The sequence below is a fragment of the Schistocerca nitens genome, chromosome 6 (assembly GCF_023898315.1).
Source record: "Schistocerca nitens isolate TAMUIC-IGC-003100 chromosome 6, iqSchNite1.1, whole genome shotgun sequence".
In the NCBI taxonomy this organism is placed as follows: domain Eukaryota; kingdom Metazoa; phylum Arthropoda; class Insecta; order Orthoptera; family Acrididae; genus Schistocerca; species Schistocerca nitens.
The window spans coordinates 83,460,934-83,605,112 of NC_064619.1; the positions used below are offsets into that span (position 1 = coordinate 83,460,934).

At 43.7% G+C, this 144,179-nt stretch overlaps 1 non-coding gene across 1 annotated transcript; it reads left to right on the forward strand.

Annotated features, from left to right (window-relative positions):
• Positions 1 to 119,823: 119,823 nt before the first annotated feature.
• On the forward strand, positions 119,824 to 119,898 carry Trnas-cga (transfer RNA serine (anticodon CGA)). The gene has a single exon. It is a non-coding gene; the product is annotated as a tRNA-Ser (tRNA).
• Positions 119,899 to 144,179: the final 24,281 nt, after the last annotated feature.

A 144,179-nucleotide genomic window follows, 5' to 3' on the forward strand; every position in this document is an offset into this window, starting at 1 on the left:
GGCAAAGTAAAAAGTTCTTGCTTTTTTTCTAAATTTCTTTGATGACGTTATGCTGAGGTCACTGAAAGTCATTGTTCACGTAACGAAGTTCAGTACTAACATACAGTTTAATTGCATATTTTCAAATCATTATTCGATTGCCTTTTTCAAAATTTATGGCCAAACATAACGTAAGAGTGACTTCTTAGTTTTATTTATCATTAGATACTCACTAAAATTAGTGTAAAAAAAAACGTGGCAACCTTTAGTTGCCACGTCAGTGTTTAATAATAAATGTTTATCTTTCCCGCCATCTTGTACAGGATTTTGGATGTAAATTGCCCTAGTGGGCTGGCGACAGTTAATTACTTCCTTTTCGTTCATTAATGTAACTTTTGGATTCATGATTAGTGGTACCCCTTTCTTTCCAATGTTGTTCATGAGTGAATGCACAAAATAACTTTAATTTTCCAAATTATAGTCCTGTTCGGTTTAATTACTTTTATTTTTAGTAGACTTTCCATCAGAAGGGTCGGTTGTACACTTTCCTCCTACTTATCGGTATCACTTCTTCGGGAAAGATAGTCTTATTCAATTATAAAAAACCCATCAGGCATATATGCGATCCACGTCCATATATCGCAAGCAGGATAGGCCGATTAGTAACAGATAGGTTACAAACTCCCGCCGATTTAATGACCCTGTCACTAACGGCCCCTCTCACTTCGTTCCGTCGGCGCATCTGACTGCCACGGAGGATGACGAGTTCGATGCCGCTCGAGGACTGAGTGTTGTGTTTTCTTCATCATCATCGACCCGTACGTCGCCCTGTGTGGCAACTGGAAAGACTTGCACCTCAGCGGCCGAACTTCCCCAGGCGGGGACTCCCGGCAATCAGTGCCATACGATTATTTCATATCAATTCGTTCTCTTTTCCAAAAAAGTCCTATAATTTTAGGAAAAAGATGACAATCACTCGGAGCCGAGCCCGGGACATAAGGCGGATACACAAAACCATCTCATTTAAACTGCCTAAGCAAGTCCGTCAACGCATCAGGATACGTGAGAGCGTGGTCGTGAAGAAGCACAATGCCGGATGACCAAAATCCACGTCGTTTGTTTTGAACGGCACGTCGTAGTAGCCGCAGCATTCAAAGTCTATCCGCTGCGTATGAAGCTGATCATGAAGGCCGCACTTTTAATTTGTGCTACTTCTCGTATCGCGCAAAGTTATTGTAGCAATTCCGGTTACATTAAGCACCGCATAGAGGAATCGGTATAGACGCCGATCTGTCGAATCAGTAGCGACCCGCGGGAAGTTCATCGCGGGGGATAGACGACCGAACATTAAGCCGCTTATCGGGGCTTCCAGTTTATGGCGCGCAACGCTGATAATCCGCTTTACTGGCAGTTTCGGAAGGAACTGTTCGTTGCCGGGCGCCCACATAGCAGCGAACACTTTACACGCTGCCACGTACCTGCAGCTATTTACGCACCTTGTAGACATGCAGTGTCACAGAGGAGGCCGCGCTACGTGGCCGCCCGCACACTACAGGCGATCCTGCGTTCATGTCGGAGGGAGCCGCACGACGGAAATCGAAATGCACCTCAGTGAGTGTTGGAAGTCGACTCACGACTTGTGTGCTGTGATAACTAAACGTAGAGTGAACTGGAATCGCAACGCAGTGCTTTGACAATATACGGAGGCAGATTTATGGCATGGTATCAGATAAAAACTGGTAGAAGCCGAACTCGGGGAAGATCAGTTTGGATTCCGTAGAAATATTGGAACACGTGAGGCAATACCAACCCTGCCACTTATCTTAGCAAATAGATTAAGGAAAGGCAGACCTACGTTTCTAGCATTTGTAGACTTAGAGAAAGCTTTTGACAATGTTGACTGGAATACTCTCTTTCAAATTCTGAAGGTGACAGGGGTGAAATACAGGGAGCGAAAGGCTATTTACAATTTGTACAGAAACCAGATAGCAGTTTTAAGAGTCGAGGGGCATGAAAGGGAAGCAGTGATTGGGAAGGGAGTAAGACTGGGTTGTAGCTTCTCCCCGATGTTATTCAATCTGTATATTGAGAAAGCAGTGAAGGAAACAAAAGAAAAACTCGGAGTAGGAATTAAAATCCATGGAGAAGAAATAAAAACTTTGAGGTTTGCCGATGACATTGTAATTCTGTCAGAGACAGCAAAGGACTTGGAAGAGCAGTTGAACGGAATGGACAGTGTGTTGAAAGGAGGATATAAGATGAACATCAACAAAAGCAAAACGAGGATAATGGAATGTAGTCGAATTAAGTCGGGCGATGCTGAGGGAATTAGATTAGGAAATGAGACACTTAGGGTAGTAAAGGAGTTTTGCTATTTGGGGAGCAAAATAAGTGATGATGGTTGAAGTAGAGAGGAAATAAAATGTAGACTGGAAATGGCAAGGAAAGCGTTTCTGAACAAGAGAATTTGTTAACATCGAGTATAGATTTAAGTGTCAGGAATCCGTTTCTAAAAGTATTTGTATGGAGTGTAGCCATGTATGGAAGTGAAACATGGATGATAAATAGTTTGGACAGGAAGAGAATAGAAGCTTTCGAAATGTGATGCTACAGAAGAATGCTGAAGATTAGATGGGTAGATCACATAACTAATGAGGAGGTAGTGAATAGAATTGGGGAGAAGAGGTGTTTGTGGCACAACTTAGCTAGAAGAAGGAATCGGTTGGTAGGACATGTTCTGAGGCATCAAGGGATCACAAATTTGGTACTGGAGGGCTGCGTGGAGGGTAAAAATCCTAGAGAGAGACCAAGAGATGAGTACACTAAGCAGATTCAGAAGGATGTAGGTTGCAGTAGGTACTGGGAGATGAAGAACCTTGCACAGGATAGAGTAGCATGGAGAGCTGCATCAAACCAGTCTCAGGACTGAAGACCACAACAACATCAGATATACGAGGTGAGCTGAAAAAATAATTGGAGTTCTTTTGGAAAGAATCTTCTTCATTCTCCTTCTTAGGCCATGTCCAGGTGACAACTGAATGTAGCAAGCAAACACAGAATGATGTGCGACTTACACAGCTATTTTTTACACAGAGAATACAAAAGATACAAAAATGATGACATCTGTGGTGTTCACATAGGAAAGTCTTACAGTTTTTGTCACACAGTAATAGCTACATTTACTAAGAAACCAAACAAAGTTTTTATGTGGAGATACATGTAACAACTGATGAAAATAAAGTTGAATTTAGAATTTCGATCTATTATTTTTAACTAAAATTTAACTTAAGAGAGGGAAAGGGAGACTGAGTTCATTCATTGAATACTAAGATGGCACTGTATGTCAAACGTTTGTTGATTTTCAATATTTCCAGTCGGGTCAACTTGCTACTTTTCCTTACAGTGTGTAATACTTCACATTCTATACCATGTGAGTGTTTTCTGTCAAAAGATGATCGATAAAGGTTGAATCTACCTGTCTTAATTTCCAGCTTCTCTTATGTTCCGATAGCGTAATTGTCACAGCTCTGGCAGACCGACCAATATATATTTTCTACAGTGTTTGTATGTGATTTTATACCTGCTGAAATACGGGAAATCAACAAGCATACAGAACGCCAGCTTAGTATTAAATGATTAACTCAATTTCCTTTTTTCTCTCTGTTAAATTAAGTTTTACTTAGAATGTTGTATTCAAATAGTAAATTCAACTGTATTTTTCATCAGTTGATACACTACTGGCCATTGAAATTGCTACACCACGAAGATGACGTGCTACACACGCGAAATTTAACCGGCAGGAAGAAGATGCTGTGGTATGCAAATGATTAGCTTTCCAGAGCATTCACACAAGGTTGGCGCCGGTGGCGACACCTATAACCTGCTGACATGAGGAAAGTTTCCAACCGATCATACACAAACAGCAGTTGACCGGCGTTGCCTGGTGAAACGTTGTTGTGGTGCTTCGTGTAAGAAGGACAAATGTGTATCATCACGTTTCCAACTTTGATAAAGGTCGGATTGTAGCCTATCGCGATTGCGGTTTATCGTATCGCATTGCTGCTCGCGTTGGTCGAGATCCAATGAGTGTTATCAGAATATGGAATCGGTGGGTTCAGGAGGGTAATACAGAACGCCGTGCTGGATCCCAGTGGCCTCGTATAACTAGCAGTCGAGATGACTGGCATCTTTTCCGCATGGCTGTAACGGATCGTGCAGCCACGTCTCGATCCCCGAGTCAACAGATGGGGACGTTTGCAAGACAACAACCATATGCACGAACACTTCGACGATTTTTGCAGCAGCATGGACTATCAGCACGGAGACGATGGCGGTTACCCTTGACGCTGCATCACAGACAAGAGCGCCTGCGATGGTGTACTCAACGACGAACCTGGGTGCACGAATGGCAAAACGTCATTTTTTCGGATGAATCCAGGTTCTGTTTACAGCATCATGATGGTCGCATCCGTGCCTGGCGACATCGCGGTGAACGCACATTGGAAGCGTGTATTCGTCATTGCCGTACTGGCGTACCACTTGGCGTGATGGTATGGGGTGCCATTGGTTACACGTCTCGGTTACCTTTTGTTCGCATTGACGGCAATTTTGAACAGTGGAAGTTACATTTCAGATGTGTTATGACCCGTGGCTCTACCCTCTATTCGATCCCTGCGAAACCTTACATTTCAGCAGGATAATGCACGACCGCATGTTGTAGGTCCTGTACGGGCCTTTCTGGATATAGAAAATGTTCGACTGCTGCCCAGGCCAGCACATTCTCCAGATCTCTCACCAATTGAAAACGTCTGGTCAATGGTGGCCGAGCAACTGGCTCGTCACAAGATGCCAGTCACTACTCGAACTGTGGTATCGTGTTGAAGCTGCATCGGCAACTGCACGTGTACACGTCAACCAACCTCTGCTTGGCTCAATGCCCAGGCGTATCAAGGCCGTTATTACGACCAGAGGTGGTTGTTCTGGGTACTGATTTCTCAGGATCTATGCACCCAAATTGCGTGAAAATGTAATCACATGTCAGTTCTAGTATAATATATTTGTCCAATGAATACCCTTTTATCATCTGCATTTCTTCTTGGTGTAGCAGTTTTAATGTCCAGTAGTGCAAATGTACCTCCAGATAAAAAAACTTTGCTCCATTTTTTGGGTTCTGTACCTCAGTCGGTGAAAAGCGAACCCTTAGAGGACCATTTCGTTATCCCTGTTTCTGCCTGACTCTTAAAAATCTCTTTCGTCAGGGACTGGTTGACGTATCGTCTTGAAACTTGTCATTTATTAACGTCCGCGGTCCCTTGGTGTTGTAAAAAATGATGCTTACAAGTGAATGCAATAAAAAGATACGGCAGTTGTATCTCATATTTTCATAGGTGCAAATTCACTCGCCAAAACCTGTAGGGTACTTCCCGATGATCTAGAACCATGAAATTTGGCTAGAAGCAAAGTTTCGCATCAGAAGTAAAGGAAAAATCTAAGAAATTGTAAATTTGGAATTATAACAGACGGAAAAAATTATTTCTGGTAATTTGTTGTCTGACTGTCTGTATCTTTTTCTTCAGGGACGGCCTAACGTATCAAGTTGAAATTTATGTCGCATACTAAGGTTTATTGTCCCTTGGTTGTGTAATAAATACAGGGTTCTAAATCAACGCAATCAAAAGATACGACCGTTTACGCCACACATTTTTATCATTATGAACTCACTCATCAAAACCTGTACGGGACTTACTCCTGCCCCTCCCATGAACTATGGACCTGGCCGTTGGTGCGTAGGCGTGCGTGCCTCATAGGTATAACCACAATGGAGGGGTATCTTCTGAGAGGTCAGACAGACTTGTGGTTCCTGAAGAGGGCAGCAGCCTTTTCTGTGGTTGCAGCACCAACAGTCTGGATGACCGACCAATCTGGCCCTGTAATGTCAACCAAAACGCCCTTGCGTATGCTGGTACTGTGAACGGCTGAAAGTGGGCAGAAGCTACAGCCATTATTTTTTTCCGATGGTATGCATTCTATTATATGGTTAAATGATGATGGCATCCTCTTCCAAAATATTTCGGAAATAAAATAGCGCCGGCCAGTGTGGCCGAGCGGTTCTAGGCGCTTGAGTTTGGAACCGCGCGACCGCTACGGTCGCAGGTTCGAATCCTGCCTCGGGCATGGATGTGTGTGCTGTCCTTAGGTTAGTTAGGTTTAAGTAGTTCGAAGTTCTAGGGGACTGGTGACCTCAGATGTTAAGTCCCATAGTGCTCAGAGCCATTTGAGCCATTTTTGATAAAATAGCCTCCATTGAGGTCTTCGGGCTGGTCTACTCAAGAGGACGTCGTTTTCAGGAGAAACCAAACTGGCGTTCCACGGATCGGTCAGTGTAATGTCAGATCCTTGTATCGGGCAAGTAAGTTAGAAAATTTAAAAAGGAAAATGCGTAGGTTAAAGCTAGATCCAGTGGGAATTAGTGAAGTTCGATGGCGGGAGGAACAGGACTTCTGGTCAGGTGAAGACAGGATTATAAATACAAAATTAAACAGGGGTAATGCAGGAGTGCGTTCAATAATGAATAAAAAATAGGTACGTGCATAAGCTCCTATGAGCAGCATAGTGAACGCATTATTGTAGTCAAGACAGATAAAACTCGTCTGCTGCCACAGCTCATTAACGACATATGTCCAAGCATATACCCTCATTGTACGTCCCACATTGATTTCTGCCACTATTTCACGCATTGTTGCTTCTCTGTCAGCACTGGTAATTCTACGCAAACGCTGCTTCTCTGTCGTTCAAGTGAAGGCCGTCGGCCGCTGCGTTGTCTGTGGTAAAAGATAATGCCTAAAATTTGGTATTGTTGGCACAATCTTGATACTGTGTAAGTCGGAATATTGAATTCTCTAATGATCTCCGAAACGGAATGTCAAACGTGTCTATCTCCAGCTGCAATTTCGTGTTCAAAGTGTGTTAATTCCCGTCTTGCTCCCATAATATGTCGGTAACCTTTACACATGAATCACGTGAGTACAAACGAGAGCTCTGTCAATGCACTGCCTTTTCTCGTCTTGTGTACGCGACAATACCGCCATGTGAACACGAGGACTGTCCAGAAAGTAAGTTCCGATTGCAACAGTTAGCTACACCTTCCAGCTACTTCTCTACGTAGCCGCCTTTCTGAATTAGACATTTGTCGTAGCTTTGTTCTAACTTTTCCAATAGGAGGCCTCTGGAGCAGTTACACCTGAAATTTTCTTAAGAAATTTCATCGTACTCGAACGCATAGCTCGGTTGGATATAATCGTCTCAGGCTTTTTCTTTTTGATGCTCCGGGTTCCCATATTGTCCCTATGTCTGACTCTTCAGGGTCCTCCAGACATGATGATCTAAAAAAATAGCCGCGGGGGTAGCCGTGCAGCCTAAGGCGCGTTGCCACGGTTTGCGCGGCTCTCCCCGTCGGAGGTTCGAGTCCTCCCTTGGGTATGGGTGGGTGTGTTGTCCTTAGCGTAAGTTAGTATTAGTTAGGTTAAGTAGTGTGTAAACCTAGGGACCGATGACCCCCGCAGTTTGCTCCCATAGAACTTACCCCAAATTTCCAAAATTTGTAAAAAATATTTTGTGTTTAAGTACGTTGATAAGTACAGTAGGGTACGTAAAGTACTCAGTGTCATAGTACAGAGCCCGGCGGAGTAATGTCGAAGCCTACATTTACATCTACATGGATACAGTGCAAATCACATTCAAGTTCCTGGCAGAAGGTTCATGGAACCACCTTCACAATTCTCTATTATTCCAATCTCGTACAGCGTGAAGAAAGAATAAACACCTATATCTTTCCGTACGAGCTCTTATTTCCCTTATTTTATCGTGGTGATCGTTCCTCCCTATGTAGGTCGGTGTCAACAAAATATTTTCGCATTCAGAGGAGAAAGTTGGTGATTGGAATTTCGTGAGAAGATTCCGTCGCGACGAAAAACGCCTTTCTTTTAATGAAGTCCAGCCCAAATCCTGTATCATTTCTGTGACACTCTCTTCCATATTTCGCAATAATACAAAACGTGCTGCCTTTCATTGAACATTTTCGATGTACTACAACAGCCCTATCTCGTAAGGATCCCACACCGAGCAGCAGTATTCTAAAAGAGGACGGACAAGCGTAGTTTAGGCAGTTTCCTTAGTAGATCTGTTACATTTTCTAAGTGTCCTGCCAAAAAAACGCAGTCTATGGTTAGCCATCCCCACAACATTTTCTGTGTGTTCCTTCCAATTTAAGTTGTTCGTAATTGTGATACCTAGGTATCAGGTTGAATTTACGTCTTTTAGATTAGACTGGTTTTTGTGCCGGGCAGCCTGTGGATGGTTTTTAAGGCGGTTTTCCATCTACCTCGGCGAATGCGGGCTGGTTCCCCTTACTCCGCCTCAGTTACACTGTGTCGGCGATTGCCGCGCAGACACCGTTTCCACGTACGCGTATACTATAATTACACGCGGTGTGACGAAGCCGTTTGTAAGTCCCCGGTTTAATACATACATACATGATAACAGCCAAATAAATGCGCCAAGAAATGTATTTGTATACCGGGGTTCCTTTAGGATGTATGGCTGAAATTAGTGCAACCACACCTTCAGAGATAAGAGACTTCTTCACTTGCACCAATTCAATAACTTGAAAAAAGGGTGAAGCGTCATCTGGTAGGATTGGTTTCAGAGAGCTGGCATTACTGGCCAAGACAATGTTGCTGCCTGTATTCTCTCTTCCACAGAGCTTTATTGCATTTTCTTGTTATTCGATCGAACTGTCACTTCGGAAAAACTGTGCAAACGACGCGGGCTGTGAGTATGGTATAAAGAAAAGTAGGTGTAATTTCCGTTTAACATGCAACTTTATTTAATAATTCGATCAGCTTCCTTTATTAAGTATATAATTTAATAATTTATTTTACAAATTTTTTAATTCTCTATGAATGACTTTCCAACAAAAGAGTCTCATTCGAGTCCCATGCGTTATACCGTCTTGTACGCATGCGCTGAACTTGCGACACGTGTGAATCTTCGAACCTGCGACCGCAGCGGTCGCGCGGTTCCAGACTGAAGCGCCTAGAAGCGCTCGGCCACATTGGCCGGCATGTTTCACTATTAAACACAGTACAGTTTCGTTGTAGCTGCTGGGTTTATTGCTTTCAGCACAATCAAACAATAAACGTACTGCAGCTCAAGTCTCAAAGAACGTGACCACCAAACAATAAACGTACTGCAGCTCTACTCTCAAAGAACGTGACTGGAAACGTGACTGGCTTCTCACTGATGACAGCTTTACTTTGCCCCTTGGTCAAGATTTTCCCCTTTGGTACGACATTTCACTCCTGTAATTCACAAACTTCTATCAGTGTGTAGCAAGTGCTTGCTATCTATTGCTTCTTCAGTGATAGCACGTGACAAGCTGTGGCCGTGAATCATGAAGACATAGCAACTAGTGAACCAGGTTCTGCGTGTTTCGCGGGTCCAGAGGAGACACGGCTAGAAAAGGCGCGCTAGCCTGACGTTACATTTGGGAGGATACTGTATCTGTTTCAGAATTTAGAGTTCTACAGTAACTGCTATAACGCAAAGTTGAAATAGCTGACGCTGGCAGTTAATATAACACAACTTTTCCTGACAGTGGAAAACGTGTTACACCTAGGTATTGTTAAGACGTGCAGAACTTTCACTTTGCGAATGACAATGACTTTGAGAGACGAATGGAGTCTGCGTCTTATATTACGTTGAGAAACGTTGATTTGCGCGTCGTTTTCCGTATTTTTATTCATTTAAAACTACCTTTCTGAGTGCCTGACATAGCATTAAATCGAGAGGTTATGCGAATTTGTTACGTTACTACACTACTGGCCATTAAAATTGCTACAACATGAAGATGACGTGCTACAGGCGCAAAATTTAACCGACAGGAAGAAGATGCTGTGATGTGCAAATGATTAGCTTTTCAGAGCATTCACACAAGGTTGGCGCCGCTGGCGACACCTACAACGTGCTAAAATGAGGAAAGTTTCCAACCGATTTCTGATACACAAACAGCAGTTGACCTGCGTTGCCTGGTGAAACGTTGTTGTGATACCTCGTGTGTTGTTGTTGTTGTTGTGGTCTTCAGTCCTGAGACTGGTTTGATGCAGCTCTCCATGCTACTCTATCCTGTGCAGGCTTCTTCATCTCCCAGTACCTACTGCAACCTACATCCTTCTGAATCTGCTTAGTGTATTGATCTCTTGGTCTCCCTCTACGATTTTTACCCTCCACGCTGCCCTCCAATGCTAAATTTGTGATCCCTTGATGCCTCAAAACATGTCCTACCAACCGATCCCTTCTTCTAGTCAAGTTATGCCACAAACTTCTCTTCTCCCCAATCCTATTCAATACCTCCTCATTAGTTACGTGATCTACCCACCTTATCTTCAGCATTCTTCTGTAGCACCACATTTCGAAAGCTTCTATTCTCTTCTTGTCCAAACTGGTTATCATCCATGTTTCACTTCCATACATGGCTACACTCCATACAAATACTTTCAGAAACGACATCCTGACACTTAAATCTATAATCGATGTTAACAAATTTCTCTCTTCAGAAACGATTTCATTGCCATTGCCAGTCTACAATTTATATCCTCTCTACTTTGACTATCATCAGTTATTATACTCCCTAAATAGCAAAACTCCTTTACTACTTTAAGTGTCTCATTTCCTAATCTAATCCCCTCAGCATCACCCGATTTAATTTGACTACATTCCATTATCCTCGTTTTGCTTTTGTTGATGTTCATCTTATATCCTCCTTTCAAGACACTGTCCATTCCGTTCAACTGCTCTTCCAAGTCCTTTGCTGTCTCTGACAGAATTACAATGTCATCGGCGAACCTCAAAGTTTTTACTTCTTCTCCATGAATTTTAATACCTACTCCGAATTTTTCTTTTGTTTCCTTTACTGCTTGCTCAATATACAGATTGAATAACATCGGGGAGAGGCTACAACCCTGTCTCACTCCTTTCCCAACCACTGCTTCCCTTTCATGCCCCTCGACTCTTATAACTGCCATCTGGTTTCTGTACAAATTGTAAATAGCCTTTCGCTCCCTGTATTTTACCTCTGCCACCTTCAGAATTTGAAAGAGAGTATTCCAGTTAACGTTGTCAAAAGCTTTCTCTAAGTCTACAAATGCTAGAAATGTAGGTTTGCCTTTTCTTAATCTTTCTTCTAAGATAAGTCGTAAGGTTAGTATTGCCTCTCGTGTTCCAACATTTCTACGGAATCCAAACTGATCTTCCCCGAGGTCCGCTTCTACCAGTTTTTCCATTCGTCTGTAAAGAATTCGCGTTAGTATTTTGCAGTTGTGACTTATTAAACTGATAGTTCGGTAATTTTCACATCTGTCAACACCTGCTTTCTTTGGTATTGGAATTATTATATTCTTCTTGAAGTCTGTGGGTATTTCGCCTGTCTCATACATCTTGCTCACCAGATGGTAGAGTTTTGTCATGACTGGCTCTCCCAAGGCCATCAGTAGTTCTAATGGAATGTTGTCTACTCCCGGGGCCTTGTTTCGACTCAGGTGTTTCAGTGCTCTGTCAAACTCTTCACGCAGTATCTTATCTCCCATTGCATCTTCATCTACATCCTCTTCCATTTCCACAATATTGTCCTCAAGTACATCGCCCTTGTATAAACCCTCTATATACTCCTTCCACCTTTCTGCCTTCCCTTCTTTGCTTAGAACTGGGTTGCCATCTGAGCTCTTGATATTCATACAAGTGGTTTTCTTCTCTCCAAAGGTCTCTTTAATTTTCCTGTAGGCAGTATCTATCTTACCCCTAGTGAGACAAGCCTCTACATCCTTACATTTGTCCTCTAGCCATCCCTGCTTACCCATTTTGCACTTTCTGTCGATCTCATTTTTGAGACGTTTGTATTCCCTTTTGCCTGCTTCATTTACTGCATTTTTATATTTTCTCCTTTCATCAATTAGATTCAATATTTCTTCTGTTACACAAGGATTTCTATTAGCCCTCGTCTTTTTACCTACTTGATCGTCTGCTGCCTTCACTACTTCATCCCTCAAAGCTACCCATTCTTCTTCTACTGTATTTCTTTCCCCCATTCCTGTCAATTGTTCCCTTATGCTCTCCCTGAAACTCTCTACAACCTCTGGTTCTTTCAGTTTATCCAGGTCCAATCTCCTTAAATTCCCACCTTTTTGGAGTTTCTTCAGTTTCAATCTGCAGTTCATAACCAATAGATTGTGGTCAGAATCCACATCTGCCCCTGGTAATGTCTTACAATTTAAAACCTGGTTCCTAAATCTCTGTCTTACCATTATATAATCTATCTGATACCTATTAGTATATCCAGGATTCTTCCAGGTATACAACCTTCTTTTATGATTCTTGAACCAAGTGTTAGCTATGATTAAGTTATGCTCTGTGCAAAATTCTACAAGGCGGCTTCCTCTCTCATTTCTTCCCCCCAATCCATATTCACCTACTATGTTTCCTTCTCTCCCTTTTCCTACTGACGAATTCCAGTCACCCATGACTATTAAATTTTCGTCTCCCTTCACTACCTGAATAATTTCTTTTATCTCGTCCTACATTTCATCAATTTCTTCATCATCTGCAGAGCTAGTTGTCATATAAACTTGTACTACTGTTGTAGGCATGGGCTTTGTGTCTATCTAGGCCACAATAATGCGTTCACTATGCTGTTTGTAGTAGCTAACCCGCACTCCTAGTTTTTTATTCATTATTAAACCTACTCCTGCATTACCCCTATTTGATTTTGTATTTATAACCCTGTAATCACCTGACCAAAAGTCTTGTTCCTCCTGCCACCGAACTTCACTAATTCCCACTATATCTAACTTTAACCTATCCATTTCCCTTTTTAAATTTTCTCGTGTAAGGAGGAGAAATAGGTACCATCATGTTTCCGACTTTGATAAAGGTCGGATTGTAACCTAACGCGATTGCGGTTTATAGTATCGCGACATTGCTGCTCGCGTTGGTCGAGATCCAATGACTGTTAGCAGAATATGGAATTTGTGGGTTCAGGAGGGTAATAGGGAACGCCGTACTGGATCCCAACGGCCTCGTATCACTAGCAGTCGAGATGACAGGCATCTTACCCGCATGGCTGTAACGGATCGTGCAGCCACGTTTCGATCCCTGAGTCAACAGATGGGGACGTTTGCAAGACAACAACCATCTACACAAAAAGTTCGACGAGGTTTGCAGCAGCATGGACTATCAGCTCGGAGACCATGGCTGCGGTTACCCTTGACGCTGCATCACAGACAGGAGCGCCTGCGATGGTGTACTCAACAACGAGACGAACCTGGGTGCACGAATAGCAAAACGTCATTTTTTCGGATGAATCCAGTTTCTGTTTACAGCATCATGATGCTCGCATCCGTGTTTGGCGACATCGCGGTGAACGCACATTGGATGTGTGTATTCGTCACCGCCATACTAGCGTATCACCCGGCGGGATGGTATGGGGTGCCATCAGTTACACGTCTCGGTCACCTCTTGTTCGCATTGACGGCATTATGCATATTGGACGTTACATTTCAGATGTGTTACGACCCGTGGTTCAAAAAAATGGCTCTGAGCACTATGGGCCTTAACTTCTGAGGTCATCAGTGCCCTAGAACTTAGAACTACTTAAATCTAACTAACCTAAGAACATCACACACATCCATGCCCGAGGCAGGATTGTAACCTGCAACAATAGCTGTCGCGCGGTTCCAGACTGTAGCGCCTAGAACCGCTCGGTCACTTCGGCCGGCTTACGACCCGTGGCTCTACCCTTCATTCGATCCCTGCGAAACTCTGTATTTCAGCAGGATAATGCACGACCGAACGTCGCATGTCCTGTATAGGCCTTTCTGGACACCGAAAATGCTCGGCTGCTGCCCTGGCCAGCACATTCTCCATATCTCTCACCAATTGGAAACGTCTGGTCAATGGTGGCCGAGCAACTGGCTCGTCACAAGATGCCAGTCACTACTCGAACTGTGGTATCGTGTTGAAGCTGCGTGGGCAGCTGTACCTGTACACGCCATCCAAGCTCTGTTTGACTCAATGCCTAGGCGTATCAAGGCCGTTATTACGGCCAGAGGTGGTTGTTCTGGGTACTGATTTCTCAGGATCTATGCACCCAAATTGCCTGAAAATGTAATCACATGTCAGTTCTAGTATAATATATTTGTCCAATGAATACCCATATATCATATGCATTTCTTCTTGGCGTAGCAATTTTAATGGCCAGTAGTGTAGTATGAGCAGTCAATTGATTGTGCTCACATTTTCTCCTTCTTACTTTCTTTATCCTTTAATTGAGTAACCTTATTTCTACTTGTTGTGATAATAGCAGTTCGGGTGTTAGTTGCAATGAGTTGGCTCGTAGCAGTGCAGACACTGTCAGGGCTGAGCGCGAAGGCATATTTCCCATGGGACGGCCAACAGCGGGAAGCCCTCGGCTTCCAGGTATATACAGGGTGAGTCACCTAACGTTACCGCTGGATATATTTCGTAAACCACATCAAATACTGACGAACCGATTCCACAGACCGAACGTGAGGAGAGGGGCTAGTGCAATTGTTTAATACAAACCATACAAAAATGCACGGAAGTATGTTTTTTAACACAAACCTACGTTTTTTTAAACGGAACCACGTTAGTTTTGTTAACACATCTGAACATATAAACAAATACGTAATCAGTGCCGTTTGTTGCATTGTAACCTAAAGTTGCCGCTTGAAACCTCCGACGTTCAGGTGCGTGTTGTAACAAAAACGGGCCACGGTCGGCGAGCAGCATCTGCAGGGACATGTTTACGATGACGACCTTTTTTACGAGTGTGGCTGAAGTGCACTGTTGTGGTTTGGTCTAGCTGTCGCAGTGTCCGCATGTAGCGCTTGCTGCTATTGTTATTCTGCATTCGTCTCCGCACGCAGACCAACTGTAGTACATCGTGTTACCAGACGTCTGTGATAGTGTAGTGGTGTAGGAACTGTGACCATGGTGTATTCGAACTCTGAAAAGGCGGAGATGATACTCATCTATGGCGAGTGTCGACGAAATGCAGCTGAAGCCTGCAGGGTGTATGCAGAACGGTAACCGGACAGAGAGCATCCAACGTGCCGCACATTGCAAAACATCTACCGCCAACTGTATGCAACAGGTATGGTCGTAGCACTCAAACGGGTCCGTAACAGGCTCGTCACAGGAGAAGCGGGTGCAGTTGGTGTGTTAGCTGCTGTTGCCATGAACCCACACATGAGTACACGGGACATTGCGAGAGCCGGTGGACTGAGTCAAAGTAGTGTCATTCGCATACTGCATCGTCACCGCTTTCACCCGTTTCATGTGTCGCTACATCGGCAATTACATGGTGATGACTTTAATCAATTCTGTGGGCATGGATGTATGTGGTGTCCTTAGGTTAGTTAGGTTTAAATAGTTCTAAGTTCTAGGGGACTGATGACCTCAGATGTGCTCAGAGCCATTTGAACCATTTTGCAATTCTGTCGATGGGCATTAACAGAGAATGCGTTCCAGTTCTACCTGTTTACCGATTAAGCGGGTTTCACAAACCACGGGGCAGTGAATCTACGAACATGCATTACAGGTCCGTGGACAATCCTCGCTGGCTCAGACAGGTAGAGAGACAGCGACCGTGGACTCTAAATTTATGGTGTGGAATCATTGGCGACCACCTCATTGGTCCTCACTTCAATGCAGGGGCCCAAACAGCTGCAACATACATCGCGTTTCTACAGAATGATCTGCCAACGTTGCTCGAAAATGTCCCACTGGAAAAGCGTCGACGTATGTGGTATCAGCATGATGGTGCACCTGCACATTCCGCAATTAACACTAGGCTGACCCTTGACAGGATGTTCGACGGCCGTTTCATAGGACGTGGAGGACGCATAAATTGGCCAGCCCGTTCTCCTGATCTTACACTTCTGGACTTCCTTCTGTGGGGTACGTTAAAGGAGAATGTCTACCGTGATGTGCCTACAACCCCAGAAGATATGAAACAACGTATTGTTGCAGCCTGCGGCGACATTACACCAGATGTACTGCGGCGTGTACGACATTCATTACGCCAGAGATTGCAATTGTGTGCAGCAAATGATGGCCACCACATTGAACATCTATTGGCCTGACATGTCGGGACACACTCTATTCCACTCCGTAATTGAAAACGGAAACCACGTGTGTACGTGTACCTCACCCCTCATGGTAACGTACATGTGCGTCAGTGAAAAAGACCAATAAAAAGGTGTTAGCATGTGGACATAATGTGGTGTTCCAGTCTCTTCTGTACCTAAGGTCCATCACAGTTCCCTTTGGATCCCTACGTAATTCGGTGCTCTCCGATATACACGATCGAACAGCGGAGGAGTGGTACTCAAGCGTCAACTTCAGGTTGCAATATCTCCGGATGTAATTAACATTTTACAATGCAACAAAAGGCACTGATTACATATTTGTTTATATGTTCATATGTGCTAACAAAACTAACGGGGTTCCGTTTAAAAAAACGTAGGTTTGTGTTAAAAAACATACTTCCGTGTTTTTTTTATGGTTTGTATTAACCAATTACATTAGCCCCTCTCCTCACGTTCGGTCTGTGAAATCGATTCGTCAGTATTTTATGTGGTTTACGAAATATATCCAGCGGTAATGTTAGGTGACTCACCCTGTATATGCCTTTACAGCGGCCGGTGAGCCACAAGGTCGGCACCATCCACTGGAAGAAAAAAAAAATGGTTCAAATGGCTCTGAGCACTATGGGACTTAACACCTGAAGTCATCAGTCCCCTAGACTAGGAACTACTTAAACCTAACTAACCTAAGGACATCACACACATCCATGCCCGAGGCAGGATCCGAACCTGCGACCGTAGCGGTAGCGCAGTTCCTGACTGAAGCGCCTAGAACCCCTCGGCCACACCGGCCGGCATCCGCTGGGACAGACACTGCGGTTTTGCGGAGGGCTACAGCCCATGGGCAGCCAAAAGTAGCAGCTAGTATTTGTCCCTGAAGTTCAGAATAGGCTTCAGGCTCGGTAAAAAGTTGGAACAAGCTTTCTCGTCGCCGTTTCAGTGCATTGCAGGGTGAAAGAGCGTTCATCACCACACGCTGGAGAGGCGCCTGTCTTCGAAGTCAAAACGTTTGGAATTTCGGCACAGGACGATGGAATTAGTCCCCCAACAACTACTGTTCAGTTTTTCTCTATTTAGAGAAACTCCAAGCTCAGTGTGAGAATGCAGTGACTTAGGCAATGTGTAGAAAGAAATGTTGATTGGCGTAAATGCCATGACGTCATAGGGACGGTAGGAGACGCTTCCCTAGCGAGCGTAAAATGTAACAACATGTGGGACTGGACAGAAGTTTCTTTCGTTTTCTAATACAGACCCTCTGCACTTTCATCTGTCCCGTGGCTGGGAGGGGCATGGAAGAAATGATGATAGAAAGAGGGGAAATGTGAAGCTTCGTAATTTCCTATGCAAGAGTCTGGCGTCATTCTTCTTCTGCCATTTCTCGCATTTTCTGAGTCAGGCGGACTGCTTTGCGAGATTAACAGGCATAACTATGTTCGGCTGCCCTGACGATGGACAAGAGGTGTTCTGCTCGGTAATTAGCAAGGGCAGACCGGCCATCTGCCTTAGCACGCAGTCAACTAGACAGTTCTTCGATTAACCTTCACTTGTGACAGACCGAGCTCTGTCCATAAATGCAAGATTTGACAGATGCTGGTTATGATCACTGAGAGTGGAAAGGATCTAGAAAAATTGTCGTTTGCTGACACATGTTAGGGGAGCTTTGTCTCTGAGTGCAGGTTTATTCAGGAGCTTCACTTAGGACCACATGCATTAGAAGTTTTTCTTCACTTTCCGTTGAGCTTAAAGATAGGTTTTGCTTTTTCTGTGGACGCATACCGTCGTCCTCTTTATCTTAAACTGGTGTAAGATTTATTTGGAAAAGTTTTTCAGCTTGGGGTAGGTCTATTCATGATTCAACCACTACAAGGCGAGTGTTTAAGCACTGACCTCGATATGCGAAGCGCAAAGTACAGTAGCGCGCCATGGTAAAGTGCCGCTCAGTCCGGTGGCAAGACTCAGAAGTAATTTCTATCGATTCAATGGTTTTTCTTTCCTCCTAAATGCACACTCGGTTTCTTTAACATCTACAGTTCATTGTTATTTGGGAAGGATAATTTGTCTTTTAAATGATATGTCGTAAATCTGTTGGTTTCTGTTTCCTCTTTCTCAGCATCCAAACATACGTCAATTAATTCAGTTAAATTTATTCTTGTTTTTCTAATGTAACTTATAGTACATGTTTAATGGGATCAGCACTAGTACACTTTCTGATAAAAAGTAACCGTACATCCCAAAAACATACGTTTTTCATATTAGGTGCATTTTGCTGCCACCTACTGTCAGGTACTCCATATCAGCGACCTAATTAGTTATTAGAAATCATTACAGAGCAGAATGGGAAGCTCTGTGGAACTCACGGACTTCGAAGGTGGTCAGGTGATTGGTTGTCACTTGTATCATACGTCTGTACGCGAGATTTCCACACTCCTAAGCAACCCTAGGTCCACTTTTTCCGATGTGACAGTGAAGTGGAAACGTGAAGGGATACGTGAAGCACAAAAGCGTACAGGCCGACCTTGTCTGTTGGCTGACAGAGACCGCCGACAGTTGAAGAGGGTCGACGTGTGTAATAGGGAGACATCTATCCAGACCATCACACTAGAATTCCAAACTGCATCAAGATCCACTGCAAGTACTATGACAGTTAGACGGGAGGTGGATTTCGTGGTCGAGGGGCTGCTCATAAGCCACACATCATGGCGGTAAATGCCAAACGACGTCTCGACGTTTGATGTAAGGAGGACTATTGAACAGTGGAAAAATTTTGTGTGGAGTGAAAAATCTCGGTACACAATGTGGCGATCCATGGCAGGGTCTGGGTATGGCGAATGCCCGGTGAACGTCATATGCCAGCGTGTGTGGTGCCAACAGTAAAATTCGGAGGCGGTGGTGTTATGGCGTTGTTTTGTGTGGCACTATCACAGCACAGGCCTACGTTGATGTTTTAAGCACCATCTTGCTTCCCACTGTTGAAGAGCAATTCGGATTGGCGATTACATCTTTCAACACGATTGAGCACTTGTTCATAATGCACGGCCTGTGGAGGAGTGGTTACAGGACAATAACATTCCTGTAATGGACTGGCCTGCCTAAAGTCCTGACCTGAGTCCTACAAAACACCTCTGGGATGTTTTGGAACGCCGACTTCCTGCCAGCCCTCACCGACCGACATCGATACCTCTCCTCACTGCACCACTCCGTAAAGAATGGGCTGCCATTCTCCAAGAAACCTTCCAGCACCTGACTGAACGTATGCCTGCGAGAGTGGAAGCTGTGATCAAGGCTAAGGGTGGGCCAACACCATATTGAATTTCAGCGTTACCGATGGAGGGCGCCACGAGCTTGTAAATCATTTTCAGGCAGGTGTCCGGATACTTTTCATGACATAGCGTAGTAATCATGTTCAATGTCGTTTCTATTTGGTGAAAATAAATGGTATGGTTCAAATGGTTCAAATGGCTCTGAGCACTATGGGACTCAACTGCTGAGGTCATTAGTCCCCTAGAACTTAGAACTAGTTAAACCTAACTAACCTAAGGACATCACAAACATCCATGCCCGAGGCAGGATTCGAACCTGCGACCGTAGCGGTCTTGCGGTTCCAGACTGCAGCGCCTTTAACCGCACGGCCACTTCGGCCGGCAATAAATGGTATTCTTCGAACGTAACATCTTGTTTCAAGTAGTAGCTCCATTCGCCTCTGACATTTGTATGTTATGAGTGCAGATTCAAAGAACTGCCACGTTCAGTTCACCTAAGTCAGATGTGTTATAAAGAAGGAGTAAATTTATATTCATGAAAGTCAGATTCATTGTTAAGGAGTACCAAACTCAACTCGTTGAAGGCAGATGCTTTATTACAAATAGTTTGGAGCAGGAGTATCTTGTGCTGAATGCCACACTTTAATTGACTGTCACAAGGTCAAATTAATTCTTTACTTGTGGTTTTAAGATACTTCCTCGAGATTATCAGACATTCACCTTGTGGGCAGTAGTGTGGTATTTCACACATGCACACAACGCACGATTCAGAGGACAGCTAAAAAAATCGCTCCAATCAGTATTTCACAATGTTGCCAGGGAAATGTTGAGGGTCAGATGAAAATCGGATGGTGCCAAGTCGGGACTATATGGAGGATGATCGATGACAGGCAACGCAAGGTGTCGGATTGTTGCAGCTGTTACAGCGCTCGTGCGTTGTTTTTTCATTGTAATGCAAAAGGAGAGGGTGCGCCACGTGTGAACGAACTCTTCGGATTCGTGAAACTCGACTACAGCACGCCGTTTCTCATGCGTCTACACAGTTACGTCACACACCGGTGTGTTACACGCCACAATCCGGAGCCCTCTAGCAGCAGAGACTGCAACTTGCGTCAGCAATACAGGAAAGCCGACAGTAATGAGCGAGACATGTAATACCTTAACCGTCATTGAAAACGGAATAAAATATTCTGAGCTTTTCAGCACGCCCTCGTAGCATTAATGTCAATCTTGACGTGACTTTCACGTAAAACATGCTTGCCAATTATGCGGTTCACAGGTAACCCTCCCGCAATTTGGAGTGTGCAACTTACGGCTCCACGTCCAAAATTTACCATTTTCTGCGCCTGCATTTTGACACTCTGGGATCTGGCGCCAACAGCGTAGTAAATTATGCATTTTTGGACAAACATGGTGAGTATCTTACGTGTTTCATTTATTCTATTAACAAGATTATTGTCCTGATTGTTTGACTGGATGTTGGACGGAGCGGATTGCCTCACACCGTTACCGCCATTGTCTTTCGAATCCTCACGTATTACAGCTATTGATTCTAATACAGACAGAAAGTGTTCTAAATTTGTATTCGGTACAAGTACCAACTTCCGCCTAATATTTATCGGCTGCTTAGCTTTAAATATTCTCAGCAGATCCCTGCTCGAACGTGTTCGTCCCAATATAAGCAACGTTGCGAAGATGAAGCAACTCTAGTGAAAGTCATTGTCACCATGATAGTGAATCTGAGCATGCCAAGACTAGCTACACATCGAGCTATTAATGCACATGGGTGTCAAAGCGCTTCAGACATACTCGTCGAGTAAACAACAGACTGCATGAGTACCGTGGTATAAGCATTTGTTATGCGTCTACATTGATCAGCCGGAACATTACGACCACCTACCTATGACCACTTGCCTAATAGCCGGTAAGTCCACATTTGGAATAGAGAACATTTGCGACACGACTTGGCATGGAAGCACTGACGCCGTGGTAGGTCGACGGAGGGATTTGGTATCACACACAAGTTACCTAATACCCCTCATTAACGGGGAGGGGGGCGATGAGCTCTGACGCGACGTTCAATCACATCCCGGATGTGTTCAGTCGGGTTCAGTTCTGGCGAGTTCGCGGAAGGGGGGCAGCAAATCAGTTGGAACTCCCCATTGTTTTCGTCGAACCAATCCATCACGTTCCTGGCCTTGTGACATGGTGCTACTGCCGTCACCATACATCATCGTCATGAAGGGGTGCCCGTGGTCTGTGACCAGTCAACGGCACTCTTTGGCCTTCATGGCATCTTGAAAGAGTTCCACTGGACCCACGGATGCCCAGGTGCATGTTCCTCAGAGCGTAATGGAGACGCCGCCAGCTTGTCTGTGTCCCGCAGTACAGGTGCCGAGCAGCTGTTCCCGCGGAAGAAGTCAGATCACGCCCTCCCACCGCCATGATGAAGAATGTATCGGGGTTCATGGGACCCTCCAACGCTCTGCCACTGCACCAACGTCCAATGCTGATGGTCACTTGCCCATTTCAGTCGTAGTTGCCGAAGTTGTGGTGTTAACATTGGCACACGCATGGGTTGTCGGCTGCGGAGGCCCACCGTTGGGAGTGTTTGGTGCACTGTGTGATCAGACACACTTGTACTCTGCCCAGTAATAAGTCTGATGTTACTTCTGCCACAGTTCACCACCTGTCTTTTTTTACCAGTCTGCCCAGCCCACGACGTCTGTAATGATGCTTTTGTATGTCCATCCTTTCAGCAGGAGGTCTCCGGAACGACGGCCGTTTACTATCGTGACAAATAAATAAAAACACCTATAGCCGTCCGTATTTTGTCGCTACCAGTTTCAACCCTTCAGTCCGTCATCTTCAGGCTGTTTTTGATGCGATACAGGTTGGTATGATCCCCACGCATAACACATCAGTTGCCAGCTTTACTGGATTCGCAGATAATGTGTCAGCACTCCAACCATCAACTGACAACTTTGCAGTTGATGGTTGGAGTGCCACGGACTGGTGGTGTTTTCATTTATTTGTCACGTCTGTTATGATGGGTGGACGGCCAACCCCACAGCGTCTGGCAGTGATTTCGGTTTCGTCACCTCTTGAAGACACTCACCGCAGCACTCCTCGAACATCCGACAAGTCGTACAGTTTCTGGGCCACCACAATCTGCCCTCGGTCAAACTCAGACGGATCGTACGCCTATCCCATGCTACACATGGACAGCACGCTCACTGATACTGCATGCACCGTACGTGTGTCTGACTAGTAGTCATCCCTAGCTAGGTGACGCTGCTGTCGCTTGGACGGGTTGTAACCTCCCCACAAAAATAAAAATAAATAATACGAATATGATTCTAATTTAGTGTAAACTCAAAACAAAATTCTTTCTCGTTTGTAACCTCCCTACAAAAATTCTTTTCACATTAACCTCCACACAAAATTCTTTCTGATTTAATCTAAGCTCAAAATTCATTCACATTTAACGTAACCTCAAAACAGAAAAATTCCTAAACCTCTCAACAGTAAAAATTATAATTCTGTCGCTCACATTCAGTGTAACGTCCCAATAAAAAATGAATTCAGTAACCTGGTAACAAAACAATGTAACTAACCTCTCAATTAAATTGTCGCTCACTTATGACTTTTCAATAATTCACTGTGAATTTAACCTGGTAAATTTTGGACGACAGCAGTGCTGCGTCATGGCCCTGAAAGATCATTCTGAATAAAAAGGAAAAATTCTTACCTCAATGAAGGTGCCGGATATATGTGCTCTTACAATAAATTTTTCCGGCACAGCTTCTTGCAATGCTGGCCGACCTATCTGTCATTTATGAAAGGAAGCTACTGATTTTTCTATTGCAATCATCGGGATGACCATGGATGGGAGAAATTAGTAAATTCTTTAAATTCAAATGAATGGTTGTTAAAAGTTACTTTTTATGAGGAAGATTATTATTACGAGAGTTTTAAAACATTTACATGCGACTCGAGATAACATTAATACATATGCGCGAGGCTGCTTTTTACTTTATACAATAATACTCAGGCTCCGGCATCGCTGCACCGCGACCGGGCCAGCCAACACGATACACCATACCAGACCAGAGCAGACTCCAGACTAACAACAACTTACTGCTACAGCTACACAGTTCCTACTGCAGTCAACACTGCTCTCTGGTCAGAGACCTTGCATATCGCAGGCAGCGCATGAGCAATACATCAAAATTACATCTGCTCGGACCTCTTACAGGGTTTATATCGATAGTAGATCGGTGGGGCCGGCCGGAGTGCCCGAGCGGTTCTAGGCGCTTCAGTCTGGAACCACGCGACCGCTAAGGTCGCAGGTTCGAATCCTGCCTCGGGCATGGATGTGTGTGACGTCCTTAGGTTAGTTAGGTTTATGTAGTTCGAAGTTCTAGGGGACTGATGACTTCAGAAGTTAAGGGGCTCCGGAAAGGCTCAAAATCATGAAAGGTTCAATTTTTACTTTTTTGCGTTTTCTGAATCTGCAGACTATTACCTTTTAATAGATATATAATTTATTCAATTCCGAAGACTACAACTATTTTTAAATTTTTTTTTTAAATGTGTTCTACATGGGCGTGACCCACTGTGGCGCTGTTAAACTGCTGTCAAATGATGTTATTATTAATGTCCGTGTTCATCAGGTACATTTTAGTGATGTGAGATAAAGTATGTGTTGTGGCTAACCTGTGATGGTTCAATACATATCGCTGGTGTGATTGTCGATTGTTTCATGTTTATTTACTCTGTCGTTATCTCGAAAATATTCGTAATTAATTCTGTTTCTTGAGTCTCTGTTTTGTTGAAGTGTAATAATGAGTAAAAGTAAAGTTATTAGAAATCCTCTTAAGGCTTTTAAGAAAATGAGAAATGTTGGAAAGCCAAAGGTATGCGTTATTACTGTAAACAATAAAGACGATGAAAATCCCCAACATAGCTTGTGTCCCAAAGAAGAAGACAGTTGGTGTAAATATAACAAAGGATTGCTAAATGGTGAAGTGTACACTCATAAGCATAGTCTGCCTCATGCAATAATGGAGGTGATAAAACCTATTTTCAGAGACTTAGCAGCACCTGAACTGTTGAAAAAGTGTATTCACGGAAAAACTCAAAACCCCAATGAAAGTGTAAATAGTGTTATATGGTCGAGAATCCCCAAGACTGTATTTGTTGGAATAGAAACACTTCACTTTGGTGTGTATGATACTGTTGCGACTTTCAATGATGGCAACATTATAAGGTGCAAGGTATTTAGAAATATGGGAATGAAGATAGGTTCTAACATGGTACGAGCGATGCTTGCTTTAGACAAGGAACGCCTTCGGGCTGCAGACAGGGCTGTAAAGAGTCTAGAAATACAAGCAAGAGTAAACAGGAGGAGGAACAAGAGGAAGCTGGAGGAGGAGTTTGCAGAGGATGAAGATAATCCATCCTATGGACCTGGAATGCACCAAAAAGTTAATCCCATCTTTGTCGATCGATTCCCAAAACTTTTATTTTCTCATACTAATTACATGTTTTCTAAGGATCTTCCAAACATATTTGTTTCAAACTTTCAGTAAATGTTACACAGTACCTTCTGCATAATTTAACACAGCCTTTTTCCAAAAAACTGTATATTTTTGAATATATAAATAAAAAATTGCAAAAAATTGTTGTGAATTTTCATTACAATTGAAAAAAAATCATCTTTAATAACTGAACTAAAATTTTGTAAAATCCCTGTGTTAAGTTGTAGCCCATATTCCAATAAATAATCTGTAAAAAGTTCAACTTCCTACCTCAAATACTTTGTGAGGAAAGATGTAATTTATAAGCGTTATTTTAACATTGCAAGTATAGGGCGTTCCGGAGCCCCTTAAGTCCCATAGTGCTCAGATCCATTTGAACCAGTAGGTCGGTGGTCATAATGCTCTGACTGTTCAGCGTATATACACTGACGGAAAAAAATCGTAACACAAATAAATACTTAATGTGGACTAATGAATTTTCGGGAACGCATTTGCCTAGATAAAATACTTAAGTGGTTTAAATTGCAAGATCACAGGTTAATGTAAGCACGAGATAATCTGTTCCAAATGCGAAATTCTGGTAAATTAATAACCGGTGTAATCACCAGACTGTTGAACGTAAGAATGGAAACGTGCATGCATTGTGTCGTACAGGTGCTGCATGTGAGTTCGTGGGATGGAGTTCGATGCCTGTTGCTCTCGGTCGGTCAATACAGGGACGACGTTTGGAAGAATTTCGCTAACAGCTGCTGCAATTGTTAATTATTGAAACACAATCGGTTTCACGTCTACAGCCACGTCATCAGGTGCAATGTACATGGTAAAGAGCAAAGTGTACTGTCACTACATTTTGAGGGTATTAAAAGAGAGCCGTGCTGTGGCTCACGTTGGTGCTGTTTGTAGGTTTCCGCCCTCTGTTGGAGGCCAGACCGTATCCTTTAGTTGTCATGGTTGCAGTTGTTTATCTTCTTCTCGTCTTGACTGGCGCCACTCGTTTCGCAAGCGTTCCCTGTCCGCTAGTTTCAGCAGCGGCGGTTATCGATATGTAGTAACTGTTGCCCTATCTGTGGGGCGACGTCGTGTCGTGTGAGTGTGTCAGTTCGATTGAGGACTCAGGAGGAGCCAGCTCTGGCGGCGCGCATTGACTGCCGGATGGAAGGGCTGTGGTCAGGAGGGTGCACGACCTTGTCGTAAACCAGAACCAGATCCTGCAGGCTTTAAGATCAGTTCATTTCATTTCAAGTAGAGAAACCTCCAGCACTGTGACATCTCGCGATTCTCTAATTGCTTGGATTCGTGTTGTTGCTCGTAGTGTCGCCGAGGCGAAGAGCAGCGCGTGGAGTGCTTGGGGAAAGCGGATCTGATTAGCTTTCCTCGACTTCTTACTACTATTTACTGCGATCAGCTTGTTACAATTTGTTAAGTTCAACCAGCGATATTTTTCCTGCCTGGTGGCCGCTAACGCCCCAGTTACCTGCCGTGGGGGTTAGTGTACGTAACGGCCGTGTACGTTTCCTCGCCTTGCCGCTGCTGTCCGGTAAGGCGTGTGGTCTTGACAGCTTTCTTGATTGTAGGCCGTTTGTGATTCTTCTCCTATGGTGGTAGTGATTCCTTTCATGTTCCGGACGCTCTAAGCACAGTATTCTGGGGGCAAAGTGCAGTCCGCCAGTTTCGAATTTGACGTGTTGTTCCTTCTCAGAGATCGATTTCTGGAGCACCGTCTCTGACTGGTCCTTGTGTTCTATTATTGTATTATTAATTACCATACCTTTTGGTCAGGTGAATACAGGGTTATAAATACAAAATCAAATAGGGGTAATAAAGGAGTAGGTTTAATAATGAACAAAAAAAAATAGGAGTGCGGGTAAGCTACTACAAACAGCATAGTGAACGCAATATTGTGGCTAAGATAGACACGAAGCCCGTACTGTACTACTACAGTAGTACAAGTTTATATGCCAACTAGCTCTGCAGAGGATGAAGAAATTGATGAAATGTATGATGAGATAAAAGCAATTATTCAGACAGTGAAGGGAGACGGAAATTTAATAGTCATGGGTGAATGGAATTCGAGAGTAGGAAAAGGGAGAGAAGGAAACATAGTAGGTGAATATGGATTGGGGATAGGAAATGAAAGAGGAAGCCGTCAGGTATAATTTTGCACAGAGCATAACTTAATCATACCTAACACTTGGTTCAAGAATCATAAAAGAAGGTTGTATACATGGAAGAATCCCGGAGATACTAGAAGGTATCAGACAGATTATATAATGGTAAGACAGAGATTAAGGAACCAGGTTTTAAATTCTAAGACATTTACAGGGCCAAATGTGGAGTCTGACCACAATCTATTGGTTATGGACTGTAGATTAAAACTGAAGAAACCGCAAAAAGGTGGGAATTTAAGGAGATGGGACCTGGATAAACTGACTAAACCAGAGGTTTCACAGAGTTTCAGGGAGAGCATAAGGGAACAATTGACAGGAATGGGGGAAAGAAATACAGTAGAAGGCGAATGGGAAGCTCTGAGGGATGAAGTAGTGAAGGCAGCAGAGGATCAAGTAGGTAAAAAGAAGAGGACTAGTAGTAATCCTCGGGTAACAGAAGAAATATTGAATTTAATTGATAAAAGGAGAAAATATAAAAATGCAGTAAATGAAGCAGGCAAAAATGAATACAAACGTCTCAAAAATGAGATCGATAGGAAGTGCAAAATGGCTAAGCAGGGATGGCTATAGGACAAATGTAAGGATGTAGAGAGTTATCTCACAAGGGGTAACATAGATACTGCCTACAGGAAAATTAAAGAGACCTTTGGAGAAAAGAGAACCATTTGTATGAATATCAAGAGCTCAGATGGAAAACCAGTTCTAAGAAAAGCAGGGAAAGCAGAAAGGTGGAAGACGTATATAGAGGGTCTATACAAGGGCGATGTACTTGAGGACAATCTAAACATTCTGCATGGTGTCTGTTTGTTCTATATCGTGTCTTCCTACCACTTTCGCGCAACGACGCTCTCTGCATGTTTTTTAGGGAATTGACTAGTTTGAACCTGGGACCTGTTGCTGGTAAGGAGACGTCAGACCACACATGACATGTAGAATTCAGTAGAGTTCAGTGAGACTAGCGATGATATAACCAAATACTTAATGATTTCAGCGTCAGCTCCACTGCACTCCCTGTAAAGGAATCTTAATACTAACTAAATTTAGTGGAAGGGGTTCAAGGCTTTCCTATTTTTAGTTAGCTGGTAAAATAACGTCGAAAAAGCAGTTAAGTTTACTATTGGAAATTTTATTCTACTCACAAAACATTGTTTATAAATTGCACTATTGATAAAAGGAAATGTTTTAATACAGGATGGCAAAAACCGACTGCATTCAACAAAAATGTGAACGAATATTCCCTGAATGGGTTTCCAAGTTCTACAATGGATCGAAGGATGACGTATGCCATATCACGTCTATAATCTAGGTTTAAATTAAGTTTCACAAGAGAGAAAACTATCAAAATGGTCTACAGTGACCCTCAATTATCTTTAATTACTTATCTAACTTGTCGTAAATTACAGTGGCTGATGTGGATTCTCAATAACTATATAACAGAAAAATCATCGCGTTTCAGATTTTTACTTCAAGTGGCAAATGTGAACACCATGAGCTGTAATTGACGATCGATACTAGTATTACGCAAAAAGGGGGTGTAACAGATGAGACTTCTGGAGTTTTGAGTGAAGCTTTATGCGCTGTTATGCAGCATCACGTGTGTTCGTCAGGGGGCGGCGGGCAGCACAGCTCCGCTCACCTCGCCGTCTCGGAAGTAACTCATTCCTAACTTCTCCTTACTACAATTTACCGAAGTTGGTATAAAAAGAACTATCTGGCAGTGTTTTCATCTGACCAATCAGGATCTCAGTGTTAACCTTAAGCTCTGCCTACAAAAATTATGTCTGTCCAATGAGGAACGTTATACTTTTCGTGATGGGGCAATGTTTTTAAAGTTTGCAACGTAACAGAGACGCGAAAAAGTCTCACGCTAAAACTTGCAGGTGGTGTGGTCCTAGCAGTTAGCTGGCGACGTGGGTGTCCGTCCCTTATTGTAGGGCCTTCTCGCTTAACACGGTTCTGCTCTCGGCTTCTGTTCTCGTTTCTCCCCTCGGAACTGCGTCTGTCTCACGGTGGGAAGGTATGACATGCATTTAGGCATTCTTATGTTAGTCTGTGGTATTCCATTTGCTCACTCGTTACTCGTATTACTTTGGTTAATTTAATGTCACGATTTATTCGGAGCTATGTGACATACTACTGGATTTGCTTATCATGTCAGGGTTTTCATGGAGGGTGTTGGATTTGCCTGACACCTTACAACAATATTATGGAAATGGAAGAGGATGTAGATAAAGATGAAATGGGGGATACGATACAGAGCACTTAAGTGGAAACAAGGCCCCGGGAGTAGACAACATTCCATTAGAACTACTGACAGCCTTGGGAGAGCCAGTCCTGACAAAACTCTACCATCTGGTGAGCAAGATATATGAGACAGGCGAAATACCCTCAGACTTCAAGAAGAATATAATAATTCAGGTGCTGACAGATGTGAACATTAAAGAACTATCAGTTTAATAAGTCACAACTGCAAAATACTAACGCAAATTCTTTACAGACGAATGGAAAAACTGGTAAAAGCCGACCTCGGTATTCCGTAGAAATGTTGGAACACGTGAAGCAATACTGACCCTACAACGTAACTTAGAAAATAGATTAAGGAAAGGAAAACGTACGTTTCTAGCATTTGTAGACTTAGAGAAAGCTTTTGACAATATTGACTGGAATACTCTTTTTCACATTCTAAAGGTGGCAGGGGTAAATTACAGGGAGCGAAAGGCTATTTACAATTTGTACAGAAACCAGATGGCAGTTATAAGAGTTGAGGGGCATGAAAGGGAAGCAGTGGTTGGGAAGCGAGTGAGACAGGGTTGTAGCCTCTCCCCGATGTTATTCAATCTGTCTATTGAGCAAGCAGTAAAGCAAACAAAAGAAAAATTGGGAGTAGGTATTAAAATCCATGGAAAAGAAATAAAAATTTTGAGGTTCGCCGATGACATTGTAATTCTGTCAAAGACAGCAAAGGACTTGGAAGAGCAGATGAACGGAATGGACAGTGTTTTGAAAGGAGGATATAAGATGAATATCTACAAAAGCAAAACGAGGATAATGGAATGTAGTCGAATTAAGTCAGGTGATGCTGAGCGAATTAGATTAGAAAATCAGACACTTAAAGTAGTAAAGGAGTTTTGCTATTTGGGGAGAAAAATAACTGATGGTGTTCCAAGTAGAGAAGATATAAAATGTAAACTGGCAATGGCAAGGAAAGCGTTTCTGAAGAAGAGAAATTTGTTAACATCGAGTATAGATTTAAGTGTCAGGAGGTCGTTTCTGAAAGTATTTGTATGGAGTGTAGCCATGTATGGAAGTGAAACATGGACGATAAATAGTTTAGACAAGAAGAGAATAGAAGCTTTCGAAATTTGGTGCTACATAAGAATGCTGAAGATTAGATGGGTAGATCACATAACGAATGAGGAGGTATTAAATAGAATTGGGGAGGAGTTTGTGGCACAACTTGACTAGAAGAAGGGACCGGTTGGTAGGACATGTTCTGAGGCATCAAGTGATCACAAATTTAGCATTGGAGGGCAGCGTGGAGGGTAAAAATCGTAGAGGAAGACCAAGAGATGAATACACTAAGCAGGTTCAGAAAGATGTAGGTTGCAGTAAGTACTGGGAGATGAAGAAGCTTGCACAGGATAGAGTAGCATTGAGAGCTGTATCAAACCAGTCTCAGGACTGAAGACCACAACAACAACAAGTTGTAATTGCAGCGAGTTCTTAAACATTCTTAATTTATGGCCATTCTTGGCGTGAAAGGCCTTCAACCGTGATCACAGTGAATTGTTTTCTTTTAAAGATTATCTGTATCTGTATTTTATGGTGATTTGCTAAGTTGTAACGCAGTGAAAACACTATTATTTACACAGTTGTTTATTCCTTAGTTGATAACGTGTGGTATTTTTTATTTATTTTTGAGTCTGAAATAACTGTTTTAAAAATAAATGTGTGCAACTGTAAAGGGCAACCAGTAGTAACTGCTTACGGCCCGTCCACAATAGTAACCGAACCTGTCTTCCCTTGGCTATCAGGTTCCAAAAAGTAATGAAGGAATGTCTGTAATATACTCACAGCGTTAAAACCTCATAGGCGTACCTATCGCTCCTAGTCAAAATTTCTTAGTCAGTAAATACTATGGCGAGAGAATCGTAAGGAAGACATGCTCCATTCATTTAGGACAAATTACTGATAGGCGAAATCCGGAGTTGGGCAAAGTAAAAGCGACCCGCTCGAACGACTAAGAGAGACTAATTGGCTGGCGAGAAGGAAGCTATCCGTGTGGTCAGTGTGGCGCCATACACTGATGGCTAGGAGCGCAGGTTCGCTTCTCTCAACACCGGGAAAGCTTTTAACAATGTTGACTGGAATACCCCCTTTCAAATTCTGAAGGTGGCAGAGGTAAAACACAGGGAGCGAAATGCTATTTACAATTTGTCAGAAACCTGATGGCGGTTACAAGAGTCGAGGGACTTGAAAGGGAAGCAGTGGTTGGGAAGGGAGTGAGACAGGGTTGTAGCCTATCCGCGATGTTATTCAATCTGTATATTGAGCAAGCAGTAAAGGAAACAAAAGAAAAATTTGGAGTAGGAATTGAAATCCATGGAGAAGAAATAAAAACTTTGAGGTTCGCCGATGACATTGTATTTCTCTCAGAGACAGCAAAGGACCTGGAAGAGCAGCTGAACGGAATGAACAGTGTCTTGAAAGGAGGATATAAGATGAACATCAACAAAAGCAAAACGAGAATAACTGAAAGTAGTCGAATTAAATCGGGCGATGCTGATGGTATCAGATTAGGAAATGAGATGCTTACAGTAGTAAAGGAGTTTTGGTATTTGGGGAACAAAATAACTGATGATGGTCGAAGTAGAGAGGATATAAAATGTAGACTGGCAACAGCAAGGAGAACTTTCTGAAGAAGAGAAATTTGTTAACATCGAGTATAGATTTAAGCGTCAGGAAGTCGTTTCTGAAAGTATTAGTATGAAGTGTGGCCATGTATGGATGTGAAACATGGACGATAAATACTGAACAGAATTAGGGAGAAGAGAAATTTGTGGCACACCTCGACTAGAAGAAGGGATCGGTTGGTAGGACATGTTCTGAGACATCAAGGGATCACCAATTTAGTATTAGAGCGCGGTGTGCAGGGTAAAAATCGTATAGGGAGACCAAGAGATGAATATAATAAGTAGATTCAGAACGCTGTAGGTTGCAGTAGGTAATGGGAGATGAAGAAGCTTGCACAGGATAGAGTAGCATGGAGAGCTGCGTCAAGCCAGTCTCAGGACTGAAGACCACAAAAACACCATATGTATGTAGCATGTTGTTGTTGTTGTGGTCTTCAGTCCTGAGACTGGCTTGACGCAGCTCTCAATGCTACTCTATCCTGTGCAAGCTTCTTCATCTCCCAGTACTTACTGCAACCTACATCTTTCTGAATCTGCTTAGTGTATTCATCTCTTGGTCTTCCTCTACGATTTTTACCCTCCACGCTGCCCTCCAATGCTAAATTTGTGATCCCTTGATGCCTCAGAGCTTGTCCTACCAACCGGTCCCTTCTTCTTGCCAAGTTGTGCCACAAACTCCTCTTCTCCCCATTTCTATTCAATACCTCCTCATTAGTTATGTCATCAACCCATCTAATCTTCAGCATTCTTCTGTAGCACCACATGTCGAAAGCTCCTATTCTCTTCTTGTCCAAACTATTTATCGTCCATGTTTCACTTCCATACATGGCTACACTCCATACAAATACTTCCAGAAACGTCTTCCTGACACTTAAATCTATACTCGATGTTAACGAATTCCCCTTCTTCAGAAAAGCTTTCTTTGCTGTTGCCAGTCTACATTTTATATCCTCTCTACTTCGACCATCATCGGTTATTTTGCTCCCCAAATAACAAACTCCTTTACTACTCTAAGTGTCTCATTTCCTAATCTAATTCCCTCAGCATCACCCGACTTAATTCGACTACATTCCATTATCCTCGTTTTGCTTTTGTTGATGTCCATCTTATATTCTCCTTTCAAAACACTGTCCATCCCGTTCAACTGCTCTTCCAATTCCTTTGCTGTCTCTGACAGAATTACAATGTCATCGGCGAACCTCAAAGTTTTTATTTCTTCTCCATGGAATTTAATACCTACTCCCAATTTTTCTTTTGTTTCCTTTACTGCTTGCTCATCGGAGTGAGGCTACAACCCTGCCTCATTCCCTTCACAACCACTGCTTTCCTTTCATGTCCCTCGACTCTTATGATTGCCATCCGGATTCTGTGCAAATTGTAAATAGCCTTTCGCTCCCTGTATTTTACCCCTGCCACGTTCAGAATTTGAAAGAGAGTATTCCTATCAACATTGTCAAAAGCTTTCTCTAAGTCTACAAATGCTAGAAACGTAGGTTTGCCTTTCCTTAATCTTTCTTCTAAGAGAAGTCGTAGGGTCTGTATTGCCTCACGTGTTCCAACATTTCTACGGAATCCAAACTGATCTTCCCCGAGGTCGGCTTCTATCAGTTTTTCCATTCGCCTGTTAAGAATTCGCGTTAATATTTTGCAGCTGTGACTTATTAAACTGATAGTTCGGTAATTTTCACATCTGTCAACACCTGTTTTTTTTTTGGGATTGTAGTTATTATATTCTTCTTGAAGTCTGAGGGTATTTCGCCTGTCTCATACATCTTGCTCACCACATGGTAGAGCTTCGTCAGGACTGGCTCCGCCAAGGCTGTCAGTATTTCTAATGGAATGTTGTCTGCTCCCGGGGCCTTGTTTTGACTCAGGTCTTTCAGTGCTCTGTCAAACTCTTCACGCAGTATCATATCTCCCATTTCATCTTCAACTACATCCTCTTCCATTTTCATAATATTGTCCTGAAGTACATCGCCCTTGTGTAGACCCTCTATATACTCTTCCCACCTTTCTGCTTTCCCTTCTTTGCTTAGAACTGGGTTTCCATCTGAGCTCTTGATATTCATACAAGTGGTTCTCTTTTCTCCAAAGGTCTCTTTAACTTTCCTGTATGCAGTATCGATCTTACCACTAGTGAGATATGCCTCTACATCCTTACATCTGTCCTCTAGCCATCCCTGCTTACCCATTTTGCACTTCCCGTCGATCTCATTTTTGAGACGTTTGTATTCCTTCTTGCCTGCTTCATTTACTGCATTTTTATATTTTCTCCTTTCATCAACTAAATTCAATATTTTTTCTGTTACCCATGGATTTCTACTAGCCCTCGTCTTTTTACCTTCTTGATCCTCTGCTGCCTTCACTACTTCATCCCTCAAAGCTACCCATTCTTCTTCTACTGTATTTCTTTCCCCCATTCTTGTCAATTGTTCCCTTATGCTTTCCCTGAAACTCTGTACAACGTCTGGTTTAGTCAGTTTATCCAGGTCTCATCTCCTTAAATTCCTACTTTTTTGCTGTTTCTTCAGTTTTAATCTACCTTTCATAACCAATACATTGTGGTCAGAGTGCACATCTGCCCCTGGAAATGTCTTAGAATTTAAAACCTGGTTCCTAAATCTCTGTCTTACCATTTTATAATCTATCTGATAGCTTCTACTATCTCCAGGCTTCTTCCATGTTTATAACCTTCTTTTATGATTCTTGAACCAAGCTATGCTCTATTCACCTACTATGTTTCTTTCTCTCCCTCTTCCTGCTATCGAATTCCAGTCACCCATTGCCGTGGCGCGCACAGCCACGCAAATACAACGGGCGGCTACCGCTGCAGAATAAGCCGCACCTGCAACGTACACTCCTGGAAATTGAAATAAGAACACCGTGAATTCATTGTCCCAGGAAGGGGAAACTTTATTGACACATGCCTGGGGTCAGATACATCACATGATCACACTGACAGAACCACAGGCACATAGACACAGGCAACAGAGCATGCACAATGTCGGCACTACTACAGTGTATATCCACCTTTCGCAGCAATGCAGGCTGCTATTCTCCCATGGAGACGATCGTAGAGATGCTGGATGTAGTCCTGTGGAACGGCTTGCCATGCCATTTCCACCTGGCGCCTCAGTTGGACTAGCGTTCGTGCTGGACGTGCAGACCGCGTGAGACGACGCTTCATCCAGTCCCAAACATGCTCAATGGGGGACAGATCCGGAGATCTTGCTGGCCAGGGTAGTTGACTTACACCTTCTAGAGCACGTTGGGTGGCACGGGATACATGCGGACGTGCATTGTCCTGTTGGAACAGCAAGTTCCCTTGCCGGTCTAGGAATGGTAGAACGATGGGTTCGATGACGGTTTGGATGTACCGTGCACTATTCAGTGTCCCCTCGACGATCACCAGTGGTGTACGGCCAGTGTAGGAGATCGCTCCCCACACCATGATGCCGGGTGTTGGCCCTGTGTGCCTCGGTCGTATGCAGTCCTGATTGTGGCGCTCACCTGCACGGCGCCAAACACGCATACGACCATCATTCGCACCAGGGCAGAAGCGACTCTCATCGCTGAAGACGACACGTCTCCATTCGTCCCTCCATTCACGCCTGTCGCGACACCACTGGAGGCGGGCTGCACGATGTTGGGGCAGGGGCGGGAGACGGCCTAACGGTGTGCGGGACCGTAGCCCAGCTTCATGGAGACGGTTGCGAATGGTCCTCGCCGATACCCCAGGAGCAACAGTGTCCCTAATTTGCTGGGAAGTGGCGGTGCGGTCCCCTACGGCACTGCGTAGGATCCTACGGTCTTGGCGTGCATCCGTGCGTCGCTGCGGTCCGGTCCCAGGTCGACGGGCACGTGCACCTTCCGCCGACCACTGGCGACAACATCGATGTACTGTGGAGACCTCACGCCCCACGTGTTGAGCAATTCGGTGGTACGTCCACCCGGCCTCCCGCATGCCCACTATACGCCCTCGCTCAAAGTCCGTCAACTGCACATACGGTTCACGTCCACGCTGTCGCGGCATGCTACCAGTGTTAAAGACTGCGATGGAGCTCCGTATGCCACGGCAAACTGGCTGACACTGACGGCGGCGGTGCACAAATGCTGCGCAGCTAGCGCCATTCGACGGCCAACACCGCGGTTCCTGGTGTGTCCGCTGTGCCGTGCGTGTGATCATTGCTTGTACAGCCCTCTCGCAGTGTCCGGAGCAAGTATGGTGGGTCTGACACACCGGTGTCAATGTGTTCTTTTTTCCATTTCCAGGAGTGTAGTTCCGGTGCATTCCGCCAACCGGCACTAGAGGCGTTTCCCGCCAAACATGAAAGCAGTTGCGGAATAGACACCCGCGCGACACTTTCTTACGACGCGGATGGTAATACGATGACATCACCATCCGCCAATCGGGTATCGCCAACGGCCGCCAATCCTCACGACAGAATCCGCGGAGGAAGCCTAGAGCCGCCGGGTTAAATAGCCGGCAGGAAAGGAAACAGGGCGCCGGAGATCAACGCCTCGTGTTGCTGTGTGTGCCTTCGTTTTGTGCTTAAGTGGTTCAGTGTTATTTGTTCTGTCCACCTACGTTCACGTGTGACAATTTTCGTCTCTGTATGTGTCCAAGTGTCTGAACAAATTTTATCTTGGACTCTACGCCCGTGAACGGCACCATGTATTTTAAAAAGTGTTTGTCTCCGTTTATATGTCCACCATCTTTTTTTCTCTAATTTTCTTCATTTGTATCCTTTGTGTTTCTATGAGGTCACAGAGCGGCGTCGTATGCTGCTGCAGGCCTGCCTGTAAACAGGTTTAAAAACAACAATAATGGAAAAAAAGGAAACAGTCGTCTTTCGACCCGCTGCGGACGGCCGCAAGGAGGAAACATTGTCGCAGCCGGATCGACCAGGTTACCGCCTTCAATACGCCAGTCTTCGACCCGGAAGCGGCGCCCGTCTAACTCCTCGGCATCCGTTGGAGAGCATCGAGGGAGCACTACCAAGGAACGTAAAATCAGTTCGGTTATAAAAGTCAATTCTATTGAGGTTGTATATTCGTGTATTGATACTAAATTTTTGGGTAGGAGAAAAGCCATTTTATTTTCCAAGGAAGGTTATCTGTTGTAAAATTAAGTGGTGTCCTGGCTACACCTAATAAAGCAAATTTTATTATCACGTGGGTGTTGATCAGTGAATATAACACCCATTCCAGTCACCCATGACTATTAAATTTTCGTCTCCCTTCATAATCTGAACAATTTCTTTTATCTCATCGCACATTTCATCAATTTCTTCGTCATCTGCAGAGGTAGTAGGCATATAAACTTATACTACTGTAGTAGGTGTGCGCTTCGTGTCTATCTTGCCCACAATAATGCGTTCACTATGCTGTTTGTAGTAGCTTATCCGCACTCCTACCTTTTTATTCATTATTAAACCTACTCCTGCGTTACCCCTCTTTGATTTTGCATTTATAACCCTGTATTCACCTGACCAAAAGTCTTGTTCCTCCTGCCACCGAACTTCACTAATTCCCACTATATGTAGCATACATAATATATAGGCCATATATATATTAAAAGTTATTTATCGTGTATCACTCTGATCACTAATTAGAGTAACGTTTAACAACTGAAGTAACTTGGTCTAGACATCTGGTAAGAGTTTTAAATAGCGACTTGTCGTTATGTAGTAATATGGATAAAGAAGAGGCATTATGACAGAATTGTAGGTAGCTACAATAAATTGAGGTCAGGTACAGATTCAGTGGCCAAAAACCGCTAAGATTCAGTTATTATCTAACAAATAGCAATTTAAAAAATATTTTTACGTGACCTGTTTAATGAACGTAATGAGTGAAACATATTGAGAACATAAAATAAAAGTATACATGGCAATGAATGCGTTGAAGATGGTGTTCCTTAGTAAATTTAGACGTGGACACGTTTCTCTTTCCTCTTCATAGCAAACTTACGGACATTTGATGCACACCTTATGGACCCTTTTTTCCAGTAACAGCTATGGAACGGTATTCTTGACAGAGTAAGTTCAGCTCGTGCCTCGGTAACGTATCTCGCTGCTGCGCTGTAGGCAGGGCAGTCTGCGGTCGTGACTGAACACGCGGCGGAGGGGTTAGCCGGGATTCTCCGTCCGCAGAGAAGCGACCGCCTAAAGCGCAGTCGGCTGGTCGCGAGAGATACGGCAGGCACTGGAGGACTCCATTCCAGCTGCTGTCTCCTGCAGCCGCCCGGTAATGCAAACGCGTTTTCTTTGTTTCTCTCAGCACGAAAATCTTAATTACCAGCCTTCATAACCGCGGCCGCAAAGGGTCGTTTATGTTGTGGCGTTGCAGTGCAAAGTAGCTGACACTAATACTGGTGGTGGAGAAAATTTTCATCGCCAGTATTTTCTCGGAATGGGAAGAGAATGGGTGGTATAAATTTCACAACAGCAATACTCTGAGGTAAAATCCTATGTTAAATTCAAGACCTATCCATAGTGTCTCATCCAGTGAGTTCAAGTATCAGTGTCGCTGGGAACGAGCAAAGTGGCACAGTGGCGACAAAATGGACTGGCATTCGGGAGGGCGTTGGTTCAAACCGTCGGCTAGCAGTTTTCATTTAAGTTTTCCGTGCTTATGAGAAAAACCAGAATAGCTGCATTGAAAACGACAGGATCAGTTCCTTGTCAGTCCTAATTCAGTCTGGGAATTATCTCCAGCACTAAAGAGCTTCTCTTCTAGTGGACGCTAAACCCTAGCCTTATTTCATTTCTCGCTTTTGATTAGGAAACAAACGGAAAAATTTAGTGCAGCACTTATTCGGTGTTGTCGAGACACATACCCGTTACGGAGTGTGTGTTTCTCTCTCCTTCCGCTACTTAAAGTCGTTCCTGATGTAGCCATTATATATACATATGTATGTATAGGGTGGTCCATTGATCGTGACCGGGCCAAATATCTCACGAAATAAGCGTCACACGAAAAAACTACAAAGAACTAAACTTGTCTAGCTTGAAGGGTCAAACCAGATGGCGCTATGGTTGGCCCGCTAGATGGCGCTGCTTTTTTTAAATAGGAACCCCAATTTTTATTATATATCCGTGTAGTACGTATAGAAATATGAATTTTTTAGTTGGACCACTTTTTTCGCTTTATGATAGATGGCGCTGTTATAGTCACAAACATATGGCTCACAATTTTAGACGAACAGTTGCTAACAGGTAGGTTTTTTAATTAAAATACGGAACGTAGGTACGTTTGAACATTTTATTTCGGTTGTTCCAATGTGATACATGTACCTTTGCGAACTTATCATTTCGGAGAACGTATGCTGTTACAGCGTGATTACCTGTAAATACCACATTAATGCAATAAATCCTCAAAATGATGTCCGTCAACCTCACTGTATTGGCGATACGTGTAACGACATTCCTCTCAACTGCGAGTAGTTCGCCTTCCGTAATGTTCGCACATGCATTGACAATGCTTTGTGGATCACGAAAGCAAATATCCTTCAACTTTCCCCACAGAAAGAAATTCGGGGACGTCAGATGCGGTGAAGGTGCGGGCCATGGTAAGGTGCTTCGATGACCAATCCACCTGTCATTAATCATGCTATTCAATACCGCTTCAACTGCACGCGAGCTATGTGCCGGACATCCATCATTTTGGAAGTACATCGCCATTCTGTCATGCAGTGAAACATGTTGTAGTAACATCGGTAGAACATTACGTAGGAAATCAGCATACATTGCACCATTTAGATTGGCATTGAAAAAATGGGGGCCAATTATCAATCCTCCCATAATGCCGCACCATACATTAACCCGCCAAAGTCGCTGATGTTCCACTTCTCGCAGCCATCGTGGATTTTCCGTTCCCCAATAGTGCATATTATACCGGTTTATGTTACCGCTGTTGGTGAATGACGCTTCGTCGCTAAACAGAACTTGTGCAGAAAATCTGTCATCGTCCCATAATTTCTCTTGTGCCCAGTGGCGGAACTGTACACGACGTTCAAAGTCATCGCCATGCAATACCTGGTGCATAGAAATATGGTACGGGTGCAATCGATGTTGATGTAGCATTCTTAACACCGACGTTTTTGAGATTCCAGGTTCTCGCGTAATTTGTCTGCTATTGATGTGCGGATTAGCCGCGACAGCAGCTGAAACAACTACTTGGGCATCATCATTTGTCGCAGGTCGTGGTTGACGTTTCACATGTGGCTAAACATTTCCTGTTTCCTTCAATAACGTAACTAGCGTGCGAACGGTCCGAACACTTGGATGATGTCGTCCAGGATACCGAGCAGCATACATAGCACACGCCCGTTGGGCATTTTGATCACAATAGCCATACATCAACACGATATCGACCTTCTCCGCAATTGGTAAACGGTCCATTTTAACACGGGTAATTTATCACGAAGCAAATACCGTCCGCACTGGCGGAATGCTACGTGATACAACGTACTTATACGTTTGTGACTATTACAGCGCCATCTATCACAAAGTGAGACTGGAATAGAAGGGAGAACCGATAGAGATACTCAAGGTACCCTCCGCCACACACCGTAGGTGGCTTGCGGAGTATGGATGTAGATGTAGATGTACATTGTCCGTACAATCGACCGTTTATGACACCACACATTCTACTGACTCATTTTGCAGGAACGTTAATATTTCATCTGCTACTTCTTTCTCACTCTGGAAAATTCCTTCGGTTCCTTTGTGACGAAATGTTTGCTTTGTTCAAGGTTGCCATTTCTCTGCTTTTTATCAACATGGTAGCACTCATGTGAGTTACTCGTCGACTAAGTACCTCAACTAGGATACCTCCAATCCCGCTCTCTCTTTCTATTACCAACCAATATTGTTCTTGCATGGTAGACAATACGTGGGGCGTCGAATGCCGTAAGCATCATTGGTCTTTTGCGACCTTGCATTCAGGGGGTACATTGTGGTCATCAATCCCCTAGAACTTAGAACTACTTAAACCTAACTAACCTCAGGACATCACACACACCCCATGCCCGAGGCAGGATTCGAACCTGCGACCGTAGCGGTCGCTCGGCTACAGACTGTAGCGCCTAGAACCACACGGCCACACCGGCCAGCTGTTATTTACAGTGGACATGCATTGACCACAGAAAAGATCAGATTTTTAACTAATCTTCAGGAAGTAATAACGCTCAGGTGAAAGAGGTTTTCTAGTCTTTGACGAAACTATAAAGAAGTCCATCCATTTTCGAGCCAGCAACACCACAGCTAACCTGTAGACTTCAGTACTGCCGTCTGCTAAAGTTAATCAACGCACAGAATCACTGGCTGTGATCTTCAACAAAGCAATACGCTTCACCTGTGAAATTACCTATAATGCGGTAATACTCGTGTGCTGTCGTAATAAACAACATTGGTAGCACTCAGGCAGCGCTAATTTGCCGTTATTGAAACCGCAGGGCTGACTTACGGAGCGAAGAGGCGCGTAAACACGTAACGCGCCGTGAAAAGCACAATAGCGCTTTGTGTAGCCTCGTTGGCCGCCACAGTATGCATAAAGCAGAACACGCTACCCCATTGGCTACGCTACGCGGAAGGAAACACGGCCACACTGCTACTGCAACATACTAAAGGGCAATATTATGAAAATCCTTTCCTCCGCTCTTGGCCAACGTTTAATCAGTAAATTCACTGTACGTGCCAATATTTTGGCTTTCGCGTCAAGGTATGAAACAAGTCGCTGTACATCGGAAAGCAATTCGACGCCCCCCTCCCCCCCCCCCCCTACAGCAACTTAACCTCGCATTGCGTGCGGCACTAATATTCATGTGTGCCTACGGGGCCCACAGAGGAGATGCTCACTTGTTGTTGTCGTCTTCAGTCTGAAGACTGATTTGATACAGCTCTCCATGCTACTCTATCCTGTGCGAGCCTCTTCATTTCCGAATAACTACTGGAATTTTTCTGAATCTGCTCACAGTATTCATCTCTTTGTCTCCCTATACTATTTTTACCCCCCCACACTGCCCTCCAGCCGGCCGGGGTGGCCGAGCGGTTCTAGGCGCTACAGTCTGGAACCACACAACCGCTACGGTCGCAGGTTCGAATCCTGCCTATGGCATGGATGTCTGTGATGTCTTAGGTTAGTTAGGTTTAAGTAGTTGTAAGTTCTAGGGGACTGATGACCACAGCAGTTAAGTCCCATAGTTCTCAGAGCCATTTGAACTTCCCTCCAACACTAGACTGACGATGTTTTGATGTCCCGGAATGTATCCTGTCAGCCGATCCCTTCTTTTGGTCAAGTTTTGCCACAAATTTCTTGTCTCCCCAATTCCATTCAGTACTCCCTGGTTGTTTACGTGATTGACCCATTTAATCTTCAGTATTCTTCTGTAGCACCACATTTCGAAAATTTTTATTGTCTTTTTATCTAAACTGTTTTCCATGTTTCACTTCACTACCCGATAGACAAATACTTTCAGGAAAGAGTTCCTAACACTTAAAACTATATCTGACGTTAATAAAATTTCTCTTCTTCAGAAATGCTTTTCTTACCATTGTCAGTCTACAATTTATATCTTCTCTACTTCGGCCATCGTCAGCTATTTTACTGCCCAAATAGCAAAACTCATCTCCTTTTCTAACCTGACTCCCTTGGCATCACCTGAGTTAATTCGAATACATTCCATTATCCTTCTTTTGCTTTTGTCGATGTTCATTTTATATCCTCGTTTCAAGACACTGTCCATTCCTTTCAACTACTTTCCAACTCCTTTGATGCCTCTGACAGAATTACAATGTGAACGCTAATGGCACTGCGCCGCTTGAAATCCATGGCCAATCGACGGAAGTGTATGGTGAGTCGAGCATGGAGGTCAAAAGTGTTCGTAAGTGGTGTAGAGAGTTGGCAGCTGGTCGGACGGAAATTCACGACGTACAAAGGAGCGGGAGACCGTCAGTTTCTGAGGAGATAGCGTTGAAGGTCGAGCAAAGCACGCGTGAAGGTCCGCGGATCACCGAGGATGATCTCTGCACGTTGGTTCCTGAGGTTTCCCGAAGCACCGCTCACAGAATTTTAACGGAATAGTGAACTACCGGAAGGTGTGCGCAAGATGAGTGCCACGCATGCTGACTGAGGACCACATGCGTCAACGAGTTGATGCTTCCAGCGCATTTCTTCACTGCTTTGCAGCCGAACAGGACAACTTTCTGGACTCAGTTATCACGGCTGACGAAACTTGGGCACACCACTTTACGCTTGAGACCAACCAACAATCACGCCAGTTCATAACTTTCTGAACAGCATGGCGGCGAGCTGTTATGACATGGGCATACAAAAACTGCCATAGCGTCTACAAAAATGCATCGAGAGAAATGGTGATTATCTCGAAAAATAGCTAAATGTTCAAGCTGTAAACTGATGTAAACCATTGTAGAAATAAACAGGTCTACGTACTTATAAAAAAAATAGGATACCTTACTTTTGGGATTACCGTCGTAATAATAACAAAAGATACACGATATTCAACCGTTATCATACGGCTCAGAAGAATATCAGTATATGTTATCGCCCAGAGCAAATCACATTAGTGACCACGAACACAAAATATCCACCATGGCAAAAAGCAATAGTTAAAGTTTAAACCCAGTCTCTGGTGAGATCCGAAACGACAATGTTTAACAAGAGGTTCTCACCTAAATAATTTCCCTCTGTGACTGTCACGGAACAGCGATGTCAAGGCCGTCGGTGTCGTGTGTGTCTTTTAATGGACAAACTTCCCTCCGACGTTGCTTCATAATTTAAGAGCCAGGCCTGGACTGCGGGAAACGCACCGTAAACAAGGCCCCGAGCAGCGAGATCTACCGCTCGGCCACATGAGGGAGCGATACGGCCAAGTCGCTGGCTTTCGATGGCCCACACCGTTAAACGGGTGTTTTGGCAGGCCTGCGGCAAGTGTTGGGAACACAGCACGGCAGCCGCCTTGCGGAGACGGCACGGTACGTCGCCGTGGCTTTGCGTCAGCTCGCCATCGCACAGGCCGGTCGCCGTACAGCAGAACTGCCGTGCCCGCCCGTAGCGCGAAATGCGTGAGACACTGGCGCGGCGACTCAGTGTGGAATTATTCTGATACCACAACGAGTTGAGCTCTATCAACTTCAGCTGTCACCACGGGGACTGTCCCATCAATATGCAGAAAAGAAAAATCAGATCAGGAAAGAGAATCCACTCCAATACCGAATTCAAGAACACGATTACATCCGTAACTTGCTGCGTCAGTAAAAAACAAATACAGGGTGGGCCATTCATAGTGACTGGGCCATATATCTCACGGAATAAGCATCAAACGAAGAAACTACAAAGAACGAAACTCGTCTAGTTTGAAGGGGGAAACCAGATTGCGCTATGGTTGGCCCGCTAGATGGCGCTGCCGTAGGTCAAACGGATATCAACTGCGTTTTTTAAAAATAGGAACCCCCATGTTTATTACATATTCGTGTAGTACGTAAAGAAATATGAATGTTTTAGTTGGACCACTTTGTTCGTGGAAAGAAGGATTGTCTGTATGCCTCTGTGTGGGCACTAATCCCTCTGATTTTATCCTCATGGTCTCTTCGCGAGATATACGTAGGAGGGAGCAATATACTGCTTGACTCCTCGGTGAAGGTATGTTCTCGAAATTTCAACAAAAGCCCGTACCGAGCTACTGAGCGTCTCTCCTGCAGAGTCTTCCACTGGAGTTTATCTATCATCTCCGTAACGCTTTCGCGATTGCTATATGATCCTGTAACGAAGCGCGCTGCTCTCCGTTGGATCTTCTCTATCTTTTCTATCAACCCTATCTGGTACGGATCCCACACTGCTGAGCAGTATTCAAGCAGTGGGCGAACAAGTGTACTGTAACCTACTTCCTTTGTTTTCGGATTGCATTTCCTTAGGTTTCTTCCAATGAATCTCAGTCTGGCATCTGCTTTACCGACGACCAACTTTATACGATCATTCCATTTAAAATCACTCCTAATGTGTACTCCCAGATAATTTATGGAATTAACTGCTTCCAGTTGCTGGCCTGCTATTTTGTAGCTAAATGGTAAAGGTTCTTTCTTTCTATGTATTCGCATCACATTACACTTTTCTACATTGAGATTCAATTGCCATTCCCTGCACCATGCGTCAATGGTGACGATGTGTGCTTAACAAGCAAAAGTGATACTGAAACAAGTGTCGAGCCATGTAGTTCACCATCTTTGTCGGACAGGGAGCCACAAATCCCATCTCCAGTAAAACGAAGTAAAGGACAATCGTTGTCCAAGGGAGTGGATACTAAACATAACTACATACATGGATGATCATCTACAGTATAGTAAAAAACTGTTATCAACATATATCGAATAAGTCCTCAGCGATATGACCGAGTAGCGCATAAGAAAAACTACACATATTCAAGGCAGGACAAGCCACACTTGTTGCAGAAACTGGTGTCTGTGCGTTTCAAGGACGTTCGATACAATTTACAGGATGTGAATGTCAATGCCTTACAATGTTATGCACACCAAATTGCGAGCGACATACAATACAGTAATTTCAAGGGAAGCAGTGGATAGTCGCACAACTATAAAAAGTGCTACAGAGCTGGAAGACGTAAGATAACGAAATTTCAAACAAAGTGTCAACTTGAAATGCACAGAAAACTCTGGAATCGGGCCGAAAATTTGTAGATGAGATGAACAAACTTATCCTAACGTCCAGTAAGTAATTTGTTTTCATCTCCTGTCAGTCGGGATTTGAAGTGGAAATCCATATGAAAGAGAACCTGGAAATTAGAGGTGTCAAGAGAGCTGTATCAAGATCAACTAACAGCAATGCCTTAACACATTCTTACACAATTATGCCGACTGTTAATCTGGGCCGGCCGCGGTGGCCGTGCGGTTCTGGCGCTGCAGTCCGGAACCGCGGGACTGCTACGGTCGCAGGTTCGAATCCTGCCTCGGGCATGGGTGTGTGTGATGTCCTTATGTTAGTTAGGTTTAAGTAGTTCTAAGTTCTAGGGGACTTATGACCTAAGATGTTGAGTCCCATAGTGCTCAGAGCCATTTTTTTTTTTTTTTGTTAATCTGGATGGTAAATAAGCTGGAAAGTTGCAAGAAGTAGTAGGTCCTCTGTCCCCCGCGATTCTTTCTCTTGTGCGTGTTCTTGCAAGAGCAGTACCGTATATTTACGTCACAGCAAGCAAGAGTGGGGTCAAATGATTCAAATGGCTCTGAGCACTATGGGACTTACTGCTGAGGTCATCAGTTCCCTAGAACTTAGAACTACTTAAACCTAACTAACCTAAGGACATCACACACACCCCATGCCCGAGGCAGGATTCGAACCTGCGACCGTAGCGGTCGCGCGGCTCCAGGCTGTAGCGCCTAGAACCGCTCGGCCACTCCGGCTAGCAGCAAGAGTGGGAAAATGGGCGTAAAGAGAACTACAAGTATGCTGTGAGCTCTGCTTTAAGCCAATAGCTGGTCAAAACAACTTGTCTTTGTTTGATTCCTGGTCTGTGCATAAAAATCATTCTCTTTTAGAGTAAACTATCCCTTCTGAAAAGCGTGTGACATTTCAGTTCATACCACCTGGACCCACTGGACAAATTCAGCTTCTGTATGTCTGTTTCTTCCGTGTCTATAAAACAAATTATTGTACTACTTGCAACTACGCCTCACAGGCTAGCCAGTTCCTAGATAAGAATGTTTCGCATTCGGTTCCATGCCATCACATTCCATCAGTTCTCATCACCCCGATACACCATTATGATTCTATATGCACTCTTTAAGAATGAATATCCAACTGAATGTCTTGCACGGTTTGTAATACCCCGAGGAGTTCACCATCGACCTTGATGGTGCGAGCCTTTGTGACCACTGTGGCGCGCCATTTTTCGTTCGATATGCATGGTGCAAGATAACGATTTGTGCTGAACATTTTATGAATGGCGACGACGTGCATTTTGTGAAGGGTAATACATACATTCCGTAGAAGGTTGGTTGATTTCTAAAGCTCCTGGACACTCGTGGTGCACACGGTGAGTCATCAGTATATATATATATATATATATATATATATATATATATATATATATATATATATATATATATATATATATATATATAGGGTGGTCCATTGATCGTGACCGGACCAAATATCTCACGAAATAAGCGTCAAACGCAAAAACCACAAGGAACGAAACTTGTCTAGCTTGAAGGGGGAAACCAGATAGCGCTATGGTTGGCTCGCGCGATGGCGTTGCCATAGGTCAAACGGATATCAACTGCGTTTTTTAAACTAGGAACCCCCATTTTTTATTACATATTCGTGTAGTACGTCAAGAAATACTAATGTTTTAGTTGGACCACTTTTTTCGCTTTGTGATAGATGGCGCTGTAATAGTCACAAACATATGGCTCAAAATTTTAGACGAAGTAGGCTGCATGGGGCCTTAATTAAATAAAATGCAAATATTTTTAAATTTTTAGTAGCTGTCTGTCCGGTTACGCAGTCTCGTAAACGGTTGGCCCTGACTGGTATAGTACGCAATCTGACTGCATAGAATAACAACAAAGAACGAAAGAAAACTTCCGTTAACACAATTAATTAATTAAGTCCCCAGCAACTATAAAACCTACGAAACAACAAAACACAAGTGTAGCTGTTCTGTGTGTGGAAGTGTGATTCAACGTACACATCTGGCACGGTTCTTCCTCAATAAGACCAGATATTTTAAACACCATTTATACTGAAGTAATTAAAAAAAACAGAAATACTATAATTGCACATAGAAACCAGAAATACAGTCTAATACAAGAACACGAGCCAGATGTTTTGTTGACTGAACCTGTGACCAAGAGGCATTATTGTATAATGAAAAAAAAGAATTTTTTTTACCTTCATATATATTGACGAAAAGCACACTCTGATCATTACAGCATCCCCAATCCAACAATATCTGGTGTCTAGCCCATCAAAACAATATGACAACATCTGAACAAGCACTCTCCATGGGAACTTCTCAACAACGACTCACCACTGCTACATCTCAACAAGCACACTCCACGACGACTTCTCGACAAGAACTGCCAGTGGAGGTGGCTGAATAATACTCTCTGGCGAAATCTCTGGCGCTGTGGCTCAGTGTAGCCCCCTTTCAAGGTACGTTTGAACATTTTATTTCGGTTGTTCCAATGTGATGCATGTATCTTGGTGAACTTATAATTTCTGAGATCGCATGCTTCTACAGCGTGATTACCTGTAAATACCACATTAATGCAATAAATGTTCAAAATGATGTCAGTCAACCTCAATGCATTTGGCAATACGTGTAACGATATTTCTCTCAACAGTGAGTAGATCGCCTTCCGTAATGTTCGCAGATGCATTGACAATGCGCTGACGGATGTTGTCAAGCGTTGTCGGTGGATCACGATGTCAAATATCCTTCAACATTCCCCACAGAAAGAAATCAGGGGACGTCAGATCCGGTAAACGTGCGGGCCATGGTATGGTGCTTCGCCGACCGATCCACCTGTCATGAAATATGATATTCAGTACCGCTTCAACCGCACGCGAGCTATGTGCCGGACATCCATCATGTTGGAAGTACATCGCCATTCTGTCATGCATCTTGTAGTAACATCGGTAGAACATTACTTAGGAAATCAGCATACATTCCACCATTTAGACTGCCATCGATAAAATAGGGGCCAATTATCCTTCCTCCCATAATGCCGCACCATACATTAACCCGCCAAGGTCGCTGATGTTCCACTTGTCGTAGCCATCGTGGATTTTCCGTTGCCCAGTAGTGCATATTACGCCGGTTTGCGTTACCGCTGTTGGTGAATGACGCTTTGTCGCTAAATAGAACGCGTGCAAAAAATCTGTCATCGTCCCGTAATTTCTCTTGTGCCCAGTGGCAGAACCGTACACGACGTTCAAAGTTGTCGCCATGCAATTCCTGGGGCATAGAAATATGGTACTGGTGCAATCGATGTTGATGTAGCATTCTCAACGCCGATATTTTTGAGATTCCCGATTCTCGCTCGATTTGTGTGCTACTGATGTGCGGATTAGCCTCGACAGCAGCTAAAACACCTACTTGGGCATCATCATTTGTTGCAGGTCGTGGTTGATTTTGTGTTAGCAGAAGAGCCAACACCGTGTTACGAGTCGAGGCCGAAATGAACGCGTTTTAGCTCACGCAGGCTGGCGTGTGGAGGGAAGAACTATACTGACGTGAGGTCTGCAACATGACAAGGAATGAGAATTCAGAAAGCGGACGTAATTATTTTGATACTTAACTTTAATCCATCAATGAGGAACGTCGCTCTTGACGGTACATGATTCACAATATTACCTGTTCAGAATACATTCTTGAAGATAGTAATTATAGTAACTGAATATGGCACCTTGCTAGGTCGAAGCAAATGACGTAGCTGAAGGCTATGCTAAACTGTCGTCTCTGCAAATGAGAAAGTATGTAGACAGTGAAACATCGCTATCAGAGTCGACTGTACAACTGGGGCGAGTGCTAGGGAGTCTCTCTAGACTAGACCTGCCGTGTGGCGGTGCTCGGTCTGCAATCACTGACAGTGGCGATACGCGGGTCCGACGTATATTAACGGACCGCGGCCGATTTAAAGGCTACCACCTAGCAAGTGTGGTGTCTGGCAGTGACACCACAGTTGACGTTTCACATGTGGCTGAACACTTCCTGTTTCCTTAAATAACGTAACCATCCGGCGAACGTTCCGGACACTTTGATGATGTCGTCCAGGATACCGAGCAGCATACGTAGTACACGCCCGTTGGGCATTTTGATCACAATAGCCATACATCAACACGATATCGACCTTTTCCGCAATTGGTAAACGGTCCATTTTAACACAGGTAATGTATCACGAAGCAAATACCGTCCGCACTGCCGGAATGTTACGTGATACCGCGTGCTTATACGTTTGTGACTACTACAGCACCATGTATCACAAAGGGAAAAAAGCAGGTTTTAAATTGTAAGACATTTCCAGGGGCAGATGTGGACTCTGACCACAATCTATTGGTTATGACCTGTAGATTAAAACTGAAGAAACTGCAAAAAATGTGGGAATTTAAGGAGATGGGACTTGGATAAACTGAAAGAACCAGAGGTTGTACAGAGTTTCAGGGAGAGCATAAGGGAACAATTGACAGGAATGGGGGAAAGAAATACAGTAGAAGAAGAATGGGCAGCTTTGAGGGATGAAGTAGTGAAGGCAGCAGAGGATCAAGTAGGTAAAAAGACGAGGGCTAGTAGAAATCCTTGGGTAACTGAAGAAATATTGAATTTAATTGATGAAAGGAGAAAATATAAAAATGCAGTAAATGAAGCAGGCAAAAAGGAATACAAACGTCTCAAAAATGAGATCGACAGGAAGTGCAAAATGGCTAAGCAGGGATGGCTAGAGGACAAATGTAAGGATGTAGAAGCTTATCTCACTAGGGGTAAGATAGATACTGCCTACAGGAAAATTAAAGAGACCTTTGGAGATAAGAGAACCACTTGTATGAACATCAAGAGCTCAGATGGAAACCCAGTTCTAAGCAAAGAAGGGAAAGCAGAATGGTGGAAGGAGTATATAGAGGGTCTATACAAGGGCGATGTACTTGAGGACAATATTATGGAAATGGAAGAGGATGTAGATGAAGATGAAATGGGAGATACGATACTGCGTGAAGAGTTTGACAGAGCACTGAAAGACCTGAGTCGAAACAAGGCTCCAGGAGTAGACAACATTCCATTGGAACTACTGACGGCCTTGGGAGAGCCAGTCCTGACAAAACTCTACCATCTGGTGAACATGAAACAGGCGAAATACCCACAGACTTGAAGAAGAATATAATAATTCCAATCCCAAAGAAAGCAGGTATTGACAGATGTGAGAATTACCGAACAATCAGTTTAATAAATCACAGCTGCAAAATACTAACACGAATTCTTTACAGACGAATGGAAAAACTAGTAGAAGCCGACCTCGGGGACGATCAGTTTGGATTCCGTAGAAATACTGGAACACGTGAGGCAATACTGACCTTACGACTTATCTTAGAAGAAAGATTAAGGAAAGGCAAACCTACGTTTCTAGCATTTGTAGACTTAGAGAAAGCTTTTGACAATGTTGACTGGAATACTCTCTTTCACATTCTAAAGGTGGCAGGGGTAAATTACAGGGAGCGAAAGGCTATTTACAATTTGTACAGAAACCAGATGGCAGTTATAAGAGTCGAGGGGCATGAAAGGGAAGCAGTGGTTGGGAAGGGAGTAAGACAGGGTTGTAGCCTCTCCCCGATGTTATTCAATCTGTATATTGAGCAAGCAGTAAAGGAAACAAAAGAAAAATTTGGAGTAGGTATTAAAATCCATGGAGAAGAAATAAAAACTTTGAGGTTCGCCTATGACATTGTAATTCTGTCAGAGACAGCAAAGGACTTGGAAGAGCAGTTGAACGGAATGGATGGTGTCTTGAAGGGAGGATATAAGATGAACATCAACAAAAGCAAAACGAGGATAATGGAATGTAGTCGAATTAAGTCGGGTGATGTTGAGGGTATTAGATTAGGAAATGAGACTCTTAAAGTAGTAAAGGAGTTTTGCTATTTGGGGAGCAAAATAACTGATGATGGTCGAAGTAGAGAGGATATAAAATGTAGACTGGCAATGGCAAGGAAAGCGTTTCTGAAGGAGAGAAATTTGTTAACATCGAGTATAGATTTAAGTGTCAGGAAGTCATTTCTGAAAGTATTTGTATGGAGTGTAGCCATGTATGGAAGTGAAACATGGACGGTAAATAGTTTGGACAAGAAGAGAATAGAAGCTTTCGAAATGTGGTGCTACAGAAGAATGCTGAAGATTAGATGGTTAGATCACATAACTAATGAGGAGGTACTGAATAGGATTGGGGAGAAGAGGAGTTTGTGGCACAACTTGACCAGAAGAAGGGATCGGTTGGTAGGACATGTTCTGAGGCATCAAGGGATCACCAATTTAGTATTGGAGGGCAGCGTGGAGGGTAAAAATCGTAGAGGGAGACCAAGAGATGAATACACTAAGCAGATTCAGAAGGATGTAGGTTTCAGTAGGTACTGGGAGATAAAGAAGCTTGCACGGGATAGAGTAGGATGGAGAGCTGCATCAAACCAGTCTCAGGACTGAAGACCACAACAACAACAACTACATACATACTCCGCAATCCACCATACGGTGCGTGGTGGAGGGTACCTCGTACCACAAATAGCATCTTCTCTCCCTGTTCCACTCCCAAACAGAACGAGGGAAAAATTACTGCCTATATGCCTCTGTACGATGCCTAATCTCTCTTATCTTATCTTTGTGGTCTTATCGCGAAATGTAAGTTGGCGGCAGTAAAATTGTACTGCAGTCAGCCTCAAATGCTGGTTCTCTAAATTTCCTCAGTAGCGATTCACGAAAAGAGCGCCTCCTTTCCTCCAGAGACTCCCACCAGAGTTCCTGAAGCATTTCCGTAACACTCGCGTGATGATCAAACCTACCAGTAACAAATCTAGCAGCCCGCCTCTGAATTGCTTCTATGTCCTCCCTCAATCCGACCTGATAGGGATCCCAAACGCTCGAGCAGTACTCAAGAATAGGGCGTATTAGTGTTTCATAAGCGGTCTCCTCTACAGATGACCCACATCTTCCCAAAATTCTACCAGTGAACCGAAGACGACTATCCGCCTTCCCCACAACTGCCATTACATGCTTGTCCCACTTCATATCGCTCTGCAATGTTACGCCCAAATATTTAATCGACGTGACTGTGTCAAGCGCTACACTACTAATGGAGTATTCAAACATTACGGCATTGTTTTTTTGTCATCAGTCTACTGACTGGTTTGATGCGGCCCGCCACGAATTCCTTTCCTGTGCTAACCTCTTCATCTCAGAGTCGCACTTGCAACCTACGTCCTCAATTATTTGCTTGACGTATTCCAATCTCTGTCTTCCTCTACAGTTTTTGCCCTCTACAGCTCCCTCTAGTACCATCGAAGTCATTCCCTCATGTCTTAGCAGATGTCCTATCATCCTGTCCCTTATCCTTATCAGTGTTTTCCACATATTTCTTTCCTCTTCGATTCTGCGTAGAACCTCCTCATTCCTTACCTTATCAGTCCACCTAATTTTCAACATTCGTCTATAGCACCACATCTCAAATGCTTCGATTCTCTTCTGTTCCGGTTTTCCCACAGTCCATGTTTCACTACCATACAATGCTGTACTCCAGACGTACATCCTCAAAAATTTCTTCCTCAAATTAAGGCAGGTATTTGGTATTAGTAGACTTCTCTTGGCCAGAAATGCCTTTTTTGCCATAGCGAGTCTGCTTTTGATGTCCTCCTTGCTCCGTCCGTCATTGGTTATTTTACTGCCTAGGTAGCAGAATTCCTTAACTTCATTGACTTCGTGACCATGAAGCCTGATGTTAAGTTTCTCTCTGTTCTCATTTCTACTACTTCTCATTACCTTCGTCTTTCTCCGATTTACTCTCAAACCATACTGTGTACTCATTAGACTGTTCATTCCGTTCAGCACATCATTTAATTCTTCTTCACTTTCACTCAGGATAGCAATGTCATCAGCGAATCGTATCATAGATATCCTTTCACCTTGTATTTTAATTCCACTCCTGAACCTTTCTTTTATTTCCATCATTGCTTCCTCGATGTACAGATTGATGAGTAGGGGCGAAAGGCTACAGCCTTGTCTTACAACCTTCTTAATACGAGCACTTCGTTCTTGATCGTCCACTCTTATCATTCCCTCTTGGTTGTTGTACATATTGTATATGACCCGTCTCTCCCTATAGCTTACCCCTACTTTTTTTCGGAATCTCGAACAGCTTGCACCATTTTATAATGTCGAACGCTTTTTCCAGGTCTACAAATTCTATGAAAGTGTCTTGATTTTTCTTTAGCCTTGCTTCCATTATTAGCCGTAACGTCAGAATTGCCTCTCTCGTCCCTTTACTTTTCCTAAAGCCAAACTGATCGTCACCTAGCGCATTCTCAATTTTCTTTTCCATTCTTCTGTATATTATTCTTGTAAGCAGCTTCGATGCATGAGCTGTTAAGCTGATTGTGTGATAATTCTCGCACTTGTCAGCTCTTGCCGTCTTTGGAATTGTGTGGATTATGCTTTTCCGAAAGTCAGATGGTATATCGCCAGACTTATATATTCTACACACCAACGTGAATAGTCGTTTTGTTGCCACTTCCCCCAATGATTTTAGAAATTCTGATGGAATGTTATCTATCCCTTCTGCCTTATTTGACCGTAAGTCCTCCAAAGCTCTTTTAAATTCCGATTCTAATACTGGATCCCCTATCTCTTTTAAATCGACTCCTGTTTCTTCTTCTATCACATCAGACAAATCTTCACCCTCATAGAGGCTTTCAATGTATTCTTTCCACCTATCTGCTCTCTCCTCTGCATTTAACAGTGGAATTCCCGTTGCACTCTTAATGTTACCACCGTTGCTTTTAATGGCACCAAAGGTTGTTTTGACTTTCCTGTATGCTGAGTCTGTCCTTCCGACAATCATATCTTTTTCGATGTCTTCACATTTTTCCTGCAGCCATTTCGTCTTAGCTTCCCTGCACTTCCTATTTATTTCATTCCTCAGCGACTTGTATTTCTGTATTCCTGATTTTCCCGGAACATGTTTGTACTTCCTCCTTTCATCAATCAACTGAAGTATTTCTTCTGTTACCCATGGTTTCTTCGCAGCTACCTTCTTTTTACCTATGTTTTCCTTCCCAACTTCTGTGATGGCCCTTTTTAGAGATGTCCATTCCTCTTCAACTGTATTGCCTACTGCGCTATTCCTTATTGCTGTATCTATAGCGTTAGAGAACTTCAAACGTATCTCGTCATTCCTTAGTACTTCTGTATCCCACTTCTTTGCGTATTGATTGTTTTCCTATTCATCTGCATTAATTTATATTTATCTATATTTAGAGTTAGCTGCCATTCTTTACACGAATCACAAATCCTGTCCAAGTCATCTTGTATCCTCCTACAGTCACTCAACGACGACACCTTCCCGTACACCACAGCATCATCAGCAAACAGCCGCACATTGCTATCCACCCTATCCAAAAGATCATTTACGTAGATAGAAAACAACAGCGGACCTACCTCACTTCCCTGGGACACTCCAGATGATACCCTCACCTCCGAGGACCACGTACTGGGTTCTATTACTTAAAAAGTCTTCGAGCCACTCACATACTTGGGAACCAATCCCATATGCTCGTACCTTAGTTGGGAGTCTGCAGTGGGGCACCGAGTCAAACGCTTTCCTGAAGTCAAGGAATATGGCATCCGTCTGATACCCTTCATCCATGGTTCGCAAGGTATCATGTGAAAAAAGGGCGAGTTGCGTTTCACAGGGGCGATGCTTTCTGAAGCCTTACTGATGCATGGACAGCAACTTCTCTGTCTCATGGAAATTCATTATATTCGAACTGAGAATATGTTCGAGAATCCTGCAGCAAACCCATGTTAAGGATATTGGTCTGTAATTTTGATGTCCTTAGGTTAGTTCGGTTTAAGTAGTTCTAAGTTCTAGGGGACTGATGACCATAGATGTTAAGTCCCATAGTCCTCAGAGCCATTTGAACCATTTTTTTTGTAATTTTGAGGATCCGTCCTTCTACCGTTCTTATATACAGGCGTCACCTGCGCTTTCTTCCAGTCGCTTGGGACTTTACGTTGGGGAAGAGATTCGTGATAAATGCAAGCTAAGTAAAGAGCCAATGCAGTAGAGTACTCTCTGTAAAACCGAATTGGAATCCCATCAGGACCTGGCGATTTATTTATTTTCAACCCATTCAGCTGCTACACAACCCCAGGGATGTCTATCACTATGTACTCCATACGGGTATCTGTACGAGACTCAAACGGCGGTAAGTTTGTACGATCCTCCTGCGTGAAAGATTTCTCAAATGCTAAATTTAAAATTTCAGCTTTCGTTTTGCTGTCTTCCGTTGCCAGGCCAGACTGATCGGTGAGTGACTGGATGGAAGCGTTCGACCCGCTTACCGATTTTACGTAAGACCAGAATTTCCTTGGGTTTTCAGCAAGATATTTTGCTAAGGTATGACGGTGGTAGTGGTTGTATGCTTCGCGCATCGTTCTTATTACAGCAGCACGAATCTCTACTAACTTTTTCCTGTCCTCCCGATCTTTCTTGTACCGCGAGTGCAACTGTCTTTGCTTCCTGAGCATTCTCCGAATTGCGCTGTTAAACCACGGTGGGTCTTTTCCGTCCGTAACCCACTTTTTCGGCACATACTTCTCCAATGCGTGATTTACAATGTGTTTAAAATTTGCCCACAATTCTTCCGTGTCCACTAAAACATTCATATTTCTTTACGTACTAAACGAATATGTTATAAAAAATGTGGGTTCCTATTTTAAAAAATGCAGTTGATATCCGTTTGACCTGTGGCAGCGCCATCGCGCGGGCCAACCGTAGCGCCATCTGGTTTCCCTCTTCAAGCTAGACAGAAGTATGCACAATATTAACATGATTTGCGTGCTATCACGGGATACAACACAGTTTCTGTTTGGATGATGTGAGAATAGAATCAGATACCCGAAACCGGTCATCAGTTAAAGGGAAAGAACTGAACTTCTAAACTTTGGCTGTTTCTGTATCTAACATTCACGGATGCGTGCGATTCCCTATTTACAAAGAGACGCTTTGCACCTTGCGTGACTGGGTCTGATGCTGTGGAGTCATCACCAGATTTCTCCAGGTAGTACTCGACTGTAGGCGGTGCAGTTGCGTCTTTCTGGCCTCCAGGCCTTGCCCAGCCATCAGTAGCCAATCAGATCTGCAGCTCTTTTGTAAGGAGTGGTTTGGTGAAGACTGTTGAGACTTCACACAGGCTTACCCTCTAAGTTTAAGGGGTAATCCTTAAAGCTTAACAGAAGGTTTTGTTTTTCGTTTTGCTTAAATGTTCTTTGGGATCTCTACTTTATTACAGATTTCATTCCGAGCTAGAAAGAAACTCTGTTACCGAGTTGCAAGGTGACTTGTGAAAACGTGTCTCCGAAAACCATTCACAGCGCGAAAAAAGCAGTCGCTATCGCGGCCAGTGTGACGCATGTAACTTCGGCGGTGGCCTAACAGGTATTACGTAAATAGTGAAAGTGCTCCAACTTGAGATCTGACCGGCCTGTTACAACTTCTGCACAAAAGTGGACGACAAGTTTATCGGGCGAGCAGAGTAGCGGATAGAATACTCTGTCAAAGAGACCCGCAGGAGCACAATGGCCACGAATAAAACGAAGGAGGGCCTGTTTATGGACCTGGAAGCACTGCTGTATGGTCCGGGCATCGCTGACTAAAAGCATGTTCAACTTAACTATGTAACCAAAAACTTTAAAGGAGTTTTGTAGAAACTGTATTTTTCAGACTGGTCGGAAACATAACTTTATGACAGTACATACGTTTTTGATCGGAATTTGATGTCGAAATTTGTAGTTGGATTCTCTATCAGCATATGCAGCCGTTTCGTGATATCTTCAAAAGTCTGCACGCCGTTGCCACGATTTTGTATTCAAAATAAATGATATCTTTTTTAATACGTCACTGCTCTGTTAGAACTTAATATTTTTCAATTCTCCTGTGTACGCAGATATAAAATGTACTGAAAATGACTTACAGAAAATTATTTTGTTACAGGTGCAGTAGGAGGACTATGGGAATTTCCGCCGATGACCAGTGTTCCTTCCACCTGGTGCAGCGGTTTCAGGGAGGGCCCAATGTGCCCACAAAAATTATTTCTTAAAGACGAAGGTATAAGAAATTAAACTATGTCGTGAGATTCAACATTATTTTTCTTTTTACTTGAAACAAAAAGAAACCACGAATATCACGTTTTTCCTGTGTACAAAAAAGCCTATACCCTTAACCCTGTCGTGTGTATGATGCGAAAAAACTTCGTTGGTTTGAGACTTTCTAGTAACTAGGGCCTGTATACCAGACTCTAGTCACGATACAATGGCTGCTATAGCGTCAGATCCGAAAGTGCTTAATTAGACAAGGCCTGAAGACAGGTCACAGGAGTTGATTACAGTGTGCTTGTGACAGTTCTCATTGTGTCCTTAAGCTGGACGTCAATCTTGTTGACATAACTGCTTATTATACACAAAAGAGCACAGTGTTCGGCAACAGATTGTGTTAATAGACAGAAAATGTCAACATGAGCTGCCCGTCTTTTCCAGGATCCTTCCTGGTAATACTTTTAGTTTTTGTTACTGGTCTCTTCAATTCCGGTTGTTTTCTAAACTTCAGAAAACGAAAAACTAATATGCCTACATAATTAGGTTTCAGGTTGTGATTTAGCTGTGCTGTGCAGAAGTTTTCAGTTTTATGTCGACGATCTTGTTGCTTCGATGGAATGCGCACACTCCTGTTCTACCGGAGTTAGGACGAAGATACAGCAAGCAAGGAGGCTTTATAAGTTTGTACAAAACTGCAAATAAAACCGTGTGTCTTGTATTCCCTTGAGCTTCATTTCACTGTCAAAGGTACGCCCTAACTAGTAAGTCAGATAGTTTAATTGTATGGTCTACAGGCTCAGCCATGATACCAGCTTATCTATTATAGCAGTTACAGACTGATGAGTCAAAGATTATAAATACGGGTTGAAAGTTCGTTGACAAAACTTTGGATCGCAACACAGTAACCATAGTCTATGGTATGGATTCGAGAGGTCCTTACAAGGTTTCTGGAGATTCATGGCTCCAGAAGTCCACGCATAGATATGCATCTCCCGGAAATTAAGGGCCAGCGCTTTGTAGTAGTGCAGCTGGCGGCCGATAGCGTTCCAACGTCAGTTCACTATAACGCTCTCAAATCACTTTAGTAAGATTAAGGGCCATTCGACACGGACAGTTATCCTCGTGGAAGATGCCATCGCTATCGGGGAAGACGTCAACCGTGAAGGGATGCAAGTGGTCCACAATAATGATCATGTAGTCCGCAGCTGTCGCGATGCCTTCGAATACCATAAGAAGGCACGCGAAAGCCCAGTTGATTGCCCCAATAGCACACCACTCCCCCTAGGGCCCCGCTGCGCGGAGCACGTTTCAAGCAGCCATTCACGTGCAAGACGGCGTATTCAGACCGCACCATCGGCCTGGTGTAACAAGAAAAGCGATTCATCCGATGAAGTGACACGTTTCCTTTGGACCACGGGTTAGTCTCGGTAAATGTAACTCCATCTTGGGCTCATGAAAGGGGGGTGGGGGGGAGGGGAGCGGCTACTCGATGAAATTTAATGATACTGTACTGAAAGCCGTTATTAAGATATGATTTTATCAAGCATACCAGTGTCGATGTTGCAGTCACGTCATTTTCAAGGGCTATACAATATCGTTACAAGACAGCAGACAAACACATATAGGGGTGTCACACACAGTATTACGTAACAATGTAAATGAAACCAGTACATAAGTACAATATTAGTGAAGTACAATATTCAGATTGTAATGAAAGCTATACTATAAACGATCACATTACGCCGACTCATCACAAAAGTCATGGGATAGCGAAGTTCACATACGAGGGGTGTCCAGAAAGTAAGTTCCGATCGGTCGCGAAATGGAAACGACTATGAAAATCCGATGAAGCTTTGCACTGATGTGTTGGGCAGTGTCTCTAGTATGACCGTAGACAGCATGACGTCGCTCTTCTCATTTCTGAGCTCACAGTGAGCGCGTAAAGATGTCTAGAAAGTAGTGTCTCCCGCCAAGTACAGGGTGTTTCAAAAATGACCGGTTTATTTGAAACGGCAATAAAAACTAAACGAGCAGCGATAGAAATACACCGTTTGTTGCAATATACTTGGGACAACAGTACATTTTCAGGCAGACAAACTTTAGAAATTACAGTAGTTACAATTTTCAACAACAGATGGCGCTGCGGTCTGGGAAACTCTATAGTACGATATTTTCCACATGTCCACCATGCGTAGCAATAATATGACGTAGTCTCTGAATGAAATTACCCGAAACCTTTGACAACGTGTCTGGCGGAATGGCTTCACATGCAGATGAGATGTACTGCTTCAGCTGTTCAATTGTTTCTGGATTCTGGCGGTACACCTGGTCTTTCAAGTGTCCCCACAGAAAGAAGTCACAGGGGTTCATGTCTGGCGAATAGGGAGGCCAATCCACGCCGCCTCCTGTATGTTTCGGATAGCCCAAAGCAATCACACGATCATCGAAATATTCATTCAGGAAATTAAAGACGTCGGCCGTGCGATGTGGCCGGGCACCATCTTGCATAAACCACGAGGTGTTCGCAGTGTCGTCTAACGCAGTTTGTACCGCCACAAATTCACGAAGAATGTCCAGATAGCGTGATGCAGTAATCGTTTCGGATCTGAAAAATGGGGCAATGATTCCTTTGGAAGACATGGCGGCCCAGACCAGTACTTTTTGAGGATGCAGGGACGATGGGACTGCAACATGGGGCTTTTCGGTTCCCCATATGCGCCAGTTCTGTTTATTGACGATGCCGTCCAGGTAAAAATAAGCTTCGTCAGTAAACCAAATGCTGCCCACATGCATATCGCCGTCATCAATCCTGTGCACTATATCGTTAGCGAATGTCTCTCGTGCAGCAATGGTAGCGGCGCTGAGGGGTTGCCGCGTTTGAATTTTGTATGGATAGAGGTGTAAACTCTGGCGCATGAGACGATACGTGGACGTTGGCGTCATTTGGACCGCAGCTGCAACACGGCGAACGGAAACCCGAGGCCGCTGTTGGATAACCTGCTGCACTAGCTGCGCGTTGCCCTCTGTGGTTGCCGTACGCGGTCGCGCTACCTTTCCAGCACGTTCATCCGTCACGTTCCCAGTCCGTTGAAATTTTGCAAACAGATCCTTTATTCTATCGCTTTTCGGTCCTTTGGTTACATTAAACCTCCGTTGAAAACTTCGTCTTGTTGCAACAACACTGTGTTCTAGGCGGTGGAATTCCAACACCAGAAAAATCCTCTGTTCTAAGGAATAAACCATGTTGTCTACAGCACACTTGCACGTTGTGAACAGCACACGCTTACAGCAGAAAGACGACGTACAGAATGGCGCACCCACAGACTGCGTTGTCTTCTATATCTTTCACATCACTTGCAGCGCCATCTGTTGTTGAAAATTGTAACTACTGTAATTTCGAAAGTTTGTCCGCCTGAAAATGTACTGTTGTCCCAAGCATATTGCAACAAACGGTGTATTTCTATCGCTGCTCGTTTAGTTTTTATTGCCGTTTCAAATATACCGGTCATTTTGGAAACACCCTGTAAGAGGGCCTGGTGAGAAATTTCGCCTGAAGCTGTGCAGCCAACATTACATAACTATCGTGCGGTTTCGTCTTCAAGGCAATTCTCAGCCGCATTCTGCAGGGGCAATGAAGGTGCTCCTGCATCGATTTCAACTGGAAATGTTTGATTACCGACAATACAGCCCGTAATTGTCTCCCTCTGTGTTTCATCTCTGCTCACATGAACCGCTGACTATGAAGACAACATTTTGGCACAGACAACGAGCTGCAGGCCAGCGTAGAGAATTGGCGGAAAGCACTGGCGGCTGCTTTCTATAACGAGGGTATTGGAAAGTTGGTACAACGTTACGACAAATGTCTAAGTCAGAACGGCGACTACGTAGAGAAGTAGCTGGAGGGTGTGCCTGTTACAAATAAAACATTTCTGATTTTCACTGTGGTTTCTATTCCGCGATCAATCGGAATTTACTTTCTGGACAGTCCTCGTGTACACATGGCGGTATTGTCGCGTACAGAAGGCGAGAAAAGGCAGTGCATTGACAGAGCTCTCGTTTGTACTCCCGTGATTCATGTGAAAAGGTCACTGACGTGATTATGGCCGTAAGACGGAAATTAACAGACTTTGAACACGAAATTGCAACTGGAGATAGACACGTTTGACAATCATTAGAGAATTCAATATTCCGAGCTCCACAGTGTCAAGATTTTAGGCATTACCTTTTACCACAAACAACGCAGCGGCCGACAGCCTTTACTTGAACGACAGAGAAGCAGCGTTTGCGTAGAATTATTAGTGCTGACAGAAAAGCAACACTGAGTGAAATAGTGGCAGGAATCAATGTGGGACTTATGATGAGCGTATCTGCTTGGACAGTGTGGCGAAGTCTGGCGTTAATGAGCTGTGGCAGCGGACAACTGAAGTGAGTGAGTTTGCTATCAGTACAGCATCGCTGCTCCTGGACTCGCGATCATATCGGTTGAATTCTAGTGACTGGAAAACCGTGGCCTGGTCAAATTAATCCCGATATCATCTCGTAAGAGCTAATAGTAGGGTTCGAGTGTGGCGCAAACCTCAGGAAGCCATGGATCCAAGTTGTCAACAAGGTACTGTGCAACCTGGTGTTGGCTCCATGATGGTGTGGGATGTCCTCACATGGATTGGACGCTGTCCTGTGGTCCCACTGAATCGATCATTGACTGGAATTGGTTATGTTCGGCTACTTGTAGAGTATTTGGAGCCATTCATGGACTTCGAGTTCCCAAACAACGATGACACGTCACTTGGTCACAACTGTTCGGGACAATTCTAGCGAATGATCTGGGACCCAGATCGCCCGATGCGAATGCCATCGAACGTTTATGGGGCATAATCGAGAGGTCAGTCCGCACACAACGTCTTGTAGAGGCAACACTTTCACAATGAAGGTCGGCAATATAGAGAGAGCACGGCTGAACAGTCCTGAAGGCGACTGTCAACGGCCTGTTGAGCCCACGCAACGTCATATGCTGCACTACGCCCGGCAATAGGTCCGATACGATATTAGAAGGTGTCCCATGACTTTTGTCGCCTGAGTGTATGTTCCATTATTATAACGCACTAGCGCCTGTATGTCACTCTCCCCTAACAACCGAACCTTTAGTCCTGTCACGGGAAGGGACCGGTGACCGTAGCAGTCTGGTCCCTTTAATCCCACACAGCAACCAAGCAACCTGTCACGGGAAAAGTCACGTATAACACTAATGTGCCATTGAACACGCTAATGTTACCCTCTGAGAGGATTTCGAATTTTGACCGAACGTGTGTCTGATGGACAAAGATATTGGACTATAATTTTGAATATGGTGAAATTAACAGAAAAACTGAATGGATTTTAACCTTGGGAGTTAATGAAAGTAGGAAAATCATAAGTGAATGAATAAAATGGAAGGTTGTCGGCCCAATTATGCACATTAATCTGGAAATAGATGTCTAAGAAAATTGAATATTTTTATTGAAGTTACTTATGTTCAGATTTCCCTTTGAACAGCAAACAGGACAGAAACTGACACAATGCAGTCTGAAGAGTGTTTAGCAGCAGTTACCACACACACCTGTAAATTATAGAGAGAAGATTTGCACCAAGCTCATACTAATGACAGCCATACTCAAAAGCATTACTTAAAGAAATATTGAAATGTTACTGCATGAAGTGCATAACTAAATTTGGACATGAGGGGTTTTTATCTTAACTGAAATGAAAAAACAAATAAAGATGAATAATATAATAAATACACTGTTTAAACTACTCTACATATAACAGTTTTCCTTAGCAATAGTAATAGTTCAATTTTTTTCTAATAGGTTGGAGAATATGTCGGAGACCCATAAACTAGTATAGTTTCACTAGTCAAGCTCTCTGATTATTACAATAGAAAAGACTAATTCAAAAATCTAATCCTTCACTTCACTTGGAGTACTTCATAATTCACTTTGCAAGCCAATAACATTCAACACTGGGCTTAATTAACTTCAAAAAAAGGAACCATTCATGACAGAAATGAAAACCACACTACTTTTAAAATGAGCTTAACTTATTTGCCTTTTTATCACCCGTGAAGCAGGTATTGTAGACAAAAATATTTACACAATCTTGAACTGTAATCCTACAAAACAATATTTTGTGATAAAATAAGGATACTTTAGCAAAAGCCTGTCCAACTTCACTTTGGTGGTTTTAACTTTAACCTTTACTACTCCTTTTATATTAGACAAAAGATCACTTTTAAACACTTGAATGCAAGAACTGTTCATTTAAATCAGGATATTCGGTTTTAGTAGCACTTAGGTGGTGACCCTGCATAGGTTCGTGATCAGGATAGAAAATATGGTTCCGGACACGGATTTATAATGTTGTGATTATTATTATTAAAACCACACACAAATTAACTGGTCCATGCCCATATATATTACTGACTGTATGAAGTTAGTGAAGCAGTGGCGCAGATTGGTGGCAAGCGACATGGCGGCTAACTGTACTCACGGCTCTTGATGTTCGAATGATCTACACAATTTCTTCTTGGATTTTCAACGTATTAGAGCCATTCCTTTATGTTGAAAATACCATATAACAGCCAGATCCACATCCGAGGCAAAAAAAAAAATGGTTCAAATGGCTCTGAGCACTGTGGGACTTAACATCTGTGGTCATCAGTGCCCTAGAACTTAGAACTACTTAAACCTAACTAACCTAAGGACATCACACACATCCATGCCCGAGGCAGGATTCGAACTTGCGACCGTAGCAGTCGCGCGGTTCCGGACTGAGCGCCTTTGTAACGAAACTTCCAGTTGCCTCTCTTAGCACCGTCGAAGTGTACCGTGCTACGGCTAGCCACGACGCACTGCGTACCGTTCACACCAAAGAGCCGCTCAGTTCGACCGCTAAAACCACCTTTTTTTACATCGTGACATGTCACTTCTGTTGCGGGAGGGGGGACTTCCCTACAGCTTTTACATGTTACAAATGCAAGTGCCCTAAGTATGAACCAGCTTTCAATAAACATTCTGTTTTTATGAACCTACATAAATTATACACTACTGGCCATTAAAATTGCTACACCACGAAGATGACTTGATACAGACGCCAAATTTAAACGACAGGAAGAAGATGCTGTAATATGCAAATGATTAGCTTTTCAGAGCATTCACACAAGGTTGGCGCCGGTGGCGACATCTACAACGTGCTGACATGAGGAAAGTTTCCAACCGATTTCTCGTACACAAGCAGCAGTTGATCGGCGTTGCCTGGTGAAACGTTGTTGTGATGCCTCGTGTAAGGAGGAGAAATGCGTACCATCAAGTTTCCGACTTTGATAAAGGTCGGATTTAGCCTATCGCGATTGCGGTTTATCGTATCGCGACATTGCTGCTCGTGTTGGTGAGATCCAATGACTGTTAGCAGAATTTGAAATCGGTGGGTTCAGGAGGGTAATGCCGAACGCCGTGCTGGATCCCAACGGCCTCGTATCACTAGCAGTCGAGATGACAGCATCTTATCCGCATGGTTGTAACGGATCGTGCAGCCACGTCTCGATCCCTGAGTCAACAGATGGGGACGTTTGCAAGACAACAACCATCTGCGCAAATAGTTCTACGACGTCTGCAGCAGCATGGACTATCAGCTCGGAGACCACGGTTGCGGTTACCCTTGACGCTGCATCACAGACAGGAGCGCCTGCGATGGTGTGCTCAACGACGAACCTGGGTGCACGAATGGCAAAACGTCATTTTCTCGGATGAATCCAGGTTCTGTTTACGTCATCATGAAAGTCGCATCCGTGTTTGGCGACATCGCAGTGAATGCACATTGGAAGCGAGTATTCGTCATCGCCATACTGGCGTATCACCCGGCGTGATGGTATGGGGTGCCACTGGTTACACGTCTCGGTCACATCTTGTTCGCATTGACGGCACTTTGAACAGTAGACGGTACATTTCACATGTGTTACGACCCGTGGCTCTACCCTTCATTCGATCCCTGCGAAACCCTACATTTCAGCAGGATAAAGCACGAGCACTTGTTGCAGGTCCTGTACAGGCCTTTCTGGAGACAGAAAATGTTCGACTTCTGCCCTGGCCAGCACATTCTCCAGATCTCTCACCAATTGAAAACGTCTGCTCAATGGTGGCGGAGCAACTGGCTCGTCACAATACGCCAGTCACTACTCCTGATGAACCGTGGTATCGTGTTGAAGCTGCATGGGCAGCTGTACCTGTACACGCCATGCAAGCTCTGTTTGACTCATTGCCTAGGCGTATCAAGGCCGTTATTACGGTCAGAGGTGGTTGTTCTGGGTATTGATTTCTCAGGATCTATGCACCCAAATTGCCTGAAAATGTAATCACATGTCAGTTCTAGTATAATATATTTGTCCACTGAATACCCGTTTATCATCTGCATTTCTTCTTGGTGTAGCAATTTTAGTGGCCAGTAGTGTATATAGTCAGTAAAGGGGGAGAAGGTTGTTATATATGCCTCGTGACGACAGTGTGCAGGAGGTCGACCGGTCAGGATTTGAGAGTGGGCATCCAGGGCTGCAGTTTAATGACAAAACAGGAAATTAGGTACATTAATGAGGATATATTTCAATGCACGGTGTACAAGGGACGCGCCTAGGGTCGGAAATTACCAGGATTAGGCTAGTCTAGGATGTCGAACAATTACTTGAAGTGGGCAACGGAAGGGGAAGCGGTTCATGTTAACTTACTTTGGTGGCCAGTCGTGAAAAGCAGAGCCAGAGGCTCCGCCTTCCAAAAGGATTTCTGTTCCGCTCGAGGTCTGGATTACAAGAGAGAGAGGCAACAGTGTTCCGCACCGCAGAACACTCCAGCGTCCACAGACGTGACCTGTATCCCACGCACGCTATTGGCTAAAACCAATGGCGTGAATTCGCTAGCAGTTTCAGCAGAGTTTTCAGGGCGTCTCTTGTCAGCACCTTTAACTGGACAGAACTGCCTCGGTTTTGAAAGACAGGCAATTTCTGTCACGTAGGCGCAGCTTAAGTTGCTGTGGGGGAAAACTTGTTACGATTTAACTGGGCCTTTAAAATAAATTTTTTAAACCAATTCCCTAAAATATTCCTTGACTGGATGCCACCATGTACAATATTTTGACTCGTCAGTGTAGCGTAGTCTTTGCAAAGACACATCCACTCTTATTTGACAAGCTCTGTGAAGTAGTTCCCTATTTGCTTTTCGTTTCCAGTCCAATCCGATGTGTACTTCGTTCATTAAAGGCAGTTTCAAACATTTCAACAGCCATCGTTTAATATAATGAACGAGATCGAAACGAATATATTAAATAAATATGTTCGTCACTATAGTGAAGACACACAACTACCTAAGAATCATCGGATTTAGAAAGCTTCCTAACTACCTGTGCTCTGCAAGTCCCTGAAGGAAGTACAGGGTGATTCAAAATCATCCATGCGAATACCCAAGGCTATATCTTCTACAGGTATGAGGCGGAAACTTTAGGTGAATTTTATCTGACACAACTTAAAACTTTACCTTGGCGTCAGTTGCAGTGGCTCGCTTGCTTGTCCATTACCCAATGTTCGTCGTATCGAGGTGGTAGTAACACTGCGCAAAGGTTATTCTCCGTTTCAACAGATGCAGTTCGGTCAGAATTATGAGGCGTGATATTCGTTGAGAGCGCGGACTAGACGATGGATCGTTCGTCAGGGGCTGTAGCCTGTTTGTTGTGTGATCGGTGGAGGCTGCCTTGAGTAATCGCGAAAGGTAAATGAAAACTATAAACCTACACGTAATTTTAAGAACAGCCCCAATTTTATAAGCACGTGCATGTAAAATGTATACGCTTGTTAAATCAAATGATTCTTTTGAAGATAAAAACTCCGTAGTCCTATGGTTATGTCAACATACACTCCTGGAAATTGAAATAAGAACACCGTGAATTCATTGTCCCAGGAAGGGGAAACTTTATTGACACATTCCTGGGGTCAGATACATCACATGATCACACTGACAGAACCACAGGCACATAGACACAGGCAACAGAGCATGCACAATGTCGGCACTATATCCACCTTTCGCAGCAATGCAGGCTGCTATTCTCCCATGGAGACGATCGTAGAGATGCTGGATGTAGTCCTGTGGAACGGCTTGCCATGCCATTTCCACCTGGCGCCTCAGTTGGACCAGCGTTCGTGCCGGACGTGCAGACCGCGTGAGACGACGCTTCATCCAGTCCCAAACATGCTGAATGGGGGACAGATCCGGAGATCTTGCTGGCCAGGGTAGTAGTTCTAGAGCACGTTGGGTGGCACGGGATACATGCGGACGTGCATTGTCCTGTTGGAACAGCAAGTTCCCTTGCCGGTCTAGGAATGGTAGAACGATGGGTTCGATGACGGTTTGGATGTACCGTGCACTATTCAGTGTCCCCTCTACGATCACCAGTGGTGTGAGGCCAGTGTAAGAGATCGCTCCCCACACCATGATGCCGGGTGTTGGCCCTGTGTGCCTCGGTCGTATGCAGTCCTGATTGTGGCGCTCACCTGCACGGCGCCAAACACGCATACGACCATCATTGGCACCAAGGCAGAAGCGACTCTCATCGCTGAAGACGACACGTCTCCATTCGTCCCTCCATTCACGCCTGTCGCGACACCACTGGAGGCGGGCTGCACGATGTTGGGGCGTGAGCGGAAGACGGCCTAACGGTGTGCGGGACCGTAGCCCAGCTTCATGGAGACGGTTGCGAATGGTCCTCGCCGATACCCCAGGAGCAACAGTGTCCCTAATTTGCTGGGAAGTGGCGGTGCGGTCCCCTACGGCACTGCGTAGGATCCTACGGTCTTGGCGTGCATCCGTGCGTCGCTGCGGTCCGGTCCTAGGTCGACGGGCACGTGCACCTTCCGCCGACCACTGGCGACAACATCGATGTACTGTGGAGACCTCACGCCCCACGTGTTGAGCAATTCGGCGGTACGTCCACCCGGCCTCCCGCATGCCCACTATACGCCCTCGCTCAAAGTCCGTCAACTGCACATACGGTTCACGTCCACGCTGTCGCGGCATGCTACCAGTGTCAAAGACTGCGATGGAGCTCCGTATGCCACGGCAAACTGGCTGACACTGACGGCGGCGGTGCACAAATGCTGCGCAGCTAGCGCCATTCGACGGCCAACACCGCGGTTCCTGGTGTGTCCGCTGTGCCGTGCGTGTGATCATTGCTTGTACAGCCCTCTCGCAGTGTCCGGAGCAAGTATGGTGGGTCTGACACACCGGTGTCAATGTGTTCTTTTTTCCATTTCCAGGAGTGTATATGCAACAGTATGCTCTACCCAGTGTGTTCTATAACGTCGCGCACTAACAGGGTTTTTTCAGGGCTCGTGCCTCGGGTTCTGTTAGTGACAGGAAGGTGGAGTGAAGCGTTCTGGATAGTCTTTGGGCTAGCGACCATTTCTGCACCCAGCAGAACGTTCACCTTGCTGTGACTATGCTACAGTACGTGGTCACAGTTTTAATATTAAAGTTCCTTCAGCTTAGGCAAATCGAACAAAACGGGTTAGTTCTTTGTGCATTAGATGTTGTCTATAATGCGGCTTAAGAAGGCACCATTTACTTCACGGGTGGTTCCTCAGAAAACCCGAAAAAAAGGGTTTTCCACCCTTTTTTTCGCGGTCAGCAGCGGATATCGAAATAAATAACTGTAGCAGATTGATCTAATTTTAACAGTATGTTCTCTAGGCATTTCTCTAAAAGCTATTCAGAAATTTTTATCCGTTATCAAGAAACGCAAGTTTGATATACAAGAATTTTGGTGGTCAAAGAAAGTTTGTTGTTTTTCCAAACACGTGTAGAGAGTTTGCCAAAAGTTGTCACAGCTCTTCCAATGCGAGCATCAATTTCCTTGTGAATAGACATGTTTGATTCTATAGTAGATCCAAGATAGCAGAAGTTATCTACAACTTGAGGAGTAGTGCCATCTAGTGTGATATTCGGCTTTGTGTTAGCACCCTGAACCATAATTACGGTCTTACTGCTGTTTACACTCATCGAGAATAGGAGGCATGCGTGACTAAATCTTGATACTAGTTCTTGCAGCATACAGGAGTTCACGAGCGACTATCTCGTAGCGCTTTGTCTTACTCTTCTGAAGAGTGACATTGAAAAGCCTTCCATCTTTCCTAGTATGCAGATGTACTCCAACACTGCAATTCTCGAAAGCCACTTGGAGCAGACACGAGAGGAAAATTCCGAAAAGTGTAGGTGCCAACAATCATCTACCAAGATGTCACGGCCAATATATATACATCAAGAAACATGATTATCGGGAAACATCGTTTTTGGGAACCAAAACCGAGCAGCGGATTCCAAGACGACTACACACTGCAGATGCCTGTCATTTTTACGATGTATTCCTAGGATCCTGATCTTGAACAACGTTGAAATTTTTCTTCATAGTTTTCTCCGTTTCCGAGGTACAGACTTTCGATGTTACGCTACTCGTACATGTAAAATACCCACCTACTCGTAAAATCAGGTATGAGGCGAAAACGTAGTTTATAAAGTGACGTAGCACGGAGAAATGTGCTGGAAAGTGTACCCGTTATCATCAGAAGGGTTCTGCAACCACATATTGTAAGACTGAAGTTCATGCAAACTTTTTGTGCGCATAAAATCCGGTGTGAGGCATAAAATTACTTTTTCATTTTTTTCAGCTTCACATGAGCAAGCTATCAGATTTATACTGACCCATAAAGTTCTTTCCACACCAGTGGCATACCTTGCTGTAGAAGGGAAAAGAAGAGAACCAGCGGAAAATGTCCCTACCAGGGAACAAAAAAGGCGAATATGCTCTGATTGAAAAGTGCGGTAACAGCTGCCTCATTCTACCTTCCTCAGCACCTTCAAAATGTTTCCCAAAAGTTTTGGCATGCGTATACATTCGCGTTTTTTTATGCAGAGAGAGGAGGAGAAAATGGCAGTGGGAAACAGACGGAAAAGTAATAGATACTGGAAGATGGTTGATAGAGGTTGTGGTACAGAAAGTGCGATGTAGACAATTGCAGTGTGAGAGAATTAGAGGGACTCAGTGGCAGAGGAACCTAGTCGACAGAGACAGAACAATGCTACGAAAAGAGTGAGGGAGGGAGACAGTGCCGTTGTGGGAGGGGGGGGGGCAAAGGGAAAAAGAAAGTGAAAGTAGGTGAGAGCCAGTGATAATGAGAGATAGAGTAAATGACAGTGGAGAAAAGAGAGGCAGTGGCAGTGAGAAGAAACAACAGGAGTGGGAAGGAGGAATGAGGTAGTAGCGATAAGAGGGAGCAGGAGTGAGGCAGTAAACGTGAGAGGAGGCTGCAGGTGTAGGACAGAACGAAGGAGACTGTGGCTGTCAGACAGGAGGCAGTGACAATTAGTAAGACACAGCGACTATGCACTGAGCTGAATGAGAATGAGCAAGTGAGGGTGGATGGGTATGAGCGACTTACAGTGACACACTACTGAGTATGAGTGAATTACAGTTAGTGGAGCATGTGGTAGTCACAGGTGAGTAGATCGAGAATATGTTCACATGTCCAAATTTTTAGGAAAAATTTTAAAGATGCTCTGGACGGTAGAATGAGGCAGCTGGTACCCCACTGTTCACAGTCCTCTAAACAGAACATATTCGCCTTTTTTTGTGTTTCGACAGGAGCATTTTTCCTATGGTTAACATTGAACATTAAGTTTCTACCTTCATTCAAGTAGTAGACAGAGTCATGTGAAATCAGATGAATATTTTTAGACATTCTACATTATTTCCGAAGTTCGTAATTGAAAGGCAACAACTGAAGTGCATGAATATCAAGTACGTCATTATTGACTTGTAAATCGAGTTTATTTTATGTGTAATGATCTATAAACAGGCCGGCCGGAGTGGCCGTGCGGTTCTAGGCACTACAGTCTGGAGCCGAGCGACCGCTTCGGTCGCAGGTTCGAATCCTGCCTCGGGTATGAATGTGTGTGATGTCCTTAGGTTAGTTAGTTTTAATTAGTTCTAAGTTCTAGGCGACTGATGACCTCAGAAGTTAAGTCGCATAGTGCTCAGAGCCATTTGAACCATTTGATCTATAAACGCCTTGAACAGTAACTGGCAACACTGTATCGCGTATGTAATAATAAGGTGTGTATGTCAAAAGGTGCGTGACATAGGGAAGTGGCAGAACTTCGTGGAAAACTAATTGTTCTGAAAACAAGTAGCACACATCCTCAACATATGAGAGTCTTCGCTCACTCCCCAGCGTCCGATATTGACGACTTCTGAACCCATTTTCTGTCCATTTATTGGTTGTTAAACTGGAAGTTTTTCTGTGGAAAAACATTAACAATCTCCGATTTGTATTATAACAACCGAATACAGAATTTTTAAATGTTCTACAGCTGCTGTCATTTTAGCGTCTTACCTATAAAGCCATTACCACGTAACAAATTACCAGCCTATACAAAGCCTTTAAACAATACTTCAAAACTAAACTTCGTGGCAGATTTAAACCGTATGAGACCGGGACTCGAACCCGGGAGCCGGACTTTCCGCTGGCAAGTGCTCTACCGACGAATGACGTCCCGTCCGCACAGCTTCACTTCCGCCAGTGCCTCTTCACCCACCTTCCAACCCACACAAAAGTTCTCCTGCGAAACTCGCAGGACTGGCACTCCCGAGCGGACATGGCTTAGCCACAGACTGGGGCAGAATGAACTTGCAGTCTGCAGTGGAGTGTTCGCTGATGTGATACTTCCTGCCAGATTAAAATTCTGTGCCCGACTGCGATTCGAACCTGAGAGCTAAGGCAAAAGTCTCAGGTTGTAATCCCGGTCCCCCACACAGCTGGCAGGAAGTATCACATCAGCGAACACTCCGCTGCGCAGTTGAGGCTCATTCTGGAGTGTTTTAATGTCCTTTGTTATGAAAACACAACGTAAGTTGAAGTCCTCTATGTGCCATCCGGCACTCATCATCTCTAGTCGTTTGAAGAGTGCAGAAATCGCAGTTCGCCGTGTAATGCTGTTGTAAATATAATACTGCTAGTAATCTGTATATTCAAATTTTTTTTGTTCCATAATAATTGTGAAAAATTAAGAAAATACTATAACGGGAGTAAGCTTTTGTTAAGTGTAGTTTATCTATTTAAAATAACCTCTTTGACGTAGGTGGAATAAATGTATTAAAACATATTTTGTAAATAATTATGTAATGTTTCACGTACAACTGTAATTAATTATGTCAATTTTGTATGTATATGCTGTCATGCAACTGTAGATGGTTCATACTTAGGGTTTTTGTAAGCAGAAGTGTAAATTAAAAAGGTGTAGGGATCATAGGTAGAACGGAACTCCGTTCTGTAGTGGAATGGAAAAGGTGGTGTGGCGCGCGAGTGGCACACAGTCGGTAGCTGCCCTGCAAGTGGTGAACACTCATAACCTTGGTCAAGCACTAGAGGCCCCGAATTTACCTGCAAGACTGGGTTTTTGGCCTCGGACGTGTTCTACATGATTGGCGCAGTACGGCAATAAATTAATAGCTCAGAAATTTGCAATTTTATCGTCGCCACCAAGAGGAAGAGACAGCTATGTACATCAAGAGCTGTACCTACGCAGCACCACCTTCGACATCAGTAACAGGAAAACTACTTTATTTAGAAGTGTATCACAGTGTGAACCATCCATCTTCAATCAGTGGAATGTAAGTGTTAAATGTACCTTTGTGTTTAACCGTGATTTTCATATGCCATTTACCTCTGTAGGGTCCTTACCTAAACGAATTTATTCCGAGTATCCTGATGTATATTGAAGCTCGAATAATAGTAAATTACTGGTAAGAGTACTGTTTTGGTAGTAAATTCTGAAAATCATTATTAAATACTAAAGTTTGCACGTATCAGTTTAAGGGCCACCGCTTTGCGTGGTCATGACGATAAATTTCAATAGCATTTCTGAAAGTAAAGTAACATAATTGTTTAACTGCAACAATCTTAACAGTAATTGTTTGTGTTGCTTCTCCATGTCAAAGAAAGCCAGACAAATATTTTTGTTAGTGAAACGTTAACAAATAACAGTCCTAAAGAAATGAAATTTAGTCGTGTTAAATAATAGTTTTGGTCATATGAATGATAGATATAAGTTAAATATTTTTTGTATCCTTGTTGAAACATATGTGCGTCTTCTTTAAATAATTACTGAAGTATAGTGATAAATTCCGTAAGTAACAGAAAGTGGGATTAATAGTACTTACTGCCAAGTGACCGTAGTAAGTGAAAGTAGTTATTTATTGAGTGTCGAAATTTGACTTCATCTTTTAGTGTAGACACTGTGCCCGATTTGGGCTGGCGGCCGTTTTATTAAGCGAAACAGTTTATTGTTATAACCGGCTTTGTCTGATAAAAGGATTCCAAAAGGTAATTATTCTCACTTCTTTTGCCCCAAACTGTATGATTCGGAGAAAAATAGTTCGATACTTTACCATTAGGTTGAACACGGTTAAAATCTCTCTCCGAGAGTCGATGGTTTGGAGTGTTAGTGCTGCGTGATTTTGTGGTGGTGTTCTTGCTGCTACTCACTGCACAGTTCTGACACTCCGAATCACGGATCTTCCGTCTTTACAGTGGTAGAACTTAAACGTTCTGGTACCGTATTGATGAGAACGCGAAAGTACCGTTGCAGCCGGACTACACTACTTTCCTCCTGTCAACTCCTGCCAACGGACTAAAAGCTCTCGGTTATCTTGCCGCGTCAAATTCGGATAAAATAGCGAAGTTTCGATTACTGTGTCCGTCCTCCTTGTATGGGACTAAGTCTAACTGTGGTAAAACTGCCGAAGTTCCCACTTTTACGCCCTAAGGAAAGTATCCGATTAGCTAGATTACGTCACGGAGATGCCGCAAACGGAGGTGGCGTTCTCTGCCTCCACAGATCTCATTTGCGCTGTCTGTCAGTGCCGCTTGCACCGCCACCACTCATAAAAGGCGTCAAGCTATATGGAGTCTCCCTCCGTGATCCGTCTTTATGATACGAACGTTGCCGTGCATGGTTAAGTTTATATCCAGTGTCTCTATTCGAGTTGTCATGACATAGTCTCAAATTCTCTGCTGTTCTTTATCTCAGAGTCCCAGTAGCTGGAGGTCTGAGCCATAATCCTCGTGTGTTCAATAACAATCTCGTCTTTATTTATTAGACTGCGATGGGCTTTGCTGATTTTTCAAAAGTCTCGTATTTGACACGTTGAGTGACACGTCAGTTACCGGTGAGTGACATTCAGGCTTCCGTTCAGACTGCGTCACTCACCCGTTATTTACCCTGGACTTTGCGTTCAGGGAGCGACAGTCAATTTTAAAACGGTTATTCCTCTTTTATTCACCTCTGCGATAATTTCTTCCCATGTCAACGTTTTCAGTTGTTGCGGATATTCTGTCAATTTGAAGGTGATGTTCCCATTAAATGAGCTTGGTGTCGAGTAATTTTCTGAACTCGTATTCCAGTTGTCACTGTCCCTCATCGAATAAATCTCTGCAATGAGGCATTAAGATTTTAGTGGGCATAGTGTTTCCCTTTCCTAAGAGTTTCCCTGTAATTACGCATAGAGAATAAGTGTAACCTGACACACAGTACAACTTAAATGCTTTAGTTACGTATTTCTGGCGCTTTTAAGTATTGCCTAAATATGTGGGCACGAAACTGAATATGAGATTCAACAATACATATACTTTCCGTTGGACTGCAATATCTTTTTTTTTTTTTTAATGTATTTCCGAAGTGTCTACAAGTGGCTGTATTTTGGGCAAACGATTTTTCTGTTGTCTATAAAAAATATCAAGCTTAATAATAATTCAAGTCTGTTTCTAGAGATAATTGTTTTCTGGAATGTTTGCATATCTGCAGGATTATAGGATCAATACAAATGTACGGATGGCAGTCTCACTAAACCAATGCATATAAATAGCCCAAAAATATCGTATTATTTCATTTTTGCTTGTCACTGTACATTTGCACAAGATCTGCGAGTATCCACTTTGTTACTGCTTCAATGTGGGTAAGTTAGTTTGTTCGCCGATTTCTTCGATCAATTTCTACAGCACAAATAGTTCGTAGCAGGTTTCTGTCGCTACAGTTTAACTTACATTCAAATTTTCTGTTCTGTACCTAGAAGCGCGGGCAAACGATGTAAACTTTGGTGCCATTTTTCAACACTCTCCACCTCTTCGTCATATGAAGAAAACACAACCAATCTATACCGTCTTTTAGCACAAAATAATTTCACTATTGCCGCTTTCACACTTTTCGGCGGACATTTCCACGTCAGACGTTTGTCTGCACTGCACCAAGAACGACTATAAGCCTCAAACTGTTCTACAACGCTTGTGTTGCTTTGTCGTAACCTAAACAGATCCTTGACCACAAATCGATTACTATGAAATCTTTTCCGGTGTGCGAAACGTTAAGAAAGACAAAGTAGTGTTGGTGCTTAAGGATTCGAATGAATATTGAGAGACGTGCACTTCATGCACCATTCAGTGCTCGTATTTCATATTTCTAATCCCATCATTCTGGTATTCGATAAGATAATAATTCAGGCCCCGTTAATAATTTCTATCGGTTGCGTAATTTATTTGACGATATTTACAGTTTGTCTCACACTGATCTGTGAGAGGAGCTTGGCGCAAGGAATTTTCTTTATTTATGGGCGAGGGCAGCAGTCTTCCTAGCAGCCATGATGGCTTCGCGGTTCCCATCCTTTTTCCTAGCTAGTATCACCTGCATGAATAGTTTCGCGTCTTGCTGGTTTTATTCCTTTAGTACAGGAGGCTATCTAGCGATTCAGCCCCAGTAGCATCTTTCTTCGTCTTTGGCTGATTCATGGTGGTGGTTGTTGCATGCCTGCAATCCCTTCCTTTAGTAAATTTAACTCCATTTGATAATATGGCTATCATTCCTAACATTCCTTTTCTCCTGCTAATGTGGCTTATTATGAACGTACGTTGGGGCGTTTGTCATTCTCCATTCCTAGACGTTCCAGCTCAAAGTTTTGAAGAGCATTTGAGGTAACTGAGCGCCAGCGACTTCGATCTTCTGCTATTGTGGACCAGTTACTCGGATCGATGTTCAAGTTTTTCAGATATTTCTTGTACTGATCCTTATAATGTTTGAGAGGGGCACCTTGTGGCCTTTTACCTATGCTCACGTCGCTGTACAGCATTTGGCGAGGAAGTCTGTAATTTTTCATCCGCTGGACATGTCCGACCCATCTGAGTTGATGCCCAATGATAAGAGCTTCCATGCTACACATTTTTGCTTTCTCAAGAACAGCCGTGTTGGATATGAAGTCATCCAATTTCAGATTCATGATATATCTTAGCTTCTGTTGGTTGAAGCGTTCTTGTTTCTTCAGATCACAGCAATATAACGTCCAGGTTTCGCAACCATATAGCAGGGTGGAAATGACTACAGCTTTGTACACCATCAGTTTGGTGTACAGTGTTAGGTCTTTATTCAGGAAGACACGCTTTGTAAGACGTCCAAATGCTACATGGGCAGCACGTAATCTATTCTCCACGTCTTTTCCAGATGAGCAGTTAGATGACTGTATGCTTCCCAGGTAGAGGAAATGGTCCACTTGTTCCAAGGGTGTATCGTAAATGGATATGCTGAAATCAGGAACAGAGGAGCCAGGAGTTGGCTGCGCCATCACCTTTGTCTTTGGAATATTGATGGAGAGACCAAATCGTTCGTACGCCCTGCTGAAGGAATCAACTGACAGCTGCAACTCTGCATGTGAATGAGCTGGAGAAGCATTGTCATCAACATACTGCAGCTGTCACACGAGTGGTACTGGTGAACCTTTTTGAATGGAGTCTGGACTGGTTGAATAATCCTCCATCGAAACTGTACTTTAGTTCTATTCCTGCATTGTTTACGGATGTCTCGTAAAGCATAGCTGCCAGAAACAATGCAATTAATGAAACTTCCTGGCAGATTAAAACTGTGTTCCCGACCGAGACTCGAACTCGAGTTCGAGTCTCGGTCGGGCACACAGTTTTAATCTGCCAGGAAGTTTCATATCAGCGCACACTCCGCTGCAGAGTGAAAATCTCATTCTGAATGCAAATAATGTTGGTGAAAGAACGCATCCTTGTTTAAGCCCACTTGTTATTGGAAATTCACCAGTTGTTTCATTCTGGCAGAGGACCTGTCCAGTCATATCATCTTGGAGAGCTTCAATCAAGTCAACAAAATGTTCAGGGCAGCCGAAGCGTTTTAAGATCATCCACATGGCTTCTCTGGGAACTGTATCAAAGGCCTCTTCTAGATCGCAGAAAACAAGTAGTAAAGGCTTTTGCTGTTATCTGCACTTCTCCTGTAGTTGTCGTGCACAGAAAATCATGTCAATTGTCCCTCTTGAAGGTCGAAATCCGCATTGAGACTCAGGTAGTATAGTCTCTGAAAGTGTCTGGAGGCGATTTAAAAGGATTTTTGAAAAACTTTTGCCAGTGACAGAGAGTAGAGATACTCCCCGGTAGTTACCACAGACGCTTCTGTCGCCCTTCTTGAAGATGGTGACAATTGTGGAGTTCTTCAAGTCAGCTGGTACCTTGCGGGTTTCCCACATTAACAGAATGAGTGAGAAGAGTCTAGTTTTTAGAGGCAAGCCGACACTCTCAATAAGCTCCATCGGGATGCTGTCAGGTCCAAGACTTCCCAGGTTTCACACTGTTAATTTTCAACATTCTTCTTCAGCACCACATCTCAAATGCTTCGATTCTGTTCTACTGTGGTTTTCCCATAGTCCATGTTTCACTACCATACAGTGCTGTGCTCCAGACGTACAGTCTCACAAATTTCTTCCTCATATTAGACTTCTCTTGGCCAGGAATGCTTTTTTTTTTTTTTTTTTTTTTTTTTTTGCCACTTCTAATCTGCTTTTTATATACTCCTTGCACCGTCTGTCGCTGGTTATTTTGCTGCCTAGGTATCAGAATTCCTTAACTTCATCTGCTTTGAGCCCATCATTCCTGATATTAAGTTTCTCTCTGTTTTCATTTCTACTACCTTTCTTCGATTTACTCTCAGTCTATACTCCGCACTCATTAGACTGTTCATTCCGTTGAGCAGATCATGTCATTCTTCTTCACTTTCACTCAGGATCCCAATGTCATCAGCGAATCCTTTCGTCGATATCCTTTCACCTTGAATTTTAATTCACTCCTGAACCTTTCTTTTATTTCCATCATTACTTCTTCGATATGTAGATTGAACAGTAGGGGCGAAAGAATACATCCCTGTCGTACGCCTTTTTTAATCCTTACACTTCGTTCTTGGTCTTGTGCTCTTAACCGAGCGAGGTGGCGCAGTGGTTAGCACACTGGACTCGCATTCGGGAGGACGACGGTTCAATCCCGTCTCCAGCCATCCTGATTTAGGTTTTCCGTGATTTCCCTAAATCGCTTCAGGCAAATGCCGGGATGGTTCCTTTGAAAGGGCACGGCCGATTTCCTTCCCCATCCTTCCCTCACCCGAGCTTGCGCTCCGTCTCTAATGACCTCGTTGTCGACGGGACGTTAAACACTAATCTCCTCCTCCTCCTCTTGTGCTCTTATTACTCCCTTTTCGCATTTGTAAATTTTGTTTATTACCGGTCTCTCCCTATAGCTTACCCCTACTTTCCTCAGAATTTCAAACATCTTGCACTATTTTACGTTGTCGAACGCTTTTTCTAAGACGACAAAACCTATTAACGTGTCTTGAGTTTTCTTCACTTTTGCTTCCATTACCAACGGCGACGTCAGAATTGCCTCTCTGATGCCTTTACCTTTCCTAAAGCCAAACTGATCGTCATCTAACACATCCTCAATTTTCTTTTACATTCATCTGTATCTTGTTATTTTCAGCAACTTGTATGCATGAGCTATTAAGCTGATTATGGGATAATTCTCGCACTTACCAGCTCTTGCAGTCTTCGGAATCGTGTGAATGATATTTTTCCGAGAGTCAGATGGTACAACGCCAGACTCATACATTCTACACCCCAATGTGAACAGTTACTTTTTTTTTTTTTTTTTTTTTTGACACTTGCCCCAATGGTTTTTACAAATCAAGATGGAATGTTGTCTGTCCCTTCTGCCTTATTCGATCTTAATTCTTTCAAAACTTTTTTAAAATTTTGTTTCTAATACTGAACCCCTATCTCTTCTACATCGGCTCCTGTTTCTTCTTCTGTCGAAACAGATAAAAACTTCCTCCTCATAGAGGCCTTCAATGAACTCTTTCAAACTATCAACTCTCTCCCCTGCGTTTAACAGTGTAATTCCCATTGCACTTTTAATGTTACCACCCTTCAAATTAATTTCACCGAAGGTTGTTTCAACTTTTCTATATGATGAGTTAGCCCTTCCTACAATCATTTCTTTTCAATTTTCACACATTTTTCATGCAGTCATTTCGTCTTAGCTTTCCTGTACTTCTTATTTACTTCATTTCCAAGCAACTTGTATTACCGTATTCCTGAACTTCCATCATCATTTGTGTACTTCCTTCATTCATCGATCAACTGAAGTATTTCTTCTGTTACCCATGGTTTCTTCGCAGTTACCTTCTTTGTTCCTATGTTTAACTTTCCAATTTCTGTGATTGCCCATTTTAGAGATGTCCATTCTCAACTGCCTACTGAGATATTCCTCAACGCAGTATCTATAACCTTAGAGAACTTCAAGCATATCTCTTCATACCTTAGTACTTCCATATCCCACTTCTGTGGGAATAGATGCTTTCTGACAAATCTCAAACTTCAGCCTACTCTTCATCACTAATAAATTGTACTCTGAGTCTACATCTGCTCCTGGATACGCCTTATAATCCAATATCTGAATTCGAAAACGCTGCCTGACCATGATGTAATCTACACTACTGGTCATTAAAATTGCTACACCAAGAAGAAATGCAGATGATAAACGGGTATTCATTCGACAAATATATTATACTAGAACTGACATGTGATTACATTTTCACGAAATTTGGCTGCATAGTTCCTGAGAAATCAGTACCCAGAGCAACCACCTCTGGCCGTAATAATGGCCTTGTTACGCCTGGGCATTGAGTCAGACAGAGCTTGGATGGCGTATACAGGTACAGCTGCTCATGCAGCTTCAACACGATACCACAGTTCATCAAGAGTAGTGACTGGCGTATTGTGACGAGCCAGTTGCTCCGCCACCATTGACCAGACGTTTTCAGTTGGTGAGAGATTTGGAGAATGTGCTGGCCAGGACAGCAGTCGAACATTTTCTGTATCCAGAAAGGCCCGTACAGGACCTGCAACGTGCATTACCCTGCTGAAATGTAGGATTTCGCAGGGATCGAATGAAGGGTAGAGCCACAGGTTGTAACAAATCTGAAGTATAACGTCCACTGTTCAAAGTGCCGTCAATGAGAACAAGAGGTGACCGAGACGTGCAACCAGTGGCACCCCATACCACCACGCAGAGTGATACGCCAGTAGGGCGATGACGAATACACGATTCCAACGTGCGTTAACCGCGATGTCGCCAATATGGATGCGACCATCATTATGCTGTAAACGGAACCTGGATTCATCCGAAAAAATGACGTTTTGCCATTCGTGCACCCAGGTTCGTCGTTGAGTACACCATCGCAGGCGCTCCTCTCTGTGATGCAGCGTCAAGGGTAACCGCAGCCATGGTCTCCGAGCTGATAGTCCATGCTGCTGCAAACGTCGTCGAACTGTTAGTGCAGATGGTTGTTGTCTTGCAAACGTCCCCATCTGTTAACTCAGGGATCGACACGTGGCTGCACGATCCGTTACAACCATGCGCATAAGATGCCCGTCATCTTGACTGCCAGTGATACGAGGCCGTTGGAATCCAGCACGGCGTTCCGTATTACTCTCCTGAACCCACCGATTCCATATTCTGCTAACAGTCATTGGATCTCGACCAACGCGAGCAGCAATGTCGCGATACGATAAACCGCAATAGCGATAGGCTACAATCCGACCTTTATCAAAGTCGGAAACGTGAAGGTACGCATTTCTCCTCCTTACACGAGGCATCACAACAACGTTTCACCAGGCAACGCCGGTCAACTGCTGTTTGTGTATGAGAAATCGGTTGGAAACTTTCCTCATGTCAGCACGTTGTAGGTGACGCCACCGGCGCCAACCTTGTCTGAATGTTCTGAAAAGCTAATCATTTGCATATCACAGCGCCTTCTTGCTGTCGATTAAATTTCACGTCTGTAGCACGTCATCTTCGTGGTGTAGCAATTTTAAACGCCAGTAGTGTAACTGGAAACTCCCCGTGGCATCCGGCCTTTTCCAAGTATACCTCCTCCTCTTATGATTCCTGAACAGAGTATTCGCTATTACTAGCTGAAATTTGTGGGAGAACTCAATTAGTCTTTCTCCTCTCTCACTCCAACTACCAAGCCCATATTCTCCCGTAACCCTTTGTTTTACTCCTTCTCCTACAACCGCATTCCGTCCACCATGAATATTAGATTTTCGTCTCCCTTTACGTACTGTGTTACCCCTTCAATATTCTCATACACTTTCTCTATCTCTTCATCTTCAGCTGTCGACGTCGGTATGTGTACCTGGATTATCGTTGTCGATCTCGGTTTGCTATTGATCCTGATCAGAACAACCCTATCTCTGAAATGTTCACAGTAACACACTCTCTGCCCCACCTACATTTTCATAACGAATCCTACTACCGTTATACCACTTTGTGCTGCTGTCGGTATTACCCTGTACTCATCTGATCAGAAATCCCTGTCTTTTTTTCCACGTCATTTTGTTGATCCCCACTATATACATTGAGCATTTCCTTTCCGTTTTCAGATTTTCCAATGTTATAACAAGGCAAAAACTTCGGATGAGATATATTTATTCCCTCAAGGTACTCGGATCTTTGTGTCAGGCACTTTTATTTTGTCGACGCTACACCCGCTAGCAGCTAGGGTAACAAACTTGAAAATAGCGGAAATTTACAACATACACAAACAAGATACGTGTATTACATGTTAGAGACTGCGAAACAAGCTTATGCTAAGTAGAGGCTGCTCAGAGCAGTCAGTACTCCTGTACAGCATACACGAAGGAACGGGAAGAAACCTTAATCCGTCGCTCAATGGGTCCCTGTGCCTCGCATTTTGCGGTTCTTTATAGAGCTATATTTAGATGTAGCTGTATTCTAATGGGAGTAATCATCTCTCGCGATTATTATTCTTATGGTAACTTTGCTATCATTCTCTTTTTCTATCACATCTACTACAAACAGGGGTAGATTAGTGCATGTGTGGGTGTAAGTCGTATACTATGTGTTAAGTGCGTATCCGTTTATGTCCGTGCATACAGTGCATATTCCGTCAAATGTGCCTTGTTGTCTCAGTGAATTTTTAAGAAAAGACATACTTCACGAAAGAAAAGTAGTTAACAATACTCATTCGTATTCACACATTTAGTTTCTGAAATAGCGTCAAGTCTCACTTTTATAGTAACTTGCATTTTTGTTAAAGAGTCCTTCTGTGCTATTGAAAGAACATTGAGAAAGCCACATCACACGATGGGAGCTCTCTTGGTTTGAGTGGGATGCGAAACGATCATTGTTATGTTAACATGGTACTTATTCATTAGACGAGTCACGATTCCGGTGCAGTCTGGTGCTGGCACTTAGAGGCTTCACTTCTCTTTGTGACAGGTTTACGTGGATCTCAAATATGCAACTATTGTGGATTGCAGCAGAGACAGTGCTATCAATGTACTCAGTAGCTATATGCTGCCAAGTCTGCAACAAATTGAAGAACAGTGATACAATACCATTAACGGCGATTCCGGAATTTTAATTTTAGATATGTTATCGCCTAGGAAAGAAACTAAAGACAAGTTCATCGTCATGGTGACAGCTGTTGTCATATGCGTTGTAGGGAAGCAGCCTACTCACGCCGTATAAAATTCACATCAGTCTTTCCATTTTGTGCCAGCCTAGTCCGCTGTAACTAGCTCTGACGTCATAAATGTTGCGCAATACTTTAAAAATCAAGTAAATAACCTGAAACGTTTCTAGCATGTCAGGAGTAATACTAAATGAATATGTGTTGAATATCAGTTCAATAACTTTAACCATTTTCGAAATTTGGACGTTTTTCTGTAAAAATCATTGGCGCAACACAAAAGAGCTAGAGACTTAAAAATTTATATTTAGATTCCTTTTTCATAATAATTTAGCAGAAACTGTATTTTGGATCTCACAAATTAAAATTTTAGTTGGAATTCATAATTTCCTGGTTTTTGTCTTAGAAATTAAGGAAGCAAGATAGATTAAGTAGGCGAATAAATAAGGCTAGGATGTTTAAATTTAAGTAGAAGGGAGATCCGCTATAATCATGTGAGAAGTTTCAACTGAATAACTATAAAACTATAGCGATAGCGTATCTCCAAAGGGCAAGTTCAGAGCTCGTCTACTGCGTGTAGTGTAATTAATTCTCTCGCCCAAAATATTTGACTTAGCCACGTCACACTTTTATTATGATTACTTACCTGTGTGCTGATTGCACATTTAAATTGGGAGCTTCATCGGCCATCAGCAAAGGAAGCGATGATTTATTCAGTAACTTGAAGTGGTGCTTTACTAGCCCAGCGGCTAGTCGGGAGAGCAATTTTGATCAGGCGTTCCCTTAGCCGTCCGCACCGCGGCTTTATATATAAGAACGCTGCGCGAGGAAGTAAGGCCCCAGTTCTCTCCAGACGCTGAATAGCACGCCACCTGTGCCGGGAGTCGCGTCGCGTCGGTATCATTGCTATAAACAGCCTCGGATGGCGTAATAAGTTACTCGGGATACGCGTAACCATGATATCGTTTTCGAGTGAAGTGTTAATTCTGGGATGACTTTAATGATCTATCTTCAGTTTGCGTAGGTCGTATTTTCACGTGCCGCCGCGGGACAAACATTCTACCATTATTTAGCGTGGCGTTTGATGAACATTATCATCAAATTATGGCGAGCATTCACTTAAACATTTAATTTGGACAGTTATAGTTGCATCAGCGCATTAGACTCTGAACTGCTCTGTTAGTTGTATTGTGTGGATTCTTTTTGGTCTGTGGCTTTCAGAATATAATGAACATTTTTTCAAAATCGTTTTTGATTATGAATCCCAGACAATCTCCTAATTCCTCAGAGCTATAAGCTGTAGCTATAAGTGTGTTTCTCAGATGAAGTGGGCACTAGGAATTCTAATTACAGGCTTCACGTTTTGCTAATCACTTTCTCGTTCCCAATATTGTAGTTAGAGAGCCAGTGTTGAGAACGGCAAAAGACAGCATTAAATAAATAAATAATAGGAACATTTAAATAACAATAATTCTACCCGCCGCCCCACATATGGTTAATCGGCCGGGAAATGCATAATTTCCACATTACATGCAACATTATTAACAACATAAATTCCACCCGCCGCCCCACAGCGTGAAGAAAGAGGAAGAAGTGCTCTCGATTTCCAAGACCAAACCAACTCAAATGTCACATCTAAAGTACAGGGAGCAATTTATTTCATCAATATTCCTGCAACTTGAAGAGACAGACATTATTTCTAGCGTGAGTGAAGAGTTCGTTAAAGCTTCTTCAAAGGTAAAACTTATCAAGTAGATGTTACCAGAACAGCGTTGTCCATTTCCAAAACCCCTCTTCCGAACCTCTTATAGTTATATTGGCGCATGGCTTGAGCCATCTTTGTACTATTGTGGTCACCTGGAAAAATGTTACGAAGGTATGTTTCTCGTATTACGTTGAAATATTTAAGCAGCAATTCCTATTGTACACACTCATTATCATCCACTAGCGTTATCAGTCAACGGCCCAGTTCTGTTCACATTCTTCGAAAATCACCAGAAACTCCTCATTTTCGTCGGTCGGAGGTGTGATTCTGACTTCTCCTAATCCATAGAGCAAAATTATTCTCCAGAGTAAACCGTGTTCGAAGCTTGTGGTTTTCCTTAACATCGTCACATTTAATTACATTCGCCCTGAAACCAGAGGAATTGTACAGCATCGCGGCTTCCGTTAAACCATGTGGGACAGCCAGACGTCAAATCACACTTTCGTAAATTGGCACCAGTAATCAGACGACTGGAGACAACTGGATGTCCATTAGCGTCAGCTCTGGAATTGTACTGTTCAGTTACCAAGAAGCTGCCATATGGTGGCTCTCGAGACTCACTTTCTTTTTAAATTAATAACGTGTTCCCAAGTTATAAGGGGTTTTTTGCGTGTTGTCGGCTAGTTTACAGGTGGCAATCAGATAAACATATGGAGGTTTACTCTCACAGCGACATTTCACAGTGAAGTTTTGTCCTCTAAAGTCGTGTGCAGCGGGAAGGGCCACTTCGTAGACAGAAAAACGCTTTCATTCGAGAGAGTTTGGAAAAATGTTTAGTAATACATTCTATAGTCGTTAATAAGTTCATGCGTTGGTGTTGTAGAGGAACAGGCATTGCGGTGACTACAGCCTTTAAGCAGTAATTACCATCAGTTGCACAAGGGAATGGCGACAATGAAAATTTGTGGCGGACCGGGTCTCGAAACCTCATTTCCCTCTTTATGCGTAAAGCGAGAGACCCGGGTTCGAGTCCCGGTCAGGCATAAATTTTCACTGTCGTCACTCATTTATACAGCTAGTGGTTGTTGGTATCCGCAAGTGCGAATGCGTTTCATGTGTCGCATAAAGGCTGTAGTCATCGCAAAGCCTGTTCCTTTGGACATGCATGCAATTGAGAAGCAAAATTGCATCGTTCTTCTTAACAACACAGGCACTGCAGTGTCTTCGCGAAAATGGGTTTAAGCCTGTAAGGGGTTCGGATTTTTGTACACTACTGGCCATTAAAATTGCTACACCACGAATATGACGTGCTACAGACGCGAAATTTAACCAAGAGGAAGAAGATGCTGTGATACGCTGTAAGTAGGCTGTTTAGGTTTTTTTATTGGTAACGCCACCTCTGTATGAAAATCACTGGCTGTGCTGTGTGCAGTCTGTGGTTGCTTTGCATTGTTGTAATACTCGCCATTGCAGTGTTAGGCAGCTGGCTGTGAACAGCGCGTAGCGTTGCGCAGTTGGAGGTGAGCCGACAGCAGTGGTGGATGTGGGGAGAGAAATGGCGGAGTTTTGAAATTTGTCATGTACTGCTATATACACTCCTGGAAATGGAAAAAAGAACACATTGACACCGGTGTGTCAGACCCACCATACTTGCTCCGGACACTGCGAGAGGGCTGTACAAGCAATGATCACACGCACGGCACAGCGGACACACCAGGAACCGCGGTGTTGGCCGTCGAATGGCGCTAGCTGCGCAGCATTTGTGCACCGCCGCCGTCAGTGTCAGCCAGTTTGCCGTGGCATACGGAGCTCCATCGCAGTCTTTAACACTGGTAGCATGCCGCGACAGCGTGGACGTGAACCGTATGTGCAGTTGACGGACTTTGAGCGAGGGCGTATAGTGGGCATGCGGGAGGCCGGGTGGACGTACCGCCGAATTGCTCAACACGTGGGGCGTGAGGTCTCCACAGTACATCGATGTTGTCGCCAGTGGTCGGCGGAAGGTGCACGTACCCGTCGACCTGGGACCGGACCGCAGCGACGCACGGATGCACGCCAAGACCGTAGGATCCTACGCAGTGCCGTAGGGGACCGCACCGCCACTTCCCAGCAAATTAGGGACACTGTTGCTCCTGGGGTATCGGCGAGGTCCATTCGCAACCGTCTCCATGAAGCTGGGCTACGGTCCCGCACACCGTTAGGCCGTCTTCCGCTCACGCCCCAACATCGTGCAGCCCGCCTCCAGTGGTGTCGCGACAGGCGTGAATGGAGGGACGAATGGAGACGTGTCGTCTTCAGCGATGAGAGTCGCTTCTGCCTTGGTGCCAATGATGGTCGTATGCGTGTTTGGCGCTGTGCAGGTGAGCGCCACAATCAGGACTGCATACGACCGAGGCACACAGGGCCAACACCCGGCATCATGGTGTGGAGAGCGATCTCCTACACTGGCCGTACACCACTGGTGATCGTCGAGGGGACACTGAATACTGCACGGTACATCCAAACCGTCATCGAACCCATCGTTCTACCATTCCTAGACCGGCAAGGGAACTTGCTGTTCCAACAGGACAATGCACGTCCGCATGTATCCCGTGCCACCCAACGTGCTCTAGAAGGTGTAAGTCAACTACCCTGGCCAGCAAGATCTCCGGATCTGTCCCCCATTGAGCATGTTTGGGACTGGATGAAGCGTCGTCTCACGCGGTCTGCACGTCCGGCACGAACGCTGGTCCAACTGAGGCGCCAGGTGGAAATGGCATGGCAAGCCGTTCCACAGGACTACATCCAGCATCTCTACGATCGTCTCCATGGGAGAATAGCAGCCTGCATTGCTGCGAAAGTTGGATATACACTGTACTAGTGCCGACATTGTGCATGCTCTGTTGCCTGTGTCCATGTGCCTGTGGTTCTGTCAGTGTGATCATGTGATGTATCTGACCCCAGGAATGTGTCAATAAAGTTTCCCCTTCCTGGGACAATGAATTCACGGTGTTCTTATTTCAATTTCCAGGAGTGTATATTATGACTATTAAGGTAAATACGTTGTTTGTTCTCTATTAAAATCTTTCATTTGCTAACTATGCCTATCAGTAGTTAGTGCCTTCAGTAGTTTGAATCTTTTATTTAGCTGGCAGTAGTGGCGCTCTCTTGATTGCAGTAGCTCGAGTAACCAAGATTTTTGTGAGGTAAGTGATTTGTGAAACGTATAGGTTAATGTTAGTCAGGGCCATTCTTTTGTAGGGATTATTGAAAGTCAGATTGCGTTGCGCTAACAAAATATTGTGTGTCAGGTTAAGCACAGTCCTGTAAAATTTGTTTAAAGGGGACGTTTCAACGCAAATGATTAGCTTTTCATAGCATTCACACAAGGTTGGCGCCGGTGGCGGCACCTACAACGTGCTGACATGAGGAAAGTTTCCTACCGATTTCTCATACACAAACAGCAGTTGACCGGCGTTGCCTGGTGAAACATTGTTGTGATGCCTCGTGTAAGGAGGAGAAATGCGTACCATCACGTTTCCGACTTTGATAAATGTGGGATTGTAGCTTATCGCGATTGCGGTTTATCGCATTGCGACATTGCTGCTCGCTTTGGTCGAGATCCAATGACTGTTAGCAGAATATGGAATCGCTGGGTTCAGGAGGGTAATACGGAACGCCGTGCTGGATCCCAACGGCCTCGTTTCACTAGCAGTCGAGATGAGAGGCATCTTATCCGCATGGCTGTAACGGATCGTGCAGCCACGTGTCGATCCCTGAGTCAACAGATGGGGACGTTTGCAAGACAATAACCATCTGCACGAACAGTTCGAAGACGTTTGCAGCAGCATGGACTATCAGCTCGGACACCATGGCTGCGGTTACCCAGGACGCTGCATGACAGTCAGGAGCGCCTGCGATGGTGTACTTAATGACGAACCTGGGTGCACGAATGGCAAAACGTCATTTTTCGGATGAATCCAGGTTCTGTTTACAGAATCATGATGGTCGCATCCGTGTTTGGCGACATCGCGGTGAACGCACATTGGAAACGTGTATTCGTCATCGCCATACTGGCCTATCACACGGCGTGATGGTATGGGGTGCCATTGGTTACACGTGACGGTCACCTCTTGGTCGCATTGACGGCACTTTGAACAGTGGACGTTACATTTCTGATGTGTTACGACCCGTGGCTCTACCCTTCATTCGATCCCTGCGAAACCCTACATTTGAGCAGGATAATGCACGACCGCATGTTGCAGGTCATGTACGGGCCTTTCTGGATACAGAAAATGTTCGACTGCTGCCCTGGTCAGCACATTCTCCAGATCTCTCACCAATTGAAAACGTCTGGTCAATGGTGGCCGAGCAACTGGCTCGTCACAATACGCCAGTCACTACTCTTGATGAACTGTGTTATCGTGTTGAAGCTGCATGGACAGCTGTACCTGTACACGCCATCCAAGCTCTGTTTGACTTAATGCCCAGGCGTATCAAGGCCGTTATTACGGCCAGACGTGGTTGTTCTGGGTACTGATTTCTCAGGATCTATGCACCCAAATTGCGTGAAAATGTAATCACATGTCAGTTCTAGTATAATATATTTGTCCAATGAATACCCGTTTATCATCTGCATTTCTTCTTGGTGTAGCAATTTTAATGGCCAGTAGTGTATTTATGAGTTCTTTAAAGTTTGGTTTACGTATTTGTAGAGAATATTTCCCACAGTTAATTACACATTTTCGGAAATTTACTGCATGTTTTTGATATTTTTAAGGCGTATGCATCTGCTCCATAATAATCAGAGGAGCACCGCTGACGTAGAGTTACGTTACAAGTAACCTAACTGGATATATGTAGACACAGTGTCCTACAACTGCCTAAAGGGCAGGTGTAAGTAATAACTAAAAAAAAAAAAATAATAAACTCCGCGGCTTGCGTTATTGCAGCGTAATGCGGTGGAATTGCCCAGTAGGGCAATTCTCACGTAATGCGGTAATTAACGACAGCAGCCCGGCATTTTCCGCGTATCAAAGGCTAGTTCGCGATAATCAAATTACGTTCAGCCCTGTAAAATTCCTGCTGTAATTGCGGACCTCTCTCGATTGGGCTGGTGTGCTAGGAACACAGGGACGCCTTGTTACTGAGACTGTGATTTGCTGCCTCTCTCCCCCCCCCCCGTGTGTGTGTGTGTGTGTGTGTGTGTGTGTGTGTGTGTGTGTGTGTGTGTGTGTGTGTGTGTAGAAACTCCAATATAGGTGTAGGGAATGCTGGTCACTTGGAGGGGCTCCATGATGGTGCGTGGTATGTGGTTCCCGTTATGGCAGTGTGTGTAACAACAGCTCTTGTCTCTACAGCGAGTAGCTGCCACAATCTTTCGCATGTTACCACTGTGCGTGGGCGATTATCACAAAAACAAACATGAAAAACAAACAAAAACGGTACTGGATAAGTGTTTCTCAGATATTTCACCGCGTGAGATTTGTTTGTAAATTTGAACTTTGAATACCTTTCTGTATCGTCATCGTCAGCAGTTGTCTATGTTGCTAATAGGCCGTGTGGCCGCTTCGTATTCAGATGGCCGAATTGTGCCATGGACAGGTTACAAACTATCGGAACTGCCGTATGCAACCAGAGGTTATGTCGGTGTCTGTGAAGGAGTAACATACGTTGCGAAGCTGATTCCATTAAGTGGAGGATAATTTAGTTTATTTTCCTGTGGCCTTTGAGAATCGAGTGCTTGTTCCCATGCACATAGAAAAATGAAATTTAAAGTACGATCAACATTTCAACCAACCTTTAACCTTCGTTCTTCGGACTCAGACATCGTTCCGGTCTTTGTATTTGATAACACAGACTTCCAAGGGGGGGGGCGGGGGGGGGGGGGGCTCCAACCCCGGGTTCCGCAGCAGGTTAATGTCTTATTAGAAAAGTGATGTGGGGGGGTTGTCACTTGACCACCCCGAAAATGCACAAAATTTATAACAGCAATATCACCTGCAAGATCGTTAGTTTCAACGCAGATTAGAAGTGCTACAAACGTAGTGAATTTATTAATTGTTATCACTATTTCATCGCTGTATTTTTTTTCTTTTTATTTGCCTGCTGGAAGCTGTATTAAGGAGTATATGCCGTAAATACGGAACTGGTGATTTCTAACAAATAAAACCACCAACAAGTACACCTCTGCTGCTGCTAAACTACATATTTATATTATTTTAGGCATTATGACCTAATGTTGTAATTATTTTTAAGATTAGAACTAATATTAATCTAAACTTTGCATTTAATTTAAAAAACTGTACACAGAGTATCCCAAGTTAAATCTGAGTAAACATTATACAGAGCGTGTGAGATCCTAATCAAAATGCCATGAGATAAGGAACAACCCGTCGTCTGTTGTTTGCTTTCGGAAGGCAGATGGATACAGTCGCGATTTGCCTTTCAGCGAAACAAATACGAGCTTACCGCGTATCGGGACAGATTTGTGACTAGGCTGAGGACCACCTATCAGATAGAACTCAACACATTGTTCATAATGGGACAAAATGAAGAGTAGTAAATGTAAATTCTGGAGTATCCGAAGGGAGCGTAATAGGCTATTTACTGTATACAGTATACAAAGCTGAACTCAACTCTGCCCGAACAGGCCATGAGGCCCAACGGCACCGACCGGCCGCCGTGTCATCCTCAGCCCACAGGCGTCCCTGCATGCTGACATGGAGGGGCATGTGGTCAGCACACCGCTCTCCCGGTCGGATGTCAGTTTACGAGATCGATATGCAATATACAGGGTGTTTCAAAATCTTTCCATCGAACCTCTAGCTGTGACTGGTCACTTCGCGCGGAACAACTTTGCTAGAGACACGATGTTCGCTGAAGCTTCGTGATCGCGCTGAGCGTCTCTTTATTGCATTCTCCGGCTATGGGGTGGCGAGATTTCACGAGCTGTAGCAGTGTCTACGAACCAAGTATGCCGTATGAGCATACTACCTACATCAGTAAATTAACAGACAGCTTTTCAACAGGAAAAGTTAAGAATGATTGTCTCTAAGCGGAGAAAGATGTTTTAGAAGTGAATCAGGAAATTTTAATTTTGCTCAGCCGATCCCCGTCACGCAGAGCAGATAACTGGATTGTAGGCAACACACGTAGCACACGAGCACTGCAGAGTGCGTAGGCCCTGACGCCTTGCAGGGGCATAACCCATTCAAGAGGATACCTAGCGTCAATGAACATTTTGTCTCTCACAAAAGTTGTTCTCCGTGAAGTGGGGCAATCGCAAACGTTCAGAGCACGGACTCTGAAACACCCTGTACATAAATGGTTGGAAGTTGCATGAAACTGTTTGCAAATGGTGCTGCTGTCTGCAGGAAGTTGTCGTAACAGAAGATTGCAGCGGCCTGTAGGAAGACAAGGTGAGGCTCGATGGTTGGTACCGGAACTACTGGCCGGCACTGAACGTAAATAAATGTACCGGAACGTGCACGAACAGACGAAGAAGAGACCGGTTACTGTTCAATTACACTATTGGCAGTGAAACGTATCAGCACAGCCGTTCCATAAAGCTGTTGCCCCCTTGTCACCTACTTTTGCACACCGCAGGTTTGCGGTTTAGTTCTTCAGCCATCCCGGGAGGACTGAACAGTTGATATCAAATTTTATGTCTGCATGGCATGAATACAAGCAACCTGTGTCTGTTTGCATCAGCATTTCACTTGATTATGCTCCATTCTTTATGTTCAAACCTGCCTATCATGTCCTTCCTTATTTTAGTGGATGTGTGTCTGAATTTATTTATTTCATTAACAGTACAGAGTAACTCACCGCCTTGAAATGTAAGGTGGGTCGGATGCTTCTGAATCTAATAGCAAAGACTTCTCATTGTTACAGACTTATTGGTATATATTTGTTAATGCCTTTTTAATAATATAGAGAACATAATATACAGGGTGTTACAAAAAGGTACGGCCTAACTTTCAGGAAACATTCCTCACACAAATATGTTATGTGGACATGTGTCCGGAAACGCTCACTTTCCATGTTAGAGCTCATTTTATTATTTCTCTTCAAATAACATTAATCATCGAATGGAAACACACAGCAACAGAACGTACCAGCGTGACTTCAAACACTTTGTTACAGGAAATGTTCAAAATGTCCTCCGTTAGCGAGGATACATGCATCCACCCTCCGTCGCATGGAATCCCTGATGTGCTGATGCAGCCCTGGAGAATAGCGTATTGTATCACAGCCGTCCACAATACGAGCACGAATGGTCTGTACATTTGGTACCGGGGTTGCGTAGAGAGCTTTCAAATGCCCCCATAAATGAAAGTCAAGAGGGTTGAGGTCAGGAGAGCGTGGAGTCCATGGAATTGGTCCACCTCTACCAATCCATCGGTCACCGAATCTGTTGTTGAGAAACGTACGAACACTTCGACTGAAATGTGCAGGAGCTCCATCGTGCATGAACCACATGTTGTGTCGTACTTGTAAAGGCACATGTTCTAGCAGCACAGGTAGAGTATCCCGTACGAAATCATGATAACGTGCTCCATTGCGAGTAGGTGGAAGAACATGGGGCCCAATCAAGACATCACCAACAATGCCTGCCCAAACGTTCACAGAAAATCTGTGTTGATGACGTGATTGCACAATTGCGTGCGGATTCTCGTCAGCCCACACATGTTGATTGCGAAAATTTGCAATTTTATCACGTTGGAATGAAGGCTCATCCGTAAAGAGAACATTTGCACTGAAATGAGGATCGACACATTGTTGGATGAACCATTCGCAGAAGTGTACCCGTGGAGGCCAATCAGCTGCTGACAGTGCCTGCACACGCTGTACATGGTACGGAAACAACTGGTTCTCCCGTAGCACTCTCCATACAGTGACGTGGTCAACGTCACCTTGTGCAGCAGCAACTTCTCTGACGTTGACATTAGGGTTATCGTCAACTGCACGAAGAATTGCCTCGTCCATTGCAGGTGTCCTCGTCGTTCTAGGTCTTCCCCAGTCGCGAGTCATAGGCTGGAATGTTCCGTGCTCCCTAAGACGCCGATCAATTGCTTCGTACGTCTTTCTGTCGGGACAGCCAACTCCACATTTGTAAACATTGCACTGACTGCAAAACCACGTTCGTGATGAACACTAACCTGTTGATGCTACGTACTGATGTGCTTGATGCTAGTACTGTGGAGCAATGAGTCGCATGTCAACACAAGCACCGAAGTCAACATTACCTTCCTTCAATTGGGCCAACTGACGGTGAATCGAGGAAGTACAGTACATACTGACGAAACTAAAATGAGCTCTAACATGGAAATTAAGCGTTTCCGGGCACATGTCCACATAACATATTTTCTTTCTTTGTGTGTGAGGAATGTTTCCTGAAAGTTTGGCCGTACCTTTTTGTAACATCCTGTATAAAGATTTCTCTGAGGTTACAGCGAATTGAATGAATGCTTAACAATTGTAGAAATGGTTCCATATAATTTGTTACTACCTGGTTGATAAGAATTAATTTATGTAATGCAAATGTCAAAGAAAAATAAAAAAATAAAATGTAACACAATGAGCGTGGTGAAAATTATTTGTAGTATGTAGAGGGAAGTGATGTGCTGTATTTGGATGTGTAATACAGTCTGTGTAGCATGTTGGTTAATAATGGCCTATTTCTATCTATTTCAGATGAGAAGATCTCGATACAACCTCGAGATATTCTCATCTGAAATGATATGTGTGTGTCTGAATGTGAACGAATGAGTATTTTTGTGTATATTTCGGGGTTTGTGGGGTAGTAGTTGTAGCTGCGTGGGGTGTCGTCTGCTCGGCGTAGAAGAGAAGTTGCCTCTCCTCTGCTTTGAGTACAAGGTGACCAACTAGAGTCCCTCTCACGTGTGCAGAGAGGTCTACCCTTTATGCACGGGGGTCGCTCATTGTTGGGTTGGTGGCAGAAGCAACCCTTCTGATCAGTTCCGTCCGTAATCCGGGGTTTCTGGGAGCTTTGTTCAGAACGGCACTCTTCGTCTTATCGCCGGTGAGTATGATCATAGGATTAAGTAAGCCTTCTGCTGAGTTATAATATGATGTTAAGCGCGTCCGTAGTTTCTAAGGGAATCGTTGAAAATATTTAAGTTCCTCCAGGTTAGCTGAAGCCCCGTATTTATTTTTCAGTTCGTGTTGAGATTTTGGAGTGGAATATGTCTGTCTCGGAGTTTATCAGTGATCGAAAATTCCCTTGTTTCTTTGGAACAGCGGGGTAGAACAATCACCAGTAGGGGTGTTTCATGTAAGCCAGTAACTGAAAATATCGTCTCAATATGGTGTGATTGGATGTACATGAGTGTGTGCTTTTATTTATCCGATTCTCCGTATTTTACTGTATGATTTCTTTGTCTGGTCCATACTCTTGTTCGAACTTCAGGTACGTTAGGCGACGAGCCATGTATGCTACTCGCAGTCTGTAATCGTGTTTCTTGATTGGTTTTAAATTTGGATTGTACCGGTAGATCATTTGAACTTCCAGATTTGAGTGTTTTATGCGAATTTGTGAGGGCTGACTTGCTCAGTGGAGAGCCACGTGTACGGTAATACTGTTCTCAGTGTTCATTTCTGCGAGGTTAGTTCTCTCACGTGTGGCTTGCGATCATTTAACCTTGTCGTGGTTTTAGTCAACTGTCCGGTATTCTTGGTGTTTCTGTTTTCTTGGAAACGTTTCAATTCGTTGAAATGTGTATGGTAACTTGCCACATGGAGACGTCGGCTCTTGGTTGTTGGGCGCGATGCATTATGCTTTGACATTACTTTTGTAAACTATTGTACACGGGCTAGACTTCTTTGCGGGTTCGTGCATGCACTTAGTGGTGGTAAATTGTGACTTGATCTGTTCTGTCGTGTGAGTGTATGAGTGAATGTTCCCCGCATCTTCCCCTCTCGCACCTCACCCAAGTTACAGCATGAAGTGCTTTATCTTATTGTCTTATCTTAATGATTTAGTACCCAAGCGCCAGGTTCGAATGTTACCTGAATATTCCCCTCGTTTTAATGTCTTCTTTCAGTGAATAAACCTGATTCGTTAAAGTTAACCTCCTGTGTCATGTTCTTTCATTTACAATTGCTTGAAGTGCTCTTCCCAGTTTCAAAAATTATGGTTTCATGCTCCTCTTATATGTTCACTGAGGAGCACTGTAACCAGGTAAATTCATGAGATCATTATGTTCAGCTAAAGACGAATGACTAATATTCCAAGCCATTGGCATCTCATTTACGCTCATCAATTTTCCAGTTAATCTAAATGAGAATAAAATTTTCCCACTGAATTAATTATTCGACTTGTGTTCCTGTCCAGTCATTCTTAATACTTAGGAAGGGGTAGGGTTGATGGCGGCCATGTTTCATTATCATAGTTTCGTCTTTAATGGTGGCTTAACCGCGTAGAAGTACGAATGGTTGGAAAGCTTGTACGTAGTAACAGAAAAGGCAGCAAATTTACAGCTGTACCACTGGAAAAACAGCCTTAAAAATCCTAGGAGTAACCGTCCAGAGCGACACCTAAAATGGAATATTACATAAAACATATTGTAGGAAATCAAGTCGTTCACGAAAGAAGTGACTTAGTGAATATTTGTACGACGTATTCTTGAGTACTTCTCGTCAGTCTGGGATCGATACCAAAAGAGACAGAGAAGATCGAACGAAGAGAGGTGCGTTTCGTCAGGGATCGTTTACTAAGCACGAGTAACGAACTCTGGCCGAATTTTGTCAGACGCTGCAAGAGAGGCTTCGTGCATCATGGAGAGGCCTGCTGTTGAAATTCCGAGAGCGTAAGTTCCAAAAGAATCTGATAACACGTTACTTTCTCCGATATACGTCCTACGACGCTACAATTCTAGAAATTAGAGCTCATATGTACTTTTATCGACTGTCGTTCTGCCCATCTACCACTGCAGGAAAGGGGGAAACGGTAGTGGTAACAAGCACCCTCATCCACACACCGCGAGGTTGCTTATGCATTACACATACACATGTACGAACAACGTACACTTCGCGGCAAACAACGTAAATAGGGAATGAACACAAGTGTAACAACAACACTTTGTGCCCGACTGTGTGTGTGGGGGGGGGGGGCGGTGGGGGGGGGGGGAAGTCTTGGGATACCGATATGGAAATATCGTTGGTAGTACCACGTACACAAGGTATAAAAGGGCAGTGCACTGGTGGAGTGTCATTTGTACTCAGTTGATTCACGTGAAAAGTTTTCCGACGTGCTTATGACCGCACGAAGGGAATTAACAGACTCTGGACGCGGAATGGCAGTTGGAGCTAGACCCATGGGACATTCAGTTTCGGAAATCGATAGGGAATTCAGTATTTGAGATTCACAGTGTCAAGAGTGCGCCGAGAATTTCAGGCCTGACCTCTCACCACGGACGGCGCAGTGGCCGACAGCCTTCACTTAACGACCGAGAGCAGCAGCATTTGCGTAGAGTTGTCAGTGCTAAAAGATAAGCGTCACTGCGTGAAACAGCTGCAGAAATCAATGTGGGACGTACGACTAACGTATCCGTTGGAACAGAGCTGCGAAACCGGGTGCTAATGAGCTACAGCAGCACAAGACCGACACGAATGCCTTTGCTAACAGGACGACATCGACTGCACCACCTCTCCCTGGGGTCGCGACCACGTCGGTTGGTTATACGACTGGAAAACCGCGGCTCGGTCGCATGAGTCCCGATTTCGTTTGGTAAGATCTGATGGTAGAGTTCGAATGTGGCGCAGACTCCACAAAGCTATGGACCTAAATAATCAACAAGGCACTGTGTAAGCTGGTGGTGGCTCCCTAATGATGTGGATTGTGTTTACTTGGAATGGACTTGGTGCTCTGGTCAAACTGAACCGATCATTAACTGTAAATGGGTATGTTCGGCTACCTTGGAAACCATCTGCAGCCATTCATGGACTTCATGTTCCCAAACAACGATGTCATGAAACTGAGCACAGCTGTTCGCGACTGGTTTGAACGACATTCCGGACAACTTAAGTGAATCAATTGGCCGGCAAAATCTCCCCACATGAATCGCACTGAACGTTTATGAGACATGATCGAGAGGTGAGTTCGTGCACATTCTGCCGTATCAACACTTTTGCAATTATGGACGACTATAGAGGCAACATGGTTCAGTATTTCTGCACGTGTCTCAAATGTCTTATTGAGCCCATGCCACGTCAAGGTTCACATGCTTGAGATGGCTCTAAGCATTATGGGACTTAACATCTGAGGTCATCAGTCCCCTAGACTTACAACTACTTAAACCTAACGAAACTAACGACGTCACACACATCCTTGCCCGAGGCAGGATTCGAACCTACGACCGTAGCAGCAGCGAGGTTCCGTACTAAAGCGCCTAGAACCGCTGGGTCACAGCGGCCGGCGCCACCTCAAGGGACTTCCAACGTCTTGTTGAGTGCATGCCACGTCGAGGTGCTGCATTACGTCTGACGAAAGGAGGTCCAACACGATATTATCAGGTACTGAATTACTTTTGTCACCTCTGTGTGTTATTGTCTGTTGATAAATGTGTACATTTTTTACTATTTGTATTAATGACAACCGTTTTTGTGTGTAATTCATCTACGAAAATTCGTTTAAGCGTAGGGATCAATGGGTAGCAATGTATTGTTTGAGAATGGGATCTAGAAGCTAGTCCCTCTGTGTACAGGAGATTCTTAGCGCGCCACAGCAAAAGGCGTGAGGGTGCCAAGGGAGGAACCACCAGCCAGTCACTCAGTGAGTTACAAGTCTTTAGACTGTCAAGCGAGGGTACGTGCAAGCGAGGATAAGTTACCCACAATTTTATTTTTGTTCTCAGTCTGAATTATATTATTGTCAGAGATGCAACGTCATACATTTCCGTACGAACGAACAATAATTACGGACACGTTTGACCGTGAAATATCAACCGGGTGAATCGTTTAGCACACTGGTGTGCAAATCTCAAAGGCAGCAGTAACTTTCACATGATGTGTCACTGGCAAGTAACATAGCTCGATAAAACATCGACCATATACAGAAAGTATAGTACAGTAGAGAAGGTAATCCAAAGACATATGCAATGAGACGAACAGAAATGACACTTTTATTCAAACACAGTATTTGCACCGAAGTCACTGCGTTCATGATGGTGCCCTAGACATTAGAAACACCATGTTCACCACGGACGGTAATGTGTGCTCTGCAACGTGCTCTAAGGTTGTTAAGGATCTCTTATTATAAGGCGTACCAAAAAAAAAAAAAAAAAATGTTCAAATGTGTGTGAATTCCTAAGGGACCAAACTGCTGAGGTCATCGGTCCTTAGACTTTCACACTACTTAAACTAACCTTTGCTAAGAACAACACACACGGGGGAGGACTCGAACCTCCGGTGGCAGTGGCCGCACAGTCCGTGACATGACGCCTCTAACCGTGCAGCCACTCACGCGGCCGAGGCGTTCCATTCTTCCAACAACGCTGTTGGATGGTATGGGATGGTATGTGTACGGAGACGTGCTGCAACATGGCTCCCCAGTGCATCTGATACGTACTCTGTGGGGTTTAAGTCGCACTTCGGTAAGGAGTACAGTGCCAGAATAGGTTAGACCGATGAGTGTATCACGTTCCAAGATCTGTAGGTCACTACGCTCATGCAGTGTTATGACTCGCCACACCGTAAGACCTGGACGACGAAACAATGCTGGACGTACCATCATATGGCGAGAGGTGGGAACACGTAATACAACCAAGCGGTTCGATGCGACTCAGAAAAACTCTCCAGAAAATCGACATTGAAGTTTTTCGACCACAGTTAATATGCTAAAGCATGGTCGATATATCTCACATCCAACTGTTTTGGGAAGACTTGTATTTGAGATGTAAACTTCACACAAAACAAATATAAAAAAATAAAGAAAGTCCGTACTGTGTGTTCCCCTTTTTAGCAGCGACGTCTGGTGAAACGTAATCTGATCAGGTGAAGTAAATCCATAAATAAATACTGGCTTCTTTGAAAGCCAAAAAGTTTGTTTTCTAACTTCCTGAAGTAGCCGTTGACCCTACAATATGGCTGTCATATAGCGTCTCGAGTGTAATCCAATTTAGACGGACCGTCGCAGCATATGCAGCGAACAAACCGCTGATGTTGAAACGACTAGTGTGTCGTGTGATTGGATGTAGGGTCCCATTCGGAGCGGCTGGTGTCCACGATGCCTCGGGCATATCTTGGTGTTAACACACTGCCACGAGCGAGTTTGCCGAAGACAGAAGCGAGGAATATCCGACAAGCACCGGCTGCTTATCGGTAAACGCGCTACGTGTGGGCGGTATCCGATATCGCAAACACCTCGCGCCATCCGCTAACGAGATTCCCACGGCAGCTGATGCGTAACGGCGGCGATCGCAAAGCGCGAGTCTGGCGAAAATAGAGGAACATCGGAGGGAATGCACGTGAACACGGTATCAACGCAAACGAGGGGACCCGAATAACGTTTCTCGGTAAATGAAACCTGTAGTCACAGGAGGCCACAAAAGGTCGCCTTCGTGCAGGTGATCTTCACACTGCATTCTTTCTTTCTGAGGAAGATTTACTGTTGACTCAGTAACAATTTCACCACACTGTTCATACGAAACCGCCAACCAACGTAAATAACGAAATTCACATTTAAATTAGATGTAGGGAAGAACAGTCAACAACAGCGAAATTTATGCGTAATATTATGTAGCGCTACAGTTAGAGATGAGAAGTAATACAAGAATATTAGCACGAATGTGAGCAATAATGCGACAGAAATGACTACAAAGGTGTAGAAAATCTATTACTTCGAGGATCCCGCTTTTCGGATGAAGAACATCACAGAAACACTGTAATAGAAGTTGCAACGACACCACCTCATTCGTAATTTTCATTTGTTTATAAATAATGTTTTACTTTTACAGGGTGTATCAAAAAGAATCATCCGCTTTGGCACGTCCATATTTCTGAAACTAATAAACATATACAATGATTTTTGTTTTTTTATGAACGGGAAACTCAAAAACTTTTTTTAATACCCTCTCATAGGTGTTCAATATACCCCCTTTAAGATGTCAGTGCGGTACTCAGATTGTTCCCACACTGCACCGGACAAATCTTGAGTTACAGCTTCCACAGCTGCTGTTATGCGATGCCTCGGTTCATTCATAGTTGTTGGTAACGCAGTCCTTTGTAAACCCCCACAAGAAATAATCACATACAGCCAGGTCCGGTTACCGTGGAGGCCAGTAATGTAAGGTTGAATCATTCGCTCCAGTGCGACCGATCCATCGTCCAGTAACCCTTTGCTTTAAAAATTCCCGCAATTCCAGATGCTAGTGTGGCGGTGCCCCATCCTGTTGGTAAATGAAGTTGTTCCAATCAGTCTCCAGCTGTGGGAAAAAAAGTTCTCAAGCACATCGAAATATGTGTTTCCTGTAACGGTGTTCTCGGCAAAGAAAAATCGACTATACACCTTTCCCTTGAAACCGCATAAGACACATTAAATTTTGGAGAATCTCTCTCATGTTTTAGAACTTCATGCGGTTTTCCGTACTCCATATTCTGACGTTATGACGGTTCACCTTTCCATTTGAATGGAATGTTGGCCCGCCACTAAATACTAAGCGTGGAAGAAAACTGTCATCCTCTATCTTGCCAAGAACGAAATTACACAACTCCACACGTAGTTATTTGTCACTTTCAGGAAGGGCTTACAATAGCTGAATGCTGTATTGTTTCATGTGGAAACGTCGACGCAGCACACGCCAGACGGACATTGGGGGCATCTTGAGCTGTACGGTGAACGGGTTTCTGCGGACTCCTCGTAAAAAAACTATGACCGATGCGTTCGACATCTGTGTCACCGAGCGAGGTGGGGCAGTGGTTAGCACACTGGACTCGCATTCGGGAGGACGACGGTTCAATCCCGTCTCCGGCCATCCTGATTTAGGTTTTCCGTGATTTTCCTAAATCGTTTTAGGCAAATGCCGGGATGGTTCCTTTGAAAGGGCACGGCCGATTTCCATCCCAATCCTTCCCTAACCCGAGCTTGCGCTCCGTCTCTAATGACCTCGTTGTCGACGGGACGTTAAACACTAACCACCACCACCACATCTGTGTCGGACACTCGGGACGGCCCGACGATATGCCTTTACACAAACAACCTGTTTCTCAGAATTGTTCATGCCATTGCCTAATGCTCTGTGCTCTAGGAGGATCCACTCCATACCTCGTACCAAAGTCACGCTGAACAGTTATTACTGACCCGCACCGCCCAAAAGGAACACAAAACGCTTTCTGTTGTGCCGACACCATTTTTACTATAGTCCGTGAGACGAGTAATTGGTACTGACAGTTCCGGCGGGCAGACGGCGCTGTTGCCGAACGTGGCTCACAGCACGCGGCGCCCTGTCTGCTACACGCATTCTCTAGCAGCAGAAATAAAGGCGAGACAAAATACAAGTCGTATTGGTACGCGTGAATTTATTTAAAGTTGATGCTTGAAATATATTAACTCGAAAACTGATAAGAGCTATTTAGTACAAGTATCTAAGATGCTGAAAGATAATAAAGTTATTTGTTAAACTTCACAACTGAAATGAAAACTATTTTCGCAAGTTGTTGAACATTAGCAGTTTTGGTTTCCATTGTTAAGTATTAGCATTATTAATTTGTTCTGCTACAAGCTACAGAATAATTGGTCAGTGTATTAAGAGTTATAATCTGAAGAAAGTACTCACAATATGATGATCTGGTTGTAGATCGATAGCAAACTCCCTCCTTACATTCCTGAATACGTTGTAGTTACTGTAATGGAAAAACACCACTCACATCACTGTCAGAATCTGATTTGACATTGTCTTCCTCAGCACTACTCGAACTATCACTGCTCTCTCCCAGATGTATAATTAAATTTTCGATGCATTCTTCCACAACCCCTTCGGTTTTGGCCGCCTCTCTGACGGCACTTGCAGTGCTGTTTACAATTTTAGCCCACGTCTCGCTTGTCACTTTATTGATAGCTGCTGGAAGGAGAGTTTCCACTTCAGAGATCGTGAATTTTTTATTGTTTGCAGCAATGTAATTTTTTATCTGCGCCCACACTCCTTCAATTGCATTGAAGTGACAGTGGTATGGAGGAAGCCGAACGATTTCATGCCCGTGCCTTTTAGCAATCTCGTTAATTACATATGTTGGAAATTGGGGTTTCTTTTGTGCCACAATTCGAGCAGTTCTGCCTTCCTTAAATCTTCTCTGAAATCTACTTTTCGCCGTTTCAACCACTGAATGATATCGTCTTTTTTTGTTGCCGAGGTTGGTGCCTTATCGTGAACAACAGAATGATAAGGCGTATTGTCCATAACAATCACTGATGGACTTGTCAGATTCGTCATAAGCGATGTCTCGAACCATTCTTGAAATACTACACTGTTCATTTCTTCATGGTAATCTCCCGTCTTTTTTGACCGAAACATTTTCAAGCAGTTTGGCACAAAACCTTTCGATGTTCCTGCATGTAAGACAATAATACGCCCTCCTTTGCCAACAGGCACTGCCATTGTCCCCTCGGGCGTTCCATCATTCCAGCCTCTACGTAAAGAATGGCTGGCATTGACCCAAGTTTCATCTAACCACACTATACTTTCGAATTCCACACCCATGATCCTGCGCAGAAATCTGCACCGCCATGCAACTACATCTGTCCTTTCCATTAATATTTTGCGTCCGTTAAACAGTGAATAGCTGAAGCCTATGTCTTTCAACACTGTACGCAATGAAAATTTGTTCCCTTTAAAAAGATCGTCTTTCTGAAGCGACACCTGTAATTTAGATAGAGTGGGATGTTCCCTTCTCTTATAATAGCTGTATATATGACGACGAATAGCGTCTTTCTGAAAATCGTCCAAAGCTGTCACCTGCTTATTTCTCGGTCGCTTATTTCCTGGTATGTGCAGCTTTGTTGTGCCACTCTCGTCACAATCTACACTATACCTGTACTGTTCTTTCCCTATCTTTACAACAGTGTTCTTACTTATTTTCAATGCTGCTGCAGTTCTCTTCACACCCTGAACAACAGGAATTAAGGGCCCACCTTTGTCCTTTTCTTTCTCAAAGTAATCCCTCACAGAGCACACGAATTCACGGGCCTGGGTGTGTAGCACACTTTTCTTCCTCCGTTTCACTTCTTGTGTTGGGCTGGTACTACCCGCCGCACTAGATATTGTTTACAACGAAACATAAACAAAGGAACACTAAAAACAACAAAAACGAAATAAGCTGCGAATTCAACTTCAGACAAACGACGAACGACCGCACCGCCTGCAAGCGAGACACTGGTAAGTTTCATAAGCGCGCGCGACCGGGTTTCAGAGCGGCAACGTGGCCCTTGCTACACGCTCAAAGTCAGGCCGTCATTGGCTGCCTGCCTGCGGTCGCTAGGCAACGGAAAGACGCTACCGAGCTGTCAATACTAAAGACTCGTCTCCCAGACCATAGATCTGACGTGAGCGCACACTGCTGCTATCTAGCGGGAACCGTGTAAAACTCGAAATTTTGCTCTTTTCAACAGTACGTTGTTCAAGCACATATCTCAAATAACACAATAGTTATGATTCTTTTTAATCTGATGATTTTTTTTGATATGCCCCGTATTTTGCGTGTGCTTTGTCACTCTTTGTGTTTATTTGTAATTTTGTACAGAATACGAACAATTTATTTGCAACCACTGCGCTACAAAAGAAGTGAAACACCCCAAAGGGGTGGATTGAACGAATTGAAACTTTACGAGTTTATAGGGTGTGTGATGTCGTTTCAGTGATCGTAAAATCGAGTGAAATTACAAAGAAGTTGATAGTACAAACACACTTACCAGTGCAAGTTTCACCTCGTCTGACACTGTTGCATGTGCTGATTCCGTTGGGAAGGGCGTCAGAAATTCGTTGTATCCTCTCCTGAGGCAAAATAAAAGCAAGTCTTCTGGTCCAGACTGTATAACAGTTAGCTTCCTTTCGGAGTATGCTGATGCATTAGTTCCATAGTTAACGTCGATATGCAGCAGGATTTTAGAATATATATTGTGCTCGACCATTATGAATTACTTCGAAGGAAACGGTCTATTGACACACAGTCAACATGGGTTTAGAAAACATCGTTCCTGTGAAACACAACTAGCTCTTTATTCACATGAAGTATTGAGTGCTATTGACAAGGTATTTCAGATCGATTCCGTATTTCTGGATTTCCGGAAGGCTTTTGACACTGTATCACACAAGCGGTTTGTAGTGAAATTGCGTGCTTATGGAATATCGTCTCAGTTATGTGACTGTATTTGTGATTTCCTGGCAGAGAGCTCACAGTTCGTAGTAATTAACGGAAAGTCGAAGAGTACAACAGTCGGCCGATTTGGCCGAGCGGTTCTAGGCACTTCAGTCTGGAACCGTGCGACCGCTACGGTCGCAGGTTCGAATCCTGCCTCGGCCATGGATGTGTGTTATGTCCTTAGGTTGGTTAGGTTTAAGTAGTTCTAAGTTCTAGGGGACTGATGACCTCAGATATTAAGTCCCATAGTGCTCAGAGCCATTTGAACTATTTTAGAGTACAACAGAAGTGATTTCTGGCGTTCCCAAAGGTAGTGTTATAGGCCCTTTGCTGTTCCTTATCTATATAAACGATTTTGCGATTTTGGAGACAATCTGAGCAGCCGTCTTCGGTTGTTTGCAGATGACGCTGTCGTTTATCGACTAATAAAGTCATCAGAAGATCAAAACAAACTGCAAAACGATCTGAATGGTGCGAAAAGTGGCAGTTTGACCCTAAATAACGAAAGGTTTGACGTCATCCACATGACTGCTAAAAAGAGCTCGTTAAACTGCGGTTACACGATAAATCAGTCTAATCTAAAAGCCGTAAATTCAACTAAATACCTAGGTATTACAACTACGAACAATCCAAATTGGGAGGAACACATAGAAAATGTTGTGGGGGAAGGCTAACCAAAGACTGCGTTTTATTGGCAGGACACTTAGAAAATGGACCAGACCTACTAAGGAGACTGCCTACACTATGCTTGTCCGTCCTCTTTTAGAATACTGCTGCGCAATGTGGCATCATTACCAGATAGGACTGACGGAGTACATCGAAAAAGTTCAAAGAAAGGCAGCACGTTTTGTATTGTCGCGAAATATGGGAGAGAGTGTCACAGAAATGATACAGGAATGGGGATGGGAATCATTAAAAGAAAGGCGTTTTTCGTTGCGACGGAATCTTCTCACGAAATTCCAATCACCAGCTTTCTCCTCTGAATGCGAAAATATTTTGTTGACACCGACCTACATAGGGAGGAACGATCACCACGATAAAATAAGGGAAATAAGAGCTCGTACGGAAAGATATAGGTGTTTATTCTTTCTTCACGCTGTACGAGATTGGAATAATAGAGAATTGTGAAGGTGGTTCCATGAACCTTCTGCCAGGAACTTGAATGTGATTTGCACAGTATCCATGTAGATGTAAATGTAGACTTCGACATTACTCCGCCGGGCTCTGTAGTATGACACTGAGTACTTTACGTACCCTACTGTACTTATCAACGTACTTAAACACGAAATATTTTTTACAAATTTTGGAAATTTGGGGTAACTTCTATGGGACCAAACTGCGGGGGTCATCGGTCCCTAGGTTTACACACTACTTAACCTAACTTATACTAACTTACGCTAAGGACAACACACCCACCCATACCCAAGGCAGGACTCGAACCTCCGACGGGGAGAGCCGCGCGAACCGTGGCAACGAGCCTTAGGCTGCACGGCTACCCCCGCGGCTATTTTTTTAGATCATCATGTCTGGAGGACCCTGAAGATCAAAATGAGCCACAGCTGTCGTAGCTGGTCCTGGTTATCGTGGATACCGCTACTGGGACGGAACTGATGCCCGAGCTGGTCGCATGCATATCCTATCGAGGACACACCTGGAGATCTGGCTGGCCACGGGAGTGGGTCGACAGAGGCAGACAGTTCATAGAGGCACGTGACACGCGTGGTCGAGGACTGTCCTGTTGAACAGTGGCACCACGAACCTGTCACGACACAAGAGGACGGATAATGTCCACTACTTGCTGGAGTGCCGGCAGAATTCGCTCAGTCGCAACCCGATGTGATGTGAAGTCCCGCACCCAGACATTGGACTATCACCGCAGTGCCTCTCCAACTCACAGGAGAAATTGTAAGTCTCCCCGTGTCAACGTCACAGTCGCTGCCGATGTTCGCCCAGCGTAGTGCAGAACCGCTGTTCGCCGCTGAACGAAAGCCGACGGCGTTCGTCAGCAGTGACAGTCAGGCAGCTCTCCAAACGCGGCCGTTTTTATTGTGGTGTTGACGGCAGTCTGTGCACGGGACGAGAGTTGCCTTGTCCAGCTGCTGACAGTCTTCGACCAACGGTGCCTGGATGACACAAAGTGTTGCAGGGAGGCCACTTTTCGTTCTCGGATGGCGGGTGCAGACGTGGAAGGTTTACGATGTGCAAGGTGCACAATACGGCGATCGTGTCGAGAGGTTTCTGTATGTCCATCCTAGTGATTGGTGTCTGGGGGACTTCAGCCGTTCACTTATGATGTCTAGTGCACCACGTCCAGGTCTTAGCTGATGCTAATTGGGTTAACACCATACTAAAAGTTGTCTCTTCAACCATCAACTATCAACTGAATGGAGAAACAATAAAAAAAAGACCGTCCAAAGATATGTGTCACATATCTTTGGACGTTCTATTACAACTTCGAGAATGGTGTTAAACCCCCTGGCATCAGCTAAGGCCTGAACATGATGCACTGAAGCACCGAAACTGGCATCCATACAATAAATGGACATCATAAGGACGCCTTTAGGTGTTTCATTGCATGTCTCTAGGTGGTCAGACGTGGTCGGCTGTAACCTTGACGTCGAGTAGGTCGTTGCTCAAGTTCCTGTGCGGTTCCACAACGGTAATCTATCACATCTGGATGCGCCACAAATCTGGATATCGCTCGATTCACCAGTCGGCCAAAAGGAGACCCACCATGAACACCATTTTCAAACTCAGACGCTGATAACGCTGTCTCATACGAAAACGCTGCATTTCTGTGTCCTTCGCAGCGATCACGCGTCTTATGACGCTATTCAAGCCTTTTGTATACGGCACCAGGCCTGGTGACAACGTTAAACTCGAACAACACTAATGCACTTTGGTGGCCGTTCTGTCACAGAGAATTACAACTCTAGTAATTTACATACACGCCGACGTTGGTACTTGTACTAAGTTACACTGACATCAGAGCATGTGTTCCGAATGATTCACGTTTTCTTTCAGCTAGTGTATATGTAATTTCTAAAAATATTACATTATTTATTGGCAAATGTATATTAGTTGGACCACTTTTTTCGCTTTGTGATAGATGGCGCTGTAATAGTCACAAACGTATAAGTACGTGGTATTAACTAACATTCCGCCAGTGCGGATGGTATTTGCTTCGTGATACATTACCCGTGTTAAAATGGAGCGTTTACCAACTGCGGAAGAGATCGATACCGTGTTGATGTATGGCTATTGTGATCAAAATGCCCAACGGGCGTGTGCTATGTATGCTGCTCGGAATCCTGGGCGACATCATCCAAGTGTCCGGAGCGTTCGCCGGATAGTTACGTTATGTAAGGAAACAGGAAGTGTTCAGCCACATGTGAAACGTCAGCCACGACCTGCAACAAATGATGATGCCCAAGTAGGTGTTTTAGCTGTTGTCGCGGCTAATCCGCACATCAGCAGCAGACAAATTCGCGAGAATCGGGAATCTCAAAAACGTCGGTGTTGAGAATGGTACATCAACATCGATTGCACCCGCACCATATTTCTATGCACCAGGAATTGCATGGCGACGACTTTGAACGTCGTGTACAGTTTTGCCACTGGGCACAAGAGAAATTATGGGACGAATACAGATTTTTTGCACGCGTTCTATTTAGCGACGAAGCGTCATTCACCAACAGCGGTAACGTAAACCGGCATAATATGCACTATAGGGCAACCGAAAATCCACGATGGCTGCGACAAGTGGAACATCGGCGACCTTGGCGGGTTAATGTATGGTGCGGCATTATGGGAGGAAGGATAATTGGCCCCCATTTTATCGATGGCAATCTAAATGGTGCAATGTATGCTGATTTCCTACGTAATGTTCTACTGATGTTACAACAAGATGACAGATTGGCGATGTACTTCCAACATGATGGATGTCCGGCACATAGCTCGCGTGCGGTTGAAGCAGTATTGAATAGCATATGTCATGACAGGTGGATTTGTCGTCGAAGCATCACACCATGGCCCGCAGGTTCACCGGATCTGACTTCCTCGGATTTCTTTTTGTGGGGAAAGTTGAAGGATATTTGCTATAGTGATCCACCGACAACGCCTGACAAAATGCGTCAGCTCATTGTCAATGCATGTGCGAACATTAAGGAAGGATAACTACTAGCTGTTGAGAGGAATGTCGTTACACGTATTGCCAAATGCTTTGAGGTTGACGGACATCATTTTGAGCATTTATTGCATTAATGTGGTATTTACAGGTAATCACGCTGTAACAGCATGCGTTCTCAGAAATGATAAGTACACAAAGATACATGTATCACATTGGAGCCACCGAAATAAAATGTTCAAATGTACCTACGTTCTGTATTTTAATTTAAAAAACCTACCTGTTACCAACTGTTCGTCTAAAATTGTGAGCCATATGTTTGTGAGTATTCCAGCGCCATCTATCACAAAGCGAAAAAAGTTGTCCAACTAAAACATTCATATTTCCTTACGTACTACACGAATATGTAATAAACATGGGGGTTCCCGTTTAAAGAAAACGCAGTTGATATCCGTTTGACCTATGACACCGCCATCTAGCGGGCCAACCATAGCGCCATCTGGTTTCCCCCTTCAAGCTAGACAAGTTTCGTTCTTTGTAGTTTTTCGTTTGACACTTATTTCGTGAGATATTTGGTGCGGTCACGATCAATGGGCCACCCTGTATAGAAGGAAGAGTGACGATAGGATAGGAAAAGCCGAACGGAAGTTCCTCTGTGTTAGCGAGGCAAAAGGGCGCCAGTGGAAAAGGTGAAGGGAGGTAGGAATGCAAACCAACTGAGAACGAACGATCAAACAGTCGTCTACCAAACGGCGGCGAGGCTGCGCACTCCCCGTCTTGCGTGTGGGGCTACGGTCTCTACAGTTAAAGGGAATCACAACCTCGGATGCATGTTGGTTACACTTTTAAAAATCTGGAATGAATTTTTAGTACCCCACAGAATTGGAAATGAGAAGAAGAGCTACGTTAATACTGTTTCTACGTTTATGCAACAATAGCTGACGTTGATTACGTTTCGCATCTTCGCCCAAGGCAGTGTATTGTCTTCTGCAGTATTGTGAAAACGCGTCAGTCAGTAGTCACAGGGAGCATGAGAGTGTTATTCGGCAAATATATTTATTTATTCATTTATTGTTCAACTTATTCAATATATACAAGATGTAGCCTCTTTTTAAGTTATTAAATACATTTTTAAGAGGTTTTTCCATGCATATCTGTCCGCTGCTTCTTCTGCCAGTTGAAGCCCGGAACTTTCCTAAGTTCCTTATCCCAGCAATCAGGTGGTCTCCCAGGTGGTCTTAGTTTTTCTCTGGGACTCTACTCTAAAACTGATTTTGTCCATCTTCCATCCTTCGTTCGTGCAATATGTCTTGCCCACTACCATTTAAGAGTCTTAACCCGTTCTACAATATCTTTTACTCCTGTTATTGCTCGAATGTCTTCACTTTTCTGTCGATCTTTCTTAGTGAGACCTAAAATTGACCTTTCCAAGCTCTCTGAGCAGTTCTAAGTTTCCTTTTGAAAAATTCGTTTAAATTCCAAGTTTCACATCCGTACGTTAAAACCGGTAGGACACGCTGATCAAAAACTGTCTTTTTAAGTAGACTGGCATGTTACACTTGAAAACTGTTGCATTCCTCCCGTAAGCCCTCCAACCCAGTTTAATTCGACGAAAAATTTCAGATTTCAAATCCCTTTTTGTGTCAATTAATTGCCCCATATAAACGTAGTCTGTAACATTGTTTAGGATGTTGCCGTTCAATGTTACCTGTCCTGCAGCTACCCACTTATTATGCATAACCTTAGTTTTAGTGTGATTTATTTTAAGTCCAACTTCCTGACAACGATCTGTTAAGTATTTTATAGAGGACTGCATTTCTATCTTACTGTTAGCTAGCACCACTATATCGTCAGCAAATCTCAGGTTGGTGAGCCTTTTACCATTTATCCTTATTCCTCTGTTGTTCCAAACAATTTTTGGACATAGCCATCTCAAGAACTGCTATAAATAACTTCGGGGATATAGGATCGCCCTAGTTTACTTCTTTTCCAATGGGAAATTCGCACTTGTTTTTTCCTATGTTGATAGGTTCTACAGACGTGTCATAATTGTTGCACAACATGTTTATATATTTTGTTTCCACTCCTTGCTCGGCCAGTGCTTGAATGACTGCACTGTGGCTGACAGAATCAAAGGCTTTTTCGAAGTCAATAAAGGCTATGCATAGTGGCATTTCATACTCATTGGCTCGACTAATTACCTCACGCAGAGTGTTTATATGGTCGATTGTACTGAAACCACTGCGGAATCAAGCTTGTTCTGTGGGCTGTGCAGTCTCCACTACCATTATGCTTCAAACCTTTAAGATTCTGCCAATATAATGGAAACTTAAATATACATGTGGAGCCCGAGTGTTATTGACTCAAATCAATAGCATTAGCGCCCTGGTCCGAAGCCTAAAAAAGTCATAATTATGATGAACTGTCATGATACTTCCTGGGAGAATAAAACTGTGTGCCGGACCGAGACTAAAATTCGGGACTTTTGTCTTTCGCGGGCAAGTGCTCTACCGACTGAGCTACCCAAGCACGACCCACGACCCGTCCTCACAGCCTTACTTCCTGCAGTACCTCATCTCCTACCTTTCAAACTTAACAGGAGCTCTCCTGCGAAACCCTGCAAGACCAACACTCCTGAAAGAAAGGATATTGTGGAGACATGGCTTAGCCACAGCTTGCTGGATGTTTCCAGAATGATTTTAGTGTTTTTTCCAGCAGTGCTAGTCTTGCAAGATTCCAGCAGAACTTCTGTGAAGTTTGGAAGTAGGAGATGAGGTACTGGCGGAAGCAGAGCTGGGAGGACGGCTCCTGGATCGTGCTTCGGTAGCTCAGTCGGATGAGGTGCACTTATGTAAGCCTCTTCTTCAGCGATTTGCAGTCGGCATAGTAAATGGTTCAAATGGCTCTAAGCACTATGGGACTTAATATCTGAGGTCATCAGTCCCCTAGACTTAGAACGACTTAAACCTAACTAAGCTAAGGACATCACACACGTCCATGCCAGAGGCAGGATTCGAACCTGCGACCGTAGCAACAGCGCGGTTCCAGACTGTAGCGCCTAGAACCGCTCGGCCACCCCGGCCGGCCAACGACGAACATGAATCGATGTCATGGGACGTCCGCTCCGAACAAATGCAAAGAACAGTAACGAATAAAACGAGATAAAAAATGTCGGTGGAGCATTTGACCACTAAAAGCCACGGTCCGGAGTTCGATTCTCGGTCCTGCACAGAATTTTAATCTTCCAGGAAGTTTCATTTTAATCTTCCAGGAAGTTTCATGTTAACGGACACCCCACCACAGACTGAAAATTTCATTCTGGTAACATCTCCCAGGCTGTGGCTAATACATACCTCCGCAATATCCGTTCTTCCAGGAGTTTATGGGCTGTGCTACTGTAGCAGCAGGACATGATTCAAACCAGTACACAAAAAACTTTAAAAACTACATCTACATCCATACGCCGCAAGCCACCTGACGGTGTGTGGCGGAGGGTACCTTGAGTATCTCTATCGGTTCTCCCTTCTATTCCAGTCTCGTATTGTCCGTGGAAAGAAACATTGTCGGTATGCCTCTGTGTTGGCTCTAATCTCTCCGATTTTATTCTCATGGTCTCTTCGCGAGATATACGTAAGAGGGTGCAATATGCTGGTTGACTCTTCGGTGAAGGTATGTTCTCGAAACTTCAGCAAAAGCCCGTACCGAGCTACTGAGCGTTTCTCTTGCAGAGTCTTCTACTAAAGTTTATCTAGCATCTTCGTAACGCTTTCACGATTACTAAATGATCCTGTAACGAATCGTGCTGCTCTCCTTTGGATCTTCTCTATCTCTTCTATCAACCCTATCTGGTACGGATCCCACACCGCTGAGCAGTATTCAAGCAGTGGGTGAACAAGTGTACTGTAACGTACTTCCTTTATTTTCGGACTGCATTTCCTTAGGATTCTTCCAATGAATCTCAGTCTGGCATCTGCTTTACCGACGATTAATTTTTTATGGTCATTCCATTTTAAATCACTCCTAATGCCTACTCCCAGATAATTTATGGAATTAACTCCTTCCAGTTGCTGACCTACCATATTGTAACTAAATGATAAAGGATCTTTCTTTCTATGTATTCGCAGCACATTACACTTGTCTACATTGAGATTCAATTGCCATTCCCTGCACCATGCGTCAATTCGTTGCAGATCCTCCCGCTTTTCAGTGCAATTTCCATTGTTACAACCTCTCGATATACTACAGCATCATCTGCAAAAAATCTCAGTGAACTTCTGATGTTATCCACAAGGTCATTTATATATATTGTGAATAGCAACGGTCCTACGACACTCCCCTGCGGCACACCTAAAATCACTCTTACTTCGGAAGACTTATTTCAATTAAGAATGACATACTGCGTTCTGTTATCTAGGAACTCTTCAATCCAATCACACAATTGGTCTGATAGTCCATATGCTCTTACTTTGTTCATTAAACGACTGTGGGGAACTGTGTGAAAAGCCTTGCGGAAGTCAAGAAACAGGGCATCTACCTGGGTACCCGTGTCTATGGCCCTCTGAGTCTCGTGGACGAATAGCGCGAGCTGGATTTCACACGATCGTCTCTTTCGAAACTCATGCTGATTCCTACAGAGTAGATTTCTAGTCTCCAGAAAAGTCATTATACTCGAACATAATACGTGTTCCAAAATTCCAGAACTCATCGACGTTAGAGATATAGGTCGATAGTTCTGCACATCTGTTCGACGTCCCTTCTTGAAAACGGGGATGACCTGTGCCTTTTTCCAATCTTGTGGAACGCTACGCTTTTCTAGAGACCTATGGTACACCGCTGCAAGAATGGCGCAAGTTCCTTAGCGTACTCTGTCTAAAATCGAACTGGTATCCCATCAGGTCCAGCGGCCTTTCCTCTTTTGAGCGATTTTAATTGCTTTTATATCCCTCTGTCATCTATTTCGATATCTACCATTTTGTAATTTGTGCGACAATCTAGAGAAGGAACTACAGTGCAGTCTTCACTGTGAAACAGCTTTGGAAAAAGACATTTAGTATTTCGGCCTGTAGTCTGTCATCCTCTGTTTCAGTAGCATTTTGGTCACAGAGTGTCTGGACATTTTGTTTTGATCCACCTACCGCTTTGACATAAGACCAAAATTTCTTAGGATTTTCTTCCAAGTCAGTACACAGAACATTACACAATACATCAATCACATCTTGAGATCTTTGCGGAGACAGGAAAATGAATATACAAAAATACTGCTTTGAGAATGATTGTGGTTGTTATGCGGGTTCTGGAGGATCACTCATGCAAGTGCTCAGCAGTGTGTGAAGTACAACCGTGCAACACGGCTCAGTGGGTTACCGCAGTGGACTCGCATTCGAAAGATTGCTGTTCAAATGGGCTTCCACCATCCAGATTTTCGCTTTCCTTGATTTTCCTACATCGCTACAGGCAAACGCCGAGATGGTGCCCTCGAAAGTGCACGGACGCAGCCCATTTCCTTCCTCATTCTCTCATAATTCAAGCTTGTGCTCCGTCTCTAATGACCGCGCTGTCGACGGAACATTAATCTTTAATCATACTTCCTTTCTTCTGTAAAGTGCATGAATATTCATAACATCCCAGCACCAACTGCAGTTAAAATATTTCAACATTCATTGATATTATTCAAGAACGAACCGAACCAGCTTGTCTCTTCTAGCGAAACAGCGCGAAATCTCAAAGAAATCGATTCTTTATTTTTGTTGGGCGTCGACGTAATTTTACATCTCATTGTTACTGTTGAAAAATCTGCAAATTCTATTTGGAGTGGCATTACCTACGTACTGATATTACTAGGACTGTTTCCTTTGGTGATAATTACTCGTTGGTGGTTTCGTCCTGCTGATTACACTGGCTTTTGATATCACGACCTTATAAAACTCCCGCTCTGCAGTTTGCTAGTATCTCATACTATATTTCTAACTAGGGTCATAAAAATCATGTTTAAGATTCGATTTTACGCTGCCTCTACCTGTCACAAAACACACATAAAACTGTGATAAAAATTTTATTGCTGTATTTACATAGCCCATTACTTTTAATGACCAAATGTCAACAGTTACAATAAATCTCTTCAAGATTAAAATCATTTTACTACCTCCGGCTGTTTAAACTTTTTAAAATCGATATTTTTTTTTATTTCGGCATTCGTCTGTGCACTATCAGCTGATTATGGCGCGTGGCTGTTATTAAGACCAAAGATCAAAACTCTGTCTTTTGATTTTATAATCACCTCACACCAAAATAAGGTCATCGTGTGCAATTGAACGATGAAATAACGAAACGTTAATTTTTAAAATTTGAAAGAGCTTAAGGCAACAAAATTTTTATGTACTTCAGAACCCTCATTTTTTCACTACAAATGACCAATGAAGATCTGTTAACTACTGCATAGTTATTCTATAACCTTTCATGCAGTGTTTACCTTTTTGATGCAATGAATAAGTACCGGCGTTATAAAACCAAACATCTCTTGTACATCTAGGGAATATATCTCGCGCGATGCGAAGAAATGCATTTAAATAAGCTGAATAACAGTAATGATGTATAAGAACCGATCAAAAACTTTCCGTTCGAAGGCCACACTGACCCGTTACCTACATGTCGGTGCTTATATACCCGCATCGGAGTCGCGCTGGGTTACATACACGCCGCACCAACGCCCTCAAACGGAAACTTTTTCAACGCCCCTTACAATTATTTGTTTATATGCTCACGTCAGCTTCCCTGACTCAATATAAATTGTCAAGAGATTTTTCTCAGTAATAGGAGTTCAACAGGGGAAAGAGGAAGGTTTAACGTCCCGTCGACATCAGGGCAGGATCGCAAGCTCGGTTTATTTCAAGTTCGGAAAGGAAATCGACCGTGTTCTTTCAAAAGAACCGTCCCGGGATTTTCCGGAGGAGATTTAGGAAAATTAGGGGAAAGTTAAAAGTGGATGGTGGGATACAGGCTGCTACAGGGCTCATTAAGTCTCATTAGCACATGTGCATGGAAAGAGATGGAGCAGCTGAGGTTTAGCGGAAGTCTTATGGACAGGAGTGCTCGTTACAGTTTTCTGTTGTACGAGGAAAACTTGCAAAGACTTGTTTGTGCAGCGTAACGCGCGGCGTGCTAGCTCGTAACACAAGGAAGTGAGAAAGATGTGGATTAAATCCCAGCGGGGGAAAGCGATTGTGGGGTGATGCAGTGGTCTGTGTGTGTGTGTGTGTGTGTGTGTGTGTGTGTGTGTGTGATTTTAACGCGGTTACGCAAATGCAGGGCTGGTCCCTAAATTCCCGCTTAGAAAGTAAGACGCAGAAACGGTTGAGTTACGGCCACACACAGGTCAAAATTTACAAACACGTGGCGTACACGAGTTATTTCCTTCAGGTTACCTTGAAACTAAATAACAAAACTGGCAAGATCCTGAAAAGGCGGACCCCGTACTAAACGGCAAAACACAAGGAGAGAGAAGGTGGATTACTCTCGTCTCGGCTGCTTCCTTAGCTCAGAAACGCTTTTCTTTTTCGACGTGTGACAAAGTAAAACTGTCCCGGAATTGACTTGGGTAACGTTTTCTGGTTAGTTATTGTTTTCGTTCGCTACAGAGTCCTTACCATGCCATTTTACCACTAAAGTTTGGTCCGCAGTCTATGATGGAGATGTTGCCAAAACGTTTGCAATGTTGAACTCTCGATGAAACAGTTTGGCACACGTTTCCCATGAATTGTGTGTTACATAACACTAGAGAATAAACATGCGCTGTTTTATCGTGTGCACAACTACGTGGTGTCACTTAACACTTACCCAAACGTAGTGACACAGCAAGTTAGTGATAGATCACGTGCGAGATGCGCATGCGCAGACTTGTGACAGCACCCGAATGGTGGGTCAAAATCACGATTTCCAACATCTTATGTACAGTTAGTTCTCCTGTTAACTAACAAGGGTCAGCTCCATGTCAGTCTTATAAATATCCTCCGGCCCAGTTTTATTTTGTCAGCTCTGTATGTATTGCCATTTTGGGACAACACGTATTTTGCAACATTTCCCTGAAGTGCGATTGTCGAAGGTCTGCAGCATACCAATGTTACTTATCTTTCTTCCATTGTGTGCTGTAAATATTATCTGTAACAGTGACTGAAGACGAAGTATGTTTCTGTAATTAATGCTAATTTTGTCAAACCAATTCAAATTACGTTAGTAATGTAAGATACACTCTGATTACACATGCGGGCCTTCAGATAAAAAAATGTACTACGCACCCTCAGAGTTGAAATATTAAAAGTTTTGGCTGGTTTCGCTGTCTAGGGGCTGGGATACGTAGTTGCCGCATTACATGCCAAATAGTACTGAGTCTACAGTATACAATATGAATATACACACGAATCGAATGGTCGAAGGTTCCTGACACTTGGCAACTGCGAATTTTGAATGTAACATAGAAATTTATAAATGAAAGATTGCAATTAAATAAAATGTGCAGGTACTATTTTAACGACTTTAAATGATGAGTACGATAGTAGAAGTACATTTAAGAATGCCATTTATTACTGCAAAACACTTGTTGGTTTCGATGGTCCAGCAATTAAATAAAATATAAGTTGAATAACAGGGAAACAATAGATTCATACTTCACGTAATTAGTTATGAGCAACAACATAGCTCGCGAGGTATTCACTTCTGAATGCATAGTACGCCTTCACTGCAGAAGCTACGGAAATCTCACAAGTGCACAAGTCGGCACTACGAAAAATTTCAGTCTCCCGCGACCACGCGCAAACTGCTCAACACTCTCCAAGTATTTCCTGCGACCGTCCGTCGCGCATTCCCATCCAGCACTCTCTCGTGTCCTGTGCGACCCGACGCTCCTCGCCCACTTCCATACAGTCTCTCCATTGACTTCGGTAGTCGCCTACCATAGTAACGAGCGCTGTTATTGGCTAGAGCGCTCCCGTCATGTCTCCAAGCCAACACACACTGACAGACATACTGAAACACATACGAAATATTGGATTTACATTTAAATAACTTTAAATTAAATAAATATTCCTATGGCTGGACCATAAACACGCTCTAACACGCATTATTGAATATATAAACAAATTAAATAAACATATATCAAAGGAATAGAAGCAAAAGTAGGCCAGTAGCCTAATGTCTCTGTGCTTTCTAAAACACAGTAAATATTTGACCAGTTTCTTCATGAATAGTATATATGGGATATAAACAAAGACATAGATGAATAAATACATATTTATAAGCATGCTGCTGCCGTTTTTTCGTGTAACTGTGGAGCACTTATGGCCTGACGCGATCGACAGTAATCGGCCACTTTGACCTCCAATAACTCATGTATTGTTTAAGTTACATGCCTGTAATTCATGCCAATTTAGGTTTACACTTATAGCTTTCTAAAGACATGTCGATCGACAAAATCGGATGAAACGTTTCGATTTTGTAAATTAGTTGCTGGGTGTTACTTGTATAATTTACAGTCAGATACTAAACTTTAAACTGATAAAGATACTGAAAATCTGATTATACCATCAGAATCGTCGTGCAAATAATGGTAATGCACGTGTTTCTTTTTAAGGTATCATGATTCCTCTGGCTATTATTAATTTCTACGTGAACTGTGAAATACGAGATACTGGCAGAAGTAAGACTGTGAGCACCGGGCGTGAGTCGTGCTTCGATAGCTCAGTTGGTAGAGCACTTGCCCGCGAAAGGCAAAGGTCCCGAGTTCGAGTCTCGGTCGGGCACACAGTTTTCATCTGCCGGGAAGTTTCATACAGGGTGTTTCAAAAATGACCGGTATATTTGAAACGGCAATAAAAACTAAACGAGCAGCGATAGAAATACACCGTTTGTTGCAATATGCTTGGGACAACAGTACATTTTCAGGCAGACAAACAGTAGTTACAATTTTCAACAACAGATGGCGCTGCGGTCTGGGACTCTCTACAGTACGATATTTTCCACATATCCACCATGCGTAGCAATAATATGGCGTAGTCTCTGAATGAAATTACCCGAAACCTTTGACAACGTGTCTGGCGGAATGGCTTCACATGCAGATGAGATGTACTGCTTCAGCTGTTCAATTGTTTCTGGATTCTGGCGGTACACCTGGTCTTTCAAGTGTCCCCACAGAAAGAAGTCACAGGCGTTCATGTCTGGCGAATAGGGAGGCCAATCCACGCCGCCTCCTCTATGTTTCGGATAGCCCAAAGCAATCACACGATCATCGAAATATTCATTCAGGAAATTAAAGACGTCGGCCGTGCGATGTGGCCGGGCACCATCTTGCATAAACCACGAGGTGTTCGCAGTGTCGTCTAAGGCAGTTTGTACCGCCACAAATTCACGAAGAATGTCCAGATAGCGTGATGCAGTAATCGTTTCGGATCTGAAAAATGGGCCAATGATTCCTTTGGAAGAAATGGCGGCCCAGACCAGTACTTTTTGAGGATGCAGGGACGATGGGACTGCAACATGGGGCTTTTCGGTTCCCCATATGCGCCAGTTCTGTTTATTGACGAAGCCGTCCAGGTAAAAATAAGCTTCGTCAGTAAACCAAATGCTGCCCACATGCATATCGCCGTCATCAATCCTGTGCACTATATCGTTAGCGAATGTCTCTCGTGCAGCAATGGTAGCGGCGCTGAGGGGTTGCCGCGTTTGAATTTTGTATGGATAGAGGTGTAAACTCTGGCGCATGAGACGATACGTGGACGTTGGCGTCATTTGGACCGCAGCTGCAACACGGCGAACGGAAACCCGAGGCCGCTGTTGGATCACCTGCTGCACTAGCTGCGCGTTGCCCTCTGTGGTTGCCATACGCGGTCGCCCTACCTTTCCAGCACGATCATCCGTCACGTTCCCAGTCCGTTGAAATTTTTCAAACAGATCCTTTATTGTATCGATTTCGGTTCATTGGTTACATTAAACCTCCGTTGAAAACTTCGTCTTGTTGCAACAACACTGTGTTCTAGGCGGTGGAATTCCAACACCAGAAAAATCCTCTGTTCTAAGGAATAAACCATGTTGTCTACAGCACACGTGCACGTTGTGAACAGCACACGCTTACAGCAGAAAGACGACGTACAGAATGGCGCACCCACAGACTGCGTTGTCTTCTATATCTGTCACATCACTTGCAGCGCCATCTGTTGTTGAAAATTGTAACTACTGTAATTTCGAAAGTTTGTCCGCCTGAAAATGTACTGTTGTCCCAAGCATATTGCAACAAACGGTGTATTTCCATCGCTGCTCGTTTAGTTTTTATTGCCGTTTCAAATATACCGGTTATTTTTGAAACACCCTGTATCAGCGCACACTCCGCTGCAGAGTGAAAATCTCATTCTGGTCTGAAATTATGGTTTCACAAAGTCCGCCATCTTTGGCGCTCCTGGCATACATATCTTCATCGACACGAAGCCCATTCCTCGACACAGCGTCAACATGGGATTCCCAGCCACGCAGTCAGTCTGGACCACGTGCTGGGGCTACTCCTCTTGCTCCGGCTAATGCTCGGCACCACGCGGCCGCTGACGAGCCACAGCTCGCCGAGATGTCCCCGCACGGCCACGCCAACTCCGAACTTAGAATATTTTTAGGGCGCCACAACTCGCCCGTTACCTCACACACTGGGTCACTGCCGATAGGAAAACGATTAGGAATGTTAGGTAAACTTCGTATGGATGTCAGAGTGTAAAAGTACAAGCACAATATCTCTTGTGACTTCAGACGGAGTGTGAATCCTGGCCACTCTACTGGTAGTGATGTGACGGTAGGATCGCGTACCTGGTGATTTGTGAGAAGTTATTTGCAGGTGAGGCCAAATTACGAATTATGGGGCACAAAAGCATGACGCAAGTGGGCAGTTATGTCAGGCTCTAATTAGCATTAGGATTCTGCTTCATAATCGGGTGCTATGAATCATGGTGTTCCTGAAACAAATGCAGTAAATGGAACGTTTTCGCAGACATCAGAGCCCCCATCCCAACAGCTTCCTTCGAATTGAAGACTTTCACATTACTTCAAATTAGAAATATTGTCAGGCATACTCAGTGACTTCGATTGCAATGTCAAATAATAACAGTAACAAGCTAAAATTCTAACTTTCTGATATAATTCACCTATATCATTGTTATCTAGAATATGATCCTTTACCCTTCCTCGCATACGAAAACTGATTGTCGCTGATCCATTAAAGGAAGATAATATTAACAGAGAGCAATGCTCCAAGTTTGGTACTTGGTAAAATATCATTGAAATAAATAAGTAATGATGCCTCAAGAAATTAGTAAATCTGTTTAATAACAATCAGTAAGAATACTATTATTTGAGTTGAAATGAAATTATTAGTAAAGTAAATTTAATTAAAATAGCATTGGCAAATTAAGATTTAAACTAAAGGTATAAATTTGTATTACGTTATCCCAAGCTTATTTCACAAAGTGTTATTTGTGTTGGTCTGGTGGTTCGTATTCCGGCGTTGCAATTGTACTGAAATAATTTTTATTTCTTCATTCAAATAATTTCCAAATTATTTACGGTAGGTGATTTCAACGAGCATTATTTGCATATTCCGTTAGACTTGTATGTACAAGTGAACTTTACTGTAAGGCTATGTTTGCTGTAATAGAGAGATTTCATCTGTCAGACATTTCAGTAATGATCATTATTTTATTTTTCAAAATTATTGCTTTTGATTTTCATAAAGATTTAAAGATATTGCTAACATTTTTCACTGTTATTTTGTACCGTGTTTTTTACTGGTTACGCGCGAGTGTCAACCTTCTCTCGACACACGTTTACTTAAATTAATACGTAAGAATTACTGTCCCGGTTATCGATTGGGCAACGAACATATTTTGTCTATTTGGACTGGCGACTGATTATTTTTACTAACAGGTTAATTTAATTTTACTCTGAGTTATCCAGAGACCAGATGAGGTGGGTAGCTGTTGCAGGCAGCATATGTTTCGCAAGGAATTCGCGGACACATCGGTTTAGACGTTCCACCCGGTATTGCTTAGCCTCTCAAACGCGTTAACGGGTATCCGGCACGAGTCGCTAGCGGTAGCAGGTGAAGAACCCACGACCGAAAGGACCTAAACAACGGGGTCGCCATCGCTTGGTCGTACGAGGTAGTCTGTAAAAAATTTGCCGAATAGGAGGACGTGTACATCAGTTGCAGAAGATTGTTTTTAACAAATTCGACGCACTCGCTTGGTGTGATTTACTGCCGGAAATGGTAAGAAAGTGAATGCCGAAAAAGGGCAAAGAAAAATAAGGGACCGAAAGACTAATCTGTAAGACAAAAATAACAGAGGAAGTGGGTGCCGAGGAAAAAACAGATAGGAAGGGCACTGCGATGAACTACTACTGTACGCTCAGGAAGCTATCCGACCTACGATGTAAGAACTCTCTGAACCATTCAGTAATATGAAAAATGTAACTGTTGTACATCGTTGCTAGCTGTGATGTCCCACGGTGTGGGTTCAGGTGCCTTTCGAACAGTGCGTTCCTCCTCTATGCACACTGGCCCCTTTCTTTGCGGAAACTTGAGGGTTGTGTCGTAAGTGAATTTGTAGAGGGTAGCTGATTGTAATCTATGCTTGCACTCTTTGATAATGGTGTTGAAGAGGAGGAGGAGGAGCGTGAAGGCAGAGGGTGAGACCCGGTGCCAGCACATAGCCTACTCTTTTCGAAATGCACCATGGGGGCCCACCGATCTTAACGCTCCATCTGACCGGATCACAACCAACAGTGTCACAAGACCTCACTTTACGAGACAGTGCGGAGCGGTTTGGAATGTAACCCAGGACACCGGTACAGAGGCATGTGATCACGAATTTTACGCCGACATATCTGTTTCCCTTACCGGCCATATAATGGCAGTGACAATTTCACCCATCACAAAGATACCAATGGGCTTGCCTCCACGTCCAGCGCCAAGGCATGCGTGCGCCTTAGAGATCTCGGCTATAGATATCGGACGAGTGGAAAACACCGGGAGGACTTCTGGTGAATATTTAGACTAAGTAATAAGGAAGCAAACAGCAGATTCTAGTGGAAAAGGCTACTGAACTTTCGGTAGCAGACCGGGCAGATGTGTCCTCCAGCTTATACACGTTTCCAATCCAGGGACAGCGTTGGTAAATACTTGGTTAAAAATACTTCGCTACTTGTACATGGAATCATTTAATGGAAATTGTATAAATGATATTTTGTAATTCCATTTATAATCGTGTGCTTACTTCTTACTAGTGAGTTTTACATTCTGATGGTTTTACGAGTTCATTGTGACGTATGTTGTCCGATTGATTACCTACCCGCTTTTCGTCGATCCAGTTAACGAACAGCAGATCTCTCCTAATGAAGTAATCAGAGAAAGCTTTCAAAGTAGACGCCCATGCTGTCAAGAGACTTTGATGTAAAGTGCGGCTGGTGACCCTAATATGGGTCCTGGTATTTCTTGCATCAGTGAAACCTGTGACTGATGTCTCAGGAGGAGACGAGGTGGAAAAAAGGAGAACCAAAAAAAAGGGCTCTGAGCACTATGGGACTTAACATCTATGGTCATCAGTCCCCTAGAACTTAGAACTACTTAAACCTAACTAACCTAAGGACATCACACAACACTCAGCCATCACGAGGCAGAGAAAATCCCTGACCCCGCCGGGAATCGAACCCGGGAACCCGGGCGTGGGAAGCGAGAACGCTACCGCACGACCACGAGATGCGGGCAAAGGAGAACCGTTACGTGTCTTCAGGTATTTCTTTCATAGAGTTGGTCCAGAAAACTTCAATACTATTCGCTAGTTTTCTTTTCTGCCACAAGGTGATCAACGAGAAGAATCCATTTTGCTTATCAGATAACACCTTTTCCGGCAGACCAACGTGAGTACGCGTTTTTTCAGCTTCATTTGACATAAAAATGGATGATTTTGTCGAGATTGTGGAAAATATCATCAGAAAGATACCTAGAAAGGAAATACACTCCTGGAAATTGAAATAAGAACACCGTGAATTCATTGTCCCAGGAAGGGGAAACTTTATTGACACATTCCTGGGGTCAGATACATCACATGATCACACTGACAGAACCACAGGCACATAGACACAGGCAACAGAGCATGCACAATGTCGGCACTAGTACAGTGTATATCCACCTTTCGCAGCAATGCAGGTTGCTATTCTCCCATGGAGACGATCGTAGAGATGCTGGATGTAGTCCTGTGGAACGGCTTGCCATGCCATTTCTACCTGGCGCCTCAGTTGGACCAGCGTTCGTGCTGGACGTGCAGACCGCGTGAGACGACGCTTCATCCAGTCCCAAACATGCTCAATGGGGGACAGATCCGGAGATCTTGCTGGCCAGGGTAGTTGACTTACACCTTCTAGAGCACGTTGGGTGGCACGGGATACATGCGGACGTGCATTGTCCTGTTGGAACAGCAAGTTCCCTTGCCGGTCTAGGAATGGTAGAACGATGGGTTCGATGACGGTTTGGATATACCGTGCACTATTCAGTGTCCCCTCGACGATCACCAGTGGTGTACGGCCAGTGTAGTAGATCGCTCCCCACACCATGATGCCGGGTGTTGGCCCTGTGTGCCTCGGTCGTATGCAGTCCTGATTGTGGCGCTCACATGCACGGCGCCAAACACGCATACGACCATCGTTGGCACCAAGGCAGAAGCGACTCTCATCGCTGAAGACGACACGTCTCCATTCGTCCCTCCATTCACGCCTGTCGCGACACCACTGGAGACGGGCTGCACGATGTTGGGGCGTGAGCGGAAGACGGCCTAACGGTGTGCGAGACCGTAGCCCAGCTTCATGGAGACGGTTGTGAATGGTCCTCGCCGATACCCCAGGAGCAACAGTGTCCCTAATTTGCTGGGAAGTGGCGGTGCGGTCCCCTACGGCACTGCGTAGGATCCTACGGTCTTGGCGTGCATCCGTGCGTCGCTGCGGTCCGGTCCCAGGTCGACGGGCACGTGCACCTTCCGCCGACCACTGGCGACAACATCGATGTACTGTGGAGACCTCACGCCCCACGTGTTGAGCAATTCGGCGGTACGTCCACCCGGCCTCCCGCATGCCCACTATACGCCCTCGCTCAAAGTCCGTCAACTGCACATACGGTTCACGTCCACGCTGTCGCGCCATGCTACCAGTGTTAAAGACTGCGATGGAGCTCCGTATGCCACGGCAAACTGGCTGACACTGACGGCGGCGGTGCACAAATGCTGCGCAGCTAGCGCCATTCGACGGCCAACACCGCGGTTCCTGGTGTGTCCGCTGTGCCGTGCGTGTGATCATTGCTTGTACAGCCCTCTCGCAGTGTCCGGAGCTAGTATGGTGGGTCTGACACACCGGTGTCAATGTGTTCTTTTTTCCATTTCCAGGAGTGTATTGCTCAACCAGGGTGACTTTAATATGAGTGTAGGTGAGACTATAGAAGATCGACACGTGATACCCGTGGCTGGACTCCATGGCTTGGGCGTGAGTAATTAACTTTGGGTGCGGTTACTGGAATTCTGTGCGAATGACAAATTACCTGTATGTATACAGGGTGTATTGAATAAATGGCAGCTGTGGTAGTGTGCAATAAAATCCGTTATTTTGCAGATCATTAGGTTGGTCAAGTCTTCGAGCACGATAAAAGAAAATTCTACGATTTCCGTGCCGTGCGTGTGATCATTGCTTGTACAGCCCTCTCGCAGTGTCCGGAGCAAGTATGGTGGGTCTGACACACCGATGTCAATGTGTTCTTTTTTCCATTTCCAGGAGTGTATTACTCAACCAGGGTGACTTTAATATGAATGTAGGTGAGACTATAGAAGATCGACACGTGATACCCGTGGCTGGACTCCATGGCTTGGGCGTGAGTAATTAACTTTGGGTGCGGTTACTGGAATTCTGTGCGAATGACAAATTACCTGTATGTATACAGGGTATATTGAATAAATGGCAGCTGTGGTAGTGTGCAATAAAATCCGTTATTTTGCAGATCATTAGGTTGGTCAAGTCTTCGAGCACGATAAAAGAAAATTCTACGATTTTTAAAACAAAAAGATTACGCGTGGGCGTCTCATTTTTAAGTGAATATAGGCTCCATAAATTGTTAATTAATTATACATATATATAATATTTTGAAAGAGTTAGGGATTTACAGTTTGCTTATTGTAATGCTATTTATCTGTGATAGGCAGGGAGAAACTCGAAGTAAGATATCGTGAGCATGTTGCGCTGGATAAGACGGATATTGCCGATAGCTCCAACTTTGCAGCATATTTGATTGATACTGGCCATGTCCCTCCTGACATCGAAGAAGAGTCGAATACCTCTATCCCCTTCAGGAGATGGAGATTTTGTGCAATTTGAAATCTCGTGACTGCACGGGCTTAACTAGGAGACAGTTACGAAAAGTAAACATTTTTTGAGAGCAGCCTAACGCATGGCAATGAAGCCGTCAAGAAGGCCAGCAAGCAGAAGGAAGATTAGCTTTCTTTTTTTTTTCCTTTATTGAGTTTCGATTCCCTCCAAAGGGTGTGGGCTGGCAGCAGCTTAGTACACTGCTCTTCAACCTACAGAACTTGTTTTAAAAATATGAAGATAATAAGTAATAAGAACAGGCGATAAAATCGGTGACAGGTAAAACAATAGAAATACAATTAAAAAAAACACAGCGAAAGTCTGGTTTCTGTTCGCAAAAGATATAAAATTTACACCCAGTGACAGCATGGTTTGTGTTCGCAACACTTTGGAAAGACGAACAACACTAAACATTCACTTGAACACTGCACTAAACATTTTTCACAAATATGATATACCACACCGGTGGCCAAATGTGGGGGGAGGGGCGGGGGAACCTGGACAGATGACGGGAAAGGAAAGGGGGGAAGGAGTGGAGAAAACGAAGTGGGGGGGAGGGGGGAAAGGAGCCAATGGAGGACGAGGACCCATAAGAGGGGGTGGGGCGGGTGCCGGGCAGACGCGACAGGGAGTGGGGAAAGGCAGTGTGTGGGTATTTAAAAGGACTCAGGGGTGGGGGGGGGGTAGGCATTGAGAGGTTAGGTGGGGAGAAAACAGGATGGAAGTGGGGGAAGACGGAGCCCAGGGAAAGGACAGGAAAGGAGGGTTGGTTGGTTGGTTGGTTTGGGGAAGGAGACCAGACAGTGAGGTCATCGGTCTCATCGGATTAGGGAAGGAAGTCAGCCGTGCCCTTTGAAAGGAACCATCCTGGCATTTGCCTGGAGCGATTTAGGGAAATCACGGAAAACCTAAATCAGGATGGCCGGACGCGGGATTGAACCGTCGTCCTCCCGAATGCGAGTCCAGTGTCTAACCACTGTGCAGGAAAGGAGGGGGGGGGGGTGAGGATCAGGGTTAATAGGAGGGGTAAATGGAGGGAGGAAAGGCACCATCTGGGAGGGGGAGTTGATGGAAGCCACCTTGGGAAAGGAGATGATGGGTGTAGAGATGGATGGTAGGGGGGACACAACTGTAAAGGTGTAGCAGAGGGTGGGGATTGGAGAGGAGAGAAGCAACCAGGGGGTGAGGGCAGTGTGCGATTTGCAGGGGGGGATGGGGGGGATTTCCCCCCCTCTGCATCAGACCATCCCCTCCTCTGGTTTTAGTTTATGCATCCCAACCTGGGATGTTTATTTCCCATGCACTGGAGTAAAACTTTACATATAATTTAAATTTGTGGAGCCGAACACTGAAAGTTTTTAATACAGTCTCACTGTTAATATGTTCGCTTATTAATTTTGAAAAAATGTTATGTAGTAGGTCAGAATTTCAAAACATTTAGAACTAAATGACAAGACGATGCACGCCACATATCCGTAGCATACCACAATGTTGCAAGACGTCGCCCCAGCGTAAACGAGGCCTTCTAAGCCAGGTCTGTATTGTATGGTGGATGTGATGTGTTGCGTACGAAACTAAAACCTGCAATCAGATCCAAACGTCGTGGAAAATTGTGAAGAGGTGTCATCCTGCAGCAAGATAACGCTCGCCCACATTCTGCCAAACGGACAGCCGACGCAATAAAGGAGTTGAGATTCGAGGTGCTGGAACATCCACCATACAGCCCAAACCTGGTTCCAAGCGATTTTCACATGTTTGGACCCTTAACGGAAGCACTACAGGGAAGAAGATTTGAAAGTGATGAAGACGTCATTGCTACGGTGCAAAATTGGTTACAGATGCAACCGATGAACGTATTTTCTGATGAAATAAAAAAACTCGTAAAACGTCGGGGAAACTGCATTGGAGTCCAGGGATGTTACGTATAAAAATAACGCATGTTTCAGTTTTCTACCAACAGAATAAGTACAGCTTTTTACAAATGTGCCTTTACTTTTTGAATTCCCCCCGTATACCTGTATGTAGATGATTTTGTAAATAAGCTTCACCTATAATGTACTTTTAAAGATATAACAAGGGATGGCTTTTCTGATAGTGCATACGCGTGAATAGCGAGTTTCGGCATTAACATCTATTTAAAAATAACTGTTTAACCATGGGTAATGCCACGGTCAAAGCTTCTAACATATATAATTGTACTAACCCCCTAAGACATCCCCCCCTTTCTTAAAAGCACCAATCGCACACTGGGTGAGGGGGATCAGGCGGCGGGAGGTGTAGAGTATGCGGATATGTTCGAGGAATAGGAGCAGTTGCGGGAAAGGAATCACGTCGTAGAGGATCCGCGTGGGGGACGGGAGGCGTATACGGAAAGGCGGAGTGCATGGCGCTTGAGGATCTGGATCTGGAGGGACTTACAGAATTTTGGGGGGGGGGGGGGGGCGATATCCAAAGGCCGACCGGTGTGGCGATCGCAGGTTCGAATCCTGCCTCGGGCATGGATGTGTGTGATGTCCTTAGGCTAGTCAGGTTTAAGTAGTTCTAAGTTATAGGGGACTGATGACCTCAGAAGTTTAGTGCTGAGAGCCATTTTTTGATATCCAGGCGGGACTGGCATAGAAGACTAGCCGGTATGACGATCTTATACCACGCAACATGCTGATTCACGATATGAGCGTAAACTTGGTGCACATTTAGGCAAGCCTCTTCTTCAGTAATTTCTTGCAATGAGGTATTTAACAGGTTTTCTAACAGCAAATGGTGGATATTAGTTTCATTTTTGAGCCCTATTTGCAATGTATATTTGGCACATGCCTGTTTATTCACTGAAGTTACCACGTTAGCCGACTTTGTCGTTACTGAAATTTGACTTGATTTGCCCACATGAAAAATAGCTGCATTACAGCTCTGGTACATCGTACAGGAGATTATTGTATTTTTGTTAATGTCTTTTTATTACTTTTTGTAAATATCTGTTAAGAATCTGGGCTGTTGACGTCAATCATTAGGTTCGTCAAGTCTTCGAATACGATAAGAGAGGGCGTAACGTTTTAATGTTTTTACATTAAGCTATGTTTTTAGGAAAGCAAAATGGTAGGTTCTCATGTTAACATTTCTGTATTTGTCTTTAAGAAATTACTGTGTGCTTTTAGGTTATATATATTCCTATAAACTTTATGTTGTACTTCACGGCAGAGAGCGTAACGTTATATTTTTTTTTATGCCTGTACTGCGTTTTTAAAGTTTTGCTATGACCTTTGAGCGTCAAAAGTCAAGCTTTGATTTTGAAGGTTACTTTTTTGGTAAGCTTTGGTTTTTCTATTGACTGTATTTGTTGTATTTGATATCTGCGTGTTGTAGGCTTTGGAATATACAGGGCATTATGATGCCTGTTTTTGCAATACTGAGCTTAGTTGCCTGTTAAACAGGCTACAAGTTCAATGTATGTTGGATCTGCAACTAATAAGGTTAATTGCTAAGGTTGCAAGACAGGCTCTTCTGTAAATTTAAAAATTATTGTATGCAGTAAAAGTGAAGACATCTTTGTAAGTAATCATCAGGGTATATGTTACATTTCATAGAAAATGTTGTGCTGTTATGATATGGGCCTAAAAGGTTCGAATAATTTGGCGTGTACGGGGATCTGTATATTTATACATACTTTTCTGTTTCTGTATTCTTTTATGCTGGCTATAATAGGAGAACGAAAACTGGCGTTCTACGCATCGGAGCGTGGAATGTCAGATCGCTTAATCGGGCAGGTAGGTCAGAAAATTTAAAAAGGGAAATGAATAGGTTAAAGTTAGATATAGGGGGAATTAGTGAAGTTCGGTGGCAGGAGGAACAAGACTTTTGGTCAGGTGAATACAAAATCAAATATGGGTAATGCAGGAGTAGGTTTAATAATGAATAAAAAAAATAGGAGTGCGGGTAAGCTACTACAAACAGCATAGTGAACGCATTACTGTGGCCAAGATAGACACGAAGCCCACGCCTACTACAGTAATACAAGTTTATATGCCAACTAGCTCTGCAGATGATGAAGAAATAGATGAAATGTATGATGACATTAAACAAATTATTCAGGTAGTGAAGGGAAACGAAAATTTAATAGTCAAAGGTGACTGGAATTCGACAATAGGAAAAGGAAGAGAAGGAAACGTAGCAGGTGAATACGGATTGGGGCTAAGAAATGAAAGAGGAAGCCGCCTGATAGAATTTTGCACAAAGCATAACTTAATCATAGCCAACACTTGGTTCAAGAATCACGAAAGAAGTTTGTATACATGGAAGAACCCTGGAGATATAAGAAGGTTTCAGATAGATTATATAATAGTAAGACTCAGATTTAGGAAATTGTAAGACATTTCCAGGGGCAGATGTGGACTCTGACCACAATCTATTGGTTATGAACTATAGATTAAAACTGAATAAAGTGCAAAAAGGTGGGAATTTAAGGAGATGGGACCTGGATAAACTGAAGGAACCAGAGGTTGTACAGAGTTTCTGGCAGAGCATAAGGGAACAATTGACAGGAATGGGGGAAAGAAATACTGAAGAAGAATAATGGGTAGCTTTGAGGAATGAAATAGTGAAGGCAGCAGAGGATCAAGTAGGAAAAAAGACGAGGGCTAGTAGAAATCCTTGGGTAACAGAAGAGATACTGAATTTAATTGATGAAAGGAGAAAAAACAAAAATGCAGTAAGTCCAAATTGGTTCAAATAGCTCTGAGCACTATGCGACTTAACTTCTGAGGTCATCAGTCGCCTAGAACTTAGAACTAATTAAACCTAACCAACCTAAGGACATCACACACATCCAAGCCCGAGGCAGGATTAGAACCTGCGACCGTAGCGGTCGCTCGGCTCCAGACTGTAGCGCCTAGCACCGCACGGCCACTCCGGCCGGCAATGCAGTAAGTGAAGCAGGCAAAAAGGAATGCAAACGTCTCAAAAATGACATCGACAGGAAGTGCAAAATGGCTAAGCAGGGATGGCTAGAGGACAAATGTAAGGATGTAGAGGCTTATCTCACGAGGGGTAAGATAGATACAGCCTACAGGAAAATTAAAGAGACCCATGGAGAAAAGAGAACCACTTGCATGAATATCAAGAGCTCAGATGGAAACCCAGTTCTAAGCAAAGAAGGGAAAGCAAAAAGGTGGAAGGAGTATATAGAGGGTCTATACAGGGGAGATGTTCTTGAGGACAATATTATGGAAATGGAAGAGAATGTAGATGAAGATGAAATGGGAGATATGATACTGCGTGAAGAGTCTGACAGAACACTGAAAGACCTGAGTCGAAACAAGGCCCCGGGAGTAGACAACATTCCATTAGAACTACTGACAGCCTTGGGAGAGCAATTCCTGACAAAACTCTACCATCTGGTGAGCAAGATGTATGAGACAGGCGAAATTCCCTCAGACTTCAAAAAGAATATAATAATTCCAATCCCAAAGAAAGCAAGTATTGACAGATGTGAAAATTACCGAACTATCAGTTTAATAAGTCACAGCTGCTAAATACTAACGCGAATTCTTTACAGACAAATGGAAAAACTGGCACAAGCCGACCTCGGGGAATATCAGATTTGATTCCGTAGAAATGTTGGAACACGTGAGGCAATACTGAACCTACGACTTATTTTAGAAGAAAGATTAAGGAAAGGCAAACCTACGTCTCTAGCATTTGTAGACTTAGAGAAAGCTTTTGACAATGTTGACTGGAATATCCCCTTTCAAATTCTGAAGGTGGCAGGGGTGAAATACAGGGAGCGAAAGGCTATTTACAATTTGTACAGAAAGCAGATGGCAGTTTTAAGAGTCGAGGGGCATGAAAGGGAAGCAGTGGTTGGGAAGGGAGTGAGACAGGGTTGTAGCCTCTCCCCGATGCTATTCAATCCGTATATTGAGCAAGCAGTAAAGGAAACAAAAGAATAGTTCGGAGTAGGTATCAAAATCCATGGAGAAGAAATAAAAACTTTGAGGTTCGCCGATGACATTGTAATTCTGTCAGAGGCAGCAAAGGACTTGGAGGAGCAGTTGAACTGAATGGAGAGTGTCTTGAAAGGAGGGTATAAGATGAACATCAGCAAAAGCAAAACGAGGATAATGGAATGTAGTCGAATTAAGTCGGGTGATACTGAGGGAATTAGATTAAGAAATGAGACACTTAAATTAGTAAAGGAGTTTTGCTATTTGGGGAGCAAAATAACTGATGATGGACGAAGTAGAGAGGATATAAAATGTAGACTGGCAATGGCAAGGGAAGCGTTTCTGAAGAAAGGAATTTGTTAACATCGAGTATTGATTTAAGTGCCAGGAAGTCGTTTCTGAAAATATTTGTATGGAGTGTAGCCATGTATGGAAGTGAAACATGGACGATAAATAGTTTAGACAAGAAGAGAATAGAAGCTTTCAAAATGTGGCGCTACAGAAAAGTGCTGAAGATTAGATGGGTAGATCACATAACTAATGAGGAGGTATTGAATAGAATTGGGGAGAAGAGGTGTTTGTGTCACAACTTGACTAGAAGAAGGAATCGGTTGGTAGGACATGTTCTGAGGCATCAAGGGATCACCAATTTGGTACTGGAGGGCAGCGTGGAGGGTAAAAATCCTAGAGAGAGACCAAGAGATGAGTACACTAAGCAGATTCAGAAGGATGTAGGCTGCAGTAGGTACTGGGAGATGAAGAAGCTTGCACAGGATAGAGTAGCATGGAGAACTGCATCAAACCAGTCTCAGGACTGAAGACCACAACAACAACAACAACAACATAAATAGTGCCACATTTGTGTTAAGATCCTCGTGTCTGATGGTTCTTATGTATTTTTTGCATTGAAGATTGTCACGCAGTGACCGAAATCGATCTGTAAAATAAAGAATTTCAGTATTTACGACCGATACTGCCATTTATCCAAAATTTATTGACACTAATGCGGTCGTGGTTCACGCAGCTCCTAATGGAATTGGACACACAAAAAAACTTATCTGTCTGTAATACCCTTTCCTCGCATCATCCACGACGTCGCTACACGTCGGTTTATCCTGGGGTAGGATTACAAATCATATTGATTTTATTTTGGTGAAGCAACGTTGTCGTAGTTCAGTTCTGTATTCCAAGTCCTATCCTAGTACTGAGTGTGGCAGTGACTATCCTACGCTATCCACGAAAATGCGTATAAAACAGAAATTTATCAACCAGGTGAGAATAGTCTCTACAAGCCCATCTTTAAACAGAATGGTTGCAGGTCATCGGCTGTTCGGTATAAAATGTCAAATCACAACACCTTCAGTCGAATAAATTTCCAGTCTTGTTATATTTTTGCTAACTGTAACAACTTTAACGGCTTCTGACATCAAATGTAACAATTGTGTTACTAAATGTGACACTTCTGCTACTAAATGTAACTGGGTTTTCTCTTTGGATGCTGTCAATTGTCAGGATGAGCATTCTAAAGCATTCTGTCAGGGTGAAAATATTAAATAAATTAACTTTTCTCTCTTAACAACATGTGGGCAGGGTGGGTTCTTCCTTGGCTCGGGTATGAGGTCGAATGAAACATCATTTTTACATAAGATAACTTTTATTGACGATTTGTACAACTGTATCTTACGGGATGTTCTGGTTCGGAGAGCGGCAGCTGTGTCGTTTGTGAAGTCTTCTGCTGCGGTAGCGGCGGCGGCGGCGGCGGCGGCGGCGGCGTCTGATTACGCGTAGCGGTGTGTATCTCGTGTCGCTGTCTCGCTCAGTTGACTGGAGAAGCGCAGCGCGAGGTGGCCCGTTTAATTATTGCGAGCGAAATCGTGCATCGGATGATATCTTGGGTGTCGCGTCCCAGTGTTTCTCTTCTCTATGCGGCCGCGTGTGTTGTGCGTCGACCAGCGGAGCGGCGCGGCGGGGGAAGGCCAGTGTGGCGGACTCGAACCACGGACTCCTGCTCGCCAGTCTTCGGCTGTCAGGTCTTCCTCCCAGCTCACAGGTGACTGCTGATGTGAGGCCGTCTCCTTCCCGTCCTCACGAGTCACCCGGGTACGTCAAAATCAGACTTCAAATACCTTTTAACTTCTGTCTTCTGGCGCTACGGCGGCTGCTTGCTATTCCATTACAGCGGCGGACTTGGTTCGTCTGTGCATGATGCAGACTCTTCTTGCATGACGGTCTTCAGCACCGAAACTGACTGAAAACTACTGCTACTCTTCTTTTCTTCCTTCGTCTCTCGTCTTCGTCTTCGTCTCCGCCTCCGTCTTCATCTGACTTCATCTGTCTGGCCCACTGCGTCTCGCGTATTTATTCACTTCAGTTTACTGGAGGTGAACGACTTCACGGTCATTGCCTCGTCTGTCACGTTGAAAAGCTTCTCGAAGAATCTTCTTAACGTCGGTCATTGGCTCTTGGGATGTAGGCGAGGGCCTTTGCTCACATACGACAACTGAGAAACACGTGAGCCGTTCGGGCGATGCCCTGACGGCTGAATCGACAGCGCCCGCTTATGTGGAATTTGCTGACTTCAGGGTCATTGTCTCTTCTGTTCTGCTGTACGGCTCGCTGCTTGCGAGTATGTAACTCTCTAAACTAAACCAAGTTTTTCATTTATATTCTAATTTCTAGTTCACTTTAATTTCACTAATTTATTTACTTAAGTACCACTCAACATTCCTCCACCCTTCGGAGAAATTCGCCCTCGAATTTACCACTCAACATTCCTCCACTCTTCACACGGCAAAAGCACTAACATAAGCAATGAAAACTCTCGACTTAGAAGATTACACACGCTTCACATTAAGTATGTTGAAAATACTTCATCACTGTACAAAAGCACTGTACGGTCATGAATCACATTGTTCACACATAAATGGTTATAATAAGTGTAACAAATCTTGATGACAATGAATAAACAAAAAATAGATTATTCACTTAGAAATTTACATAGCAACACCTGTTTAATCAACCCTATATGAATGCAAGAATATTTATTCTACAGTATTGTTTATTTTAACATGAGTCTGTTTAATAAAGAATGAAGTACAATAAACAAAATTAATACACTAATGTTGAAAAGTAACTACTGAAGTACACCAGTTAAGAGTGTGGTATCCAGGTAACAGGGATTTGATGAAGTGGTATATTATTATTTGGCTTCTTTTTTCGTCTTAGATAAAAGAAAACTGTACAAAGTAGAAACACCAACACAAAGGTTCCAGATATACCCGTTCCTAGCATTATAATTTTAGTTTTGTGTTCACCTTTTAATTTTAAAACATGTTGCATCATAACATTGGCATCAATTTTGCCCTGCTGTGAGTTTATGAACATATCTAATGACTTCAGAAGGGAACTGTCAAGGGAGTCATTGAGGTAGGACAGGTTTTGTGTAGGAAATGCTTGCATGGCGTTTTCTGGCCAATAAATTAGAGGGAAGGATGAATTAACATTAGTTGTACCAGTGATTGTTGCGGGTAAATGAAAATTCGCTCCTGAGATGGAACATAACGTGCCGTTAATTATTAGCCCGCTTCCATGAAGTTCAAAATGTTGTAATGTTGTAGCTACACCGTTCTCGTAACATTGTGCAAAAATATCAGTTGGATTGCTGACTGCATATAACCAGTGATTTTCTACTTGCTCGAAAAAACATGATGTGGAAGTTAATATATCGCGTGGGCAATTGATGGCGTCAGATTGTTCGAAAAATAATTGAGATTCACAACTATTGGCATGTAATTGGATTGCGCGAGATGGACATATAATAACTTGTTCGAATGTGCAACTATTTAATTCAGAAGTTGTCATTACCGTGCTCGTATTGGTGGTTTGGGAGATTAAAAATACTTGGTGTGTCCGGAACTGTACAAATTTATTTATTTTGCCCCACTTTACCGGAAATGAGTGTACTCTGTAACAGTCATATATACCCATTTTATCTGTAACCGGGAAAGATATACGAACTCGTATTCTTGCATTATCTGTGTCAACTAGTACTGTAGCTAAGTGGTAATACTGTGGTAAATGTTTCTTATCTGCAGGAAATATTAACTTTAGTGAATCTGGCAATTGTTTTTCAATTTTAACTAATAATGAGATGAATTTAACCGGCGATAGTAATGTGGGTGACAAATGTCCCTGTACTGCATAGTGGATGGCTTCCTTTAATTCCTCCGCTGCTAGCCGTGCATCTATCACTTGATCAGTGAGTAGCCTAAGCGATCTTGCTACTGCAAGTTTCTTATCCACAATATCGAGCCTTGTTTGTATGACCTTTAGGTCTTTATTCAGCGTAGCAGTAGTACCTAGAAGATAATCGTTTAATTCTTGGGTGAGGTTCCTGATGACCTTGGTATTAGTAAAAACTGTTTGCTCCAATCCGTTTAATCTTGTCGTGTGCCATTCTATAGTGCCTTTATTTAATTCCGCGGTACTCTCTATGTTCTGTAATGAATTATTTAACTGATTAATATCTTCGTTATCCGCTGTACCGAAAATGGTCTTTAGTAGTTTACCTCCTGCGTCCACCCATCCACGTTTAGCTCGTTTAACGGTCTGCGGAAGTATATCTTGTAACTGACGCAACTGTCCTCTCAACTGTTCGTATGTGTAGTGTAATGTTTTAAATTCACTGGATATTTCTTCAAAAATCTCTGGTGAACTTGTCCTTTCATGTAGCGTATCAAATTCTAATTCAAGGTTCTTAAGTTCATTACGTAAGGCCCATAAATTATACTCTAATGAAATAGTCCACTTGTGATTGGTCAGAATTACAGTACCCTGTTTTACAAAAATTACACCACTCATCAACTGATTGATCTGTAGTCCGTTATTCGTATTAGTCAATAATGCAATTATGATGAGCAGTACAGTCACAATGTAGTTGTCCATTATGCTAGAGGCGTTACCTGAAAAAGCAAACAACATGGTTATGGACCTACCAACCTAGTGAAAACAAAAACAACAAAGAAAAGAAGGAATACATTTTTCACTGCAAGATCTACATCAATCTACGTTCAACCTTTTTTTTTCTTAAAAAATAAACCATTATCATGTATTAATTATTTACATTTGTATATTATCCACAGTCTACTAAGATTCAACTAGGACATTCGCACTCTTGGTCGAAGATTGTATAGTGCCATGTCTGTATATTGTGCTGGCGTGGCCACTCTTTTTCCTTTACGGGAACTTCCTCCACCCTTCGGAAAAGCAGACACTATTGTTGAAGGAATTACATCTGGAGCGCCCTTGAAAGGTTTTAAACGACTTGCATGGACAATGGTAGTTCTGGTGGGCAGTTGCAATTTAACGTTGACTGGTGACGTGATCTCAATAATTTGATAAGGACCTCTGTAGTTTGTTACAAATTTCTTCGTTTTTCCTTTAGCAATGTAAGGAGTCGAAAGCATAACCCACTGACCGATTTTGTAATTTGGATATTTACCTTGGGCATTACCTAATCTTTCCTGTCGTTCCAAAGCCTTTGTATTAGATTTTTGAACCTTTTTCCATACATCCTTCATCATTCGACTGAAATCTCTTACTGTTTCTCCGACTTTTCCGTTTTTCTGCCTGATTACATCAAAAGGGGATGGCATTTTTCTGCCATAGACCACTTCATAAGGTGACATGCCAGTTGCTTCATGCGTTTTGGCGTTGTATACCGACACGATTATTGGTAAATACGTATCCCAATTAGAATGTTGTTCGTTAATATAATAACTAAGCATCTTGCCAATTGTCCGATGCACTCTTTCTGTGCGCCCGTTGCACTGAGGGTGTAACGGAGTTGTGCGTAATTTACGTATTTTTAGTAAGTGGCATAGCTGTTTCATTAATTCCGACATAAAATTAGATCCCTGATCTGTGATAATAGCTTCAGGTACGCCAAATTTAAGTATCCAGTTGTTAACTAAAGCTTGGGCAACTGTATTTGCTTGCTGATCTGGGAGACTCACCATAGCTAGATAGCGTGAAAAGTGATCTATAATTGTAAGAACATACTTATTACCAGCAGGTGTTTTATGAAATGGCCCGTAGAGATCGACTCCGCAGATTTGATATGGACATGAAGCCTCGGGGAGCCTCTGTAAGGGTATTTTTGAACGAGAAAGTTCAGCTCGTTGTGCGCACGCAATGCAATTACGAACGTACTGCGCAACATCCTGCTTTCTGGTTTGCCACCAAAATCGCTCTGCTACACGTCTTTCGGTTGTCCGCTGTCCACCGTGTCCTGCAAGGATATGATCGTGGGCCTCTGCCATTATTTCTTGTCTAAGGTGTTGGGGAACAACAATTCGCGGTCCAAGTTTAGTTTTACGGCATAATACACCATCTTCAAAGCAAAATTGTTTTTGAGTTGCATATTTTTTGCATTCTGTATCATCATCTTGTGCCTTTCTCCAGTCCTCAGTATCTCGGCCTGTTGCTTCCAAAAGTGCTATTTTCCGACTTAGACAATCTGCATTCGTGTGTTTTTTGCCTGGTTTATGAATAACTTCGAAATCCATTTCGGAAAGACATAGGGCCCAACGGGTAAGACGACTAGATGGATCCTTTAATCCAAGCAACCATTTTAAAGCTGCGTGGTCTGTAATGACCTTGAATTTCCTACCATACAAATAGCATTTAAAGTATTTGATACCATAAATAACACTTAACAATTCTTTCTCCGTTGTGGAATAATTTCTTTCTGCTGTTGTTAGTTGTCTCGAAGCGTAGGCTATGGGGTGTTCCGCGCCATTAATATTCTGACTCAAAACAACTCCTACTGAATGACCACTTGCGTCACAGGATAAAATAAATTCTTTATTATAATCTGGGTAGGCTAATACTGGACTGTGGGTTAACTTATCTTTAAGGGTTTGAAATGCTGATTCACAATCTTCAGACCAATGAAATTTTGCACCCTTTTTCAATAATTGGGTTAAGGGTCGGGCAATTTCAGCAAAATTTTGAACATATTTCCGGTAGTACGATGCGAGACCAATGAATCTTTGTACTTCCTTAACGCGTTGTGGTGTTGGGAAGTCCTTAACTGCCGAAATTAATCGAGGATCTGTTTTAATTCCTTTTTCACTAATGACATGCCCTAGGTATGTAACCTCTGTCAATGCAAAACTACATTTTTCCATATTTAATGTTAATTTAGCTTTTCTAAGTCTCTGAAAAACATTACGCAGACGCACAGCATGTTCATTAATGTCTTTGGAGAATACAATAATATCGTCTAGATATACACAACATTGCTGAGTTTTGAGTCCTCGCAATACTCCATCGAGTAGTCTTTGAAAAGTTGCTGGTGCGTTTTTCAAACCGAAAGGCATTCTTTTAAATTGCCAATGGCCTCCAGGGGTAGAAAATGCTGTTTTATGCCTATCTTCAGGAGCAACTTCCAATTGATGATATCCGCTACGTAGATCGATTGTTGAAAAGTATTTACTGTTACCCAAACTGTCAATGATATCGGTAATGTTTGGAAGAGGATAAACATCTGATATAGTTTGTTTGTTAAGGTGTCTGTAGTCACAACAAAATCTATATCGTTTCGTACCGTCGGGAGACTTCTTTGGAATAATTACAATATTTGAATTATAAGGCGAATCAGAATATTCTATAATTCCATCTTTTAGATGCTGTTCTAAAAATTCATCCAGTACTGGCTGTAAGTGATGCGCAACTCTATAAGGCTTCCTATAAACTGGGGGGCTATTTCCTGTTGGGATCCTATGCTGTGTGATATCTGTTGCTGGCAGTGGACCTTCTGCATTAAATAAATCTTGAAACTCAACTAAAACTGCTTCTATCGTGTCTCTATCATTTCCTTTCAAATGCTCAATCTTCTGGCGTAATGCGGTTTTATAGGCGTCTGGTTTCTGACCATCGTTAATATCTGACCAAATGAAATCTTCTTCTTCAAAAGTACTGACTGTAGCTACTAATATTCCCTTATGCAACTCTTTGTCCTCCACTCCGAAATTGTCAATATGTACCGGTACTTTTCTTTCTCCCTCAACGTCTTGAACCCGTACAACACTTCTACGTACAAAACAATGTGATACATCTAATTCCTCATTTTCCTCTAAAGGCTCTATTAGACACACTGTATCTGTAGGTACTTCGGGGTCAACGGTCATCCAGAAAAGTTTTCCTGAGCCAGATGGTATCTGATCCCGCGAATCAACCTTCAAGGACGTTGCACGCAGTATAGTTGATTTCGCCTTCCGGTTGGGGAAATCTTGCGGCAGCGGGCCCTTTGCAGCGGTGTCACCTAGCTGAAACACTATTCCGCTAAGTTCTACAGTTTGCTGTCTGAGGTCGATTTTAGCGTGATGTTTATTCAGGAAATCCAGTCCTAGGATCGCGTCGTACCCGTCAGTTACTTTTGTTACCACTTCTACATCCTCCTGAAATTGTACACCGTGAATATAGAAAATCAGTGATGTACATCCTAATGACTTCACTGTACCTCCTCCTACTCCACTCAATCTATACCTTGGAGGGTCATATTTCTTTGCTCCAATACATTCGTTACTTACTATTGATACGTTTGCGCCTGTATCCACCAGTATCCTTGCCTCTTTATCCTGTATGGTAGCAGATAACCAGCATTCCGCCTTCACATTAGCCTTAATGGCATGAAATTTTATTGGGAACGCCTGGCGGCGGCTCCGACATTCCCGTTTGAGTTTAACTGATTTCTGTTTCCAAAAACTTTCTTAGACCTGCATTCCTTGAATGTGTGACCTACTCTTTGACAATTTGTGCATTGAGGTTGTCTGCAGTTTTTTGCTATATGTCCCTGTCGATCGCACCTAAAACATCGTACTCCTGCTGAAAATACATTTCGCTTCTCCTTGTATCTGGTGGCAATGTCAATTTCTTCAAAAGCCGTCGCTACAGATACAGCTTCCGCTAAATTTTTAGGAAACTCTGCCCTGACACGACGGGACGTTTCAGGAGGTAACCCACGTAAAAATGTATCCAGAGCTCTATTTTCTGCCTCTTGTAAAATAACTGTATTTGCTTCATCACTAGTTGTCAACTGATAGGTGTTAGTATTAACTTTTCTAATCCTATCTACAAAACTTTCTAACGACTCGTTTTGCCTCTGAGTGATAGTGTTTAACTGTTCCCTATAAAATCTACAGCTGTTCTGTTTTTGAAAACGTTTAAGCAATCCTTTCTTCAATTCCTCAAATGTTGGAGCATTCCGTAATTCTTCATGGTATAATACGTGTGCTTTAGCCTCTTCTGTCAATCTTAACTTTGTCATTTGTAAGAGCTGTTCATCTGACCATGATCCTAACTTTGCAGCTGCTACTATATCATCAAAAAAGGCTGTTATGTCCTCGCCAGGTTTACCTGAAAAAGGAGTTACTAAGGCTGCTGCTGAGGAATCTAGGGTGGGAGGGATTGAACTGGTTTGCCTAACCTCACTCAACTGTTTAAATAATGCATTATTATCACTTTTAAGCTGTTCTATTTGATTAACTAAGATCTTAATAGCTTCATCAGTAGAAACCGCTTGTGGTGCTGACTCTGACTTTGTACGATTTCGTGCCATCATTTTACAAACTAGTAGTTACACAATCTTACCACACTGAATTCAAAAGATGTTTAAATATTTTCGACAAACTCTTAAAATTATGAGAGAGAATACACTTCTTAATAAAGAAAATGTTACAACTGCTTTGCAAACCTCTATCCTTTCACACATTAAACAATACTGACTGTGGACCTTTAGTGACTGTCATTCACACCTCATATTGAGCCAAGGGTTTTTTTTCTCTGACACCAAATGTAACAACTTTAACGGCTTCTGACATCAAATGTAACAATTGTGTTACTAAATGTGACACTTCTGCTACTAAATGTAACTGGGTTTTCTCTTTGGATGCTGTCAATTGTCAGGATGAGCATTCTAAAGCATTCTGTCAGGGTGAAAATATTAAATAAATTAACTTTTCTCTCTTAACAACATGTGGGCAGGGTGGGTTCTTCCTTGGCTCGGGTATGAGGTCGAATGAAACATCATTTTTACATAAGATAACTTTTATTGACGATTTGTACAACTGTATCTTACGGGATGTTCTGGTTCGGAGAGCGGCAGCTGTGTCGTTTGTGAAGTCTTCTGCTGCGGTAGCGGCGGCGGCGGCGGCGGCGGCGTCTGATTACGCGTAGCGGTGTGTATCTCGTGTCGCTGTCTCGCTCAGTTGACTGGAGAAGCGCAGCGCGAGGTGGCCCGTTTAATTATTGCGAGCGAAATCGTGCATCGGATGATATCTTGGGTGTCGCGTCCCAGTGTTTCTCTTCTCTATGCGGCCGCGTGTGTTGTGCGTCGACCAGCGGAGCGGCGCGGCGGGGGAAGGCCAGTGTGGCGGACTCGAACCACGGACTCCTGCTCGCCAGTCTTCGGCTGTCAGGTCTTCCTCCCAGCTCACAGGTGACTGCTGATGTGAGGCCGTCTCCTTCCCGTCCTCACGAGTCACCCGGGTACGTCAAAATCAGACTTCAAATACCTTTTAACTTCTGTCTTCTGGCGCTACGGCGGCTGCTTGCTATTCCATTACAGCGGCGGACTTGGTTCGTCTGTGCATGATGCAGACTCTTCTTGCATGACGGTCTTCAGCACCGAAACTGACTGAAAACTACTGC